Source organism: Crocuta crocuta, unplaced genomic scaffold (genome assembly GCF_008692635.1).
Source record: "Crocuta crocuta isolate KB4526 unplaced genomic scaffold, BGI_CrCroc_1.0 scaffold118, whole genome shotgun sequence".
NCBI lineage: Eukaryota > Metazoa > Chordata > Mammalia > Carnivora > Hyaenidae > Crocuta > Crocuta crocuta.
The window spans coordinates 1,845,219-1,988,457 of NW_027551558.1; the positions used below are offsets into that span (position 1 = coordinate 1,845,219).

At 44.0% G+C, this 143,239-nt stretch overlaps 2 protein-coding genes across 5 annotated transcripts; one reads left to right on the forward strand and one right to left on the reverse strand.

Annotated features, from left to right (window-relative positions):
* Window positions 1-29,295: 29,295 nt before the first annotated feature.
* FHL2 (four and a half LIM domains 2) lies at window positions 29,296-97,533 on the forward strand. 3 transcript variants are annotated; one of them, XM_077749319.1, is made up of 6 exons: window positions 29,296-29,374; window positions 72,717-72,896; window positions 81,958-82,132; window positions 88,204-88,373; window positions 91,165-91,351; window positions 95,552-97,533. In XM_077749319.1, exons 2-6 carry the CDS (start codon window positions 72,738-72,740, stop codon window positions 95,701-95,703), a joined length of 843 nt encoding a protein of 280 aa, XP_077605445.1. In that variant the 5' UTR covers window positions 29,296-29,374; window positions 72,717-72,737; the 3' UTR covers window positions 95,704-97,533. The 3 variants fall into 3 exon arrangements, with proteins under 3 accessions (XP_077605445.1, XP_077605446.1, XP_077605444.1); XM_077749320.1 differs by lacking the exon at window positions 29,296-29,374 and adding an exon at window positions 61,122-61,140; XM_077749318.1 differs by lacking the exon at window positions 29,296-29,374 and adding an exon at window positions 64,152-64,345.
* Window positions 97,534-109,501: 11,968 nt separating this feature from the next.
* CUNH2orf49 (chromosome unknown C2orf49 homolog) lies at window positions 109,502-120,643 on the reverse strand. Of its 2 annotated transcripts, XM_077749288.1 has the most exons (5): window positions 120,427-120,643; window positions 117,963-118,129; window positions 114,724-115,099; window positions 112,527-112,601; window positions 109,502-110,828 (listed from the first exon to the last, which is right to left on the reverse strand). In XM_077749288.1, exons 1-4 carry the CDS (start codon window positions 120,523-120,525, stop codon window positions 112,545-112,547), a joined length of 699 nt encoding a protein of 232 aa, XP_077605414.1. In that variant the 5' UTR covers window positions 120,526-120,643; the 3' UTR covers window positions 109,502-110,828; window positions 112,527-112,544. The 2 variants fall into 2 exon arrangements, with proteins under 2 accessions (XP_077605414.1, XP_077605413.1); XM_077749287.1 differs by having other exon boundaries at window positions 109,502-112,601; window positions 120,427-120,640.
* Window positions 120,644-143,239: the final 22,596 nt, after the last annotated feature.

Sequence of the window (143,239 nt, forward strand, 5' to 3'; positions counted from 1 at the left end):
AGGCTCTTTCCCCCTTTTTTGCTGTTGTATTTATACCACAGAGAGAGTATGCTCGACTTTATAAAAAAGAAGAATATGACTTCTTGCACTTGCTGCCTATGATCCCTGAAGCAGAGAAAGGCAACAGGTTATAAATATATCTTCAAAGTATGCAAAGCAAACAAGATTTGGCTACTTGTTCGTGGATTGCAACCACACTATTCTTGCATACCGATTAAAATGAGCGTCCTACAAGCTCTTCTAGAATCTCTGTTTTCAGTGATGTTCTGACACACAGCAAAAGAGCTGATGCTGGAAGTCCTGCCTGTGTCCCCCTCGGGTCCCTTAGGGGCAGAGTGGTGTGGTGTGTCCCTGGCTCCCTACTGCCCCGCAAGACAAATAAACAGATGTGGGCCCACCACAGAGCAAGAAGTGAGTGGGTCGTTCTTGGCCAAGCACTACCTTTCCATTCACCGTTGGGCTTGACCATCACTGTAACTCTTAAAGCAGGGCTCCTAGGATGGGGCCAGTTTCTGCACATGATTGTTGATGACCGTGGGCACCCCCAAGTCCCAGGTGTAGGGCGCTTCTCGAATGATCCCACAGACTGCTTCCTCCAGCCACTGTTCATCAGTCTCCCTGCTTCTGTTTAAGAAGGTTGTCCTTTTGGCAAAGATTTAGATACAATTTATGCTTTTTGGGGGGAGACAGGAAGAGAATCAGAACCAAAATAGAACAGTTAGCACAAAATTTTTTTCCTACTGAGTGTTGCCTGACATCGGGTTATCCGGAATCCATCTACCCCCAAAAAGAATTGTAGAAATGTTAGGCGGGGGGTGGGGGGGGAGGAAGGTGAAAGTTTTGCAAGGTCCGATCTGAAGCAAGAGGACCTGCCTGCGATACGACAGAGGGGCTAGAAAACAGCAACAGGAAACTTAATACGGGAAACTAAAATCCTGTGTGGGGTTCAGAAAGCAGGTTGGCATCACAGATGTGCCCCCAGGGGTCACATTAAATCCTTCAGACAATGCCACGTGGCCACTTGGGCAAGCCTCAGCGATCCACGATCAAATAAGCCTTGGGTCCTGTTTTCAGGCCTTGGGGTCTAGTTGGCCTACCACATCGATGAGGCCACAGAAAGTTATGTCCAATGTGCAGAAGGGGTCCAACAGAGGGAGCAAGAGGTCATGTCCGCCGGGAGGAGATGGGTCAGGCCCTTCCCCTGCTGATGATCTGCCATCCCAGCCGTGGAACGACGGTGATCGAAAGACTATTTGCTGAGCATTTCCAAATGCTGTCCGTGTGCTCACCCCAGCCAGGGTCCAGCAAGGCCAGCCAGAGCCCAGGGTGTGAAGCTGAAGGAGGTGCTCCCCTTGGCCATGCAAGGCCAGGGTTAGCACCTGAGGGGGAAGCCCCCCTCACTGCTGCCTAGCATGCCCCCACTTAGTGCTACTAACACTGCATTCAGACCTCCCTGACCATCTCTCAGCCAAGGTTACAAAGCCCTGCTCCAGTAATGCCGGTCTACCTGGGGCATCCGTAAGGGTGGGTTAGTTGTCCTAACAAGTATCTGGGCATGAAGAAGAGAACATTTAAGCCCCAGGGTGGGCAGTGACCAGCACCTCACCAAAGACAGTAAACCTGTGGCTCATGGCCCAAATCCAGCCTACAGATGGCTTTGCTTCTGCTTGTGGGGCACTTTAAAATGTTTTAGGCCACTATTTAAAATTGAGTTTTTATGTGGGGTGCCTGGGTGTTCAGTAGTTGAACATCTGACTCTTGATTTCAGCTCAAGTCATGATCTCAGGGTCACTGGATCAAGCCCAGCATTGAACTCTGTGCTGAGTATGAAGTCTACTTAAGATTCTCTCTCTCTCTCTCTCTCTCTCTCCCTGTCTCTCTCTCTACCCCTCCCCAGCATGCATACACACACTTTTTTCTCTGTCTCTCTCAAAATAAATAAATATGCATGTAACAAAATAAAAATAATAAAAATGAGTTTTCACATAACACTCTGAATGTCCATGTTCTCTCAACCCACGGGAAAAGCTGGCAACACTGGGCCTGTGTGTCTGTACGGAGGACCCAGAAGCGGGGAGAAGTTGCCTGCCCCACTGCCCTCCACCCTCCATCACCTCCTAGCCAAGGTCCTGTGCCTTCCTTACAGCAAGGGCAGAGTCGCCCTGCATCCTGGGTCTGAAGAGTGTGGGTGCACTTCCAACCAGGTCAGGAGATGCAGGCCAGAGTTTTCTGAAGGCCTCTTCCTTCTCCTACAGCTGCCTGCTTGGCAAGATAATAGGAGGTGGGATGGTCTGCACCGGGGGCTGGTCACAGAGGGCACCTAGCCCATACCAGGGAATCCAGACCCAACTGTGAAGGCAACCAAACACCATCCAAGGGTTTTAAACAGAGGAATGACAGGCTCTGATGGAGGATCTACAGGATAGATGGGGTAACTGGGCCACCTTTCCATCATCCAACATTTATCTTTCTTCCTGCTGTGTTCCACATTGCACCTTGGGGTTGGCAGGTTGCGGCAGGAGTGAGACACCCTGTCTCCTTGTTCTCCAGGTCCCCTTCTCCTCCTGGTCCTCAACTGATGGTCCTGATTCTTATTTCAGTGAGAAAAAAAAGACACCATTGAGAAGGCAGCCACCACATCTCCCCACCACCTGCCTCTTAACACTAGTTGGTAGAAAGCTACCTGCTCTAATCTGAGCCAACCCCTTGGGTAGTGTGCCGGGCCTACTCAAGACTTCACCCTGCATTCTCCTCCTCTCTTGTATCATCCTGTCTTTCCTTTCAACTGGTTCTGCTCATCAGCATGCTTGTTCTATCTTCAGCCTCCCATAGAAAAATAAATAGGGGCACTTGGGTGGCTCAGTCAGTTAAGTGTCCAACTTCAGCTTAGGTCATGATCTCACAGTTCATGAGTTCAAGCCCTGCTTTGGACTCTGTGCTAACAGTTCGGAGCTTGGAGCCTGCTTCAGATTCTGGAACCATTTTGTCAAGGTCACAATGCCCTCCATTTCACTACATTCCACACCTAGTCCTTTCTCCTCATCTCTGCAGCACTAGACACGCCGATCCATTCCTCTGCTGGAAATCCCTCCTTTGGCTTTCAGAACTCTGTACTTCCTTGGTTTCCATCTTCTACACTGTGTCACGTCGTCCACATGCATGCCACCACTTGCACAAAGGAAAATGTATGCCCTGTTGTTTGGGTGGATAAAGGAGGGCAAACAATTCTTACTGCATCTGCTGATTCTCAATGGCCTTCAGCTTAAAATAGTCCTTGTGCCAAAGTGGCATATTTTGAGGTGACATATCCTGATGTCTTTCAACAGTCATCTGCAAGCCAAGAAGAGAGGTCTCAGAAGAAGGCAAGATTACTAACTTCTTGATCTCTGACTTTAAACTTCCAGAACAGTGAGAAAATAGACTTCTGCTGGTTACATACCCAGATTATGGTATTGTATTAGAGTCACCTCTGCAAACTAATACACCATCACTCATTTCTTTTACTTTTATGACAGCGTTGATGACAAAGAACAGAACCCCACCTAGCACTAAAACTACAAGTGACCTTGAGCTAGCTGTCCACATGGGTTGGACCAGATGTCAACCCCAAAAGAAGGGTAATGGAATCACCGAAGAGTCTAGAGGTGAAGGACAGAGAGAGGTAGGAGATGGTGTGTAGTTTTTATTCTCCTCCATTTTCCTGATAGAAAACCAGGAGGAAATGAATAAATGCAGTGGAATAAGAAAGTGAAATTTAAGTACATTGTTAAAGTTATAAAAGTAGAATGGAAGTCTTAAAATAAATATTTTTAAAATGGAGAAGGGCAAGAAAGATGGGGAAATATTAGAGAGCCAGACTCTTCACCCATACTTTGGAAAGTGATCAGATCCAGACTAACTTTGTTAATTTATCAAATAGAGGAGTAAAAAATGTGCTTTTTCATTGTTTTAGAAAAACAACAAACAAGTAAATATGTCCTGTGTGTGTAACCAGGTTTCAGGAGAAAGCAAGATTCCTTTACTATTTCTCTGCTAGCATTCTATTTTGTCTTGATTTTTAAAATTATTTGCCCTTGGGCACCAGGTGGCTCTGTCGGTGAGTGTCCAACTTTGACTCAGATCATGATCTCACAGTTTGTGAGTTTGAGTCCCACGTCGGGCTCTGTGCTGACAGTGCAGAGCCTAGATCCTGCTTCAGAATCTGTGTCTCCCTCTCTCTCTGCCTCCTCCCCTGCTTGGGCTTTCTCTCTCTCTCAAAAATAAATAAACATTAAAATTATTTGCCCTATTGCTTTCATAATTAAAGCTTTGTTTTCTAAAGAAAATGTTCACCAAATGTTAAGTGGAAAGGACAGCATCTAAGACAATATGGTCACCTTTGAAGAACATAGTCTTGAATCTTAGAGCTCCACTTATACACAGATTTGTTCTGATAAATACAGTATAGTACTTTAACTGTATTTTCTCTTCTTTATGATGTTTCAAAACAATTTTCTTTTCTCTAGTTTACTTTATTGTAAGAATACAATATACAATACATATTAACATATAAAATATGTGTTAATTGACTATGTTACAAGTAAGGCTTCTGCTCACTAGTAGGCTATTAGTAGGTAAGTTTTGGGAGAGTCAGAGTTATGTGTGGATTTTTCACTGTGCTGGGGGATCAGCACCTCTAACACCTTGTGTTGTTCAACGGTCAATTGTACTGTATAGTATGATTCCAGTATACTTTAGATATCTAGTTATAATATATGTTCCAAAAATTATTTGGAAGAAATAAACCACATGGCTAGTAATGGCTAATTTGGGATGGGGAGAACATTGGTATTTTTAACTTCTGAAATTAAAAACAGAAAAATATCACTTTTATAATCAGAAAAAATTTTGTCTCCAGAGCTGGTACCAGAATTTTTCTCTGTGAGAGAAATTTTCAGTATATGAGATTTTTTTAATTGAGTTTTCAATTTTAATTCTAGTGTAGTTAACATAGAGCATTATATTAGTTTCAGGTGTACATTATAATGATTGAACACTTCCTTACATTACTTAGTGCTCATCCTAAGTGTACTCTTAATCCCGTTCACCTGTTGAATTCATCTCCCCACCCATCTCCCCTCTGGTAAACGTCAGTTTGTTCTCTAGTTCTTGGATGGGAATATTTGAGATTTTGGAAACACCATCTTAGCCCTTGAGGTATGGGTGATAACTGAACCAAGACATGAATATCTGCCACCAGCCAGGCAGTGCTGAAGAATCCCTCTATATCCTCTCTCAAGCTGCAGAGCCAGCTATTGCTTGAAGGCCATGCCCTGGTCACAGAGGCAAGTCCAAGTTCTCAATCACTACTTTTCCATAAACTGCTTTTCTACCAAATTTCCAGACAATAGGGTCCCCACTGTGGTCTTTGTGTCTCTGTAAGAATACCAAACCACCCCTTACTAGAAGAATGAGTGTCATGAAAGTTCTCCATGAGTGATAGGAGGGAAGCCAACATGTGTAGATCGATATTCATAAGGTCTGTGTAGCTGTGGCAGGTAGAACAGGAGGGGGTGGTTCTAGTTCACAAGAAAAGCTCTAGTTCAAGACTGGACTGTCCTCTTTTGTCCAAAGAGTCTCCAGAGGACTCTATAAGTTGATGCCATGAGAGTAGAGTAAGCTAGGAGTCATCGGTGGGTGGGCTTGTTTGGTTTGATCAACTGGACAAAATCAAAGCTGTGTGCACAAGAAACCCTACCAGAGAGGTGCCAAGGTAGCTATGGGATGTACTGGAGGCAGCTAATTTTCTGTCTCTGTTTTTGTGTCCCTTTGGAAGCTTCTCAGACTGAATTCACTACTGAGCTTACAACCTTTAAGAGAGTGTCGGGGGGTCGGAGGGTCTGCAAACTCATGCCTCCAGAAGCCAGGCAGATGCATGAATATGCAAAACAGATAGGTTAAGGGAGAGTGGCAAGACCCTGAGCCGGACAGATAGAACCACAGAAACCAGGTGCAGCAAGACTTAACCCTCTAGGTGCAGAGAGGCAGCCCTGGAGGAGAATCCTAGGCCAGTCTGATCAATTCAGATCATGAAATCACTGGAGAATCATGGCAGGACTGGAGGCATTGGCTCCAGCAGTGCTGGTCAAGGTTTCCAGACAAAACGTTAAGCTGAATACTAGCTCCACCAAATCAAGTTACATTCATCATCATTTTGCTCAATTGTTTGCTCCACTTTTCCCCCTTTTCTCCTCCCTCCTACATTTTTCTTTTTGGTTTAAGCAAAACAGACCTTGAGTTTCTTGTTTCTGGAATGTTACAAGAAACAGCTTACTCAGAAAAGCTCACTTTCCATAAATACACTGATTTCCAAATGAAAGAAAATGATAACTGGGAAGCTGCAGACATTCCTAATTTGTTTTTCTTTGTTTTCTTGACTTTCTCAGGGACACAATCATCCAATACACACATTCTTTTCAGATCTGGACATTAGCTTTGGAGAATTGACTAAAATTCCTTAAGCCAAAGGGGTTTGCAATCAACAATTCTTCCAGAGTCCACTGACAGAGAGGAAAAATTATTATCCATATAAACAACATGAAGTTAATGACGTTCAGAATTAAAATTCCTCTTTTTTGTTTTTCTTAGATATGTCAAAACAAAACATTAAATCAGGAAAAATTACTTATCCTGATACCCCCCTACCCATCTATGATGTGTTAGCACAGCTGGAGGCCAGAAAGTTTCTAGAATAAAGAAGTAATTTCTAGAACTCACCAGTGAAAACATATGGTCCCGGGCTTTTATTAATTGGGAAGTTTTTGATTATTGGCTCAACCAATAATTGATTCAATTCAATAATTTATCCCCACACTAGTTATAGGTCTGTTCAGACTTTGTACTTCTTCATGATTAAATCTTAGTAGGTTGTATGTTTCTATAAATGTATCCATTTCTTCTAGCTTTCCAATTTCTTGGCATATAATTGGTCATAGCACTCCTTTATGATCCTCTTTATCACCAATCCTTCACAAACTCTTCCAAAAAATAGAAAAGAAGGAAACATTTCCAAACTAATTTTATGAGGCCAGCATTACGCTGATACCAAATACAGAAACATAGATACCACAAGAAAACTATTGGCCAATATCTCTGATTAATATAGATGCAAAAATCGTTAACAAAATACTAGCAAATCTAATTCATGAGCACACTAAAACTATCATACAACATGATAAAGTAGGGTTTATCCTTGGGATGCAAGAATATGAAAATCAATTAATGTGATACACCACATTAAAAGAATAAGAACACGGGTGCCTGGGTGACTCATTCTGGTAAGTGACCGACTCTTGATTTAAGCTCAGGTCATGATCTTGCAGTCATGAGATTGAGTCCCACATGAGTTCTGCACTGAGTGTGGGGTCTGCTTGGGATTCTCTCCCTCCCTCTCTCTCTCTGCCCCTCCCTTGCTCATGCTCTCTCTTTCTCTCTCAGAATAAATAAATAAACCTTACAAAAAGGAAAAATAAACATAAAAACCACATGATCATTTTAATACATGCACTTGACAAAATGCAATACATTTTTATGATAAAAACTCTCAAAAAACTAGAAATAGAAGGAAATTACTTCAACAAAATAAAGTATATATATAAAAAGTCTACTCACATCATACTCATTAGTGAAAAACTGAAAGCTTGTCCTCTAAAATCAGGAATAGGGCAAGGATACCCACTCTCACCACGTCTATTTGACATAGCACTGAAATTTCTATCAAGAGCAATTAGATAAGAAAAAGAATCAAAAGGCATTCAAATCAGAAACAAAGAATTAAAACCATCCCTGTTTGCAGACACCATGATTTTATATATAGAAAATCCTAAAGACTCCATTTAAAAAAAACTGTTAGAAGTAATAAAAAATTCAGTAAAGTTGCAGTATACAAAATCAACATTCAAAAATCCATTGTTTTTCTATTCAAGATGATCCCTCAACTAGCTGTTCCAAATTTGTGAGGCAGTTAAAGTGATATACATTCAAGCAGAAACTGTACTTTGAATTTTGAATTTGGATCTTTTCCCGACTAGTGATATGTGGTATGATCCTCCCCCATGGTGCTGGGCAGCAGCCCCAGCCCCAGCTCCCAGTCAGCCACACCATCACAAGGGTTAATGATCGATACACTTACAACCATTCTGTATCCGTGCTACCCTTCTGTTTTTCATTTCCAGTACAGCATCAAATAAATTACATGAGATATTCAACACTTTATTGTGAAATGAGCTTTGTGTGAGACATTTTGCCCAATATAGGCTAATGGAAATATTCTGAGCACATTTGAGGAAGGCTAGGTTAAATTATGATGTTCGGTAGATTAGGTGTATTTCATGCATTTTTGACTTACAACTGGACTACATTTTGACTTATTGGGATATAACCCCATTGGAAGTCAAGAAAGATCTGTACACTAACAATGAACTATCTGAATGGAAATTAGGAGAACAACTACATTTAAAATAGCACAAAAAAAGAATAAAATATCCAGGAATAAATGTAACCAAGAAAACAAAAGAGTTGTATACTGAAAACTATAAAACATTGATGAAAGAAATTAAGACACAAACAAATGGAAAGACATTGCATGTTCATGGATTGGAAGACTTAATATTATTAAGATGTCCACACTATTCAAAGCAACTTAATACAACCCCTATAAAAATCACAGCAGCATTTTTTAAATAGAAAAAAAAAACCTCAAAAATTTGTATGGAAATATAAAAGATGATGAATGGCCAAATCATCCTGGAGAAAAAAAACAAAAGTAAAGGTATCACAATTCCTGATTTCAAACTGTATCATAAAGCTAAAGTACTGAAAACAGTGTGACATTGGAATAAAAACAGACACATAGACCAATATGGCATAAAAATGCAGCCCCAAAATAAACCCATGCATATATGATGAACAAATATTTAATAAGGGAGCCAAGAGCACTCAGTGGGGAAAGGTAGTCTCCTCAATAAACGCTGTTGGGAAAACTGGATATTCACATGCAGAAGAAAGAACTTGCACCCCTATCTTAAACCACACACACACACACACACACACACACACACACACACACACACAATGTAATGGCTTAAAGATTTAAATGCAAGATGTGAAATTGTAAAACTCCTGGAAAAAAATATAATGACAAAGCTCCATGGGACTATATCAAACTTAAAAGGCTTTTGTACAGCAAAGGAAGCCATCAACAAAATGAATAGGCAACCTATGGGATGGTAGAAAATATTTACAAATAATCATTAAAAAAAAACAAAATTCGACCAAGTAAATTTGAAGATCTAACTGGTTTTATTAAATGATTCATGAGTCAGGCAGTATTCCATCTAGAGAGTAGGGGGAGCTGCAAGGAGCCCTACACAATGTAAGGTTTTTAGGGGAAGAGAGGGCAGAGAAAAGGCATTTATTTGCAAGGAATGCATTGTTTTGGGCAAGGTTGCCTTCCTTGGGAGAATGGAAGGGGTCTCTTGGGATTGCTCTAGTGTTGACCAGGAAATTCCAGTTAGGCTGGTTAGAGATTACGTTCCTGGCCAGGGGTGGGGGACTGAAACTGTAGTTATGTTAGATATTAAGTCTTGGTTTACTGCCATGTGGCCTTAAATAGTGACACCATTGGAGACTGTGGTTTTCTTGTTAACACGGCATATCTGACAAGGAATTTATTTCCAAAATATAAAAGAACTCCTGCAATTCAATAGTAAACAAACAAACAAATAACCCAATTAAAAAGTAGGCTACAGACTTGAATAGATATTTTTTTTCCAAAGAAGATATACAAATAGCCAATAGCTATATGGAAAGAAAACAATGTCACTGATCATTAGGGGAACACAAATCAAAGCCATAAAGAGATATCATCTCACATCTGTCAGGATGACTATTTTTAAAAAAAGAGAGACAGAGACAGAAGTATTGACAAGAATGTGAAGAAATTCAAATCCTTAAACACTGTTGGTAGATACAACTACCAAGGAAAACAGCATAGAGGATATTCAAACAATTAAAAATAGAACTACCATATGATTTATGGTTTATTTAAAAGTGTTTTTTTAAACAGAATTAAAATCAGGATCTTGAAGAAATGTCAACACTCCTATATTCATTGCAATAGTATTCACAATAGCCAATGTGTGGAAACAACCTAAAGGTTCATCAACAGATGGATAAAGCATGCGATGGAATACTACTCAGTCTTGAAAAAGAAGGGAAACCTCCCATATGTGACAATATACATGAACCTTGGGGACTCTGTGCGAGTCAGAGAAACACAAACACTGCATGATTCTGCTTATATGAAGTACCTAAAATAGTCAACTGCATAGAAGTAGTGAGTGGAATGGTGGTTGTCAGGGGCTAGGAGAAAGGGTTACTTATCAGCAAGCATAAAGTTTCAGTCAAGCAAGATGAATAAGCTCTAGAAGCTGCTGTACAACATTGTCTCTATAGGCAACAATCCTGCATTGTGCACTGAACAATTTGTTAAGAGGGTAGGTCTCATGTTACATATTCTTACCACAGTGAAATTAAAACTTAAAAAAAATTTTAACTGAACACCGAGTTTATCATTTTAAGGAGTGTAGCTTGATAACAAACAGGTAAAGCCTTACTTTTCTATGGATTAGCTGGCTTTTCCATCCTGGATTTTAGAACACACAGAGGTGGCCTTTATCCTCGCTGCTTAAACTGGCCAACCACTGGCTGCCCTTCCCTTTCTGGAGGGACTTATTTTTGAAAGAAAGAAATAGGATGTTTTCATTTTGTTGTTGTTTTGCTTTTATCTGATCTCCTTCCTCTACTTCCTGCCAACCTTAAGGGTTTTAAAACCAATGCATTTCTTCACAATAGAAGACAAATTTTGACTCTTTCCTCCCTGATTCCTGGACAAAATAGAATAGTAATTTGCCTTTTTTTTTTCTTCATGATTTTTTAGGACAAAAATAGATGATGCTGAAAACACAGAGTGAATATTGTGCATTTTAAGAGTATGTGTCCTAATAGATAGCTATCACCTGTTAAATTGCTGCTTTTCTTTTTTGAGACAACACAAAACCTACACGTAAAAAAATAGGGTTGCTTGAAGAAAAGGGGACCTCATGAGCCAGTTCTTTACCAGATCCTTATTTAGAAAGGTTCATTATCTTATTTATTTTTTTGACTTTTTCTTTGAGGAGCAGACCTATCTTCTTGTCAAGTTAATGGCTGGGGAGTTTAGTGGGGTTTCCTTGAGATGTCTCATTTTGTGGCTATCTTCTAAATCAGGGAGATAGCTCCGGTCCCACTTTCCCCTGGTTGTGCATCTTTCATTCCTTTTTCTTATGCCTCAGTTCCCTCCCTCTGTTCTCTCCCTATCCTCTCCTCTGGTTCTCACACTTTCACCCCCAACATTCTTTCTTTGCACTCCCCACTTAGACCATAAGCCCACAATTTCCCTCTTGATGGTGGGGGCCCAGCCCAGGAAGTGATTGCTAACCTCTTGATAACAAATAGGTAAAGTTTCAGTTCTCTGTACCTCTGCTAAAATGTCTTCACTACAGTACCAATGAATCTCGAAGAGCCTATCAATGCCAACGTTATATCCTATGTGTCAGAGAGTTTCACTGGTGAATTTGTGTTGCCATAAAACCTTCCGTGTTTTCATAAATGACACCAATCTTGCACCATAACCTGAGTTAGAAATTAAAGCCTCTTGTTTTACGTAGGTAAGACCTTCAGTTTAAGGGGAGGTAACAAATATGATAACATCTTGATTTTGTCAAATGTCACCAATTATTTTTCAACTATTTTAGTTCAGCAAAACCAAATCTCTTCCTTCCTGGACTTGTAAATTCATGTGTACTTTAGGTGAAATATAACCCTTATGTTCTAGTACATTTGCACTTAATATAGCCAACTGTGGGTTTTTTTAGTGTCCAAGAACATTCTCAGGGATTTTAATAAGTCTCTTTTTAAAGGCTTTCCTCCTCTCAGACCCCCAAACAGGAAATTGTATTTTACTAAGGGTAAACACATTTTATCATTTCCAAAGTTCAGATGTGGCTTCACGCCAAGCACCCAACATGATTAAAGAGGCTTCTGAATTTGACAAAATGTGTTCTGTTCCTTCTGGTTCAAAAGTGTGCATATGTAAAATTCCCAAACAAGTTTATAATTATCTAAGCTATAGTATACATATATGCACCTAAAAACTCAGATGAGCCATCTGCATGCATAGTTCCCAGATCTTTGTCAAAAACCGTCAGCCCTCTTTCCACCTTTCATGGTATCTTAATCATGGTGTTATGACTAAGAAAAGGCATTATATTATCATCAAGTACATAGCCCTTAACAAAATCCCTGAAGCATTCCATCAAGCCTGTCTCTTAATGTCACTTTGCTCTCTTATGTGATTTAATTGGAAATATCTTTGTGCATCTAATCAAGTGGAGGTGGGTATTACCACCTATTCAAACACCTGAATTTACTCTTTACCCTTCTTTAACAATCCAGCTGACCAGCTAATGCCTTCCTCCACAGCTTATCTCTGAGCCAGGACAGGATACAGTGTCCTCCATTCAGCCCAGCTGGAAGATTCTGTGGCTACTCCAGCAAGTGTATCTTCCTGCCAGCATGCTTTGGCTGGCACATTCGTGAAAAGTGATTCTCGTCAAAATTCTCCCTTTTTATGTGTGTCAACAGCACACTTAGGAAAGGGTTCACACTTAATTCCTGGGCATTCCTTTGTACTCTGGAGGTGTGTGTGCTTAGACACACGTAGGCACACATGCATGACATACATACAAACACAAAGGCACGTGTACACAAACATAGCATATAAAACTTTTTCTATTCATTCCCACATGTCCCTGAGCCCAACATGCCTTCTACTCCATCCCAAGAAAGGGCCAGAGCTGACGTTAAAATTTTAGCACAATTATTCCAGTCCCAATAAAGAGGAATGTCACTGTGTGATGTGGGGCTCAGGACTATCCCCAGGTAGTTTGGATTTAGTAATCCCAGGTAGGATTTTATCCTCCAATCCTTTAAGAACCTAATTCTTGTCCTCTAATCTCCCCTTTCTGGTATGGCCAACAGACAAATTTCTGTCCTCTGAAGCAGTTATCCAAATGGACAAGAGAGGCAAAGGTTGGAGAGGCTCATGTGTGAGTATTTGTTCACTGTGTTTGTTCACTGATACCAAGGAAAATTATTCACGCTAATGCTTCATTACTGACATTTGTTTCCTGGAAGTCCTCAGAGCCTTTCTCTGATGCTTGAAGCAAATTCCCACCTCCTTTGTGTCTTGCTCATGATTCTGCCCTGAATAGATACACTTTAGTCCGAAATGGCAAGAACGAAAATATAGGAAGGCGGTAAATGACCCTTATGACAGTTGTCTGAGGAGAGGAAAATAAAAATGAAGTGAAGAACTGCAACTCATTTTTGTATATTGATTTTGTATCCTGCAACTTTACTGAATGTCTTTATGGGGTCTAACAGTTTTCTGATGGAGTCTTTAGGATTTTCTATGAGATCATAGCATCTGCAAACAGAGACAATTTTATTTATTTGTTTCCAGTTTAGATGTCCTTTATTTTTCTTGCCTAATTGATCTGGCTAGGACTTCTCATACTATATTGAGTTTCTATACACCAACAACAAACTATCTGAGAAAGAAATAAAGAAAACAATCCCATTTACGATAGCATGAAAAACAATAAAATACTTCAGAATAAATTCAACCAAGGAAATGAAAGATCTATACACTGAAAACTTTATGACACTGGTGAAAGAAATTGAAGAAGATACAAATAAATGGAAATATTTCTGTGGTCATCCATAGAAAGAATTGAGGTTGTTAAAGTGTCCATATCACCCAAAGCTGTCTATAAATTCAATGCAATTCCTATCAAAATCCTAATGACATTCTTCACAGAAGTTGAAAAAAAAATTGTAAAATTAGTATGGAAACCACAAAAGACCTCAAATAGCCAAAAGAATCATGAGGAAAAAGACAGAGGCATCACACTTCCTTGTTTCAAATTATATTACAAAATGAAAGTAATCAAAACAGTATGGTACTGACATAAAAACAGACTCACAGACAAATGAAATAGAATAGAAAGCTCAGAAATATATGATGAGGGAGTCAAGAACACTCAACAGAGAAAGGGTAGTCTTTTCAATAAATGGTGGTGGGAAAACTGGATATTCACATGAACCCCTATCTCACACCACTCACAAAAATGAACTTATAATGGCTTCTAGACTTAAAAGTAAGATCTGAAACTATAAAACTCTTAGAAAGAAAAACATAGAGGGGGAAAAGCTCTTTGATGTTGGTCTTGAGATTGATTTTTTTGGATATAACACCAAAAGCACAAGCAAAAAGAGAGAGGTGAACAGGTAGGACTATTATCAAACTAAAAATCTCCTGTAAAACAAAAAAATTATCAACAAAATGAAAAGGCAAGCTACAGAATGGGGGAAAGTATTTTAAGTCATGCATCTGATAAAGCATTAATATCCTAAACGTATAAGGAAGTTCTACAACTCAACAGCAAAAAAACAAATAATCGGATTTTAAAATGGCAAAGGAACTCAATAGACATTTTCCCAAAGAAAACATACCTACAAGTGTATATACATGCAAAGACAGTGTACAAATGATCACCAGCTACATGACAAGGTGCTCAACATCTTGAGGGAAATGCAAACCAAAACCACAATGAGCTATCACCTGAAACCTGCTAGAAGAGCATTATCAAAAGGAAAAGAGATAACAAGTGTTGATGAGGCTGCAGAGAAAGGGACCCTGGTATACTGTTGGTGTAAATATAGAGTGGTGCAGCCACTGTAGAAAGCAGTATGAAGTTTCCTCAAAAGTCTAAAACTAGAACTCCCACACAATTCACTGACCTCTCTCGTGTGTATATATCCAGAGGAAATGAAATCGCTATCTCAAATTGATATCTGCCTCCCCATGTTCATTGCAGCATTATTCATAATGGCCAACATATGGGGACACAACCTAGGTGTCCATTGATGAATGAATGAAGAAAATCAACACAAGTGACCCTTGAGGGTACTATGGTAAGTGAGATAAGTCAGACAGAGAAAGACAAATACGAGATAAGTCAGACAGAGAAAGACAAATACTGTATGATCATGTGGAATCTAAAAAAGCTAAACTCATAGAAATAGAGAGTCGATTGATGGTTGCTGGGAGTGGGGGAAATGGAGAGATGTTGGTCAAAGGTGCAAACCTTCAGTTATAAGATGAATAAACTCTGGGGAGCTAATGTCCAACATAACAACTATAATTAACAATACTATATTTTATACTAGAAAACTGCTGAGAGAATGGATTGTGGGACACCTGGGTGGCTCAATCAGTTAAGCTCTGACTCTCCATTTGGCTTGGGTCATGATCTCACAGTTCGTGGATTCAAGCCCCACATTAGGCTCTGCACTGACATTGCAGAGCCTGCTTGGGATTCTCTCTCCCTCTCTCTCTGCCCCATCCCTTACTCACTCGCTCTCTCTCTCTCAAAATAAATAAATAAATAAACAATTAAAAAAAAAAGAATGAGTCATAAGTGTTCTTACGACACACACAAAGGGCAATTATATAAAGTGATGGATGGGTAAATGATCCTACCGTGGTCATCATTTTGTACTATATCATATCATCACGTTGTATAACTTAAACATGTATACGTCAATTACATCTCAGTAAAGCTGGGGGCAGAGTGAAGTGGATTTAAATTTAAAAATGGAACAATCAAAACAGGAAAACCTGGAATAATAGGCTAAAGAAATTAAGACAGACATTTCTTAATAGAAACTTCTCCTGTTCAATCTGTGAACTTTGGGGATGTTGGCGATCAGATGACACACAGTTCCAGGGCTATGGATCACAGATAATCCCTGGCACCTGGTACAACAGGAGGCCTCTGGGCACACTTCTGTTCCGGTTGGGTAGCCATTACAGTGGTGCACATCTTTGAACATCACTCCCGCGTAAATCACGGTGAATTCTGTCTTCGGGAATTCTGGTTGCTATAATTCAAAAAAGACTCAGTGCAACTGGAACCAGGCAACTGGGAGGTTGCCACATGAAGCAAAATACAACATCTGAGAATTTTCATCAATATAAAAGCTATAGAAAAAAAGATTCAGCCATTTAAATGTGAGCATTTGGAAGCTTCAACATGGATCATTAAAGAAAAACTAGATGCTCAGCAATATGATTGTAACCATCTTCTGGCTGATGTCAGGGAAATGGCTGCACCCTGTAATTATTAACATGGTACTTCTGTGAAAACAGAATTTTGATCTGGGAATGGAGTATCTGCTGGATGACAGACACTTTTGTCATTGTGTCATTGTTGGCACGGGAGTGTTCGGAACAGGATGGGGAATTTTCTGCAGACTGATGGAGGGAGACCCTGGCAACTATCCCATTTTTCGACGTGGGAGTTCCAGAAGTTTCTAGTGTAGCATCCCTTGCCTCCCATGGTACTAACCTTTCATAGGCAGAACCTAAGGTTTTGGGGGTGCTGCTGGAGGGTAAAAGGCAGTACAATAATGTGGGGAAAAGTTGGGACAGAGAAACCAGGAAGTAGAGTTTATATTCTAGTTCAGCCATTGAATCTCTATGAAGATTTATCATTTTAATAAAGCAATATTCCTTTTCTTCTGGTCGAGAATTACATGTACTCATAAAGCATTAAATAACAACTATCCAATTTTCCACCCCCCACAGAAGACCCACCGGATTTAATGTTCACATTCTACTGAACACATCTCTGGACATCTGTCTTCACAGTACATGTGTAAACACACAGAAGATAATATGCTATCTTATGTCAGTGGAATCCTGCTTTTCATGCTGTTTTATAATAGACATTTCTAACTTAATCTATGTTGTAGATATTTTACTACATCAATATATATAGTTCTATTTCATCTTAAGAACTGAATTATGTTCAACAGTTACGTGGTTTTTTAAGTATAGTAATTTATTGAAGTAAAACCTTAGATGAGCATTTAGGTTGTTCCCATTTTTTCACTGTGGGTGAGTCTACAATGAAAATCCTTGCCTCTATACCTTATCGAACCTGCCAAATATCTTCTTACCACAGAGTTCTCAAAAAGGGATAGTGACATCAAATGACATGCTTGTTTTAAGTTTTAACCTTGTGAGACAGCTTTCTGGAAATCTGACCTAATTTTGCACTCCCACCCACAGTGCATGGGAGTTGCCATTTCATTCTGGTGCCATCAACATTGAGTACCACCAACTTTTGACTTTTCCTGATCTGTTAGAAAAACATAAAGTTTGCATTTTGGTTTTACTTGCATTCTTCTGTGATGAGTGAGGTTGGGCACATGTTAATAATGTCACTGCTCTTCCTTGGTTGTTGCATTTAGAACTACCAGCAATTGTAAACTACCAGCTCTATGGAGCTGACCTGCTCTACTGTTGGATACTTTATCTTTGTCATGGTCATCTACACAAAATCTATTTCAGGGATATTAATACTTTGTCATATCTATTGTAAATATATTCTCTAGCTTGCGTTTAACTATCAACCCTTGTATATGGTATTTTCTGCCACTTAATGTGGCCCAAATTCAATGTTTTCTTGTACAGTTTCAATATTATGTCTTCCCTTATCTCAATAGTATGAAAATAGTCCATGGGATGAGTTTCAACACCTGATGATTAGTTGGACACTCAGCTTCCAAATGCAGAAACTTTATATGTTTTACTTGGTAACTCACCACTCATTCTACTCTTTGCCTCTTGAACAAGTCTCGACTCCCATTCGTAAATTCTCTTCATAGTGCTAAGCAGATCAAAATAAACCTGTTCCCCTCACCGTAGTTCTAGAAGCTTGCCATCAGCACTTGGCCTGACGAGTGCCAGGACTTGGGATCACTGGTGCCAAGAGTGACTCCGACATGGTCACAGAAAATAAACATCAGTTATCACAGCAACAGCTGTTGCACTCTGCTTCCAAGACTTCTTTCTTGCTTGGGTCTGCGTGTCCAAACTGTGCACATGTGTTGAGCACAAACTAGTATTGGTGACGGCAGTCTGAAAGGTTAGCCTCTCCTGGGACTTTAAAGCTGCTAGTTTTAAAGCTGTTTGTTTCTTTGCTAACAATTTGATGTACATGAGATAATAGTTTCCAAATGATACTAGACCAGACTTTTTTTTCGAGAGAAAGACAGAGGCAGAGAGAACAGGGGAGGGGCAGAGAGAGATAGAGAGAAAGAGAGAATCCCAAGCAGGCTCCGTGCTGTCAGCCCAGGGACCAGTGTGGGGCTCCATCTCACAACAGTGAGATCATGACATGAGCCAGAAACAAGAGCTGGACGCTTAATGGCCTGAGCCACCCAGGCTTTAGACTAGACTTTTAATTCTACTCCACAAAGCTAAAGAGTGAATAAAGATAAAACAAGGTGTTGAAAGTCAGTTAAGAGGGTCAGCAATGAATCACAAACCATGGATTTCATCTGGAAGTTTCTCCTTAATAAGGCAAAAACAAAGATTTTATAAGTTAAGGAGAAGCCACTGTAAGAAATGAATACTGAAGGTGATGTGTAATGACATAGCACCTTGTACTTACAAGGCAATCTTAATGGATTTATTGAATTAATGAATGCATGCATAAATGCATGAAGGAACAAATGACTGAAAGAACAAAACTCTCAAAGTACATTGCTGTTGGATAGAACAAGTCTTCAATAATATGCCTATGGCAGGTCAAGATAAAGGAACACAATGGATTCTACTCTCTAGTTTTTTCTTTTTTTTCTTTTCTTTTTAAAAGTTTATTTATTTATTTGGAGAGAGAGAGAGGGAAAACTAGTGGGGAGGGTCAGAGAGAGAGGGAGGGGGAGAATCCTAAGCAAGCTCCACACCATCAGCATGGAGCCCAATGCTGGGCTCAAACTCACGAACTGTGAGATCATAACCTGAGTTGAAATCAAGAGTCAGACGTTCAACTGACTGAGCCACCCAGGCACCCCTCTAGTTTTTTCTTAAAGGGGGATTGTTTTAAATGCTTTTGATGACGATTCTCAGAGAAGTTGGATGTGGAAGCAAAGATTCATTAAAATGGCCCAAGCAGCTTTTTTTTAACTAAACATAATCTTGCTCCTTCTCGATGCATAATCCTACCTCCCTGTTTCTCCCTAATGTGGGCTACATTTAGTTAATTCCGCCTATAACCTGGTAGTCACTGATTAGGGCTAAGTAAGAAACAGGACTTCTCGAAGCATCTCTCTCCTGCTCTTGGAGGATGAGGAGCTCACTTAAACATGAAAAGATAAATTAGGTCGACTCAGAAGACTGGGATACATTTTTAGTTCATTTGTCCAGGCATTTGTATATAATGAGGCTTTAGTTAAGCATAAAATCTGTGTGTCCTTCTAAAAACAGTTGAAAAGGTCTAAGTAGGAAGACAGAATCTACATTAAATAATTTCAACAGCGGGGATGTAATGCGGAGGGCCGTGGAGGAGCCAAGACAACCGGCATGAGGAGGAGGCCACCGTGGGCCTCAGTGAGAGGCAGCACTATGGCACCAGGAGCTGGGGACACGTAGCAGATACTGGAACAGGGACCAAGGGCTGCAGCTGCTGCCCAAGACACTGACACAGGCAAAGGGGAGAAACTCTCGCCCTCCCTTCCTGTGACCAGCTGCCCTCACCCCCATCTGAGCCCTGGAAGTGGCAACCAGGGACAGGAGCTGGGACATGGCCCCGTGACGTGTCCCTGGTGCTGCAGAGCAGAGCGGGCAGGGGAAGGGTTGAGGAGTGGACCCAGGGCATCCAGACCCCCTTTGCATGGACCAATGCAGTCCACATGCTGTGAGGAGCAGAGGCCACCATACGTTCTCTGAGAGCAGGGCCAGTGCCCCTCCCGGCTCTGCCACTGGGCCTGGCAGGTGGCGGGAGAGAGCTCCGTGTCCAGGATGGTAAGGAAATACTCATGAAGTACCCGCTCTTCTGCCGTTTGTCCTAGCTGAGGCACAAGGGCTGAACTCTTCTGAGTGTTAAATTATATTCATGCATGTTTATTCCAAAGGGTCTGAGGGGGCTTAATGAAGAAAGCAAACATTTACCTCGTGCCACCCGAGTGTCCATCCACCAATGAGCAGATAAACAAAAGTGCTCTGTCCATATGAGGGAATATTATTCAACCTCAGAAAGGAAGGAAATTCTGGGGTACCTGGGTGGCTCAGTCAGTTAAGCATCTAACTCTTGATTTTGCCTCATGATCATGAGATGGAGCCCCATCTCGGGCTCCGAGCTGAGTGTGGAGCCTGCTTAAAATTTTCCCTGTCCCTCTGCCCCTCTTCCCTGCTCTCTCTCTCTCAAAATTAAGATTAAAGAAAAAATTAAAGGAAGTTCTGACACCTACAACATGGATGATACTTGAGAACATTAGGTATGTTTGTCCCCAACTCTTCATCCCCTAAATCCCTTGTAATTTCTAAGGTATAAGAGCAAAAGGAGCAGATGTTATAATATTATGTTATAATAACAATTATTATTATATATAATAATTATATAATAATATATAATATGTCTGTATTTATATATATTTAATATTATATATTTATAAATTATTGGTAAATATNTCATAAGTATAAAATATTTTATATGAGAAATATTTATATATAATATTTGGCTTTTGTCCTCAGGTCTGAAATAGCACCTTTGGAGTACGTGTTGTTATTCATAACCAGCCTCTTCCAACTACACCAGAGTTTACGTTAATGAGGTGACTTTTGGAAAGCCCTTAAGGATGTGGCAGGTGAGGGAGGGGGAGCTAGTTGCCAGGGAAAGCCACCATGTTGGAACTTTGAACCCCACCCCTGTCAACCTCTGAGGAGAAGAAAAGGGGGCTGGAATTGACTTAATTTTCAATGGCCAATGATTAAATCAGTTGTGCTTACATAATGAAGCCTCCAGAAAAATCCCAAAAGATGGGGTTGAGAGGGATTCTGGATTGGTGAACACATGGACGTGCCAGAAGGTGGTGCCCCTGGAGAGGGCATGGAGTCTCTGTGCCCCTTCCCACAGACCTTGCCCTACACATCTCTCCAATCTGTCTGTTCCTGAATTGAATCCTTTATACTAAAAGGACAAACATAAATGAAGTGTTTCCTTGAGTTCTGTGAGTTGGTGTAGCAAATTGTAGAACCCAAGGAGGGGGACATAGGAACCTCTGATTTATAACCTATTGGACGGAAGTCAGAAGGAAGTCCCAGACTTGTGACTGGCATCTGAAGTAAGGTCAATCTGGTGGGACTGAGCCCTTAATCTGTGGGATCTGACACCCACTCTAGGTGGATGGTGTCAGAACTGAACTGGATTGCAGAACACTGTTGATGTCACAGAGAACTGGTTGGTGTAGAGAAAGCCCCACATAATAGGTGTCCAAAGTGAAGTGTGAGCACATAAAGGAAACAAATCTGTTGTTCCCACAAGAGGATAAATCCTGCAGGATTTCGTTTGCATGAGGTCCCAAGGGTTTTCGAATTCAGGGACAGAAAGAACAGTGGCTGCCAGATAGGGGGAGAGGGGCATGCGAGTCACAGCTCAGCAGGCACAGAGTTTCAGTTTGGAAAGGTGAAAAGTTCCGGAGGTAAATGGTGGTGAGGGTTGCACATCAGTGTGAGAACTGTCCACTTAAAATGGTTAAAATGGTAAATTTCATGATATGTATATCTTACTACAGTAAAAAAATAAGATTAAAAATATATATTTACTATATTTACAAGATTCCTGAGTGACTCAGTCAGTAAAGCATCCAACTCTTGGTTTCTCCTCAGATCATGATCTCACGGTTTGACATCGAGCCCCACATCCGGCTCTGTGCTGACAGCACAGAGCCTGCTTAGGATTCTCTCTCTCCCTCTCTCTCTGACCTTCCCCAACTCATGCTCTTTCTCTCTATCAAAATAAATAAATAAACTTAAAAACATATGTATACATTTACCTTATGGTTTTCCCCTGGAACTTGTACCCATAAATCTGGGCATTTAGAACATTTCAAAATAACATTTGGAAGTCCAAAGTGAGTCATAAGGGTCATGCTTTGAGTGACTCATAAAACAATCTTGCTTCATAGTTGGTTGGATCCTTTGACTTTTTGAAGCAAGGTGACACTACCCTGAACCCTAAGGAAGGTAGGTCTAGATCCAGAGAGCTAGACACACATAGGTTGACAGGGGTTATTGCATTAATAACATTGATAGCACATTAGTCATCTAGGAAAGAGTGAGGAATGCATCTCACCTTATCATGATGGGAACAGAATACAAATGATTCTTTTCTTCACTTCCTCTGTGCTCTTAGTTTCCATTTTTATGAATGAGCAGCACTGATGGGTAGGCTTGCTTGGTAGTGGGAAAGAGTGTCTATCTGCTGAAGGGTAGGTTGGCTGAAAGTCTGCTGTTTCTTGTCTCTGCCTTTTCTGGCCACCAGTCAGCCACTTGAGGAAAGCAACTGACACTCAAGAAAACAGAAAATTTTCAGCAACCTGGGCAATGCCTGTGAACTGGTGAACTTCCAGTTCTCAGAAGCCCCATCCTTGGGGACAATTGGATCTGCCTTTGGACTCTCAGACTCCTGCAGCTTAGAGGTCCCCATGTCCACCTCTGTAGGAAGAAGAATAAACAAACAGAGTGGAATAACCGTATAATAATAACATTGAACATTAACCCCATGCTTCCCAAAGATAGTGTACCATAAAAATTGTTATGTGTTCCACAGGTTCACTGAGAGAAAGGGACAGACCACTCCTTAGATTGTGTCTCACACATCAAAATGGCAGGTATGTTGTTATCAAAACATGTGTGGAGGCACCTGCCTGGCTCAGTCAGTGGAGTGTGCGATCTTGATCTTGGGTTTGTGGGTTTGAGCTCCATGTTGGGTGTAGAGATTACTTAAAAATAAAATCTTTGGAATAAAATAAAAATAAAATAAAGCACGTGTATATCTTAGTCTAGAAATGCAGATGACAGGAAATATTGCTTTATCCACTTAAAACAACGTCTTAGGATTCTGGGTACCCACCATCACCAGCATGGTAGGAAATCCCTCCCTTGGCACTACTGGGCTGTCACCTGACCATCACTGCACCAGAATCTAGAGGCTTGTGTGACCCACACAGTGAGAACCAGACAATCCCATCACCGAGGCAATCTCTTGGCCACTTCGGTGGCAGCAGCACAGAGAGGTTCCTACCTGTCAGAGAACCCACACACACCCTCATTTTTAGTCACAGCTCTGTGGGGTGAGGGCTAGCGGTGGAACACGGAACCAGTTCTTTATCTCTAACTGTTTCCAAAGACATCCAGTCTTTCCCCTCTGCATCAGTCAGGGTCCAGGCAGGAAAGAGATGCCACACCCAACCAAGGTCATTGGAGGAGAGTTGTTGTTGTTGTTGTTGTTTTAATGTTTATTTATTTTTGAGAGAGGGAGAGAGAGAGAGAGAGAGACAGCACAAGTGGGGAAAGGACAGAGAGACAGAGAGAGAGGGAGACACAGAATCTGAAGCAGGCTCCAGGCTCTGAGCTGTCAGCACAGAGCCCAATATGGGCTGGAACTCATGAGCCTCAAGATCATGACCTGAGCCAAAGTTGGATGCTTAACCAACTAAGCCACCCAGGTACCCCAGGAGAGTTTTAAAAAGGAACTATTAACAGAGGTATGGGGAACATTTGGGGAAACCAGTGAAGGACAGCGCAGAACCTTGAAAGTCATGATACCCTTCATCCCTTAGGTCAAGGAGCAGAAACTGTTCCCAGAACCCAGAGAAGGGCCTTCCCCAGAGGGAGACAACTAACCTGTGGCATCCATGCAGGGAAGATCCATGCACCAAGGGCCTGACCTCACTGTCCTGTTTCTTGATCTCTTACTGGTTCCTTCCATTGGCTAAATCCAAGCAAAAACCAGAGAACAAAGGAACCCTTTGATGTTTGCTCACATCAGCCACCTGGGCACAGAGCAAAGGTCAAGGTGGGGGTGGGCAGCAAACAGAAGACATCCCTCCATGCTTCCACTTCAGATATCCTAACATTACCCCCCTGGGAGACAGGGATGTGAGGTTTTTCCAATGTCTCCATTATTGTAAATGGCTCTAGAATTATAGGCTTGCTGACTTGATTATGGCCGATTATCTACAGCAACTGATGGGGCACATCTGGGAGTGGCTTCATGTCTAGACCCAAATTCCCCTTCAGCTCCTAATTAAATCTTGACTGGTCACCAGTTAAGGTCTGTCCCTTCCATTGAAATTGGTGATCCCTACTGGAGCACAAGTAACTTTAAGCAAAGAATCACCAAGCTGTTACCCACAATGTGAACCACATGATAAAGATTCCAAGAGCAGATCTGATAGGAATTTGAGGGAAAGAAACAGTACATGACATCTGAAATGCAAGAGTGAGGCCAACCTGCTGGCAAACTGTTATGTTACATTTTTTGTGAGTATTTTTGTCACCTGTCTTGAAGCAGAGTGACATGTTGGATCCAGGGAATCTTGGCTGAGAAAAGCTTAGGCTTTTCTCTTCTTGGACGTGTGCTGGCTCACAGGACACAGAGACCCCCGTCCTTATTGAGTTAGCTGCCCGATTGGGTCACTTGGCTTATTTCAATACCTACACCAGCTCACTTTCTGCCAAAGTGCAAAAAGAAAGATGCCTGGACTCTATCACACCAACAAATGGTGATGCTATTTTTCAGGTTGAAACTTTCCAGAGCCGTTCTCAGACGTATTTACACTATGGGACGTTTATGCAGCCTTTTCTGCCTGTTTATTATTCTGGGAAGTGGAGAAGGAATGTTTATATAGAGATTTCAGGTGATAGCAGATGGAATAGCTAGATCACAAAAGGAATTCACTAGAAAACAAAGACATGGTAGCAAGGATTGGGCGTTCGTCCCCACTTCTGCGGATAAACACTCAGTAGGCACCACATTTCATGAACGACACTCTGTGGCACCCCTGACACTTGCTGAGTCTGCATCTGAGGACTTCTCAGTATAAAAGAAGAGGACTCGGGGCGCCTGGGTGGCTTAGTTGGTTGAGCGTCCAACTTTCGCTTAGGTCATGATCTCGCGGTTCGTGGGTTCGGGCCCAGTGTCGGGCTGACTGTGCTGACTGCCAGCTCGGAGCCTGGAGCCTGTTTCGGTCTGTGACTCCCTCTCTCTCTGACCCTCCCCTGTTCATGCTGTCTCTCTCTCCTAGAAATAAATAAAACATTTTTTAAAAAGTAATTTAAAAAAAGAAGAGGACTCTGCTTCACCTTGTTCTTCTCAGCCTACAAGAGGTGATGCTGGTCTAGGCCTCCTTCCCAAGACCAGTCTCTCTAGGCTTCTGGCCTCGGCACTATGTGCTTCCTCTCCTGATCTGCTCCTCATTCTCTGGCTCCCAGACTAGTTCATCTTCTGCCACAGAATCTACTAATCCAACAAGGGCACAATCTGTGTGGGGTGATGGAGACTACAGCGAGGGCCATACACTCTGGGCCTTTCTGCCTCAAGGAGAGTGAGGAGGAAAAGGCAGTCCTGGCAGCAGTCAGGTTAGGTGGGCCTCCCAGACCCTAGAGACAGATGAGAGGCACACACTTCCAGCTCCCAGCTCCATGGCAGGGCCTGGTGCTGCACTCAGGTGGCTGGGGGAAGCATCCCATCCTCCTTACAAAACTCAGCTCTGGTAACTTCCAGGAGTGGCAGAACCAGTTCCCAGAAAGAGAAAGCCTGCCCAGCCCATCACAGCAAGGAGAATTGGTGACAGGGATGACAATGGGGCAACAACAGTCAATGGCATCTATGGTGACCAGGAGAAAGGTGCTCCACATTTAAGGTGAGAGGCTCAGGCTCACACGATGTGTGAGAACAACACATGATAGACTGTCAGCTCCTCGAGGTGAGGGTCTTATATTTGTTCAGAGCTGAAGCTCCCAGATCAAGCCAAGTGCTTGGAACATGGAAGATCCTCAGTGAATATTTATTTCCCAAGAAGTGAAGTGTACTTATGGTGGATGAGATTTCATGAGCCCCATGGGCGAAGGCCCTGTGAGCCTGGGCCTGGGGAGCAGAGATGCCGGCAGTGGTGGGGTGCTCTCAAGCAAGCTGGTGGCCAGGGGTACACTTCTAGGGCTCACACACCTTCTGTGGGGGGGTTCTCCAGAAAGGTGTCCATAGGGCTTTCCTGAGCCTACAAGTTTCTGGTTTCTGGGCTGCAACTCAATGCACATTTGCTGAATCGGGTCAAAATGTTTGTTCCGGGGGCGCCTGGGTGACTCAGTCAGTTAAGCTTCCGACTTTGGCTCAGGTCATGACCTCATGGTTCATGGGTTAGAGCCACACAATGGGCTCTGTGCTGACAGCCTGGAACCTGGAGCCTGTCTTTGGATTCTGTGTCTCCCTCTCTCTCTGCCCCTTCACTGCTCATGCTTTGTCTCTCTCTCTCTCAAAAATAAATAAACATTAAAAAATAATTTTTATAGGTTTGTTCCAGACCTATACATTCTTTGGCTTTGCTCTCTGAGTTTTGGGAAAGGGGACAAAAAACCACCTGTCAGCCTTTTCTCTGTGTTATCATGGAAGAGAAGTACGTGCCACATCCACATCCAGTTCTCCCTGATCTCGGCCACCAAGATCCTGGGCCACAGTCCCCAAAAGCAGATGCTGTTCCCTCCCACACATGCCTGCGGTGGGGTGACCATCAGCAGGCACAGCGTGTCACGTGCCACCCACCCCAAGACCACGTGCACGCAGTATGATCCTGTGAAGGGGCGGGAGCGAGTCACCATAGAGGAGGGAGAATGTTCTAGCCAGATGCTTCCAACAGCTGTTCCTGGAGCTCAGGGCAGAGCCCCACAGTCTGGTGAGCCCATACAGCAGTCCTGACGGGCTGCCTGCCATGAGGGCTCCAGTGCCTGGCCTCAGGCCCGACTTTCTCCAAGAGGAGCCCCCTTCCACCCTCCCTGGCACTAATCTCCTCCCTTGTGTGAGGAAAATGCAGGGTCTGACCTGAGACAGGAGTTACCCTTCTCACCAGATATCTGCAGGACGCACACCCATGAGTAAGCCGGCTGAAGAAATCTGAGGAAGGTGGTTAGAGCTGACATAGGGCCTTAGGGGGACCATCCAGGAAGCTTTGACACCCCAAGTTCCAAAGGGTTGCTCAGCTTCAGACTCCAGGCTCTCACTCAGTGACATGTAATAGAGAGCCTATTCCTGTAACAGCGACTCAACACAGAAGCTTTGATGTTACCCCACTCTGCACTGTACACCAGGTCCTATTCATAGCGGGACCCCAATCTAGTGCCTGGACGCAGAAGAGTGGCCATTAGTGCATTAGGGCCCGGCTGTTCCTTCAGCCCTGGGAGCCCATGGGAGGGGAGCTGCTCTTCCAATTTCACATATCAGTGGCATGTGCTCCCTCAGCACTGTCAGTGTGGAGGTCATTCCTTAAGTCCAATATAATCAAAAAGGAATCAGCACATACACATTCTTTACATGAAAGGCACAGAGAGCCTTTGTTATGTCCTGGCTGGAGCATAGATTGGGACATGTTAGGTCAGATAAAGGTGATCAGGGCATATGGGTATCTTCTATCACTCCTATTACATAAACTTTCTTATTTTCAGATTCCTCTTTCTCTTTGTGCATTTTTTATTTTCTTTTGTTGTTTTTGTTGTTTCTTCTCTCTCTTCTTGACTCACCTTTGCCTCGACAGGGGCACTCAGGGACTCTATTGGCATTCTACATCATACTGTTGGTATCAGTATAAAAAAACAAAAGGCTGACCCTGACATAGGTCTTTCCTAACACTGGGGAGACCTCAAGGACTTCCGTAATCCTAAAATAAAGTTGGGTCCAGTAATGCAGAAACACAGAAAGCTCTCTTCTGATTTTCAGAAACGTGTGTTTCAAATGAAGTTAATGTCCTCATTATAAAACATAAGATGGTCACAAGCAATTTAGAGATGACATCTGAGACAAAGAAGAAAATGACATCAGCCGTAATCCCATCATCCAGCCATAGCCACGTTTTCACATTAGGTGCTTATTCCTTTCAGGGGATATGTGTGGGGCAGATGTGTGGAGTAACTTCTTGCACATATGTCAAGTTTCCCTTAAAGTGACCTGCATTTTTACTACCACTAAGTCATAATATGGTTGCTATGTTATTAAGTATTCTTCTATGATGTTTCTAAAGGCTGCAGGGTTCCCTTTATACTACACTATTCCTCATTTAACCTTAAGTTTCTGTCATTTTATTTTGGCTGTTTCCAACTTTCCCCAGTTATTAAAAGACCCCAAGAAAGGTCCCTGCAGGTGTATCTCTGTCCACATCCATGATCCTTTCCTCAGGATAAATTCCCAGATGTGGAACCGCCGTGGTAACGCAGATCGCAGTTGCCAAATAGCTGACCCTGGCTGTCCTTCTCTCCATGCCCCCCCCCCCCCATGGATGAAACACCTTCCAGAAAAAAGAAATTCAGGGGTAACTCAGGAACTGGTGATCCCCCAGTGGGTCTTCTCTCTCCTCTTCTAGCATATGGTTCTAAAAAGCTCTATAACAACTCTATAAAGAAAGTGGTTTGCGGCCCAAGCATCCCTCCTAACCACGCATGTGCAGAGAGGCTGAGGAGAGAGGGCTTCCGTAAATGCACTTCACTTCTAGTGTCCCGCATGCCCGGTGTTAAGATGATCCCCTGGCCTTCCCTAGAATCTTTTTCACCCAAAAGAATGTCCCTGAAGCCAGGGGAGACGGTCCGTGTGCTCCTTCCAAGAGGCAGCGCTGAAAATCCACACCAAGCCACAGAGGCACTGTGTGGCCTGGGGCAAGTTTCCTTCCCCTTCTGTGCCTCCATGCCAGCCCTCTAATCTGAGGAGCTCCCAGCAATGGAGCCGCAGGCAGCCTGCCCAGAGGCTCTGCTGCTTTTCTGACAGAGTGAGATCCCTTTCCGGCCCTGTGGTTTTCCCCTTCCACTGCTCCTTGAATTGCTGGAATATGTGCGGGGCCTGGGATGCCCTTGAGATGGGCAGGCCAAATGGGGAGCTGGCAGCCCCTTCCCATCTGGGGGCTGAGGCTCCTTTAATTTGGATACCTTAAAAGGCTTGCGGGAGCAAGGGGCCGGGTCCTTATCTCCTGAGCTCTGGACAGTGCCTTATTTATAGCCCTGCTGACAAGAGGCGGCACCTAGCCAGCAGCCGCATGCACGGTTGGGGCAATCCAGCAGGGTGGTTGGCCCTGCGCTGCCGTGGTCCCCTTCGGTCGGGCTGGAGGGCAGAACACAGGAGCGGTAAGCTTCCTCCTCTCCCTTGCCACTCTTCCTTCCCCATGTCTGTACAGGCTTCGATGCCAGCCGTGTAGCCTTCGTGCCCTGGGAGGGAGCTCTCTGGCACTGTGGACTTGCAGACCCCAAGCACAGACCCGGGGGGCACCAGCAGCTGGGTCCCACCAGCAGCCAGCTCCTGCTGCAGGGAGAGAATGGAACCTGACCTCCCCAAGTGGATAGCAGGTGCCTCGGGGAATATAAAGGACTCAGAGAGCACCCTTTGCTCATCTTTCCCTCTCTTAGTGGGAATCTGAAACTACACTGAGTTTTGAACACCAGAAGGTGCTTTTTCTTAAGAGGAAAAAAAGAAAACAAAAAAAATATATAGAATAAACACTGGAGGGGGAAAACCACAGTGCCAGGAGCTTTTTCTCCCTGACAGAATTTCCGGATGTTTCGGGGTGAGGAGGCAAATTACTGAGGAGTCTGATTACCCTTGGAAAGTGTGTTTATACAAGATGACTTGTAACGGTCGATGGCTCAAAAGTACAGATAGCTGTTGTGTGCTTAAAGGGGATGCATTAATATTTTACTAATTTCTAGAGCAGGATATGAGCAAGTGCGCAGTACCGAGTAATGCTGGGCCGATTGGGCAATAATGTTAGTACTGACAAAATGACGTATTATAACAGGCATCATGCATACAAATGGCCTATAGTCATAATTTTTGCGAGGCACCTTATCAGGTCCAATCTAAAAAAATATATTGTCAGGTCCGTTTTTTTTTTTTTTTTAATACCTCTAAGGTCCAAAGAGAGTATTCACACTTGTGTTATTGGCTGATGTTACTTTATCACATACTTGCTCTATATAGGTCTTTTGTCGTTCTATTTGTTTCTTGAAAAATGCTATTTGAATTTTTTACTGCTGGGTTTATAACAAGGTGTGATCTAATCAAATCGATTACATTTTGAGATCTATGCAATCTTACAAGAGTTTTTAATGACGTAGCCAGCTAATCAACTCAAACGATTACATTTTGGGTGCTTTATTCTAAAACTGAGAAAGTATTTCTGGAGGGCCTGAGTTGGTTAGGGATCTGACTCTTGATCTCAGCTAAGGACATGATCTCACAGTTCGTGGGACTGAGCCTTGAGTCAGGGTCCATGCTGACAGCATAGAGCCTGCTTGGGATTTCCTCTCTCTCTCTCTCTCTCTCTCTCTTTCTCTCTCAAAATAAATAAACTTTTTTTTAAAAAAACTTTAAAAAATTTAAAAAAAGAAAATATTTCAACGTGTAACTTCCACAAAGAGTTGCTCAGTTTCCCCTAAAAGTATTCCCTGACTGCTCACTCAAACTTGCTTGCCTTTAAACACATTTTGCACTATTAGATTTCATCATCCCATTAAGTGCTTCCAGAATTTTCCATTGGTTCCAGATCCCTGAGGCTAGGCCATATCATACTTCTCTCTGTAATCTGATAAATTCTTAACCCAGGGATCTACACACTATCTACTGGCATCTGAAAGATTTCATATTTAAAATAGGTGGCCAAGAAACTGAGTTTAAATCATCTTCTCCCCACGGTCAAAAAACAAAGTTCAACTGAGTAAATTGTAAAGATCGTGTTGGTTTTATTCAATGATTCATGACCAGGCAGCACCCCACCCAGCAGGTAGAAAGGAGCTCTGAAGAGCTGTGCAAAATGGGAGACTTCTCTAGACAGAAGGGAGCAGGAACAAGGAAGTTACAGTGGACAAAAAAGTGGACTGGTTATTGCAAGACTACTTTTCTTTAGGGAATGGCAGGGGTCTATCTGACAGATGACTTACCTCTGGTTGCTCAAGTGATTCCTGATGGACTGGTCTCCAATTCCATTTCTGGAAGAGACCGAAATTGTGATTAATTTTAAGTCTCAGTTTGGTGAAGTGGAATTTAGTATAAGTGACTCCATTTGGGGCCTGTTGTTTTGTTTTTAGCACCACTGAAGAAGGAAGTGAAGGGGCCCCTGTGTGGCTCAGTTGGTTAAGCGTCCGACTTCAGCTCAGGTCATGATCTTGTAGTTCGTGGGTTCAAGCCCTGCATCGGGCTCTGTGCTGACAGCCAGCTCAGAGCCTGGAGCCTGTTTCAGAGTCTGTGTCTCCCTCTCTCTCTGATCCTCCCCTGCTCATGCTGTCTGCTGTCTCTTTCTCTCTCTCTCTCTCTCTCAGAAATAAATAAAACATTAAAACAAAAATTAAAACAAAAAAAAGAGAAAGAAGTGAAGAAATTATGTTCATAGTGTTTATATTTTCTTTTGTTTTCTCTTACTGTGCAAATGATCACCGTTGAAAATACATTCAAGCAGAGAGAAGAAAATGAAAAATTATGGGTAGTCTTAGCACATTCATTTTTATCTTAACTATTCCTTGATTCTAAGAAGTCCCTGATTTTAAGACCAACCATTAATTTAATACTAGCTTTACAAAAAAGGAAAAAATTTCTCAACTATGTTGCCCAGATTGATATATTTTAAGATGCATCTGAAAACAACAAATTACACAGGGAAACATAAATTATAATTAAGAAAAATATATATTATCAGAATATTTGCTCACCAACTTTTGTTCAGTTTAAGATTAACGTCCTTTTACTATGTATTCAAACTTTAATTCTTAAAAAATTGGTGATCTTTACATGACATTGCAACTTCTTTCCTTTAGCTAGAATATTCAAATACCCATAATAGCTGGCAATAATAATGATGGGAAGTAAAGAAACATAAACTGAGCTTTAGATAAGCAATTTTTATCAGAATATAACTAATTGTAAAGTATAATCTGCAGGCTCCTGGGTAGCTCTGTCGATTAAGTGTCTGACTTCAGTTCAGGTGGTGATCTTGCAGTTCGTGACTTCGAGCCCTGCGTTGGGCTCTATACGGATGAACCAGAGCTTGGAGCCTGCTTCAGATTCTGTGTCTCCCTCTCTATCTATTCCTCCCCCACTCAGGCTCTATGTCTCTGTCTCTCAAAAATAAACGTTAAACAAATTTTTTTAAAGTACAATCTGCTCATTTCTACACTATTAATGCAACCTACTGACTACTAAAAATCACTCGACCATCTTGTGCCTTGATCTGTATGACCCTCAAAAGCTTAATTCACTGATATTTTTCATTATCACTGATGCATCAGCCTTTCATCTTTTAGTCTCCAATATACCAAAATGAGGATGAAAAATAGAAAGGAAGTAACATAAGTGCTTCCCAATTTGATATTTGACAGATGTATTTCATAAATATCATTATTATTTTTTTTTTAATTTTTAAATGTTTTATTTATTTCTGAGAGACAGAGAGAAAGACAGTGTGAGCAGGGGAGGATCAGAGAGAGAGGGAGACACAGACTCTGAAACAGGCTCCAGGCTCTGAGCTGGCTGTCAGCACAGAGCCCGATGCGGGGCTTGAACCCACGAAGTGCAAGATCTGACCTGAGCCGAAGTCGGACGTTTAACCGACTGAGCCACACAGGCGCCCCTATCATTAATTATTTTTAAGTGTAAGCTTGTAAACATCAATTTAGAGGCACCTGGGTGGCTCAGTTGATTAAGCGTCCGACTTTGGCTCAGGTCATGATCTCGCTGTCTGTGAGTTCGATCCCAGCTCTGGGCTCTATGCTGATAGCTCAGAGCCTGGAACCTGCTTCAAATTCTGTCTCCCTCTCTCTCTGCCCCTCCCCCACTTGCTTGCTCTTTTGCTCACTCTCTCTCCCGCTCTCTCTCTCTCTCAAAAACTAAATAAACATTAAAAAAATCAATCTTAACTTTTAAGTACATTTTTACAATTTGGAGCCTTGTTGAATTTAAAAGATAAATTTTTGAGAGAGAGAAGAGAAATAAAAATTCATTTTTAACAGAAGACTTTTGTTACAGTTAAAATGTAATACTGAAAAGTTAAACTGAAATGAAACCATACCAAGCCAACGACTCATAAAATATGCTCCATGTGTTTTATTAAGAAGATATGTATAGGGGCACCTGGGTGGCTCGGTCCAGTAAGCATCCAGCTCTTGATTTTGGCTCAGGTCATGGTCTCGACGTCCATGAGTTTGAGCCCCACATCAGGCTCTGCAGTGACATTGTGGAGCCTGCCTGGGATTCTCAGTCTCCCTCTGTCTCTGCCCCTCCCCTGCTCATGTGTGCACGCATTCTCTCTCTCTCTCTCTCAAAATAAAGTAATTAATTAGAAAGGAAAAGAGTAGAGTAGGCTCAAAAAATGGCTCAAAAGTGATAGAGCCATTGTATGGAATGTATATAGTCATTGAAAATAAATTTTCAAAAGTAAATAAATTTTTAAAAATTGGAATACAAAGCTATATTTGTAACATATGATCTTAACTGTGTAATAATATGTATATACACATTAAAAATATACAAAATTATTGTTTCTATGGGATAACTTTACTAGCAATTTTATATTTTCACTACATTTAACATAATTTGCTAAATTCCTACACTAAGACTAATCATGGGAGATTTTTATAATTGCAAAATTCTTAGCAAATATAAAGCACTTGAATGATTACTGGCAATGATAAAAAGTATAACTAACAACTAGAAGGGCCAGCCTTTTAGAAAACTATAGCTATAGTGTATTGAATGATTGCTGTATCTGGGTACTAGTATTAGCACATTTCACATTCCCAGCCACCCTACAGGCATTATTATAATTACTATTCCTATTTTTTAGATAAAGAAACTGGTTTAGAAGAGTGTTATCCACTGCAGAAGTTGCAACCAAGTTTAACCTCCTCTGGCTTCAAGGCCCTGGTAGTCTAATTGGCATTAGAATAACAAAAGAGCGATCTTAAGGTCATATGCAATGAATAGAGTGGTTTGAAAGGCACTTTCATACACTGTCAAAACAGTAGGCAATGTTCCTACAGGAAGGACATAAGCGGGTAAAGTTTACACCAACAGAGGTATGGGGCCTAGAAGAAGTAAGGAATTACAAAAGGCAGAGACAGGTGGGGAAGAATGTGAACAGTATGGAGATGGAAGTAAATGGGATTTGCCCAGAATGAAGGGTGTGTCCTACGGGGAAAAGATGAGCTAAAGTGTGTGTGTTGGGCAGGGAGGGGTAGCTTAGGGACAGGGGTGGCTCTTCTCTTCGTACACTTCTAAAAACCAACATTCTGTAAGAGGAAATGAAGAGGTACGTTGGCTCCCCAAAGTAAAAGAGAAAAGTAAACTCTGTAACGAATCTGAACTGGGACTGGTTTGAATTCCAAACGTAAAACAGAATGAAGCTCTGGGCTAGAGAGGTGATAGCTGCTGACTGGCTGTGAGTGTTTGCTACATGCCAGCACTGTTGTCAGCGCCACACCTGTGTACACACACACACACACACACACACACACACACGCTCATGTGATCTTCACAGCAGCTCTGTCAAGAGCACTCCTGGTTTCCCAGCATGTAGATGAGGACAGCCAGGCGCTGAAGAGTAAGGTGCTCAGAACCAGTAGGTGGGGAAGCTGGGAGGTGAACCCAGGTAGTACGGGGCCAGGGCTGACAGGAATCCGACCAGAGATTGCTGGAAAAGTCTCTATAATGGAGAAAGAACCTCACCTTAAAAGTGGGTGAGGGCTTTCCACCTACCCTTTATGCTTCTGTTTTCAATTCTTCCTTTATTTTTAGCCCTTTCTCAAGAGCATGCGAAGAGTGTTAATCTTCTTAGTCATACCCATGAAAGAAGCTAGCACAGTGCCTTGTACACAGCAGCTGCCTAAAAAATATTTGCTGAACTAAATTATATGTAATTCAGGAGTAAGAAGTGTTAAGATGTGTAGGAAGGAGCCAGAAGCTTTCCTTATTAGCTAGTACTTTCCCCCTCTGTAATACTGGCTTGGAAAGAGGTTTGATATTCCTTTTCCATCCTTGATACACAGAACAAAGACATAATTAATGATCATAATAATGCCTCTTTAAGTGGAATTTTCATTGGGCAATAAACACTAGTATTTGATGATATCCTGGAGGAGTAAATTCTTTGACTTGGAAGTTTGTATTCACCAAGTCAATGTGGTGTGTCTGTGTGTGTGTGTGTGTAAATGTGTGGTGTGTGCATGTGTGTGTGGTGTGTGCGCATCTGTGGTATGTGTGATGTGTGCGTGCAAGTGTGTGGTGTGTGGTGCATGTGTTTAACTGTGTGGTGTGGTGTATGTATATGTGTAAGTCCTGGGGGCTGTTGAAGGAAGGGAACGAGGATTGGAGATGCTGTATAAATTCATCAGGAAACAATTTTGCTCTCTCCAAATATATTTTAGTAAACAAAAAAGCAGGTGAGAAATAGCCTCCTTATTTCATGGCCCTACCTCTAATTACAGCGAATGATTAACTAAATATTATGCCCTTCTGGTCCCTACGTCAACAAGACTTTCCAATCAGTTAGGTTCCGAGAAAATAGAATAACGTGTATGCAATGTAAAGAAAGCCAAGCAGTATTGTAAGTGCCTAAGACAAACTCCTTTGACGCACCCCTCTGTCTACTCCTGCAAATTGAAAAGGCAAAACTCCAATGAACAGTTGCAAACGTGTTGTCACTCGAATTAACCAGCATGGGCAATCATCCAAGTGAGAGGAGAAATACTCACGACCGAAATGCCATGTCTAATAGACTCTCAGATGGAAAAACGCTGAGGGTAGCAAGAAGGGCAGGCTGAGGATCTTCTAATTAAAATAGAATTCTCAATACGTCAGAAGGTTTGGAAATTCATAGTGGCATGTTCAACAATCTTTGAAATAATGAAATTCGGATAGAATGGATAGACCCTTCTGCCTTGTTGTTAAGAAGCTGCAGTAGCCAATCGTCCAGTCTGGCTGTGAATTTGCTCTAGCAGGATCCTGGCACCCTGCCCTGGGCTGTTTCTACTTTTATACACAACACCTCACTGGGTCCTGGGGAACATCTTCAAACCTCCGCCAGCCTCAGGCAGGAACAGCTAAGGCAGCTCCAGAGGCAATCATGAGCTCACCTGAACCACAAGTCTCCTTTCAAAATTTGTTACCTTATTTGTAACTTAAATCAGACTGTGTCTCATAAACCCTCCAATGGCTTCCCAAATCAAAATAAAATCCTAATGCTATGTAACCTACAGAGCCCCACATGATCTAGGCTCTGAAATCTGACCTCATCTCCTTCCTTTTCCCCCTCCATCAAGGGTGCTCCAGTCATACTGCCTTTTCCCAACTGGGCCAAGTAGTTAGTTACCCTGCCCCCAGGCCTTTGCACTTGCTGGTGCCCCTAATCCATCAGGCTCTCCTTCAAGAAAATCACATATCTCCTTCCCACCACATCTAAGCACCATCCTTGGGCATACCATTCAAAATTATACTCTTTGTCACTCTCCAGCTCCCTGCCCTGATTTTCTCCTTACCCTGATTTCTTTCTTTTTTTTTCAAAGCTCTTATTATCTCACACACATACACACACAAAAGTGACATGTGTATTGGTGTCTATCTCTCCCCTATTAAGATGTGAGTTCCAATTAAAGCAGAGAGTATCAGTTGTGTTCACTGAGGTATCCCCATCACCTACAACAGCAAGCGGGGCATGGTAGGTGCTACATAAGTGTGGGTTGAAAGATGGAGGATCAGATAACATTTTTATATATTTATGAATTCTTAGAATCCCTTTCACTGTAATTCATATGCCCTTGGCCATCGCAAAGTGCTCATATTAGGGCCTACGTCTAGTACTCCAGGTCCACAATTTAAATGTCCTTTCAAAAACTCCCAGTACACTTGCATTTTGTAAAGGGAAGAAAGAGGTACTGAAGAGTGCTAGGATTTCAACTCTGACACTTACAAGGTGCTCAGGCAAGACTTCAACTTCCCAGAAACCCACTTGAAACATGGGGATGATAGCCATAACTTCTTAAAGTCCCTGTAAGGCTTAAACAAGGCAATAATAGTAATAACGGCGATCATTAAGTGAGCTCACACCATGTGCCAGGGAGCAGACTGTGCATTTGACTTGCTTCATGTTGTCCTATCTTCACAGCAGTCATGGGGTATAGGCATTGTTATCATCCCAGTTTACAGATGAAGAAACAGACAGGAATCCAGAGAGGTACCTTAGCTGTGCAGATGTAGTTGCTGTATGAGTTTCTTATTGCTGCTGTAACAAATTTCCCTATGTTTATTGTCTGAACGCAATGCAAATTTAGGATCTCACAGTTCTGGAGGTCAGGAGGCTGACAGGGACTCAGTGGGCTAAAATCAGGGTTTCTGCAGGGCTGGGCTCCTTCTGGAGGCTCTAGAGAAGAATCTAGAGGAGAATCATCTCTTCCAGCTTCTAGAGACTTCCTGCATTCTTTGGCTCCACCTTCAAAGCCAAACTGTAACATCTCCAATCTCTCTTGATTCTGACTCTCCTGCTTCCTCTTCCCCTTATAAGGACCCTTCTACACGGGGCCCAGTTGGATAGTCCAAGATGATCTCCCCATCTCAAAACCCTTTGCTTAATCACCTTTGCAAAACCCCTTCATAAGCTGTGGACATGAGGACATGAACGGCTTTGGGAAGCCATTATTCTGCCTATCAGTTACACAGAGAAAGACCCGGGATTTGAGTCCCAGCCAATTTCTTAACCACTACACTTCTGTATTACACAGCAAGCCCTTTGGTATTTAGTAAATCTCTTTTCCTTTGCTGTAATGAACGGAAAAAGGAAAGCTTGGATCCCAGATTTGAATTTTGTATATGACATTAAACAGAAAGGTTTGCCCCTTTCTGCCCTGCTCCCTTATAATATGGGATGCCAAACACTCACAGTTAACAGTTAACAGTCATTTAACAGATAATCAGTCTTGTCTCATCCTCAAAAATACTATTGACGCTCAAGAAACCACAGACATTTGGTAAAAGTGGTGGTGAAGTGGAAATGAAAGCCTTGATTGGAGACAGGCCAAGCTCCCCCATGGGAGTGAGGGGTCCAGGAAGTCCAGGGTGGGCTGGAGCCAGGATGCCCCATGGTAAGAGAGCAGACCAGGAAGAGCCCATTGACACCCCATAGATGGTGGGACAGTCTGGGGCAACCTAGCTCAGGGTGCTCCAGTGAGGCACAGACAGCCCAGGGATTCAGGTGACTTGGGACAGGGAGGTGGCCCAGGTCTCAACAACAAGGACTGTGGGAATGTCAGCAAGCTGTAGAGTGGTCTGATGCACCAGAAACAAAGGGACTGGGCCAGTGAGACTATGTGTCAGCCCCATGAGGTGGTAGCAGGCCTCCACACGGGGCTGGCGGCCATGATAGTTTCAACCTCTCAGGGTCTGGAAAGAGCCCTGCTCCACCAAGGAGTGGGAAATAAGGCAGAAGCCTTACGTGGGTGCAGAAGAAGTGGGATTGCAGGAGGAGAGCAGAAGCTGGGAAGGGACTGCAGTTTGGGGAAGTTGGGGTATCCACAGCTCGGCAAGCCCTTGACTCCCACCAAATCTGTGCCAATTGAACTATATCCCGACTTCACCTTGAGTGGCACAGGGCTGTCCTTAAATATACACATATTCCCCTTCCACTTGAGGATGGCTCAGGAACTGCCACAGTGGAAAGCGCTCTCTGCCTCCAGGTAGGAAGAGCTGGGGTAAAGACTGTAAGGAGGCTTCTGTCTCCATGACATCCATGACTTACCATGACCTTGAATTTTAGAAACAGGAACCCATTTGCATTATTCTAACACTTGCCTTTAAGTATACATCATAGATTAGAAATCAGGGGTGAATAAACACATGGGCTATATGTTTTTGTGGCCAAGCAATAATAATAATATAGATTGTGTGCTATAGACATATTTCCTTAATTTCCATGCTAGCGTGACCATAGAATTTATGGTACAAACGGGGTGCTCTGAAAGGGAAAGAGAGTGCTTTTAGTAAGTACACCAGGCCAACAGGTATAACTGGCAATCCAGTCCCTGAGCTCCAGGCTTCATTCCCATGCACCGAGGTTCCTGGGGAGCTGCCTTTGCTGGAAAATTAACTGTGTAGAGGGATTATTCAATGCTCACAAGCTTCCTGAAACCACAGACATTTTTATTACTTTCACCAGGTAGATAAGAAACTTAGAAGAAGCAGGATTTCTTTTAAGGTGCTAGGGTACTGGCCACAGAGTTAGAATCACATGTGTGCCTTTCTTCAAGAGATGATTGACATTTGAGAGCTGCAGACCCCCCCCCTCACAGCTTGATTTCCCTTTAGGACATGTTCCTAAATCGGGTGCTTTTCTTCTCCGCTGTCACTCCACGAGTTCATGTGGGAACCATGAATTCAAAACTCTCCGTTGCCTGAGTCTGCCCTAAATGAGGGCTGTTCAAATGAAGGGTCCTTTTCATAATTTCACAGCGAGCCATAAAATGTATTTAATGGCTTGAGTCCTGCATATTTCTAAAAATAACATAACGTTTACCAGATTTTTTTAACGAATTAAAAAGAACAGATTATGTCTCTCATTGTAAGAAGAACTATTTCGTGACAATGTTTTTTCAGGGCTGTGTGTGGGGCTATGTGATATGGTTGTGACTTAAAAATGCACTTCCTAGTGCGAGTTGCTGTCAAAGTGTTGGAGATTCACTGCTATAAACTGTTATTTGCAGATTTCTTTTCTCCTTTCTCCTGGACCCTAACAATGGGGAGACACCTCGCTTCCTCCTATACGCCCCTCAGCCGCCCTTCTCTAGGCAGATGGCTCCTTGCCCCTTTAGGCTAGAACCAATGAAATGGTATCCTACCTGATCATTTGTACAAATGGGAGTCTTTGTGGGGGAAAAAAATGAAAACAGAATCCAGTGCCTTCACCAAAGAGTGAAAGGGAAACGTGAGTAGAAATCTCTGAGAAGCTTCCAAAAAAAAAAAAGCCAAACATGGCTAATCGTCAGGAACTCCACACTTCTGGACGGTCTCCTTCCCCTGCCCTCTCTGTGTCTAAGTGTGGAAGTGCAGATTGTTCATGTAGTGTGTTCTAATTCACCTCCCTTCTGTGCCACGGAAAATGTAAAACAAATCATAGCCTGAGGCCCTGGCCCCTTGTGCGTTGTTTCAGGGTGTCTGCAGCAAGCACCGGGTTTCCAGCCGATTCCTGTAATTTGGCAGAAGGGGTTGGGTGGTAGTTAAGTGGTTACCCCCACATCAAAGGCTGCTTTTCAGGACTGCTGGCTAGGGCAAGGGGGTTGAGGGGATGTTGGGGGAGAGAAGAAGGGAGCCACCCTAGGCAGGATGTCTGAAGGAAGATTAAGCAAACTGCAAAGGTATTTTAATAGACACCCTGTTTCCATTCTTTACCATGTGTTTTTCATTCTGTTTTTGGTTACTTTTGACTTGAATTATGGAACTCTGTCTCTTGGTTAAGGTAACTTATATGCAATTGCTTTTGTGCATCATAAATGAATAGTGACTTTTTTTGGCTGGGGTTGGGGATGACAGTAAGTAGCCAAGACAGAAAGCATGTTGCCTTTCAGAAAGTTGGACATGTTTTCTCTTCTCTCTTCCTTATGGGAGCAAAGAACGCCTGTTTCCAAAAGCCCGGAGCACTTTGACAAATGCAGATGGTAAAATCTTGCATCCACTAGGAAAAAGCAGCCCCAAGGATAAAGAGGTGTGGCCATTATAATGCCGCGGAGGAGGGAGCAGACATCTTTCCAACAGATGGGCAGGATGTCAGATAAATGGCCTTCCTGCTGCAAAAATGGGGTGGATTCAGCTGAGGTCTAAAGCAAGTACTTCCTCTTTCTGTACCACAATCTCTTCTCCTCTAAAATGCAGACAATTATATTTGTAAAAGGCTATTTTTAGAGGTTATGACATTTGCTTTGGAAATCCTCAAGTGGCTTCTCAAAGAACTGAAAGTCAGGCTACGATTTCCAGTCATTTAAAAGTTGCCCCGGGTTGCTCTCTCGGCCCTTCTCAACAGCTGGGTACCACCAGCTACCTGCATACAGTGGCAGAATACAGAAAAATCTCCATTCCTCTGTGGGCAGAGATTAGAGATAGAAGGGGAAGAGAGATCTTAGGGCCGCCTGACACCACTGTGTGAGTCTGGCCCAGAACACGGCCCTCACCCTGTCCCCAACCTGTGTCAGCCTACAGGCCAACTTGTTGCTTTCCCGTGTCATCCCAGCTGCAGGAAAAGGCAAGAAGTTGAGAGTTGACTGAAACCTTTACTCTGGTTTCCTAGTTGTCTGGGACACATGGCATCTACTGAGAAAAATCCAAATGAAAAATAGTCATTTTAGAATGGTTTTGGTATCTTAGCCCTGGCAACCCATGGTACAACTGATCTAGACGGTTGTCTTCTCAGTCAGTCAACCAATCAAATACAGAGGACACAAACACCGAGCTGAAGATGTAATCTGGTGGCCATATCAAACTGCAGACCATATTTCATTTCACTGAGATTTCTTTCATCTGGGTCATTAGGTTGTCAAAGATAAGTCACATCTGTCAGGACAAGAAAAAATTGGCAGAAAATTTATTTTAGTAGTCCTGATGTTTTTAAGTGGCTTAAGGTTCCATCTGTAGATTCATGTCTAATCTAGAGTTACAATCTTATAATAAAAAAAAAGTAAATCAAATCATGAGGAAACTATAATTCAAAAAAGACACAAACAAACCATGCTTGTCTTTGTAGATGACTCATTGTTCCCGTGACAGTTCTACTTCCTCGGTAGCTTTATCTTATCTGAGAAGCACCAACTAGCCATCTACTCTGTGCCCCCAGGCAATCCCCAAGCACAGGTCTGTACATGACGCTCATCTCCACACCCATCTGGCCACTGACTTTGGAAAGCCAGGAATCAGTTATAGTTCATAGGACTCCTTGTTTTTCTCAGCAATGACACGAGTATCTGAAAAACCCAAAGTTAAGAAGGCAAACAACTCCCAAATAGGAGCATACCAACATGACTTTAAGCCACAGCAGTTATTTCTTACTATCACCTTTCCTTTTCGATCCCCATCATGGCCTGGATCGCTGCTGGGCCGGCACAGGGTTCAAGGACCTGTGTGTATACTAGGAAAGACAGTCCTCCACTGCCTCTCTGCACTGGGGCAGGTCCTCTGGCCGACCCTCACTCAGGGTCCAAGGACTCCAAGAGACGTGGAAAGCTGAGGGGAAGAAGAAGATTGAGTACCTAACTCTGGTCCAAATGTAAAAATAGTGTGGTGAGGAAATAGAAATGTATTTTTCATTAAATCAAAGAAACAAATCTGGAAAATTAGATCCTAGCACGCTGAGTCCCTAATGGCAGGAACTGTGATTTATGAGGCCAGCACGGAGCCGTGCCTCCTGCATGGTAGGTGTGCCTTGATTTAACAGTGTCGTATCTGTGTAATGAGGAGTGGATACATTTGTCTTGCGGCTCAGAAGCACCGGCTTTCTGTGAAGTCATTGTGAATACTCTCACCCAATACACAGCACCCAGTGACCAGGCATGCAGATCTCTGGTCTCCTCCTTCTTAAGCCCCAGCCAATAACCTCAAGGAGAACAAAATACCACCATGAAGCCCCAGCTCACAGGAACCAAATCAAATTTATGAGGACTCTGTCCTAGGACTCCACATGAAGCTGGCCATTGTCCCAAGCTGTTAGCTCTGGGGCAGCGACTACGTTCACTTTATTCTCACTTGAGAGCTTTGTTCATCAATGGAGCCCAGACCACATGCAATGTAACCAGAATCCACAACACTCCCATGGGGCTGACCTATGCATAACACAGGGCCACCAGGCCACTGGGCCACCATGGGCTCTGAACACCTCCAAGGGCCCCATCCATGGGTGTGGATCGAACCCTTGCAGCTGAGTGACTTGACATCTCTGAGAGAGACATGCCTTTCCCTTTTCTCCCAAACCCTGCCACCTAGTTCTTCCTTGGCCATCCCTCTTTCTGCCCAAGTCCCTGTGATTCTTCCTCAGGTTACAATTAGTTGTGAGCAGTTTGCTCCTCTTATTAGTAGAGGCATCATCACTTGAATCATGTCCCTCCAGAATTCTTGTGTCAAAGTCCTAATCCACTGTATCTTAGAATAATATGACCTTGTTTGGGAATATGTTTGTTGCAGGTGTGATTAGATAACTTTGGGGAGGGTCCTTATCAAATATGACTGGTGTCCTTATAAAAAAAGAAAAAAGACACATTTGGACACACAAACACACACACAGAGAATGCCATGTGAGCACAAAGATGGAAATCAAGGCAATGTGCCCACACACCAAGGAACGCCAAAGATTGCCAGCAAAGCACCAGAAATCAAGTGAGAGGCAAGGGACAGATTCTCCCTCAGAGTTCTCAGAAAGACCTCACCCTATCAGCCCTTTGAACCTGGACTTCCAGCCTCTAGAATTGTGAGACACTAAGCTTCTGTGGTTCATGCCCCCAGTTCCATGACTTGTGACATTTTGTTCCTACAATCCTAGCAAACTAATTCATGGGAGTCTGGTGGTAACTCTCTCAGAAGATACGGCATTCTCTTCTGAAACCTGGCCCAATGCACCCCTCCACCCCCCACTGGACACATCCAGGAAGCCTGGAGTATACAGCTTTCTGCAGATCCACATGTCAGGTACAGAATAGTCTCCTTTATAGGTTATAGGCATGCATTAAACTAAGGAACAAAATACCCAGAGACATGCATACCAAGGAATTACATGTATAAATACACTTCATAGAGAGATGAGTCCTTTTGTTTTACTTCATTTTATTTTATTTTTTATTTTTGAGAGAGAGTGTGTGCACGCACGCAGGGGAGAAGGGCAGAGAGAATCTGAATCAGGCTCCATGCTCAGCACAGATCCCGACATGGAGCTTGATCCCATGGCCCTGGGATTATGACCTGAGACAAAGTCAAGAGTCAGCCACTCAACTGAATTCTATTCACTTCGGTTTGGTTCGGTTCTATTCTATTCTATTCTATTCTATTCTATTCTCACAACGAGTAGTCTATTATTTTATTTTTGTTTTGAGAGATGAATCCTTAAACAAGACACAGCACACTACACATTGACACAAACCTCAGTCACAGTTATACTCAAAAATATGGTGAGTGGCAGAACTGAGACAGCTTTCAAAAAATAACACATTACAATATCTCATTTTATGGACCCAATTTTCTTGATACTTGCAACTCAGACCTACCTGACCATCTGATCATATTGCTCTCTTGGTTCTTGTTGGTGTTGTTTAACCCATGGATCTCTATAGCTTATTTTCAGTTAGAAGAAAATGAGTGGTTTCTATCAGGATGTAGCCCTATGGTCCAGACAGCTCGCTCTGTTGCTCACCTGTCTGGCTATCAGAGCATCACACTAGAAGGCCATGGATTCAGGAAGTCAGCTCATTCAGCCCAGCTGAACCTTGAGCAGCCTTCCATGGCTGTTTGCAGAGTCCAAACTAAGAACAGATGTGAGACATGAGCTATACATGCTGGCTATAAATCTCCACCATCCACTTGGATGATTGAAATTATTCCACCCCCACCTCTATGACAAAACATAATAACTGCCCAACATACAGTGGTTTAGTTCAGTGGTTCTCAGTGTGTGGTTCCTGCCCCCTATATCCCTTTCAAAGGGTTTGCAAAAACAAAAACAAAAACAAACAAACAAAAAAAACCCACAAGCGATTTGCAAAGTCAAAACTATTTTCTTCACACTTGTTCACTGTGTGGACTTTTGAGCACAAAAGCAGAGGGACTCTTGTAACTTAGCAGGAATCAAGATGGCAGCTCCTGTCAGGGAGGCTAAACTTTATCTCTACCTGGAAGGGTCTTCAGGTACATCTGAGACTTAAACTGACATAATAAAATTAATAAGAGCGAAGCACACAGATTCTTACATGTACATGGGAGCCTCCACAGGACAACAAATACCCAGAGTGGTGCTGGGCATATGTTTCTGTGCCAGGTGGCACAAAAAGAGGCAATTGTGAAAAAGTAACAGAATATACAGGGAACTGAAAGGAAGATAAGAGGCATTTTGACAAGGTCTGTTTGAATAGATTTTCTCTCCCTCAACTCCCCTTCCAGTGATGAGAATATTTCTTTCCTCCTGGCACAGGGGGGACGTCTTTCACATGGGAATACATCTCCTGCTTTCAGGAAGAAAACAGTTGACAGCATTCTTGCACCTGCTGTTTTCAAGTGCCTTTAGCATTTTAGCTTAAAATAATCCTTATACCAAAGTGGGATATTTTGAGTGGCCTATTCTGCTGCCCTTCAGGCATTAGTTCTAATCACAAGATGTGACACCCTTATTCTCATCCTTAAATGTATGTATTTTGGCCAATGGTGAGAAAGCGCCACATACTGCATATTGGTCCAATGCCTATGTTTTACCCACAAGACAGCATCCCAAACTTGCAAGGTATTTTCTCCCTCCTGGGGCCAAAATTGAGTCTTTTACACATGAGAAGATGCTCAACATCACTAATTATCAGGGAAATGCAAATCAAAACCACAACGAGATATCACCTCACACCTATTAGAACGGCTATGATCAAAAAGATAAGAAGTGTTGGTGAGGATGTGGAGAAAAGGGAGCCCTCATGTACTGTTGGTGGGAATGCAAACTGGTGTGGCCACTATGGAAAACAGTATGAAGTTTCCTCAAAAAAATTAAAAATAAAACTTCCATATGGTCCAGCAATTCTACTTCTGGGTGTTTATCCAAAGCAAACAAAAACACTAATTTGAAAAGATATATGCGTACCCATGCTTATTGTAGGATTATTTATAATAGTTAAGATATGGAAACAACCGAAGTGTCCACTGATGTATGAATGGCTAAAAAAAAAATATGGTATATATATATACAGTGGAATATTACTCATCCACGTAAAAAGGAAATCTTGCCATTTGCAACATGGATAGACATTGAGGGCATTATACTAAGTGTAATAAGTCAGTCAGAGAAAGACAAATACCATATGATCTCTTTTATACGTTATACATATATATATATCTCAAGCTTATAGATACAGAGAATAGATTGCTGGTTGTCAGAGGTGGAGGTTGGAGAATAAGAGAAATAGGTGAATTGTTTGGGTTTCTTTAATTTAAATAAATAGAATAAAAATCTTTGTGCATTTCTTTTTATGTACAACAAATATATGCCAGAATAACCTTAGGGACAAAGGATGTAATATGACATTCCTTCAGCTACCGTTGTATTACAGAAAATTATAAGCCACAGGTTACTGAGCAATTAAGAAGCTATACAGTAAGCAGCACTTAGCTTAGCTGTTAACTCTAGAGTAGCTTCGGTGAGACATGGTATTCTTCTTTTCTTTAAGAAGAGAGTGGAAATTTTCTAAGAACAGTGGAAAGTTTCCTTCTTCTGACAAGGAAAGAAAAATCGGATTTTATGCCTCTTGGTCGTGGAAAATTTCTGTCCATTTTTGTCAAAGGGTGAAGCAAGAGGAGGCACACAGAGAGAAAGGAAACAGTGGAGAGGCTTTGCCTTGCACTTTTGAGAGTTTCTTCCTTGCACTGGTTGAGAAGGAGAGACTCCAAGGAGACACAGCGGGTGTTCAGAGACTGGTAACGGCCAAATGGCTTGCTCGGGAGGCAGCGTGAGGGAAGCGAGGACACCAGCAAGACCTGGGCCAAACACTCTCTTGATCTGAATGTTGTCCACACCATTAACTTGAATTTGGGGCGCATCAGTTGGGCTCTGTGCCACAGTTTTCTCATCTGTGAAACCCCCCTATGTTGTTTCCTTTTGTTCCATCAGACTTTTTACACTGGCATCTCCACATCCTCAGTCACCGTGAACTCAGCCTGACTCAACTTGGCTGTGCTGTCACTTCACGGAAATGGATTTCAAAACTCAACCAACAGCCTCTATATTGCCTCGTCCAGGGGACTCCCAGCAGCCCTTAGCTCATTCAGTAGTGCCAACACTACTGGCACTGCTACTAGATATACTTTAGTTGTCAGCATAACCACTGTCTCCCCAGACCCCCCACCCCACCCCCTGGGAGCCTTGCTCTGTCTTTATGGACTTCCTCCCTGCCTGTCCCTTAAACCTTAGAGGCTGTGGGAACTTGATCTTTGACCTGTTCCCCACAATCCACCATCCTTCTTGGGAGACTTAGTCTACCGCGTTTGTTTGTTTATTTGTTTGTTTGTTTGTTTTAAATTACTTTTTGGTTTATGTCCCTTATGCCCATCTCTCCAGTTCTAACCTTCCCCCTTGAATCTCAAGTTCAGACAGGCTTCAAAAAGCTCTTTGTATGGCTGTCCCCAAAGTGCTTCAGTCTCAGTACATCAAAAGCGAATTTATCAAACTTGGCTTTTTCTATTTTCCTGATGATGGTGGTGGCTCACAGGTACCCAAGTCAGAAGGTTGAAATTACCCTAGGCTCATCTTCAGTATCCAATCATCTCTACCAATTTCTACTGATTTGACATCTTTAAAAAATTCTGGAAATGGACACCCTTTCCCATTCCTACTACTACCTCCCTGCCTTCTTTTCACAGGACCAGCAGAGCAGCCTACTGTCCTGGGTTGGCTTTCCTAGGAGCAGAGTCTGGGAGGAAGTAGAGGGAAGGGGAATAAGGTACAGAAGGACACAGTTTCAGGTCTAGTGCCAGCTTCAGCCTGATCCCGCATAGGCGTCTTGGGTATAGATCATGCCTTGGGTTTGACCTAGTCTGAGGAAGGGAGCTGGGCTTTCACATTGCCATGCCAGTCAGTTTTTGCAAAGGACACCCCAGGAGGAGTAAAGGAGCCCCAGTAGCCCAAGGGCAATAAAAGGGACCCACAGGAACCCAACGGGGTCTAGGCGGAATGCTGACAATATCTCCATACACCTCCTAAACGAGCCCTTGGCAGATTTCTATACTTCAGCCACATTTATCTACCAAAATCAAAGAACTGCTCAGATGAGCCTACTACTTGGACTCTTTAATAAAAAGTCTTCTAATCTCTAAGGAGCACTCTGTGAAAACTGGCTTTCTTCCCCATCTTAATAGGTATCAGAACTAGACAGGGGGAAGGAGTCTGTGTTAAAATACAGCGTGGTCTTCTGAAGATTCATGCTGCACACCAGCTCATGAAAGGCTCTGAAAAGTCCTGCAGTAAAGAAACCTGTTTGCTTGTTCAGCCAGGGAATTATTAGCCCAATCTGACCTTAACTTGAGTGCTTGCTTGTGTGTGCCTTGTGGGAGGCACCCCTTACACACCACCGTCTGCAGTGCCGACCTATAGGACAAAGTTCCTCAGCATAGCACATGAGGCTCTCCGTGGGCTGGCCTCATCTCTGGCTCTAGGAATGCTGAACTGTGCACCAAGCCTTGACATGGACCCTGTCATGTCACAGGGGCCTCTGTGTCCCATTTGTGCTGTACAACTGAGCTTTCTGTCACAGCTCAGGTCTGTTGCCGTCCCTTCTGGGAAGCTTTCCTGAGACCCTTTACCAGTCAGGGTTCTCCAGAGGAACTGAACCAGATCACAGAGACTGAGAAGGCCCAAGATCTGCAGGCTGAGTAGGCAAGCTAAACACTTAAGGTAGCCAGTGTTTCAATTTGAGTCCTAAAGCAGAAACAAATCAAAACAAAACAAAACCTGATGTCCCAGCTTGAAGGTAATGGGGCAGAAAATATTCTCTCTTACTCTGAAGAGTTGGTCTCTCTGTTCTGTGGACTATTAGGGATGGCAACTGCCTTACTCAGTCGGTCCACTGATTCACATGTCAATCTCATGCAAAAACACCCTCATAAAAACACCCCAAATAATGTTTGACCAACTCTCTGGGTACCCCGTGGCCCAGTCAGCCTGACACATAAAGTAAACCATCACAGATGTAAGTGTGTTTCTTGTGTTCCCATCACTTTTTTCTGTATCACTTTTTTACCATCTTAAACATTTTTAAAATGTTTATTTATTTATTTTGAGAGAGAAAGAGAGTGGGGGGGAGGGGCAGAGAGAGAGGGAGAGAGAATCCCAAGCAAGCTCCACGCTGTCAGCACAGAGCCCAACATGGGGCTCTATCTCCTGAATCAGGAGATCATGACCTGAGCCAAAATCAAGAGTCAGATGCTTAATTGACTGAGCCACCAGGTGTCCCTCATCTTAACCATTTTTAAGTGTCCAGTTCAGTAGGGTTAAGTTTATTCACATTGTTGTGCAACAGATCTCCAGAACGTTTTCATCTTGTAAAATTGAAACCCTGTACCCATTCAACAATAACTCCCCATTCCCTCTTCCACTTACTCCCAGCCCTGGCACCAACCATTCTTTTTTTTTTTTTTTTCCTCTATGGATTCAAAGACTCTAGGAACCTCATGTAAGTAAAATTATCCAGTCATTTGTCTTTTGTGACTTGCTTATTTCATGCAGCTTAATGCCCTCAAGGTTCGTCCATGTGGTAGCATGTGATCGAATTTCCTTTCTTTTTAAGGCAGAGTAATATCCCAGTGGGGTGGGGTGGGATAAGCAAAATCCCCACATTTTGCTTATCTGTTCATCCATTGGTAGACACATGGGTGGCTTCCACATTGTGGCTGTTGTGAGCAAAGCTGCAATAAACATGCACGTGCAAACATTTCTACGTGACTCTGCTTTCAATCTTTGGGGTATATATCCCAGAATTGAATACAGTTTTCGTATCTTAACTCAGACCAGATCTTATTGGAATTACGTCTTTACCAGGCTGCCTCCCTCCCTGCCGGTCACACTGGACTTTAAGCTTTGGAAGGGAGTGGCTGAGTTTGATTCATGCTGGCAGCATGGTGAGGGTGAGCTACTTAGCAAATAACCATTTCCTGTCCAGTAGTTTCCTTGTGCCCACCCTCCTCTGTGCGATTGCTATGAGGATATCATGAGCTTTTAATGTCAGAACAGTCCCACATTCCAGAATTGTTCACAAATTCTCCATTTCAAAGAAGAAACAGATTCTAACTAAAACCAAGAGTAAGAGACAAGGGCTATTAAGATATGCTTGAAAAGAATTAAGGAAAACAATGTTGCACGTTACATTTTGTTTTCTTTAAAAGTCGCTCTGAATGTGACAGCATTGATCTTTGGTAATATTCTTTCTAAAGTTATAATTTGTTTTTTTTTTTTAAACTTAAAGACTTTAAACATCTTAAGACTTGAACTTAAGGGTAATACTTGGAAATTATGATGATGGCCTTTAATTTTGCCCATAGTTTAGGATACAAAGGGTGGCAGTCTGCCTTAGTTTTAGGATCAGTTTTAGTGGCTGAAATGAGAACGAAAGAATCTGAACATCTAAAGTGATATTAGTTGCCTGGTTGGTTCTGTTGGTAGAGCATGTACATGACTCTTGATCTCAGGGTCATGAGCTTGAGCCCCACACTGGGCGCAGAGCTCACTGAAAAAAAGAAACAAATAAAGTGATGATGGCAGCGTGCACACATGTGCCCACTGTGCCCATTGTGTAGTTCTTTCATTGACGTTCACATTCCTCACCTCCTGCTTTTAAATTTCATGAAGATCTCATAAACGGGCCATGGGTTCAGGGCCAAAATGGCGGACATTTTGTAAATGGTGAGATGGAACTTGGAAACCTTAGAATAAAAGTCCTGTTTGTATGGGTCCTGTGATACCTTACCTGATGTGGGCTTAATATGCAACGTGCCCTTTCCCCAAAGAACTCAGCATACTTCTATCATGTAACGTTTTCAAATACTCAAAGCTGTGTCGGCACCTCCTGCCTTCGGTTTCACAGCACTGTGAGCTTCTATCACAAAGAATTACTCACCTCACTGCTCCTCTCTTGAGTGCTTCAGCATTTCTTTCTCCCTGTGTGGATCCCTTGGCTTCCAGTGTAACAGAAACACAAGCTGATACAAGAAGACATGCATACCATAAACTTCCCTCTGCTACACTGTGCCAAGAAATCCTTTTGGTCTGAGTAAGACAATCCAACGTGTGGTTTTCAACACCAACGGCATCTAGCTGTGTAATATGTGACATGTTTCCCAGAGATGAGCAGTTAGGCGAGACTTGAACAGGCATTGCCCTAATAAATCTGCTGGCAAGTAGCTTACCAGCATTTGGAGCATTATCTGTTGAAGGACTAGCCCTACCAGGGGTGCTCACTTCAGCTGTGTGGCCCCAGGTCTATTGGGGGTTATTTCCCTCAATATGGCACAGGCCCCATTATTGTCAGGACCATGAAAGGAGACAGACACCAGGCTTCTAGAAAGTGGAGGAGTTACCTGGGTTTAAAACTCATGTCTCTGTCCAGCCAACAAGCTGCTTCTGTTTGGGAGACAAGTCTCTACCACTGCCCTCCCACTTCCTGGTGTCCTGACCCTGGTGTGAGCACTCCTCTGGGGGCTCTGCCTTCCAAATCACACGTACTGCTCCCAGCTCTGCCGGGGGACGCACGGTAATTGCAGTGTCCCCAACCCAGCCTGGTGACCAGGCCAGGGATCCTGGTATGCTTCAGCCTCTGGAATGTCCCTTCATTCCAGTTAACTTGGCCTCAAGCCCTTGTGGTAGGAACGAGGCAGGAGTCGGCTTGTCCCCCTGATGGAGGCACTCCTACGGAGCTACAGGTTTGTTACCTGCTCCTGTGGACAAGTGCAGCCACGTGCTTCTCCAGCCCAACTCACCAGGCAGTTCCAGGGCACCTGGGGAGTCCACAATGGACCAGAGGCAGCTCCAGGCTGCATCTAATATTACCCCTCTGCCTCTTCTCTCTGGGACCAAGAGCCTCAATAGGCATTGCAACAATAACATCATTATTTACTACTGTATCATAAATAGGACTTTCTATAGTAGCAGATCAGATGATAACTTCTGTTAGTCCTATACACAGCTACTTTAACAACTCTTGAACAAAATGTACAATTTACCATGACCTCGGGGGTTGACCTAAGAAGCTGGTAAGTCCCTTCTGCCGCTCCCTGATTTGCTCCTTTGCTGGGCTTATAATATCATGGCCTCCCTTGGAATGCTAAAACTAAGTGTGAAGCTGTGTCGCAGAGAGAGTTTGGGGGTAACTCCCACTTCTTCCTCTGAAACCATTCCCAAACTCCAGGGATCAGCAGGTTAATAGTAGCCTGAACCTTGTCTGTCCACGTGAATTAACTAGCCACGTGCAGGCTCCTTGTATATTTCCCAGATGGAAGCCTGCTTTTATTTGCTTTTACCATCTCTTCCTTTTTCCCTCCCTCACTTCTCTGTTTTCTTACAGACAGTATCTTTTTGTTCTCATTTGGACAGTCTATCCAGAAGCCCTTGGAGGCCCCTTCTCTGTGTCCCAAAGCTTTGTTGCAGAGACATTCTGGTCCTTTAAGCCACCCTCTCAGCCTTTCCAGCCACCACCTCTGGCTGCCTCCTTGGCCTGCAGGGAGCCTCCCCACACTCCCAGTGGCTGCTGCAGGCTCCCCTGAACCAGTGCTCTGCTACCTGCCCCCCACCCCCACCATATCATGTGGGATGCAGAGCTCCCTGAAACTACCCCTCTTCCTGGAGGCTGAGGCAGAAAGGAGAAGAAATGTATCTTCCAAGACTCTGCATCTAAATCCACACCCACCTCACTCTCCTACACACAAAAAAATGCCACCATATCAGCAATCCAAAAAAAAGAAGAAAGAAAGAAAAGAAAACATGTGTTGAAACAGTGATGATGAATGATTGCTCCTCTAAACTCTGCATTCCAGAATCAGGGATGTCAAGTTTACATTGTCTATTAGCCACGATTCGTTCTTCTCAAGCAAGGAGCCGCTGTCCTCCCTCTGCTCGTGCATGCCCTTTGCAAGTGATCAAGAGAGACCCATCCAAAGTAAACGAGCTCTCACGGCAAGCCCAACCAGCTATGTGAAAAGGTGCTTTCCAGAAGGTTCTGCAAGTGCAGGGTGTTGGTTCCAATCTCATTGTCTGACCATGTGGAAGTCAAAATGTGGGTCCCATGACTTGGGAGCGTGGATGGCCACAGTGAAGGAACGTACAAGCTTATTAATTTGGTCTACCTTTGGTAATGTTTATACATCAACAGTATGAGTGAATGAGGGAAATATACCAGTTTTTCTTAATGAGTGATTTCACTGTAAAGCACGTATGGTTGGAAAAAGAGCCCCTATGTGGGCTCATCTCTGCAGCCTGCCTATCTAAAGCACGCTTCGGGAGTGGGGACACCCCCTTCAAAGCCACAGCAGAGCTGTTATCACTAAATAGGATACCACAATTATACCTGCTTTGACAAATGGCCCACCAGACACGTGCATGCAGCAGCAGAGAATGGAACCTTTACCAATTTCTGTGGGAGACCGAACCTTTGTCTTGTATGTTCCCATTTGTATAGACAGATTTAACAACAAATCAAGCATGCCCCAACCATCATTTTAAGGCAATGAATTTCCTAATTCAGTTTTTCATGTGAATTAGCAACCGCAGTTGTGAGTTAGCAACTTAAACCGTGGCTTGGTTTGCATGGCGACTCTGAGGCTGTTCACGGTTGAGCTGCTTTCTTCAAGGTTGAGTCAGGCCCCAGCCCCGGTGGGATCGGGGTGGGGGAAGGCCAGGAGATGCAGCTCCCTCCCCAGAAAGAGCTAGACACTCAGAGGCAGAGTGCTATGGGTCAACAGCCCCATGGACCCCTTGCAGCCCGATTTCAGCTGCTTAAGGTCCCTTTGGAAGAGGGCCCTGGGAGTACTCCAGCTACTGCGGGAAGAGCTGCTCCAGGATCGCATCTACCGCTGCCGGGGAGGACAGGCCCTGCATTTCTCTTGAATGAAAGTGTTTGCAAGTCCGATCTCAGTGCAGAGCTCAGATAACTGAACTGCCCACGTGGGCCATGGGACGGATTGGTTGGTTCCAGGAGGCCCATATGCGCCCTTGTGTGGCAGCCCCTCATTGGTTTGGGCATTTTCAGGAAACCTGAATTGAATTCAGTGGATAATGACCAAGTTGCAGAGAATACAGAAATGAATGTCTCCATTCTGGCCTGTAAGGGGCTCACACTCTTTCCTCTGACGTTATAAACAAGGGAAAGATGGGGCAGCATGGAATGGTCAAAAGCAAGGCTACTGACGGGTACTCCAGGCAGCCTTCCCAGGGAAGATGCTTTGCCTGTGCTTCAGAGGAGGCACAGGAGTTTGCCAGGCACAACAGAGGAAAGAAAGGCATCTTTTCTCACTGGTGGCATGTAGAGCATGTGGCAGCCAAGAGCCTGAGTGAGACGGGGGTCTCAAGGACCTTCTGACTTAGGAGGGAAGTCCCTCACCTCCTGACTTGACTTTCCAAACACACTCTTTGAAATAGAAAACCTCTCAAGCAGCTCTTTCATCTGCTTTCAGCATGACCTGGAAACTCAAAGGACCCGAGGCCATCCTGGGAAATAGACGCGCCACACACACAGGGTGGGAGACAGACTGAGTCCATAACACGATAACTAGGTTACTGAGGCAGGTGGTTATGATAAGGTCATCTGGCAGAGGGAAGTGTAATTTCAAATTGTTGAAAGGAAAGTAAAGAAAGGCCATGGGGNGGAGGGAGAGATAGAGGGAGGGAGGGAGGGGGGAAGGAAGCAAGGAAGGAAAAGAAAAAGAAAAAAGGGAGAGAAAGAGAGAGAGGGAAGGAGGAAGGGAAGAAGGGGTGAAGGAAGGGAGGGAGAAAGAGAATGAGGGAAGGAAGGAGAGAGGGAGAGAGAGGAAGGCAGGGAGAGGAAGAGGCGTTTACTAGGAGTTTAAGGACAGCTAGTGAAGGATTCAGGGATCTGACAGTGATTTGCCATGGGAGCCCCTCCATCCCCGCAGGAGGCAATGACTAATCTGGAACTGTCACAGAGTAATTCCTCACCATCTCTAACTGTGCAGAAGTTTCCAAAAATATTTGTGCGGTTAGGATGGCCCAGAATTTGAAAAGCTTCTTTGGAGGAGGGGGACAAATAGTACTGTCAGGATACTCTGAAGGTCAGACATTTTAGGAAATCTTCTGGTATTTCAGCAGTCAAATAGCATTACAATGATGAGAAGGAAGCCTGGCCCTTCCAGAAAGCTCTGTTGTGCCTCTCAGGCCCAACGTTAAAGCACGTTCTGAAACAGGCAGAAGATAGTCCTTGTTTTTTTTTTTAGAAGAACATAAAGCAACATAAAATACACGTCTTCGTCATACACAAACGTCACACACCATACCGTGGAGTCCTTTCTATGACAGGAAACATTTTAGAAAATGTTCAGTGGTTGATTAGCCATAAAAATAACTTATAGAAGGACTAGATAATTTTGAATAACCCTTTAAAGGGAGAAGAGAGGTCATCCTTTGTTTTAGAGGTTAAGTAGAGGCCACACAAAGGTCACATGGGGCACACATCCCCAGCTCCCGCCTGGACCTCCTCCCCTCCTGGCAGCCCAGGCTCCTCCTCGCTGGACCACCGGATTTTCTGTTAATGACCCTGATCAAAGTGGAAATAGTACAGAGAGGACTTTCGTGGCCAGGAGAGAGCACCGGGGATTAAAAGTTACAGTGCCGACTCCAAGTTAATTCACAATGAACTGTGACTTCGTTGTGGCTCAAAGTCAACATTCTGAACAAGAAAGGAGCGTAAGATGTTCCCATTTCAGGGACACCAGGAAGAACTGTCAGAGGCCACCCGTACAAATGCTTCCGGTATTCTAGGGAAGCAAACATGGTTCGTTCAAAATAGGATTTTGCTAGGTTTGTGCACACTTCTTTTAAATGGGTTTTGGAAGAGCAGAGTGGAAAAAAGAGTAAAACTGTTGGCAAACAGAGAAGTGACTGGGTTATTGAAGAAAAAAGCTGAAATCAGAGACATAAAGATCTCAGACAAGAAGCAAAGGTTTTCAAAGGGCTCACATTAGAAAGAGTTTCTATCTGGAAACAGTCCAGATAGTACACTTTCCTGATCCACAACTGCCCTTTGAGCCTGACAGAAATGAACTGCAGTGTGGAGGGTTTCATTTTACTGGCCATTAGGCAGCCAAACAGAACTTTTCTTAAATGAGTTATCAAAGCCACAGTGGAAACTTGCATGAAATGCTCCAAATAGGCTTTAACCAATAATGGCAAACTCAGAAAGTCATGGAATTGTTTGTGGGTTTGGCTCGAAGTCAGACATGTTTTGAGGTTTTGAACACCGTGACTATTTGCCTCCAGTAAATCAGTTTGTGAAAAAGAGAGAACAAAGCAATGGGATATGGAAACTCTGCATCTTAAGAAAGAGCCAAGCCTTTTTCCCTCTAACCAGAGCACAGCAGAGGGGGGAAGGGAAGCAGAAGAGTTCACTTTTTATGAAGGGCTGGGCTTTTCCTGAAAGTCTTACCCTTACTTACCCTGAAAGTCTTACAGGCAAAGAGGCAACATTGAGAACAAACTACAAGAACAAAGCTGCACCCAAACCAAATTCCTCAGTTTGCTGGAGGGGTCATTGGGACCAAGCTCACGGGCACAGGCAGGTGAGCATCCTGCCCACATGGTCAACTGTGATTGAGGTGTTCCTATTCTATCCAGGCACATGGTGCTTTTAGAAAAAGCAAGCCCAGGTGTCTGAACCAGCATACCGGGGTGGTGCTGTGTCATGGGGAAGCAGGCGCGCACAGACCTGCCTCCGACCCCTTTCCCCTCCTGGGAGCAGAGCAAGAACTCAAGGCTTACCGCCAGCTATTGTGATCTTAGACACTCACCCTCCAACCATAAGAGGCAATTAAGAATGATTACCTCTGAATCAAGGGCAAATCATCCAAGAGTTTCCTGCCCAGGCTTTGAGTGGGCAGAGTACTGCCTGTGAGAAAGGCTATAAAAATCCTCATTGAAATGGTCAGTGAGGGGAAGAACATAGGAGGTCTGACCTTCCACCCATGTTTTTGCATTTTCCCTTTCTTCCCAGAGATGGTGAGGTCTCCTAGTACACTGGAGGTGGCCAAGGTCAGGAGGAGACCCCGCCCCTCCCTGCCTGCCCTCTTGCCCACCTGCTCCCCCACCATCAGGTCTGACTACCCTCCCAGAAGCAGTGCCTTCCTCTTGGGGCCTTCCAGAGGAGAGAAATAGGCTTCAGATTTGTACCACTGAGACCAGGCGGTAAAGGTTTGCCTTGTGAAATTTCTGCCTGTACTTCCCTCCCATATGTACCTGGCAGAGTAATACTTGCAATTGGATTTGAGGGTTCCACAGCCCAGTCTATGTTTAGTGTATCTGTTTCTACTTCCCCACCCCTAGAAACTAACATCTGGGTTTCTGGTAAATTACTGTGTCCAGAGTTGGAATTCCTAGGGAGTATTTTACCTCAAGGCACTATTCGTCATCAGAATTACCTGGAGGGCTTGTTAAAACACAGAGCATGTTTACTTCTAACCACTTTGGGTTGATCTTGATGCTGCTGGTCCCTGGCCATAGTTTGAGAACCACTGGCCTACCCCCTACAGCCTTCCCTTTCTTTCCCTGCTTCCTAGCTACCCCACCCCTGAAACCGCCCTCCACAACAGAGGAAGAAGTTAAGGCGGTGCTGGCTGAGAGAATTACAGGGGAATTGAAATTAAAACAAGAAACACTTGAATTACCTATGAGAGTTGCCACGGTGCCTTTCCCAGGAAATATAATTTCTTAATTTCTTTCTTCCATGAATTAACCTTATATCCACAGCAGAGAATCTTTCTCTCAAAATGACAAATCTTTTATCTTTAGGATACAACCTCAACTTTAATCCTTCCTTCTGAATGAGAATTAAGTCTGGTTCCTTTCCTTTTTTAATCGAGATATAATGAACATATAATATTATGTTAATTTCAGGTGGACAGCATGATGATGTGGTATTCACAGATATTGCTAAATGATCACCACAATAAGTCTAGTTAACATCCATCACAGTTATATTTTATTCTTGTGAGGAGAGCTTCTATGATCTACTCTCTTAGCAACTTTCAGATACACAATACACTATTATTAACTATAGTCACCATGCTGTACATTATATCCTCAGGACTTATTTTACAACCAGAAGAGTATACCTTTTCACCACCTTCATATTTCCCTCTTATTCTGAATTCATCTCCACTTTACCATAAAATAAAATACCATGGAATATGGGCCCCTGGGTGGCTCATTCAGTGGCGTAGCTGACTCTTGATTTCGGCTCAGGTCATGATCTCATGATCTCTCACGAGTTTGAGCCCCAAGCGGGGCTCAGTGCTGACAATAAGCAGCCTGCTTGGGATTCTCTCTCCCTCTCATTCTCTGCCCCTCACCCACTTGTGCACGCTCTCTCTCTCAAAGTAAATGAACTTAAAAAAAATGTTACCATGGAATAAAAGCTCATATTTACTGAGTGCCTACTATGGCCAAGGGCTGTACTAATACTGCTTAGTGGTTTATGAGTCATCTCAAAGGTTCTTTCCAACAGTTTTGTAAAGTACATTATTCACCCATTTTACAAATGTGAGCAAATTATTTTTAAAATAGTTTGTCCTTTGATTAAAATTGTTCAGGGCACCTGGGTGGCTCAGTCGGTTAAGCATCTGACTTTGGCTCAGGTCATGATCTCACGATTCGTGGGTTCGAGCCCCATTTTGGGCTCTGTGCTGACAGCCAGCTCAGAGCCTGGAGCCTGCCTTTGAATTCTGTGTCTCCCTCTCTCTCTGACCCTCCCCTGCTCATACTGTCTTTCTCTCTTTTTCTTTCAGAAATAAATAAAAAACATTAAAAATTTTTTTTAAAAATTTAAAAAATAAAAAAATTGTTCAGAAAAATTCATATCATTCAGGTTAGAATTGTATTCCTCTTGCCTCTATTTCCAGCAAACCTCCTTGATTTTCTATAAATTCTGTTGAACAGATTTGCTTCCTATTTGTCTTAAAAAGGAGCATGTGTTTCTTTCTCTTGTAAAATATTGTTATTTTTTGAATGAATAATATATTTATATAGCTCAAATTTTAAAAGAAACAAATAGGGTATAGAGTAAAACTCAAACTCCCTTCCATTTCTGACCCCAAGTTCCCCAGATCTCCCCAGAGACAACCACTGTTACTAGTATACATTGTCTTCTTTCCTTCCTTTCTCAACCCAAAGGCTGGTTACTATCTACTTTTCTTTCCACGCACATAACTTGGAGATCATGCCAAATCAATAAATATAGCTACTTTGTTCTTTTTAACAGCTATTAATAGAAATAATTCTAAACTATTTACCATATTATACAATATTTAACCAGTCCCTGTTGATGAACACAAAACATGGCCCAGTATTTTGCTATTACGAAGAATTTCACAAAGACTACTCTTATATGTATCAATTTACACATGAGCAAATCTATTTGTAAGATAATTTCCTGTAAGGGGAAATCCTGGGTCAAAGCCAAATGGTATGTACACTTGTAATTTTAAAAATGTTCCATTACAGAATTTTTCAAGTATTACCAAAGGAAAGAGACTACTAAAATGAACCCTTCACTCAACTTCAAATTACCATTAATCCATAGCTGATACTATTTCATGTATTGGCCCTATTCATTCCTCCGACTTAAATTTATTTTTAAACAATTTCAGACATATTATTTCTTTGGTAAATATTTTGGAACTATTTCTGAAAACCAGGGGCTTTTAAAATATGTGCATTGCTTCAGTATCACACCTAAAATAAATTAATAATAATTTATCAATATCATCAACTATCTTGTTAGCATCACACTTCCCCAAATGGTCTCACGAAAATGGATTTTTGAAATAGTTTGTTCTGTGTTTCAGAATCTATTCAAGTCCATGCTATTCATTGCAGCTAGTTAAATCTTTTGATTCCCCCTCCACCACCCCCATCTCTCTCTCTCTCTCTCTCTCTCTCTCTTTCTGGGAGATCATTTTGTAATTTGCAACTAAACAGACAACAAATCTAGATAACTGTCTATACACAGTTTGCTCAGGATGCTGGCCTGATCTATCAGTGGGAATGCAGGTCTGGAGCCCAAGCCTCCATTCTTGGTGAGAAACTGTAAGCTTCCCAGAGGAATGGGGGAAGGAAGGCTGGGTGGGCCCACTGCTGTGGCAAGTCTCAGTCAGCCCTCTGGAGGGCACTGGGGTGACCTTCCCCTCCTGCAAGCTACTTGCGTGGCTTTGCCGTTGGACAGACCCCAGGTCAAATCTCAGCTGGCATAATTATTCTCAGGAGGCCTTGAGCCAATGTCTCTGAGCTGAAATTTCCTCACCATAAAACCAGGATATTAATCTTTATCTTAAGAGCGTGAGAATCAAACGAGATCGCAGGTGGGGCCAGGGCTCGGTAAGTGCTGGCGAATAGGACTCTCAAGGTCTGTGATGCCGCGATGGAGACCCACGGGGAGTCTAAAATACCAGCAGACACCGGGCATCAACCAGGAGAGAGCGATCAAGTCGTTCTTCCCCCTCTGCGGCGCACTGATGGTTAACCCTAGCATGCCTGCTCACCGTCCTTCCGCTCGCTCTGCCTTTGAGGCGGCCCCCTCGGCTCTTCTTCCCGCAGGTCTGCGGGCGGAGGCTGGCCAACACCCCCCCCCTCCCCGAGAGCAAGCATTTCTATCTTGACGCCCCCCTTTACCTAGGAGGGGGACGCAGCCTGCGCCCCCTCTCCTGCGGGCTGAGCGGTGCCATCTGTCCCTCCTCAGGCTGGGAGGCACTTTCGCCACCTGACCTTTGTTTTCTCACCCAGAAGGGAACGACAGAACGTCTAAACAGCCCTCGGGCCCCAGGGGTGCTGGAGGTGGGCGCTTCCCCGGGCCCGGCCTCGAGGAACAAAGAACCTGGCATCACTACCCACTCCTGCTGGCCATCTGCTCGGCTCGTTTCGTGACTGAGAGGGGTCTGCGGGGTAAGGTGGAAAAGGCCCGGGGCGNCCTTGGGGAGATCCACAGAGAGGGGAGCGTCTGCGGGGGTACCCAGGCCGGGGGACCCCTGAGAGAGGGGAGCATAGCTGCGGGGTGCCCTGGGAACAGGGGAGCAGAAGCGTGCGGACACCTGGGAGAGGGGAGCCGAGACTGGAGGGAGACCTAGGAGAAGGGAGCTGAGTCCTGGGGACACTCAGGCAGAAGGGGGCGGAGGCTTGGAGACAACTGGGGCAAAGGGAAGCTGAACTGTGGGGGCGCCCCGGGAGAGGGAAGGGGAGCCGCGGGGTAGATCCCGAGAAAGGCCGGCCTGAGGCGACCCACCGCCGGATCCAGGGAGGGGAGACAGAGATCCGAGTCCTGGTGCGGGTCAATGCTGGGTGGGAGCAGGCGTACTGCCCCCCCCCCGGGCGGGCCCTGGGCAAGGGGTGGCCGGTGGCCGCGGGTCCGAGCGCGGGGAGGTGACCACCCGCACCCTTCCCGGAGGCCAGGACTCGGGAGTGTGAGTGAGTTGTCGGGTGAGCGGGCTGGTTGCCATCCACCAGTGAGGGTGTCCCAGGCATTTCCCTTAGGTCCAAAGATGTGCAGCCTGCCCTGTGACCTCAGGCATTGACTTGGGCAGAACTTTAAAGACTCAACTATCTCAACTGTAAGACTTTAAAATACGGGCTTATTTTAAACGAGACATATTCTGATCTTAAGTTTCACTTGCATGATGTTTTAGCATACCTGAAATTTCACGAAGAAAGTGTTAAATGTTATTTCTTATTTAATCCAGAATGAGTCCTATCATTCAAATCCCAGTTTGGGTTTCCACTGGAACTAGAGTAGCCCAGGTTAAATGAAATGTATTCAGCTGCCTTCCATGATGTGCCCTTATGGGGTGCACTCCCTTGCACTCATTTTGGGAGGAAATAAATCACAGTTTGGGCTTATAATCAGGAGAACTGTGGTCAAAACAGGAGGCCACCGACTTCTTGCACTAGCGCTGCTAACCTGTGTTTTGTAATAATATGTTAGAGGGAGGAAGCTCTGATAACTGGAAGGTGATTTACACCAAAGAACATCTGAGGCAAGTCTTAGAAGTATAGGGATTTCTGGTCTGAGAGTTAAACTTCCATAAAACCAAACTCCGTGAAGAACATTTCATTGTACATTTATGTAAATTTTTTCCACAGTGTTTTCCTCTGAATTTGCTCACTCTGAATTTTTAACGATTATCAGTTAATACGTTTGACCAAATGATTGGGGAGGGGGGCCAGTTAGAGGTGCTGACACCCTGCAGTTGAAAATCCATGTATAACTTTTGATTCCCCAGGAATGTAATTACGGAGAGTCTACTGTTGACTGGAAGCCTTATAGATAACATAAACGGTTAACATATTTTATATATTGTATGTATTGTCCACTGTATCGTTACAATAGGGTAAGCTAGAGAAAAGAAAATGTTATTCAGAAAATCATGAGCAAATACATTCACAATGCTGTATTTATGGGAAAAAAAGATGCATATAAGTAGACCCACATAGTTCAAGTCTGTGTTTTTCAAGGGCCAGTTGTATATAGACTTGGGTTTCTACAGTGTTTATTAGGTGCCATGTTTTTACATGCTTCTACACAAGAGCACCTTAAATAAGGGCTAAATCGAGGTGCCTGGGTGGCTCAGTCAGTCAAGTGTTGCCTCTTGATCTCAGCTCAGGTCTTGATTTTGGATTTGAGAGTGCAAGTCCTGCATTGAGCTCTGCGCTGGGTGTGAAACCTATTTAAAGAAAAGGGGGGGGGGCGGCTAAATTGGTTTATTATAGACCAGGCACTGTTCTAGCCTCTGACATTCAGTCAGAGACATTCAGTCTCATTTAATTCTCACCAATACACTATAAGGCAGATGTGATAGGCTGGTGGACATGCGCATCTGGAACAAGACACCTGACGTCCCATTCCTCAGAGTCTAGCAGTGCAAACTTAGCAATCTCTTGGTCTCCCAGCTTCCCCAACTGGGAAACAGAGGGCAATGGTGGCTTGCTCGAAGGGTTCTTATCAAGGCTGCGCGTCATAAGCAGTATACATATTTACATCGTCTTTGTCTTTGCAGATAAAGTTAAGCATACAGAGATCAAAATAACTTCTGCTCAGGGTTTCTCAGTCAGTAAATGGTGGTCCTTTGATCTGACCCCAGGCAGCTTAACTAGAGAGGCTGAGTTTTAATCACTAAGGTACTGGGGCATACCTGAATATTTCAGTGAGGCCTTATGCTGCATACTTTGACCCATGATTGCTAGTTAACTACTTCCAGTACTGCAGGAAATCAGATTTGCACCCCAAAAAGCCCTGTAAGATATTGAAAAACAGTTCGGCAGGGCATTAGGAGGCCTTGGCTCTATTCCTGTCTTGCATCAAGGGTGGGTTACCCAGCCTCTGGGGCTGGGGCTGTTTCATTTGTCGACAAGGAGGCTGGAGTAGGTAAGCTTCTCTCCACCTCAGAGGCCACAAGATACAAAGTTCCTTGAACTTGAGTGAACAGAAGGAGATATTGGATACTTCCTGCGTAGTTTTATTATGAGATTTTTATCAAAGCCCATTTATCATGTGGGATTATACTGAGAGGCCACTGCCTGAAGATGACCACCTTGAGCACAATTCCCTGGGCTCTTCTCTAGTGTCTGAGAGCCTGGTCTTCCAGGAGATCGAGTTGGCATTGTGACTTTGGGTGAGTCACCAGGCACCTCTGTTATCCTGAACTGTGGATTTCAACTTTGGCCCCTATGATGGATAATTTTATGGCAGCCTGACTGGGCCCACTATTCCTGGGTGTATCTATGAAGGTGTTTCTGGATGAGATTAACATTTGAGTCTGTAGACTGAGTGAAGCTAATTGCCCCTCCCAGCATGGGTGGGCCTCGTCCAATCAGTTGAAGCCCTGACCATGCAGTCGAGCAAGTGGGAATTCCTCTTACCTGACTGTTGGGCTGGGATGTCAATCTTTTACAGCCTTCAGAGTCAGACTGAAAAGGAGACTCTCTAAGAGGGCACTTTGCCTATCTGCCCGCAGAGCTGGGACAGCTCTGGTCCTTCCAGCCTTTGGTGTTGAGCTGAAACTCTGCTCTTCCTGGGTCTCAAGCCTGCTGACTTTGGAACTGTAACTTACATCCTGGTTCTCCAGCCTTCCACAGATCTTGGGACTTCCATAATAGTGTGAGTCGGCTCTTTGTAACAAATCTCTGTATATATATAAATAACGTGTATATGTGTATGTGTATATATATCCTATTATTTCTGTTTCTCTGGAAAACCTGTTCTTCAGTAATTTTGCTGAAAAATTCTCCCACCAGCAATCAATCTTGTGGTTTTTTTTTTAAGATTCCAGGACTACTTTGCTACTGATGGTGTTGATTTTCCTTTTGCTATAAAATATTATCCCCGTCCTAGAGCTCTAATGAGACTTCTGGGCAGCATCTGGTGTCTCCACCATTAGTTCATTTCTCATGGGTGGTTCTCACACCCAGTCTGAACTTGGCCATCACGTGTCATCACACTCATCCTTGGCCTTCATAATCCCTAAGTTTACCGAGTTTGCTGCCCTGAGTTAGTCTGTGGCATAAGGCTCAGGGTACTCAGTGAGGCAAGTGATGTCTGTGACAGTAAGAGAAGTGGCTGCCCTGCTTTTGTGGGAAAATGAAATGAATATCACAGGGCATCCTTGAAATCTGTATATATTTAGGTTTCTAGTCAAAAAGAAAATGAGTCCATCTGTGTTTGATGATATGGCTTTTGGAATCGTGAGATTGACCTTGGCCAGCCAGTGGACAAAATAGTAGGAGCTGTGCAAGCCTGTCCTGACAGAATCCCCATGCCGTGTGCTAAAGAAACACCATGAAGGAACAGGATGGGGAGAAGGGAGAGGCCAGCCTATTACGGGTGGCGGGTTCACCATAGAAGAGGCTGGTGGGGGCTCATCACAGATGGAAGCCCAGGCAGACAGAAAGTACACTGTGAGCTGCCTTTTGGTGACTGGGGAAGACTGATGACAGACAGTGAGCAGATCTCTTTTTGTTCCTGTGGAAACAAAGAGTAAAAAATGCGTTACCATGTTCCCGGGAAGGTGGTGGTAGAACTATAGGGCGGGGCCTCCCCCGAAGCCCCACCCTGGGGTGATTTATGAGCCTGAGGCAGCCCAACATTCTAGCCAGCATAATTATGCTTGTCTTGAGTTGACTGAACGGACATGTTTTGAGATTAAATTACAAGCTAGTATCCTGAAAGCAATTTAAATTCTTTGGAGCTAGATCTATTCTGGAACTCTTTTAGAGATTATATGTTCTATCTCAGCCTCCCAGGGCCTAAACCAGTATGGGGAGAATAGTGGTTACTTAATACATTCTTATTGACTGCATTTAAAAGTCCGTAGGACATCAAGCCAGTATCGCAATTCTTGTATCATGGATTTAAGGTCAGAAACTGGGCATTTATTATTTACCCATTTTGTTTCCTTATTCAGTATTCCAAAGATAACCTGGAAGACAGTGGTTTACCTTAGTCAAGCATTGTCTCTCACAAAAAACATTTCTTAAAACCATCAGAGACAAATCAAGATTTTTGTTAAGTTTTTGAAGATTACTAGTTTCTATAACCAAATAATAAAACATCCCTGAGCCCAGCCCATATACTCGATACAGGCTCATTAAATTAGTCCATATATATATCACATCGTGGTAGACCTTGTCAATCTTACCCTTACCCGCCATCTAAACATCGATTTCAAATTGATTCCAAATACATAATTATATTCTTTTTGAATAGCAAACTCCTTGAACTTACACCTCGCTCTTGTTCACCAAAATTTTGATTGAAAAGAAACAGTTCAGCTAGACTCATAAACAAAGTTAGAAGTAGGCCATGTCCATGTATCAGTACTTCCTTTTAAAATTTTTTTAAAAGTTTATGTATTCTGAGAGAGAGTGTGAGTGGGGGAGGAGCAGAGAGAGAGAGGAGAGAGAGAATCCCTGCGCTGACAGTGCAGAGCCTGATGCAGGGCTCGACCCCAGGAACTGTGAGATTGTGACCTGAGCAGAAATCAACAGTCAGACACTTACCTGACTGAGACACCCAGGTGCCCTGTGGGTCAGTACTTCTATCCATAGGAGAGCAAATGCAGAATGTTCTCTGGCTGCAGTTCCAGGTATGAGAGCCCGTACCCTTGGACGAGGACCTTGGATGTGTACGGGTGCTGGGTCTGTGCAGAACACCCAGCTCCCTTCCCTGACATCTGCAACCCGTGGCAGGAGGCCTAGCACCTTCTTTGCAGAGATGCTGCTGGGTTTTGCTTCTTGACCTGACCGGGCCTCCCCGGACTTTGCAGCTGTGTGTTCACATGGATGTTCAAACACAGTAAGAGAAACTCTACCCTCCGTGGAAGCAGCAGTTTAGCTGGAAGGGGGAAAGGGGCCGGAGGCAGAGGAGGAAGAATGACGCTCAGGGTCTGTTCCAAAAGAAGTTGAAGGGCTTCGATGCCAAACCGCATTACCTTTTGGGTTTGGTATGCAACGGGGATCGTTCACATAACACATTCCTCGTTTTCACTGTCCATTTTTGCCTCATGTTTGTACTCTCCATCCATTTATTCATTCATTCCACACGTGTTTAGAAGTGCCTGACCCTGTGTTTGTCACCCGCTGGCGAGGCCACAGCAGTATGCCTACCTTCACAACACTTATGGTTTGGTGGGGGACACAGGTGATGACAGTGCCACATGGTATCACAAAAGCATTGCATTAAAACATTTTTTTTTTAATTTTAGAGAGAGAGTACAAGTAGGGGAGAGGGGCGGAGAGACAGAGAACGTTAAACAGGCAGAGCCCACATACAACGGACTGATTTTCTGAATTCTCTCCAAAAAGCTCTGTTTGATTGTTGATAAGCAGTGGGATTTCCCAGCTGGGTCATTTAAAGACGAACGTGGTTTCAGCAGGGACTGACTCACAGGCGCTACTGCTCAGTGCTGTTGCAAGGATTTGGGAACATTGCAGATCTCCCTTTAGGAACTGACTGTGTTAGAGAAGTCTTGTAAAACAGGATGGATACAGAAATACTTAGGTCTCCAGGGGGAGGAGGAAGATGGCACCTCTGGGGTCAGATCAGAGTCGGTAGCTGAATCCACGGATCTTTGAAGACCATGCCTAAGGGAGACCTCTTCCAAACCTGGCTTTTGTAGGCAAACTCCTGTGGCCCGCCAGGTGTCCTTCTGGCAAGGACAGCCCAGGCTCCTGGCACTCAGGGACTGGCCCGCTTTCCAGCCTCCTCCCTGTATTCCCAAGACATTTTTCTGGTTAAAAAAAAAATGCATGAGCTTCCTCACTCTTAATGTCCTTGTGTCTTTTCTACCTTGTCTGCTCTCCTTTCTTTCTCCCCTTTTCTGTGCTTCTCTTCTGTGTTCCCAGCTCTGACACCTCCGCTCTCAAACTTTGCTTCACGGTTTTTAAATCTGCAAAGATAAAAATAACCCACTTTTATAAGACTATGGACTTTTTTTTAGGTTCATTTATTTATTTTGAGAGAGGGAGAGACCGCAAGCAGGGGAGGGGCAGAGAGAGAGGGAGAGAGAAAAATCCCAAGCAGGCTCCATGCTGTCATCGAAGAGCCCGACTCGGAGCTCGAACTCACAAACTGTGAGATCATGACCTGAGCCAAAATAGAGTCAGACGCTTAACTGATGGAACCACCCAGCACCCCCGAAGCCTGTGGACTTTTTAAATAATAGTAATGCTTTCCTAAGGTGAGCCTGTGCATCATTTTCTAGTGCTCTCAGAGCCTTTGGCTTTACACCTGCCAGGAAGCTGGGCCCTGGGGGGACCCTGAGAGCCAGGTGCCTCCTCTCCTGCCTGGCCAGCGGTGCCTGGGGCTAGCCTCACCCAGTGCAGTTAGCTGGGCCTGGAGCCATGCCTGTCCCCTGCCAGCCAGCTCTTTGAAATATCCTGCTCATTCTGAGCCAAAGGGAGAATGACATCCGAGAATGATTTCCCCCTGGGAAGGGACCAGAACTCCAGGACACTGTAATTTGGGGTCTGTTCAGTGAAATAGCAAGTCAGCAGTCAGGTACCTCCTTGCACGCTGCTGCTCACCTCTCTCAGCATTTCTGTCCCAGGTCATGGACAGGAACCTGGTCTGACCTGTCACGGGGACACACAGGGAGGTTGGGAAAAAACACCAGGAGGTTGGGAAAAAACATCCTTACAGAACCAAGATGTCCTATTTTTATTTAAAGAAATGACTCAGAAGTAGACTCCGACACCCTGGAAACCTTTCTCAAGAGTCACTGCCCCTCAGTTTTGTCTTCCTCACCCCCACATGGCAAAGCCAGGATTTCATGCAGTGAACTCTCAGCTGGACTACCTATTACCCACTGCCTACAGAGCAAAGCCAAGTTCTCGGTCAAGACAAGAGGCCCTCCTTTCTTTGAACTTTGACTACCTTTACAGCTTCCTTCCCTGCTCCTCATCACCCCTCTGCCCTCTGCCCCTGGCCTGCAGTCATCTCCCGGCTTATCCTTTTCCAGAACAAGGAGAGAGACATCTCCAGGAAGGGGAAGCCTCTCTTGCCCTCCCTGAGGACCCTCTATGTGTCTCCATCACTCCCTTGCACATGGACCTTCACCATCTGTTTGATGCACAGTCAGCCATTAAACAACAGGGGTTTGAACTGCATGGTCTACTTAGACACAGACTTTTTTCCCCAGTAAACACAGTATATTACGGTAAATGTATTTCCTTGCTTTATGATTTTCTAAATCACATTTTTTTCTCTAGCTTATTTCATTGCAGGAGTACGGTATGTAATACATATACAAAATATGTGTGAAGCAACTGTTCGTGTCATTGGCAAGGCTTCTAGTAAACAATAGACTATTAGTAGTTAGGTTTTGGGGTTGTCAAATGTTACACTTGGATTTTTGACTCCTCAGGGGCTGGTACCCCAACCCCTGTGTTTTTCAGGGGTCAACTGTGTATCTGTTTTCCTCACTAGACTTTAAGTTCTTTCAGGGAAGGTCTGCATCATATTCATCTTTGTATCTCTAGCACTTTCCATAACCTCTGACACAGCTCCAGCCCACTGATGCTTCTGGAATGAATAAATAATCAGGTGTTCTATAGATTTAAAAATGCAAAGTTGGGGCGCCTGGGTGGCTCAGTCGATTAAGCGTCTGACTTCGGGTCAAGTCATGATCTCACAGTTCGTGGGTTCAAGCCCTGCTTCAGGCTCTGTGCTGACAGCTCAGAGCCTGGAGCCTGTTTCAGATTCTGTATCTCCCTCTCTCTCTGACCCTCCTCTGTTCATGCTGTCTCTCTCTTTCTCTCTCTCTCTCTCTCTTTCTCTCTCAGAAATAAATAATACATAAAGATTTTAAAAATGCAAAGTTATAGGAACCTTCTAAAGTGGGACTGTAGAAAAGGTTTTTTTTTTCCCCCATTAAAAAGAAACTTAAGATTGATAGTGTAACTTTAAATACTCACTTTTCAAAAAAGAATATTGTACAAGTGGCTGGGTGGTCCAGTCAGTTGAGGATCTGACTTTTGATATCAGCTCAGGTCATGCATGACCTTACTGTTTATGAGTTTGAGCTCTGCATCAGGCTCTGCTCTTGACAGCATGAAGTCTGCTTGGGATTCTCTCTCCTTCTCTTGCTTCCCCTCCCCCACTTGTATAAGCTCTAGAAAGGATGGGAAGGAGAGGAGAGGAGAAGAGAGGAGAGAAAAGGAAAAAGAATATTCTATTTGGTAGCAGTTAATTAAGGGAAAATTGGTATTAAATACTCCGTGATAGAAGGAAAGCTCTTTGAGAGTGCCTGGGTGGCTCAGTTGGTTGAGCGTCTGACTTGTGATTTTGTCATGATCCCAAGGTCATGGGATCAAGCCCCATGTCAGGCCCCATGCTAAGTGTGGAGCTTGCTTGAGATTGTCTCTCTCTCTCCCTCTGTCCGTCTCCCCCACTTGCTTTCTCTGTCTCTGTCTCTCTCTTTCTTTCTTTCTCTGTCTAAAATAAAAAATAATAATGATAGTAATAAAATAAAACAGGGATGCTCTTTGTCTTCTCATTAGCTTATGGGGTACTTGCTCTGACTCTCGGGGTCTGAGCTTCTTATAATTCTCTGGGACCATCTCAGATCAAGGGTATCCTGCTCTATTCTTCATCAGTGATGGATGCTCATTGTACAACGTAACCCATTGGTTTGACAGAAGTGCTCTCCTGATCCTTAAAATTGCAGTGACATCTGAGAGCAGATAAGGGACAAGGTGGGAGAGAGACCCACCACCATGAGAATCCCATTCAGACCCTCTGAGCAGGTGGTCACTTCTACTCTAGTCCTGCTGGGAGTAGGTGTCAATGCCAATGACATCTGCCCCCAGAGAGCCTCAGTCATACTTGGAGCAGACCGGGAGCGCTACCAGTTCTTAGAGTTTACTCCCTTAGATTATTTCTATCCCAGCCCCGTGGAATTGGAGAAGGTAGAAAATACATATGTCAGGTACCTGAGCAACATCATGATTGTTACCTTGAAGGAATCACCCCCTTTACTGGCTTGAGAACATTGGAAACATCTCTAGAGAGGCGGCTGGTGCAGTCTGCATTAAACCCTAGTGCAATCTGTGCTTTGTCTGAACCACCTCAGAACCACTTTTTGATTTAGATCGGGAGTTTGTTTCTTCTAACTTAGATGGCTTTGTTGGGAAAGCTCATGTGAATCCTCTTTCTTCATTAATATTCCTGGGCTCTGGCTTCTCCATCCATAAAATGAGGTTGCTGTTGTAGATCCTCTCGGGATTTAGTTCCAGCTCTGAAAATTCTAGTTTATAGTTCTGTCTCTGTTTGCCGTTCTTAATTCACATTCTCAAATCCTTACTCTTATATTTTTGTGAGAAGAATAGGGAATCAGCCTCTGGTTCCACCGGTACACGGTGACCTTTATTGGAAGAATATAAAAGTTGGAAAGACAGCTCCCAATTATGATGATAGAAACAATTGCCACTTTCAAGAACTAAGGAATTACAGGAAAGCATTGAATCTTCGGCCAACATAGCAGCGGCAACCCGAGATGGCCTGAGAACAAAGGATATTTATACATTGAGTTTCAGAAGAATAATTCAAGTGCACAAGAGCCTCATATTGTAGTGTTATCACAAGAGTATCCAGACAATGTTTTCTTTAACTCTGGGAAGAGCAATTTAGAAGGCTGAATCCTACCACATGTGTCCAGCTGTGTGTTTAATACTCTTGGAAGAAAATTGTTCTATAAACACAGAAATAACCAAGTATGGGTACTTGCAGGAGGTTTATTTCTTTGCATACTGTTGTCAGGACCTTGGATACAAAAGAGCACAAAATTAATAAACGTCATCAAATTTGCTGTGATCATGAACAAGGCACAATGTTTTATGTGCACCACAGGCTGTTATTCTGGAACTTCACTCTTAAGATGGTTTGAAAGCACTGGACGTCGATCCCAGTGTAATTAGAGTTCACGAAACGTAGCTCAGAGTTATAGTCAGTCTACCTATTTAACAATTTGTAAAACGTTTCACTTTGAGCAAATTAAATACTGCCACTTGAGAAAATACTCCTGAAGAAGACCGAGTCTGTGTTAATGCCCCAGAGGCATGTCTCACACCAAGTACACCCATAGTAGCTTGTTTGGGGAGGCAGTTCTAACATGTTTGCAGGGTGCCAGCACATGAGGTGAGCTAAGAAGCTCGTCCTGTCTTCCTCCACCCCTCCTCATCCCCTTCTCCCTGTGCACACTCTATACTCACCCTGGAAAAAATGCAGAGTGACTGGCACGGAGATGCATTCTTGTTCCTCTCTGAAAGGCGCAAGGTATTGCCTGGAAAGCCATTGTCCGTGGTCACTGCATTTCCCAATGTGTGATAATCTCTGTTCTTGGAAGCTGGCCTTCCCCTTTATCCTGCTATCTGGATACCTGGGCGGCGGAAGGGTAATCTTTTCATAGGGGAGAAGTGACTCCTCCCTAGGGACAGTTTTTCTAGTGCAGGGGCAGGTTTTGCTTCCCAATGTCATTTCAAGGTCTCGGGTAATGCTCTTTTGGCATCTCAGGTTTACCACTTCCTGATGCCCCTCCCTCTGGGCACTGGTTTTTTACTCTTCAAATTTATGCATCATAAAGGGGAGCTCATGGAAGATCTTTTTATAGAAATGAACATATTGTTTCTACCTCGGCCTTTCTATTTTGGGGGTAGGGAGAAAGGGAAGATGTAAGGCTGCGTCACACATTTGAAGCATACACCCAGCCTTGCCCAGATGAGAACTCTGATGCCAACTCTCCCTGTATCCAAAATTGACATAGCTTTTTGTGACACAGTCAACAAGAGAGAGGATGTTTAAAGAAGTGAAATGCACTTAAGCCACAAAACTGCCCCCAAACTAATTTTTAAGTATTAACGAAAATTACCACCATTGAAGGGGTGAGTTTCAGTTCTTCATGCAGAGGGGATCTCACACAGCAGGGCAGCATCGGGACTGTGCTCATAGGAACCTGTATTTTCTCTTTTTCTGATAGGTTGTTGAAAAGCCGGGCATCATGATGACGGAGCGCTTTGACTGCCACCACTGTGAAGAATCTCTCTTTGGCAAGAAGTACATCCTGAGGGAGGAGAGCCCCTATTGCGTTGGGTGCTTCGAGGCTCTCTATGCCAGCACTTGCGAGGAGTGTGGGAAGCCCATCGGCTGTGACTGCAAGGTACACCTGCTCTCCCTTCCCTGGGCAGCGCCCAGTACTCCTGGATCCCTCAGTGCCTCCTGCCCTGAAACCTCAGGTTTCTCTGTGTGGTTTGTGCTGATGCCCTGATCCATAGCACCTATTGAAATTCCGTCTCTTGAGCCCTCCAAGAAATCTCTCCAAGCCTCCTCCCTTGGGCTGGTCTGGGCCCCACTCCTAATTCCATAGCATTGGTTAGTGCATTTCCAGGACATTTATGCTTAAGGTCCTGAGCACGCTTCTTACACTCTGGGCTGTCGGTGTCCTGATCTCACCACCCCTCACCACCTCCCAATACTGTCGCTGTCTGGAAGGCAGCACTCTCTTACTCATGTTTGCCCTTGCTGACTCAGAAGCAGTAGGAGCTGCTCAGTAAATATTTGATGAATGAATGTGCACATGAGTGAATTGGAGCTGATTCCCAGAAATATGGGCACATAAAGCACGACATTCATTGGAATGTTAGGGGCTCTTTCCTTCCTAGTGGGTTGAAGAGCAGGATTTGTATCGCTTTCTCAAGGGAAAAGACTCATGCCTAGGGAATTCCCAGCTTTCCCACTGTGGATGGGAGAGCTCGTTCAACAGAAGTCACCAGTCATTTGTGCTGATTGCCCTGGGGTTAAGTGTCAAGAACCCTAGCCCACACTTCTAGGCATATCCTTAGTCCAATCTGGACCACCCAGAAATCACCCAGAGGTCCATCCATGTCTCTGAGGTCTCTGGTATCTTCACCTGCTAAACGGTTGCTAAGATACATTTGACAAGACTTTAAGTGACTGTCATCTTGAGAGCCACAGAATTGGTACAAAATGGGGTCCCTTGGGGCAGCTCCAAAGGAATTCCCAGCTTCATGGACTTTAAGGTAATTCATGCATGGCATTGCAGTGTCTCTTTTCTGCTCTCTTCCTTTGTACTCTTTAGGGAATGTGTCACTCTCCTCCGTGGTCGTTAATATCAATGTATAGCTGCTGTCCCATTAGGTTAGACTGTCTGCAGCTGGACAGTTTTAACACAGTCAGCACATGTTTCATACGTTTCTTTTTTTGAAAGTTTTTATTTCTTTATTTTGAGAAAGAGAGAGAGAGAGCACATGAGCATGAGCAGGGGAGGGGCAGAAAGAGAGGGGAAGAGAGAATCTCAAGAAGGCTCTGCACCATCAGCACGGAGCCTGACTCAGGGCTCGATGTGGGGCTCGAACCCACGAACTTGTAAGATCATGACCTGAACCAAAATCAAGAATTGGATGCTCAACAGACTGCGCCGCCCAGGCATCCCCATTCCTTATGTTTCTTCCCTCGCTCACATCATTCCTAGGAAAGGCAGGAAGCCGAGTGCTGCACTGTCACTTTCTGTGGCCGGATATTTGGTGGCAGTTGGGGAGTAACTTCCATTGTGTATGGAGAGAAGGCTTTGCCCCAAGCAGAGACTAAGGCTGTGCAGCCTGGACCGCTTGAAACCAGGCGCAGCCATGTATCTTTTGGCTACAGAACAGGCAAGGTCTGCCAAGAGTGAAAGAAACCAAACTCGGCAGTAGTGCTGTGTAAACTTCCAAACGTGCTGAGGCTGGGCTGCCCCCAGCAGAAAGTGGCTGATCTTGCTAGTCTCAAAGGCTAGACACCATCCTGTCTGTAGTGTTGTCTGATGTACGTCTCACGGTCCCTAGTGGGTTCTTAGAGGGCTCTTAGTCCCTGTTCCTTCATTTATTGGGCCAAGTGTGAGAGCTCAGACACCAAATGGCCCGGTTCCAGTCCTGGCTCTGTGTCTCATTAGCTGTGTGAGCCTCAGCTGACTGCTTGACCCCTCTGTGCCAGTCTTTCCCTTTATAAATTGCAGCTGAAACAGGTGCCAGTGTCATGGGCTTACTACAGTATGTGGTACAGCACTTTGAGGAGCAGCTGATGGTCTTATAAGCGCCATCTGACTACTTCCCTATTGTTTCTGCAGCATGTGTCTTCCTCACCACCCTTGGAAGCCTCACTCTCTCTCTCGATCCATTTCCATTATAGAAACATCCATAAAAATGTCCAGTTTGAGGAAGAATGGAGAGGCAGAGACGAAAATGAATCTTTATAAAAATTTACCCTGGAAAAGTCTTATGTAGGTGAGAGATTCATCTGTTATTCTGACAAAAAACATCTCTGGTTTAAAGGAAATGTTTTGGATATTTGGGGCCAGTCATCCTTGACTGGTGGCTAGAGGAGAAACAAAGGGCACGTCCCATTTTTCCAACATGATTGAATGGAAAGACCCTTCACACTGGCTACCCTCGGCACATACTTGATGAGCAGATAAACAAGAATCCCCCAAATGGGGCCAAAATCAACAAGGCTGCTGCAAAGCCAGGAGTTAATCATGCTGAACTTTTCAACCCAGATTCACGGTTTACTCCACGTGGCATGATGCCATGTAGTTTTCTCCATCTTGGAAGAAAAAGAGATTCTTTCTTGAAGTTTGCCTTGGCCGTTGGGGACTCTTGAATATTTGGAAGGGTTTGCTTGACTTTCAGAAGGAATTATGTAGTTAACTTTGTGGTAGAAGCAGTGATAGGAAAAACATTCCTGTTATTTGAGGAAGTAAAGCCAAAAATCCTGGCAGGCTTGATAGAGCAATCGAGCTGGCCAATCTGGTGGTCATTCTCTTTTCTTAAAATAGCAGGAGCACCATGAGCCCCACCGAGCTTCTCCTTGGAAGGACATGGGCGCATGTCTAGATTTAAAATACTGGCACACTGATGGGACTTAGGCTCATTTTGTGGTTACTGAGTGACTTTTATATGGCATAGATGAGACTTCAGGACAGGTTTCCATAGTTAGCATAGCTCCGTATGTGTGAAAATACTTCAATGCAGTTACCCAGTTGTCTTTGTTATTTCTACTTAGTTACTCTGAGGAAATGTGCTCTCAGAGGGTAAAATTCATTCACTTTATGACCAATGGAATAGTTGAGAATAGGCAATGCAAGTAAACTGTCATGATCCTCTAACACGACCCTGTTCTTGAAATTTTTCTTGGACATCTGTGGATACCAGCAAAAAATGTTTTGCTGTGACTGCAGATATTTTTGGATGGGTCCACCTATGTTCTAGGCTTCAAAAATTCAAGAAACTAAGGACAACATAGGCAGAGCCCAGAACTTCAGAGATGGCTGCTAGTACCATGCACGTAACAAATCAGTGAACGAACTCGCAGCCGTATGCCTAGCTTGGTGTGTTCCTAGAACACACTTTAAGCTTCCTACTAATTAAATGGGAAACATCGAACTGATACTCAGTTTGGCCCAAGTCCACCCACCAAACTGTAAGTTTCTAGAACTTTCTAGAAAGTTCTTAAGGAACAGAAAATCTCCAGGATCCTTTGGCAGAAAGCAGCCAGGGGACTAAAGGGGGAGACAGAGGCTCCTATCCCTCCAGGTGAAATCTAGATATCTCTGGTACACTTTTAGGAGGCTCCTGACCACAGCTGGTGTAGGAGGCATGACATTACATTGGAAACACCTGTTCTTCCTGCCCTTGAGCAGGACACAGGCCTCTCCTACCCACCTTTCTAGGCCGTCATGGGGAAAGCTACTATTCCAGACATGTTCCAGACATGTCCTCACAGTCCAACTCCCCCACCCAGCACTTTATTTATTTGTTGAGGTGACTTTTAAGTGCTTAGAGAGTGAATCATCTTTTTTAACGTTTTCATGTAATTTGTCCACAGAGTTTGTAATGAGCACTGAAAATATGTCTATTTGTTTAGACATCCTCCTGTAAGAGAAAAATCTGTCTATGAAGGGAAGTGAATGCTGATCCGCTCACTATGCAGGATCCTTAGAAGTGGGAATGAGTCTGGTCATGTGGGTAATGCAGGACGGACCTCCCTGGCCCTGAAAACCCAAAGGAGCACCTGCAAGGCATGCCACCAAAGGACATTCAGCAGTGAGTCTGCCCCACCAGGGTGGGCGTTGAGCCAGACTTGCTGAGATGTGGCTAAGTTATGCCACCTACAGGGCTCTGTTTTCACGTCTGGAGACAGGATTGCCGTGGCGACTGTCACGGGAATTTAGTTACTGCAGTTGGGACACCTGAGATGGGGCCATGCAGAGCGAGTGCTGTCCTTTCTGCCACCGTCTGTTCTTCAGGATCTTTGTTTTTAAGTATCAGAAGAAACATCCGGTTGGAAATGAGATACCCCAATAGTCTCAAAGCATAGAACATCTTTTCAAAGTGCAGAGCGTGAAGGACAGTGAGCATGCACTTATCAAGTGAAAGCTGGTGGATTAAGGAGTGGTGGGTTTGGGAAATCTTCATCTGAACTAGTCTCAGCACAGGTGGAACGTGGTGGAGGGGTGGCACCAGCTCCTGCTGCCCAGGGTCACCTCCTGTCAGCCCAGGGGACGAGGGCCCCTCCTGGCCACCTGCTCGTCCCCCTGGCTCAGCTGGCATCTCCACAAGGCACATTCGGCATCACATGAAAAACTCTTCCCATATCGGGAACACTTCTGAAATGGAAAAATATAAAATCTGAAAGGAACTATTGGAGCCTGACCTTACATTGTTTATCAATATGTTACTGCAATTTATGACACTTGTGAGAGCACAAGGTTAGCCATGGTATTTTTCCTGAGATGTGTAAAAGATTCTTTCTTTCCTTCTTCCGGTCTTTCTTCCCTTCTCCTTCTCTCTCTCTAGAAGACTTTAAATGCAGAATATTTCTAGCACATTTTGAGCTTCTCAAAAGTCAATCAGTGAGTCTGTCCGTCTTAACCTTGTACCTCCACCATCTAAAAAACGACGCCCTCTGGGGACCACATGGAGTACTTGATACATAGCAGAAGCAAGCTAGATGCATGAGCTCAGTCCTAAGAATGAAAACTCACCGTCTGTTTGGAGCTGGGAACGTAAGAAATGAGAAGGGCCTCCAGGTACGAAGCCTTTGAGAGAAGGATTCAGAACATGACGTGAAGCTCGGGTCCAGGCACAGGGTTGCGACCCATTTAATGGCCTCTTGCCCTTTTGGTGGTTATTTTCCAGCCCACCTCTCAGCTCCAGGAATCCTGTGCCTAAAATCCTGCCCCACACCAAGACTCCGAGGAGAAATGTGTCTTGGCCGGAAGCCTCACCGTGGCCTCAGAAGGCATAGCTGGTGGTGTTTAGTTACCGTCCTCTTGCCATAAAGTCTTTTCTCACTTCCTATGTATTGTGGGCTGTCCTAAGAAGTGAGTCCAAGAGGAAACTGTGAGATGAATTTATTAGCTCAACTCAGCCTTCCAAAGAGAACACAAGCCGAGAGCCCGGGGAAAGGGAATTCCAGGGCAACCTGATAGCATAATGACTTAGATAAGGGTTTCCATGCAGGGTTTTGAAAAAGAAGTTGACTCAGGCTCTCTGCAGTGGTGTGTGAGCTGGGGTGGCACGTGGCTTCCCTTCGGCCCGGGCAGCTCCAGGAAGGTGGCAGGCAAGCTGGGCCTTACAGGGGAGCCGGGTTCTGCTAGGTGGAGAGGAGGGGCAGAGCCTATGGAGCAAGGCACAGCATGGCCCAAGGTACAGAGATGTGAAATGTTGGGAGCCGGGCTTCGGAAGGTCCAAGAAGTCTTGCATTGATGCCTAAAGGTCTGTAAAGTCATGTGGACGGTACCCCAAATGTGGAGGAACACTTTCTAGCGACTGAAGTCTGCCAACAAATCAGCCCAACCTGTAGCGCTCGTGTTTTCATGTTAACTGTAGAAACACAGGGTTTCTGCGGTGCCTCTGAGCCCCGTGAACACTTAAACGAGGTTTTTCCGTGATGGTCTGTGCAGCTGGCCTCCGGGATTCTTCATCCTGCGAAACTGAAACTCTGTCCCCATGAGACACCAACTCCCCGTCCCTCCTTCCTCAGCCCCTGGTGGCTGCCATTCTACTTTCTGTTCTGTGCATTTGACTGCCAGGTACCTCGTCTAAGTGAAGTCATTCAGTACATGTCCTTTCACGCCTGGCTTATTTCACTGAGCGTAATGTCCTTATTGTTCCTCCACATTATAGCTTGTGTCAAAATCTCCTTCCTTTTTGAGGCCAGATAATATTCTATTGTATGCATGTACCACATTCTTCTTAGCCGTCGATCCGACAATGGACACTTGGGTTTCTTCTACCTTTTGGGTGACTGTGGATAATGCTGCTATGGTACAAGGTCTATAAATTCCTGCTTTAGATTCTTTATGCATATGCCCAGATGTGGAATTGCTGGATCCTTGGCAGTCTTATTTTTAACTTTTCAGGAACTGCTGACACTGGCTTCAATAACAACAAAAGAGAAAAGTTAAATGCATGTATTCCATAGCATTATCACAATGACAGTATGATTAAAAACTCCCCACTCTTTCAGCATCTGGATGACTCCATCGGTTGAGCATCCGACTTTGGTTCAGGTCATGATCTTGCTTTCATGAGTGCGTGCCCCATGTCGGGCTCTGTGCTGACAGCTCAGAGCCTGGAGCCTGCTTCAGATTCTTTGTCTCCCTGTCTGTCTGCCCCTCCCCTGCTCATTTTCTGTCTCTCTCTGTCTGAAAAATAAATGAACATTAAAAAATAATTTTAAAAACTACCAACTCTTCTTAAATTAGACTGACTGCTGTTCTTGTTAGAGAGCACTTCAAGTGGCTTATTTGACTTTTTTCAGAGTCTCAAGAAAGACAGTGCTGAACCGTGCTCATTTATGTACAAAATACGGCATTGTCTCTGAGTGTTTTCAGTGGATATGTACAGATCTCACCAAGGGTACAGTTTTTGAAAGCAAAAAGTAACACAGATGCTACCAAGAGTTTACCTGGAATGGTTCACTGCAAATAGCTTTTGAATCAAAAGGACATGAGCTTGAACCTTGCTTGGCTCAGCTGTGTGCCCACACATGACTGTGGGCACATTGCTGAACTTCTCTGAGCTTCTGTGATAATATTTACCTTACAGGGCTGTACAGTGCCTTGAACTCACAACCTGGCAACAAGTATCATCACCGATGCCCCTGGTAGAGAAAAATAATGATTTCTTCCTGAAAAATAGGGGCTTCCCAGTTTATAATGAGTTTGCCTAAATAGTCGTTAACTCAAATTATGGCAGTTTATACTTTATCTCATTTGCCAAAATAACCAGTAAAGCACAGGATTTTCTCCCCAGATTTCTGAAAATACTTGAGGCTAGCAATGCAAGGGACAGGAGAGTCCCCAGCCCACAGGACGTGCGCCTCTTGCCTTTAGATGAGCTGTTCCTCTGGTGCCCAGCTCAGGGGATCCCAGAGACCCAGGGATGCTGGCTCTCTGGGGAGAGGCAGTTTCACAGAAACAAGTCCATTCAGTCCCGTGCTGAGAAAATTCTATGCTCACGCCCTCCTTCCTTGTTATCTTGCATCGTCCGTGGTTCCACTCACAGACGTTCACGAAGTCAGTCTCTAACAGGAACAGTGTGAGACCGGGCAGCCCGAGGCACCCCCTTCACAGTCCCACCTGTTTGCAAGGTGATTCGCCAGTTGTACTTTTTTAAATACCCTGAACTAAAACAGTGTGCAGAGATCCCCAAACCAAATAACTTTTGTTTGGTTCCAGATCCTGGGAAAACACCCACACATACGCACATGCGTGCACATACATGGTAGCACATCAGCAAGAAGGACCCTTTGTCCTTGCTCGGTTCCAAGTTTAGTTGGTGTTTGAGGACTTCCCAGTTCAGTGTAAGATGCGCGTTTTCACAACCTACACTGGCTCTGGCTCCAGCTATGGGAACAAGGTTAGCTCGGGGAGGACACTCTTTTTTGACTGCCCCCTACAAGAGCAGCCTGGCGGTTCAGGGCACCCACGAAACTGTGCAGTGGCCTCCAGTTCTGTTTCTGCCTCATAAATAAGTGAGCCACAGAGCAGTGGAAAAGTAACTGCCCCTGTGATAAAGCAGGATGCCAGCAGGTTAATTTTGTGTTGCCACTTTCACAATGCCACGTGTGATTTTAAAAAGTATGAGACGGGGGCACGTGCGTGGCTCAGTCGGCTGAGCGTCTGACTCTTGGTTTCAGCTCAGGACATGATCTCATGGTTCATGAGTTCAAGCTCCACGTCGGGCTCTGTGCTGACAGTTCAGAACCTGCTTGGGATTCTCTTTGCCCCTCCCCCACTCATGCTGTCTCTGCCTCTTCAAACAAGTAAATACAAATTTGAAAAAATAAAGTCTGAGATTACAGAGGATTCCTCAGGTGAAGTCAGGGGCAGCACAGAGGCCACACGAGGTTCTCTCCTGGATTCATTTCTCCTTTTCAGCCTTTGCCAGAAAGTGTGGATTCTGCCTTCTCAATAGCGCCTGCTGTCTGTTCCCCATTGCATGTCCCGCCCTCGTGCATGGCCTCAGCCGGCCCAATTCTCTGTGGTGCCTTCGGGAAGGTCTCCTTCCTGTCCCCACACATGTCCCCCACCACATGTCCCACATTGTCTTAGCCTTTCATGCCCCCGTTTAAACAGCTCATGCCTCTTCACTGCCTCCAGGATAATCTTAACCTCTGGGCACACATTAAAGGGCCCTCCCATCCTGACCTGGACTTGAACCCTCCCGCCTGGTGCCCTGGGGTGTCCCTCCAGCCAGGGACCCCTCTCTCACATACCTCAGCTATGCTCATGCCCTGTCTCTGCTCGGAAGTCCCTCCCCCACCTCCTCTGCTCACCTCCTGCTGTCCGTGGGTCATCCACACTCCGCCAGTGCCACTTGTTCTGGAAGTCTCTCCCGACCAGGTGACACCAGGTGACACCAGAGCCCCAGCTGCTTTTCTGAAGTTCCTTCTACATCCAGGCTTCTCTGACCTGCCAGGTGTCCTGGTGACCCTGCTGTCATCCTTGTTTTTGCTGGGCTCCCTCGGGTTGAGGGCTGGGCTCCGTCTCTCTCTCCCCAGTCGTCAATGAGAAGCAGCGATGAGTTACATGCTTTGTGTTTCTCTTTCTTACAGACAATACTTAAGGGAAATCCATCCATTTTTGGAAAGCACCTCTGTCTCACAAACACACACACACACACACACACACACACACACACACANCTCTGCATCTGCAGGACTTGTCCTACAAGGACCGGCACTGGCACGAGGCCTGTTTCCACTGCTCGCGGTGCAAGAGCTCGCTGGTGGACAAGCCCTTCGCGGCCAAGGAGGACCAGCTGCTCTGCACAGACTGCTACTCCCACGAGTACTCGTCCAAGTGCCAGGAATGCAAGAAGACCATCATGCCAGGTCAGGAGCGCGCCCTTCTCCCTCGCGATGCCGCCAAGCAGCCTTGCTGAATTTGTCCGAATTCAGCAAATGGGCATTGTGCCCCACTGTGCACCAGGCGCTGGGCTGGGGGCCAGGTGCTCGTAGAGCAGTGAGCCGAGAGGCATACCCAGCCCCCTGTCCTCCTGGACTTTGTGTCCTAGACAGACGGACATTCGTCTGCAGCAGCGCCAGACTTGACCACAGCTGGGTCAGGTGTAAGAGTGAGGTGACTTATCTTATGGGGGAGGATGGGGCTATGTCCCTTGTTTCTTGGGGCACGTTGCTTTGTTTAGTTTTGTGGATCTTTTATTTTAAAAAACTGAGTGAACAAAAATATATGGAGTTTTAAAATATGGAATCAAAAAAATCTTGTAGGGGAGCCTGAGTGCCTCAGTCAGTTGAGCGTGTGGCTCTTGATTTCAGCTCAGGTCATGATCTTCGGGCTGCGGGATTGAGCCCTGTGTCGGGAGCCTACTTAAGATTCTCTCTCCCTCTGTCCTTCTCCACCGCCCCCCTCTCAAAATACATAAATAAGTAACTAAAGAAAGAAAGAAGGAAAATAACCTTGATAGGCACATACAGAAATGAGGGCAAGGAGAGTAAGCCCCACGAGAAGAGGCTGAGATTTGGACCCCAGGTGAATAAGGGAAAGGTTCGCACATTGGCTCTGTCTGGCTCACAGCCACATGTGACTGACCAGTGGCCTCATCTGCATGACCAATAAAGGCTGCCAGAGGCTAGGCTTGCCGGAGTTCACAAATAAAACTACGAGCTCCCAGTTCTATCTGAGTTGTCGGTCATTTTTTAGCATCTGTCCCACTTGGGGCATCTTGAAGCTGGCATCCCTCCCAGAGTCGCAGGAACCCAGGAGAGAGCCCTGCATGGAATGTCTGTGGGGGGCATGGCCCTCATGGAAAGCAGGCCAGCTGGAATCAGTGTGTAGGCCCCTGGAACCCAGCAGGTGGAGCAGCTCACTGACTGTGGGTCCAGCCGGCCGTGAGTAGATGGAGGGCTCAGAGAGACGAAACAAGGGCTCAGGTCGGGCCCAGCCTACCAGCCACTGAGAAGCCCCAGGCCACATCCATTGCCTAGGAGGGGGTCCACCCTAGAGACGGCCCCTTCAGCAGGTAAGCAGACTTCAGCCCAGGGAGGTTCAGGATCAAGGGCAGACAGAAGAAATCTAACCTACTAAAGAGTAAATTAAAGGGGTGCCTGGGTGGCTCACTCAGTTGAGCATCAGACTCTTGGTTTAGGCTGAGGTCATGACACCCGGGTCGTGGGATCAAGTCCTGCATTAGGCTCTGTGCTGAACATGGAGCCTGCTTGAGATATTCTCTCTCTCTCTCTCTCTCTCTCTCTCTCCCCCCCTCTGCTTTCCCCTGCTCATTCTCTCTCTAAAATAAAATTGAAAAAAATACAAAAGAATAAATTGAAGTATACCAATTTTTAAAATATTTTTCTGAGAGAGAGAGCATAAGCAGGAGAGGGGCGGAGAGAGAGGAAGACACAGAATCCGAAGCAGGCTCCAGGCTCTGAGCTGACAGCACAGAGTCTGATGCGGAGCTCAAACTCACGGACCGTGAGAGTATGACCTGAGCCGAAGTCAGACACTTAACCCACTGAGCCCCCCGGACACCCCTGAAGTATACAATTGAATCCAATTGGAATTTTCTTAATTTATCAACTGCTGTGATGCTTGAGGCATTTTATGATTTATATTTATAAGCTCAATTCATTTCAACAACAATCACTGAAGAACTTGAGGTTTGGTTTGTTAGTTGTGGTTTTTAAAAGGGACGTCAAGTATGTGAAACTTTTGACTGCAGTTTTGAAGGAGTTGAGGTCGGGACCTTAGTAAATAGATGCAAGCACCAAGTCCCCTTCAAAGTGATTTTTAAAAATCCGCTGTATTCATGAATGCTGGGAGAGGATGTATAAGTTGAGTGGAGCTTGAGGGTTGCTGAGCTGGTTGCATCAGGAAGTTCAATGTTAATTTTTAAAAACCCAGGGGAGCCTGCTGAGTCACGATATTTCACACAGTAGCTGTGTGATGGGATTTAGGGCTCCTGAGGTCCTTTAGAGCCAGACTCTGGACTCTTTCATGGAAGATTGCTTGCCTTGCCCAGAGCTTTCCTTTTATTTTGGTTTGCTTTGTTGGTGGCAGTGAAGAGATGCTGAAAAGTTCTGAGCCAGAGACTGACGGGCAGGAAGTAAAATTTTAGGAAGATGTGATGGATAAGAAATAAAAGGCGAGGGTGCGAGACGGTTTCTTCCTGCTGCTGCATTTCTCTGGTTAATACATCTCCAAGATAACTGACTCCATGCTTTCACAAGGCACAAAACCCCCAGAGGAACGCCTCTTACAGAGATGCGTCAGTGCTGCAGATGTGGGGCGGGGGCCATGGAATGAGAACCAAAGCTGGCGTAAAGCAGGGCTGACCCGAGGTCACGGGTATGGAGGATCCCCGATTTCCTCCCGCTCCGGCAGTTGTGGCTCATTCAGAAGGCAGAGTAACAGAGGACACACAGGATAAGCCTTCACACAGTGCGGGTGCTCACGGCCCCACCAGAAGGAGAGCAAACAGCAGTGTCAGGATCTTGTCCAATTCAAGAGCTTGGGTGAGTCCAAGCTAGAGCAGGCCTGAGGGTCTCTGCTTTGCTGCACAGCAGCCGTGGGGCCTTAGCCACTGGGAGCTGGGGGGGCCCTTGGTCTCCCCACCCCTGCCAGTCTGAGTTACTTTAAATTCAAAGCCAGTCCTGCAGATACTGTTTTATGCCGTATGTCTGTCCTGGCTTCCCCCTCACTTTGGCGCTCCTTCCCTGAACCATCCGTTCTCAGGGAAAACCTAGGAGCCAACAAGTTTGGGTAGCTGTTTGCTGGCTCTGACTTTCCACTGACCATTGTCCCTCATGGAGACTTCACTGGAGAAGCTGGGCTCCTACCCTCCATGATGAACCCAGAGCAGAGGAGTCAGGAAGGGACCCCAGGAATGTCACATTTGAGCACTCTTAAAGGATGAGCTGAGTTTCACCCCATGGAGCAGTCAAAAAAGGGCACTTCTGGCAGGGGAAATGGACTCAGCACCAAAGGCAGAGTGTCTAGAAAAAGCTTGGTGAGAGAGAGAGAGAGAGAGAGAGAAGAGGGAGAGTTAAGGCAAGAGGGGAGGGGAGGGAGAGGGAAAAGGAGAGAAAGAAAAGAAAGGAAAAGGAAAGAGAAAAGAAAAGAAAAAAACAGGAAAAGAAAAAGAAAAAAGAAAAGCGCTAGATCCTAGAACATCCTTCTTGCTTTGGTTTCATTTTTTAACATGCTTCCAAATCTAGATGAATAGGAGTGCAGGTCATCAGCATAGCTTTTGCAGTGAACTTGGATATGCAGAGCAAGATGCGTATACTGATAAACTCGCCCACTGGCCACAACCTTGACAAAAGTCAGCCTTCCAGGGTAGTCAGGAAACCAGAGCCCGGCACAAACCACAACACTAGGGCTCCCTGCTTCTCATTTATCACATGCTAAGCCTCTGTTTGCAGAGGATTCTGCAGATGCACTACATCCTCTGAGCAGACTCTCACCATTGCCAGTCTTTCAGCACTTTTATGGTACCTCACTTGTTTATTTGAATCAGGAAAAAAAAAAACAAAAAACACCCCTTAGTCAAGACCAAGATGGTGTACTTGCATCTGCTGGAGAAGCTGGGCATTCTGTTAGAAGAAGGAGCTTTGCTGCCACCTGCTGGCAATGCTGTACAATAATCTATGCAGGTGTGGTGACTGCTCTAAATAAAGGGTGGCTCTCAGATGCACACCCACCACCCCGATTGGGCTTTGAGTGCCCACCAGCTTCCCGACTAGAGATAAGACAATTCCCTGAGACTGGTGCTGATATAAGACTGTTATTCTGGAACACACCGAGAATGCACTTACACGGTCTTGCTCGTGGTCTTTCGTGAGCATCTAATTGCCCTGTATTCATTGATAAAATCCTTTGGGTTTTGAGCTGTTTGATCAGAGGGAAGGTCAGAGATTAAAGGAGAAAGCAGCAGGGGCACTGGGGTGGGTCAGTCGGTTGAGCCTCTAGCTTTGGCTCAGTTCATGATCTCTCAGTTCGTGGGTTCAAGCTCTGCATTGGGCTCTGTGCTGAAAACACTCTGCCCCTCTCTGACTCACACACACACACACTCTCTCTCTCAAAAGTTAAAAAAAAATTTTTTAAGCATTTTAAAAAAGAGCAAGTGGCAAAAATATGCCTGGAAAAATAAGCCCCTGGAGACAAAGAAAATCATTCCAGATTCATATCATATATCTTCCATTTTTACCTGAACTTCAGTTGCTTAATGTAATTTTCCTTGTTTAAGGATTCATCACCCCATGATTGGATTCCATAGCTTTGAGGATCATTATCTGCCCCGCATGAATTTCCCCACATACGTCCCTACCTTCTAGCACCTTCCAGCGCTTATACTTACCCTGAGTATTTTATATACTCTGTGAGAGGTGGTGCCCAAATGTCCTGTCTGGGTGGTACAGGAATTTGAGACAAGTGACCAAAAATGACATCTCATAAAACAATCTTGCAACGATTCTCCGCATATGTCCTAATTCCTGGAGGTTAGGACATCTCTTTGTCAGCGTTGCAAGCAAACAAAACTCAAACCCTTAGCCTGTCATCTCGCCCATATCATCTTTGGACTTAAGCTAAAGGCGAGTTTCTAGATGCTCGAGTTACACTGCCTGCCTGATGCCAGCGTGCGGCCACCCTGGCTCAAAGCTGGCAGTCGCTCCCAGCCTAACCTTAGTCCCCCCACCCCTGCCATGCTCTGATCCCACTTTCAAGTCTAACTCATGCGCCCTTCCTTCTACAGCCCCAACCTTTTCAGTGAGTCCACAGGTTGGCCCACATGTTACCAGGAAGAATCTGACAAATATCTGGGGCCTGGAAGCCCACACTTTGTCACAACAACTCCTGTCTGCCATTGTAGGTGAAGCAGCTGGAGACAATCAAAATAAGTGAATAGGTGTGGCTGTGCCCCAGTAAACCCTCAACTGTTAAACGGGGTAACCGAGACTGTGCGCACAGGCCATAGGTAGTGCACTGGCCTTGGGCGCTAGTTCTGATATTTGGAGCCCTTTTCTTTTTTTAATCCCCCTACTCTTCTTTGCCCCCAGAACCTACCTTCTGCTGCATGCAAAGGGCGCTTGCATAGATTCTGTCTTGAACCATCTCTTTCTGTAAACACAGGCCCTTTTATTTTCTGGGAAAAGTATGGGAAAACATGAATCAACACACACTGAGCATTTACTGTGAATCCAGCTTGGTGGTGCCCGTGGGGGCGAACCAAACAGCATTTCCGTTCTCCAGACTTCTAAATCTGCTTGAAGAACTCATGTAAACATATCAAATGATAATAGTCATTCGAAAGGAAATGGGATGTCAGAAGATAAGATCAGAAAATCGCTAAATGGGACATAGGAGTATTACATTGGGCTTTTAATGATAGCGCTCAGTGCAGTGCATGAAGCCACTAAGACACATCACGGCTTGGTTTCTTTACACAGCTGGTCACATAAAGTGGGTGATGTGGAGGCTCCTCACTGAATCAGGCTTGAGAATCTAGGTTCATTTACACCCCACCAATTTCGATCCCCATTGAAGAGCAGAAGGGTGTTTGTTAACAGGCCGCTGGGCTCTGGAAATCTCACTCTGCCCAGGACTGGTCTGAGCTATGCCAGATTCCTCTTTATGTTTTACGGTGCCAAGAGACAGAGACAAATGTTTTTTCCACTCAATGTTCACAACCACCCTGCTGGACAAATAAATACCGAGTAGGCACCGAGACGGTTCTAGAAGTGGGGTGTACAGCAGTGAACCAAAAGACAAAGTCCCTGTTCTCTCCAAAACGTTCTTACTCAGAGGCGAGCCTCTGGGAGCTGAAGTGACTTCCTGTAGTCACAAAGCCAGATGGTAGCAGGTTTCCCATGCAGATCACGGGGGCTCTGAGCCAGTCATGTTGTCAACTCTGCTCTTTGCTGCTTCTTCTGGACTCTCATGACAGGGACCCGCAAGATGGAGTACAAGGACAGCAGCTGGCACGAGACCTGCTTCATCTGTCATCGCTGCCAGCAGCCGATTGGCACCAAGAGCTTCATCCCTAAGGACAACCAGAACTTCTGTGTGCCCTGCTACGAGAAACAGTATGCCTTGCAGTGTGTTCAGTGTAAAAAGGTACCTGTCATCCTCCCTTGGACCCCGCACGTGCCGATCAGTCTGCCTCCATGGCCCCTGGCTGGGAGTCCTCCCTCCCCAGACAGACAGACAGACACCTGTAAGACATGACTGGCAGAGTCTTGCAAAATCCTCATGAGCATGTGTGCATTTTACCTGCTGGACGGACCCCTTCCCGGTCCCTCTTTCAACGACATGAGTGCCACGGTGACCTGAGAGAGAAATCCTGGTTCCCTCCCTCCTAGAACATTGCCAAATATTTGCTCCCATTTCTGGCTTAATGTTAAAGGGGAGGAAAACTTACTGCCCCGGAGCTGTCCTGATGTGCTTGCTCTGTCAGTAAACAAGAAACCAGCCGCTAACCCTAGTGGGGGGATGTGGGAAGCAGAGGGAAGTTGTGCCCCATGGACAGGGAAGCCCAGGTCCCTGCTCGGTCATGTGTCACCCTGTCACGGCTGTTAGGGGAAAGGAGCCCCATACTTGCTGCCCTTTGCTCTGGGCAGAGACAGCTGCAGAGCAATTGCAGACTCTGTTTGGCTCTGGCCCCACAGAGTTACCCACTCTGCTGTTGGGCCTTTGGGGGCCCAGCCTGGTCTCTGCCTACTCTGTTCCCTGTGCCTGAATGCCCACCCTGCCGGTACCTTTTCAAAGGGTGGAGTATTACTAACTCGCCTTCTGCCTTTCTCTCTCGTGTTTCCTAAGTCCTTATTTCTGTGCTGTTTTTTTTTTTTTAATACCACTTACCACTTTAAATTCCACTTCTCCCGATTTCCGCTCTTCTGGTTATACCGTTTATCTCTTGTTTATTCCTTCCTCCTCAGATGGAACTCTCATTTCTGTGTTTATATCAGGAAGCCTCTTCTCTGCTCATTCCCTTTTTTGTTTGGTGTGCTCTTTCTCACCAAGAGCCAAGGGAAGCTCATGTGATTTGCTTTCCTTCCCCCCTTCCCCTCCCAACCTTCATCGCCCTGTTCGGTTGCAAAAGCGAAGGTAACACATCCTCTGGGCAGCACAGCCTTACATGTGTTCATCTGGACACATGAAAGTATTCATTCCAGAAACATCCATCCCTCCTGTAGGGACGTACACACTCAGGGCTACCAGGGTCCAGAGGGAGATGCACTCCAGCGGCAACCATTCGAGCACTTACTGGAAGTCTGCTTTGGAGGAGAACAGAGTCTTAACAGAGTGTGTGCCAGGAAGAAGTGAGCTAGCCTGAGGGGTGGGAGCCAGGCTGGTGTTGAAGGAGGGGCGCTCTGAGAGAGTGACACTGTGCTGAGCAATGTCACAGCCAACTGCATGGGGATGCGGGGCGGGGGCGCGGGACACGGAACCCAGACGCACAGAGGAGGAGGGCGTGTGTTCCAGCCTGAGCAAACCTCTTAACATGCACACATGGCTCTGTGTCCACACAGATACCTTGTAACAGAATATATTTTGCATAAGTCCTGTTCCAACCGTGACATTTATAGGAAGATCATTACTGCTTTATAATTTCATGAAAAGAAGATACGATAGAGTGAGTCCTGAACACCGGCACCTGCTTTGGCTTTAACTAGCTATGAATTCTCAAGCAAGTGACTTAATTTCTCCAGGTCTCAGTTTTGCTCATCTGTAAAATGAAAATAATATCTGTGTTATGTCTGAGTCTTTATACCATTGAGCCTTGAACAACATGGGGATTAGGGGTACCAACCCCCCTGCGCAGTTGAAAATCCACATAAAACTCTTGACTCCCCCAAAACTTACCTACTAATAGCCTGCGGTTGACCAGAAGCCTTACTGATGACATAAATTGACACATATGTTGTCTGTTACATGTATCATATACTATATTATCACAAGAAAGTAAGCTAGAGCAAAGACCATGTTATTTAGAAAATTCTAAGGGAAAGTACATCGACAGTTCCACGCTGTGTTGATTGAAAGAAATCCACGTAGAGGTGGACCCGTGCAGTTCAAGCCTGTGTTGTTCGAGGGCAAGCCTGTCCCGTCTGTAAGGGCTAGAGGAGGCAGTGGATGATGGCGCCGCGTTACAGAAACAAGATGCATGATCTGCCAGGGAGAGGCGTCCCCACTCCATCATCCTCCACAGTTCTGTGCAGCTGAGACACGCCCGTCCCTCATCCCCTGTTGCAGTAAATACGAGAGAGCAACAACATGAAGAAAACCACTGGGTAGCATTGAGGTGTCGATGACCAGTGCTGTCACATGCGGCTTCTCACTGCATTCTAAGCGGCAGGACAGCGTGAGAAGGCGGCCCGGGCGCATTTCCCCCACTCTTTCCGGGGAGCCGCCCCTGACTGCGGCCTTGGTGGGCGCGGGGCCCGCGGTGTCCAGGCCTCTCCCTTCTTCCGCCACTAGGAGGCGCGTTGCAAGTGACGTTTGCGAGTGTAGCGCCAGGAGGGAGGCACGGGGAGCTCTTCACACGTGACCCGCCCGCGGGCACAGGGCTGGTGAGGCGAGGGGGGAGCGTTCATGTCTGAGTCTCTGCCCCCCACGCCTCCCCGCTCCCCGGCACTGACCCCCGCACAGCGGCCAAGCGGAGCTGCCTTGTGGCACCTGCGCCTTCCGATGCCGCAGCATCCCGAGGGGCTGAGGTCATGGCCAGGAAGGCCGGAGCCCTCAGCACTGCGCTGAGAATATACGGGGGGGCGTCAAGAGTGACTGCTGAGTAGAGCCGTTGCTGGGTGACTCACATCCAGCACCGGATGTGCTCCAGATGGGGGCCTGGCACCCCCCAGAGGCTGCTCAGCGAGGGACCTGAGCCTCTCCCTCCTGCCTCCTGCAGCCCATCACCACAGGAGGCGTCACCTACCGGGAGCAGCCCTGGCACCGGGAGTGCTTCGTGTGCACGGCCTGCAAGAAGCCACTGTCGGGCCAGCGCTTCACGTCCCGGGACGAGTTCGCCTACTGCCTGAGCTGCTTCTGTGACTTGTACGCCAAGAAGTGCGCCGGCTGCACCAACCCCATCAGCGGTGAGTGTCCCGGGGGTCCCCGTGCTCACACGGCCGCCCAAGGGGTGGACAAGGCACTGGGCTTTGGCCCCTGGGTAGATGTCCGTACCAGGACTTCAGGCCTTCCTGAGGTTCTGAACCAAGCCCATACTTTGGGCCTCCCTGCTTTGCTGTCCTTGTCGCACGGGGGCAGCTTCAGCAGGGGACGCTGCCCCTCCTGCCCGCCTGATCACTGAAAACCACTCGGCCCTTCTCAAGAGGGTTCTCATTTCTGCTTTCGGTTGTGCTGTGTCCACATAGCAGTCTGGGAGTCTGCGGCACCCAGATAAGCGCCACGAGACTGGCATTTCCAGGCGAGCCACCACACTGTTTTTGAAGGTGCTCCCTAGCCTCTTACAGGGACTTGTCTACCAGGAGCCCAGAGCATCCCCAGGGCAGAGGGCGGTGCTCCAAGTGGCTCTTTCTTAGCCCCCAAAGGCTCCCGCAGAGTGAGAGCCCAAAGTCTGGCCGGCTGCAGACTGGCATTTGTGCTCTGCTGTGAGACATGCCAAGAAATGGAGTGTGGAGGACAGATGGCCGGTCCGACTCAAGTCCTGTCAGTGTTCACCACACGAATCAGTGACTGGGCTGGAGGGGAAAGTGAACATTCCAAATTCTTCTGTGCAAGTGGAAAAGTTCCGTGACCTGGGATTCCCAGCTCTACATTCAGGTGACTGGCTGATCCCTGTCGGTGGCAGATGGCCGATACATGTAATATAAATATAGCAGGGTGGCCAAATGGGTCCCTGCATAGCTTTGTCTACAGACAGATTTTACAACCCCTGCATGCTTGTCTGACTTTCTTTTTCTTGGGGTCCAGACCTGAATGCATCTAAATGCAATGTGTTTTTAAGTCTATTTATTTATTAGAGAGAGAGAACCTGAGTGAGGGAGGGGCAGAGAGAGAGGGAGAGAGAGAGAATCCCAGGGGGCTCCACATTCCTTGACTCAGGGCTTGAGCTTATGAAACTGCAAGATCATGACCTGAGCAGAATCCAAGAGTTGGACTCTCAACCAAGTGAGTCCCCCAGGCACCCCTTGAACTGAGTTCATCTAACTCAGCCAACTCACCTGATGTAGGAAGTCCCAGGTAACTAAAATAATCCTTGATGAGTAATCCAGAGTTCACATTCCCATATGAAGTTAAAATGTAAAGAAGTCCAGCATTTAAATTTTTCTGTTAATTCGATTCCAGCCGTATATACCAGATCGCCCCTTAGAATCACTGAGAGAGAAGAAATACAGTCTTTTACCCTAACATATTAATCTTAGATGCTGTTTTTACAGTAACATCTATGGAAGTAGATGTTTATAAAATTAAGCATCATAAAGCATTATATATATATATATATATATATATATATATGTTGTTATTCCCATGGGAGCACTGAAAAAAAGAAACACCACTAAGAAAACAATGGACACTTTCTTCCAAAATAGTAAAGTTCCTTCTCTGAAAGGCAGAGACTTATCTTTGGGAGCATACAGAGGAATTTTGAAATTGCAGCTGAAATGTACTTTTAGCCAAATCCCCAATTGTATGAGGTTGTGAGTTTAGATTCAATTTTTAATAGATCTTACTTAGCCCTTTTTCTCTTCAGCAAAATCTAAATGGCTTTTGTAAATAACAGAATGTGCAGCGATGCTAAATCCACTCATGCACACAGTCAGTCCTTATTACCCAGAGTCCATATCAGCAACTTGGCCGACTCACTAACATGTATTTGTAAGTCCAAAATCAACACTCAAGTTCCTTTCATGGCCACTCCCAGACATCCACAGAGTGGTGGAAAATTTGAGTTGTCTGACAATGTACACCCCCAGTGGAGATGGAACGAGGTGACACTCTGCCTTGTTTCGACTCAGGGTCATTTTCATGGCCTGTTTAGTGCCATGTCATTTGCATTTTGGTGCTTTTTGTTGGCATTTCTGCTGCTTAAAATGGCCCCGAGCAGGCAGTGCAGATGTGCTGTGTTCCCGAGCATGGCAAGGCTATGAGGAGCCTTATGGAGAAAACAACACACATTAGATCCGCTTCGTTCAGGCTGGAGCTGTGGTGCCGTTGGCTGCAAACTTCAAATAATGAGAGTTGACTGGGTGCACCTCTTGCCTTTAGGAGGATTTGTCCTCCTTGGGATTTTTTTGGCTCTCATTTCTGTGACCTGCCCCACTGATTGGCATTTCAAAGCAATAGTGGAGCTTCTAAAAAGGTACCAACCACCTGGGACAGCACCCAACATAGCTCCTACTGCTAACATCCTTCTTCACTCTCCTCAGTTCGCTCAGTGCTGAGAAGAAACACAACTGCCTTCTGACTGTTCTACGGCCCTTGCCCCTAAATCAAGTTAAAGTGTTGCCTAAGCCTCTGGTTTTTAAACTTGGGTGCATATTTGAAACACCTGGGAAGCTTAAACAGTTATTGCTACCTGGGTCGTGATTTAATTGGTAGGGGCTATGATTGGGTGATAGGAGTTTGAAACCTTCACCGGGTGATTCAAATCTGCAGAAAAGTTTGAGACCCATGGGCCTAAATTACTGGCTTGGTTCTGCCACAGGGCTACACATGCACTCCGTGACCACAGCCCCCTTACGAGTCTAGCATTAGTCAAGGCAATCAATGTTTTAGTAACACTGGATATTCAGGATACCTCTGCTTTTAAAGCTATGGGGTATTCAGGAAAAGAGTCAAAAAGCCTTGCTAGTGCATACCCCACCCATGGCAGGGCTAGAGAGGGATTAGGAGCACAAAACTGGTCTCTAATTAGCTGAGGGGGGTTAGCTCACAGGTCTCCCCCAGGTGAAAGGACCTAATGCCCATTCAGCCTAGCCAATTAAGTTACAAAAGGGATGAGCTGTTGACGGAATAGCAGACTTCTCATGCTAGTCTGAGACTTCAAGCCATTATAAATGGAGCAGTCAGTATGGTTACTTTCATTTTTACTGTGTTTGATTGTAACCATTATTTCCAGAAAGAACTCATTGTAATTAGAATTCATGATCCAGATTTCACCGGAACCAATCACAACTCCTTTTTTTTTTTTAAGTTTATTTATCTTGAGAGAGAAAGAGTGGGAGGGGCAGAGAGAGAGGAAGAGAGAGAACCCCAAGCAGGCTTTCTCTGCACTGAACCCAACGTGGGGCTCAAACTCACAAACCATGAGATCATGACCTGAGCGAAAACCAAGAGTCAGATGCTTCACTGACTGAGCCATCCAGGCGCCCCTTGATCACAGCTGTGAATAACCCTGTGTATTTCATTCCATTTGATTTCACATGGCTCAGTGGCAGCACAAAGCAGCCTATTCTGATAGGTGGCCAGTGTCCCTTAAACATTTGATAAAAATTAGTCACTGAACAAGAGTGAAGCACCAAACCGACTTACTAACTTTTCTTGCTTAAAATATCAGATGACTTTCCCTACTGCCCATACATCATGTGCCCCTACCCACCTTAGCAGCCCAACTTCCACCTTTTACACCTAAATTCATGCTTCTGTAGCTTTTCTCCGGATATTCCCACTGCAAGAAATGTCCACACTCACGCCCAATGCCATTTCTTTTTTTTTTTAATTTTTAATGTTTATGTATTTTGGAGAGAGAGAAACAGAGAGCGAGCGGGGGAGGGGCAGAGACAGAGAGAGATACAGAATCTGAAGCAGGCTCCAGCCTCTGACCTGTCAGCGCAGAGCCCGACACAGGGCTCAAACTCACATACTATGAGATCATGACCTGAGCAGAAGTCAGATGCTTAACGGACTGAGCCACCCAGGTGCCCCCCCACCCCCATACCATTTCTTTTGTGAGGCTTTTCCTGGCCATTCCAGAGAAAATTAGCATATGCCTCTTCTCCCCCACCTCCACTCCCACCCTTCGGCACTTCATCCATTAAATCACCAATTATTTGAGCTCCAGACAGGAGGCACCGAGTGAAGGAATAAGAGAAATCAGCACCCTGTCTCCTGGAGTTTCCTTCTGGTGGGACAAACAGCACACACACAGTGGGCTCTTCGTAATTATAGCATTGATCACACAGATTTGGAGCCAGTTTATGTATCTGTTCCTGCTGAGGTTTGTGAGCTCCTCAAGGCCATGCAGGGTGTCTGATTTCCATGTGCCAGGTGCCTACTTCTGACTAGCAATGTCCCCTCCCCCCCCAACGGTGTTCTTTCCTGTCTGTTCACAGGACTTGGTGGCACCAAGTACATCTCCTTTGAGGAGCGGCAGTGGCATAACGACTGTTTTAACTGCAAGAAGTGCTCCCTCTCGCTGGTGGGGCGAGGCTTCCTCACAGAAAGAGATGACATCCTGTGCCCGGACTGTGGGAAAGACATCTGAGGTCCACACCACTGACTGCTGGCGACGTGCACGGATGTATATGCGCTCTCCCTTCAGCCAGGCAGCCTTGCGTCTGGTCTCCACTGGCCACGTTGAGACTGTCTCTTGTGCTTTTCTCAGTGATAGCCACGTTTGTTTAAACCCTTGAATCCTTTGTACTAGTCCAGTCCCGGGGAAGGAGGAAACCCCTGTGTAGCCCCTCAGTTGGAAGCTGGCTTTGGATTTTTGTAATCAAGTAAGGCAAATCCAAGTGTAAAAATCCTTTTGAATGACATCTTTATAAATGTATCTTTCTTTCACTGCGTATTTAATTTTTAAGTGCAATTAACATGTCACGAACTTGAGTTTCCCAAACTACACGAGATAATGAAGAGTGGGTATTTACAAGTATGTAACTTCCTGTTGTGTAAGCCCTAAAGCAAGATTATACAGCTCACAATAAAGTTATCTAGAACAAAATGGCCACACACAGCGTGTGAAATAATGATGAAACACTGAAGTTCTGAGCACTATGGTATAAAACACGTTAATATGTGTTCCACTGATCACTGTACTAAGTGCAAGTTCAGACGGGATGGGTCAGTGTTCACAGAAATTACATCACACCTGTCATGTCAAAGGCCTTCAGTCCTCACCACAGCTTCTCCCCGCTACCTTCTCTTTGTTCCTCTCTCCCAAATTCTCTTGCTGTGCATTGGATGCAGCAACATAAACTCCAGAATATGAGCAGCAGAATATGAACTAATGACAGTGAAAGCAGTTTGGGGGGGTCGCTTTTTCTTTTTAGGGAGAGAGAGAGAACACACATGCAGGCAGTAAAGGGAGAGAATCTTTTTAAGTTTATTTTTGAAAGAGTGAGCAAGAGCAGGGAGAGGCACAGAGAGAGAGTGAGAGTGAGAGAGAGAGAGAGAGAGAGAGAGAGAATCCCAAGCAGGCTCCACACTGCCAACACAGAGCCAGATGAGGGGCTTGAACTCACAGTGAGATCGTGACCTGAGCTGAAATCCAGTTGGACACTTAACCAACTGGGCCACCCAGGCACCTTGAGAGAGAATCTTAAGCAGACTCCATGTCCAATGTGGAGCCCAACGCAGAGCTCAATCTCACAACCCTGAGACCATGACCTGAGCCAAAATCAAGAATCAGACCCTTAACTGACTGAGCCACCCAGGTGCCCCATTGGGGGTCACTTTTCTTAACAGAGCTCAGTGCTTTCCCAATGCCACGTGTCCATATCCTACCCTGACTTGCCTTCTCGTTTATTAAGTGAAGGTTTTCAAAAGGATGTAAGCACCTTGAGGCCATATATGACCTCTTGTTCATCTGCGTATTCTTGACACCCTAGCAATTTAGGGCATGCTTTGGAAGCCTTCAGCATTTCTGAAAGGAGGGAAAGGAGAGATCACGGCTATAAAGATCTGAGCTCTTAGTTTCACGTTAGTCTGTAAAACCATCTGTGAAAGCATGGTATACAGTTGGAACACTGAGCCAATTTATGAGATAAGGCACTCTGTATTTCTCTTTACAGAATGGTTACACTAGTGACTTTTGTCCTTAGTTTTTTGAGACAGCACAGTACCATAAAACAATAGGCCATGCAATAGAAAAATATGGTGGAAATCAAGTCCCACCTATGCTAAGCCTGTGTGAAGTCCGTTTCTTAACCTGAGTGCTAGGGCATGTGAGAAATGTCTGTCGATGTCTGAGACAGGCTTTCTGAAAACTTCCCTGGCTCATTAGTTGTTTTGCCTTCTACTCCATAGGATAAAAGTGAAAGCACTCTTGTAAGTATGCTGTTTGAAATAAAAATAACAAAATTCAAAATAGAAAGGTGAAAGCTTTGTAATTTCATCGTGGAACACCATACCTGTTCTTCATTAGACCAACAGTTATACGGGACACACCCAACCTTAAATTAATAGTAGGGGATGGTCCACTGCTAGTAAGTAGCTCCTGTTGGACTCCAATAATCTTCTGGACAAAATATTTAAAAACCTTTGAAAACACTAGAGCACAGCCCAAAGCAGGAATTCTTGGGAGGGGAGCAGATACTTGAAGAAGAGAACAGCAGTGGGTAGGTTTCCCATTTTTATGGCTTTTGCCCAGGGGCAGGTCCCCAAAGGGGAGCTAAAACTCTGTTAGAGAATCTATAGTCTTACTGGCTTGAAGAACCAAAGGCCAGAGCTTGGCACAAACCGTCTCTGAGAGGTAAGAGCAAAAATTGTACAAAAAAGAACCCAAAGTTCTCACGAAATCCCTACCAATCTCTGGCTGACAACTAAACCACATGCAGATGCTAGACTCCAAGTGGCCCAGCTAAGGCTCAAAGAACAGAGTGGTTGGGACTTTGAGGACGGTGGTGTTCAGAGCTCAGGGACTGTTTCCCATGTGACCATTTAATTGGGGAAACTATGCATGAGTGTGTACCAAATAAAGGTGTGCAGCACCTTACCCTAAAGGTGTGCAGCAAATGGAGAAACATGCAGGAAAATCTACTACAGGTTAGGAAGAAGAGTGGGAGTCTATAGCATTTGGGCTGCAGCCTGATCCCACTCCGCTCCACCCCCGCCCCCAGTTTCATGTGACAGCAGCTCTACTCTGGGCAAGCGTAGCCAAGAAGGTAAGGGCTCCTACTGGTCTAGGGCTGCGCCCCAGGCATGACAGTCTGAAAATCCTGGGATTCTCATCACTTCTGCACCAGCCTGCCCATATGGTGGAGGCTCTACCTTAAGAGGGGCAGTCTGAGAAGACCAGAGGCTACTCCTAGGAAGAGGACTGTGCGAAGACATTTATTAGGATGATGTTGGCATATTCTGGTAAGAAGGATACCAGCCCTCTCTATTGATCACCTACTTAAAAGTTGTGGGTGGAAGCGGCAGTTCTGTGAACTAGTAGCTCAGCAGCTCCGCAGGAAGGGACTATTTGGTACCAAAAATGGAGGAATCTGTACCTAAGGGGATTATCAGAAACAATGCGGATCTTGGTGGCAAGTGACTGAGAGGGGGATGGTAGGTGTGTGATACTAGTAGCAAAAAGCAAAACAGCAGAAGAGCCAGAAGTTTAACGCAGAGAACCAGGGAAAGAGACAGCTAGGGATAACCCCTCTGGGATCCCACTTATCCCTGGGGTCTGGAAGACTATGGGCATGTACCCCGTGCGTTGTATCCACTCTGGAGCAAACAGAGTGGGACACAGAGATGACTCGAAAGCATTCTCCAAGTCACACTCACAGATCATCAGCAAAGAGCATCTTATTAGCTCAAAGTGCTTAAGCAGAACCTTGAACCAAACACTGGCCAAACATATAAACATGTTCAAAAATTTAAAGGAACAGGAAATACCCGGATGCAACTAACACGGCTGCCATCAGTGAGGGACCGCAATGGAGTTCGAGTCAAGAGCTGCCTGGGAAGCGCTCAGAAGTGGGGCTTTAAAGAGGCCTGCCAAAGGACAAAAGGTGAGATTACTGGGTGGCAGGGTACTAACAAAGATCTAAGATATGTGCCTCCGAGCTTCATGTTAACTTGCCGCCAAGTTTTTCTAAATGAGCCGCTCCTCTTGGCAGGGTGGGGCGTCGTTTCTTACCCAGGCCTTCCTTGGGTGCCGGGTTTTGGTTTCTGTCACTCAGCATAGTCTGGAGTTGGGCGGGCAATGCAGGAGCTAGCCCAGAAGGAAGGGGCGGGCCGGAGGCGAGGACGGAGCGGGTCGGGGCACGCTGGGAAACTGGGGGCAGCAGAGGTTTGGGGCGCCCCGCTAAGTGCAGGAGTCCTCCAGCTGCCGTGGCTCATTGGAGTCTGGCTCCTGGTCATTTTGCCCGACATACATCTTGGCCGTGGGACTCTCACATTTGGCCATCTGGCTGCTCCCTGCAGACTGAACCATTCTGAGCTTTAGACTTTGACCCTCAAATAATATCCACGATGTGTATAGTGCAGCATGTGATTGGTTTTTAAAAATCCCAAACATAAGCAAACTAATAATCTTAGTTTTAAGTTTCAGAATTAATAGGGAGACTTAACATGTTGAATATTGGGTTATTTTTAAGGCTTAAGTTTGGATAACATGTTAGGGCTTGTGAAATTTTTTAACAAAAGCATTCTTACACTAATGAGTATGAGAAAATTAATATTTAAAATATTCAGAAAATTGTTGCACTTTGCTACTGCAGTTCTCATGATGAAACAGAAAGACACTAGAATTGTACCTCATGATAAGACTTTAATTGCGAGAGACTTCTGCAAATACAATTATTCTTTTTTTTTTTAATTTTGTTTCCTTTTATTTTATTTTTTTTTACAAATACTTTGTCAAATTAGTTTCCACATAACACTCAGTGCTCATCCCCAAAGTGCCCTCCTCCATGCCCATCCCCCCTCCCCCCCCACATCCATCAGTCCTCAGTTTTTGTCAGCGTTCAAGAGTCTCTCATGGTTTGCCTCTCTCCCTTTCCCCCCCATTTCCGCCCTTCTTCTCCCCCTTGTTCCTCCGTCAAGTTCCTCCTAATCCTCCTATACGTGCAAACATCATATGTTAGCAAATACAATTATTCTAAAAATAGATATATTCGTTTAAATTAGTTGTCCCCAGTTTTTTGTCTTCGCGTGAAACTGGAACAAATGTGAGTTGATTGGTTAACATTTTCTAGTAATTAAAACAACTTTTTAACTGTTAAAAAATTTAAAGTAACATATATAATAACAATCCTCATCAGAGAACACCAATAAAGAGATAAACATTATTAAAAAGTCAAATGGAAATTCTGGAGTTGAAAAGTAGAGTAACCAAAATGGAAAATTCACTGGAAGGGATCAACACTACATTTGAGTTGAGAGAAGAACAAACAAATCAGTGAACTTGAAGACAGATCAACAGAGATGCTGATATTTGAAAAATGGGGAAAGTGAGGAAATATTAACAGAATCTCACAGCAATGTGAAATACTGTTAAGTGAACCAACATATGTATAATGGGAGCATCAGGAAAGAGAAAAGGGACAGAAAAAAATTTTTAATCAATGGCTGAAAACTTCCTCAAGTTTGATGAAAAATTTTAATCTAATCAACCCATCCAAGAAACTGAACAAACTTTAAGGGAGAGACTTTGAAGTTTGAGTCCAACCACACTCAAAACCTGGGTCTCCCTCCAGCATGACTCTACTCAGCCTTCTATCAACTGGGAATCATGACACTGCATGATATTTCTGACTGGCTCTAAAATAATACAGTTCCATGATAATACTTTTTATTAACACTTTTTATTAAATTATGAAATAAAACAAACACAGAAGTGCATCATACAGGTGTTAGGTAAAATTAAACTATAGAGATAGGAGAATAGTGGTTACCTCTTGGGAAGACATGAGAGAAGCTTCTGGAATGTTAGAAATGTTCTGTATTATGGTTGGCAAACTATGGTCCATGGCTAAATCCTGCACATTGCTGTTTTCTTAAACGTTTTATCAGAATACAGCCATGTCCACCCCTCTACACATCGTGTGGCCCACAAGACATTTTTATTACCTGACCCTTTACAGAAATTTTGTTAACCCTTGCTTTATACCTTGATCTGGACAGTGGTTACATATTTAGGTATATATATATATATTCACTCTGTATAAGACTTTTAAAACTTTATGGTAGTTTATGACACCTCAATAAAAATAAAAATATGGGGGCACCTGGGTGGCTAGGTTGGTTAAGCATCTGACTCCTGATTTTGGCTCAGGTTTTTTTTTCATAGTCTCATAGTCGTGAGACTGAGCCCTGCATGGGGCTTATGGGGCTCCATACTGGGGGTGGAGCCTGCTTAAGATTCTTTCTCTCCCCTCTGCCCCTCACCTGCTCACACTCTCTCAAATAAATAAAAACATAAATACATAAAATACGTAGGTTATGGGGCGCCTGGGTGGCTTAGTCGGTTAAGCGTCCGACTTTCGCTTGGGTCATGATCTCTCGGTTCGTGGGTTCGAGCCCCGCGTCGGGCTCTGTGCTGACTGCCAGCTCAGAGCCTGGAGCCTATTTCAGAGTCTGTGACTCCCTCTCTCTCTGGCCCTCCCCTGCTCACGCTGTCTCTCTCTCTCTCATAGACATTAAAAAATAAAAAATAAAAAAAAATACGTAGGTTATGCTTTTTATAGTTTCCTCTACTGAACAATTATTTTAAAGCTTACCTTTTTCTTGAAACAAAGCAAGCAAACTTGCCTCATCTTTACTTGGTTATCCTAATACGTGAAGGCTCTGGAGGTCAGTCTCTACCACCTGATGCTTCCACTGTGCCTCATGGCTGGTGCAGTGTTTCCTGGTGGGCTTGGGTAATTTTGATCTGGGTTAGTCACTGACTTTAAAAAATAATCTGTGGGGGCTTCCTCAGGCTCAGGATGACGATTTCTACTACTTCTGCCACACACCGGGAGCACTGCCAAACCGGAACCGCTTCCCAGCCACTTCCTGTGTTTCTCTCACCACGCTGGTGGTGTAAATTGTGGCTACACATCTGTCCATGGAATGCCAGCCTGCTTGCTTCCAGCCTCCACCACCTCCCCTGCTCCCTTTCCTGTTCTTCCTTCCTGTTTTCCTGTTCTTTCTTCTCTTCCTTTTTGTCTTCCCGCCCTCCTTCAGCAGGGGAGGTTTTCTTCGCCTTTACCTTTACCATATGGGGTTTGCTCTTTGGGGTCTTAGCTGTTAGGTTTCCTATTTCGGGGAGCATGGGGCTTTGACATCTCTGTACTTTACATCATGGTCACCAAAACTACAGCTCACTTTTGACAGAGCCTCAAACAAAGTGGCCTGCTTCGGATTCTAGTGTTCTGACTTGTGACTGTCAGCGCTTGAGTGCTTTTTTCCCCTTAAACATTTTTTTTTCCAACAGAATTGTTCCTTACATTTAAAAAGTCAGCTGCTTTCTCTACGGTTTGGCATAAGAAAATGACAGACATTGTTAATTTCTCTCTTTGTGACTCCGTCTGCAATGCTGAGACTTACCTTACTCTTACCTATTTTAGTATGTTGGAGCTTCGATTTAAAAATGCAGAACTATCTTATAGAACAAGTTATATATTTATTCAAATTATTTACTTACACTTTGTGGTAATATTTAATAGTTAGGATATTGTAAAGATATTTAAGTTTATTTATTTTGAGGGGGGGAAAGGGGCAGAGAGGAGAGAATCCCAAGCAGGCTCTGCAGTGTCAGCGCAGAGCCCAACGTGGGGCTCAATCTCAAGAACTGTGAGATCATGAGCTGAAATCAAGAGTCGGACCCTTAACCAACTGAGCCACCTGGATGTCCAAGGATACTGTAAAATTCCTTCTAGCCTACCTTCAACCCAAATCATGAAAATCTAGTCACCGAACTAACTGAAAGCAAACAGGTTTCCTTACGAGGCAGTCGCATGTTGAGGAAAGTCATCAAAGAGAAGAGACTGCTGGTTGCACACAAGCTGTGTGCTTCCCTCCCTCCCCTGCCCATGGAATGCGGGAATGCAGCTTGCCTTCCCCTCTCCCAGAGGCTGCCCCAAGGACACGGCCTTGAGATAGTGATGTGCAGTTGAGAACACCCACACAGTGTATGTGACTAAACCCTGTTAAGGCCTCTTTGTAATCTTTTACGACTTGGAAGCCAGGCACAGGGATCACTTCGTCTTGTGCCACTCAACACAAGCCTCATATAGAAGTTCCCTTTGCTTACTAAAACTGCCACCTACCACCAACTTGGAGAGGCCTGCCTTTCTCTTCAGTCTCTCCTGCCCTCCTTCAAGGGTGACGGTTTCAGATTACTCCCGGGGAATCTCCTGAGATGGTTACGAACTCACAGGACCTTGCATGGACCCTGAACACAGCAAACAGCTCAATGCATGTATGTACTCTGATACGATGAGCCCTGGAGGTAGGCTGATGACCAGCGTCTCAATATTGTCCTTAGCGACAGCTTTATCTCTTGTAAAACTTCAAAGACATGTCTGTGAAAGTCCGCAGTGCTGTTGGCAAAGCAGAGCCCTTGGGGCCAGCAGAGAAAGCCTGGTCATCAACACGGGTGAAGCCGGAGTATATTTAGAATCCATCACTGCCTCGCCACAGATGGACACAACCCAGTCTGTAAGCACAGGGCCACCCTCAAGTCATAAATCAGCCTAATTCCCTTTGAGGAGATTTTTAAAAATTAGCTACAGTAGAATAGATGTGGTATTAACTTGTTACCAGTGAATCATATTCCTTTGGAAACTTAAAATATACAAACATAAAATCAATTCTCAAACATTAGTGATGCCTGTTGAAACCTGAGGGCAAGTTTCTCTCATTTGCTGTCTGGCCACTAAATGACAAGACTGGGGGCTCCGGGATCAGTATACGGTAGAAATATAGGGAACGAAGGTCTAGAAGAGACTTGAGGGTCGGAGAGAAGCCTGCTTCCTGACAGAGGAGGAAATGGGAGCACAGGAGGAATAAAGCTGACGTAAGGCTACCCAGGCCAACATGCTAGAACCCAGGTCTCCCAACTTTTAGCTCGGTGAGAATTTTTTGAGGGCAGTAAAAAGCCACCTCCTATAAATTTTTTGTAATACTTATATCTCTTCTCTGTAACACCCAGGCTGACTGTCCTTTTGAATAACTGCTTTTCCAAAAGCTGGCACCACAGTGTGCTTTATTCCAGGGCTTGGGTTGGGGCGACTTCCAGAAAGGGACCTGCCTCTGGCTTAACACAGAAGCACAAGAGATGTCGGCTTCAGTCACTGCGCTGCCACCGTCAAACCGCATGCCTTCAGAGAAGCCACTCCTCCTCCAGCATCGGCTTCCTCTTTTGGAAAATCAGGAAGTGGGATTAGATTGTGTTTACAGTCTGAATAACATCCACTGGAAAAGAACTAGAAAAACCCATAATTGGACTTAATAAATTTCAGGGAAGGTACTATATCTAAAATAAAACACGGATTATTTTCTTACATGAAGAGATGATTACAGAGGAAATACCCTCTCTGAATACACAGCAGTTCTGCTGAAACACTGAGGAAACATCCGGGTAATACACATGACAAAATGTGCATAAACTAAGAAAATGAGCTTTTTAAGAGTGGCAAAGAAACTGGGAGGGAATAACAAATAAAACCCTGTTACAAAAATAAGAGCAATGTAACTGCATCCCCAGACATCTATCAGCAATTACAGTTAGAAGCATATGGATAAAAAAATATCCAGGAACAAGACAAACGAACACACGGCAGCAACAAAAAAACAGCAACAGACTCATAGATACAGAGAACAAAAGGGTGGCTGCCAGAGAGGGTGGGTGTGGGGAGATGGGGAAAATACATGAAGGGTATTAAGAGGTATAAACTTCCAGCTATAAAATAAGTAAGTCATGGGGATGAAAAATACAGCATAGGGAATATGGTCACTAATAGTGTAATAACACTGTATGGTGACTATTCTTAACGTGAGCATCTTATAATAGGCATAATTGTCTAATCACTATGTACTACACCTGAAACAAATATAAGTCAACTATCAAAAAACTACCCAAACCTGAGCCCCTCTTCCTTCTGCCCCCCCTACACTTTCTGCTCCCCACCAGAGAGGCAGTGGAGAGGCCAGGGGACAGGAGACGCCCTTCCTCAGGGCCCCCTGTCCATGAGAGGCCACACCTGCACATGTGGAGCCTTCTACTACCCAATCCAACACTTACCTGTTTTGATTTGTCTCAGATAAACACAGGTCATGTAAATTAATTAACTAATTAGTTTCCCCAGGGGATCTTCTAAAAGAAAAATCCATTCTGTTTTGGGTTGGCTTCCTCAGGTTTCAAAGAATTAAAAACATACCTAGTAAACTATCTAGAATGAAGAATACTGTGACTTTAACTACTGAATATTCTTCAGATGTTCTTCCTTCTCAAATTATTTGAATACTTAAGACTGAAACAATTGGGACTAATAAAAGGATAAAGCCTCTTGAGGGCGGGGAATGTCTTATTCCAACTCCTTATGAAGAGTGAAAATACAGCAAACACCTGTTGAATGAATGATACGTTTTTCCAGGGAGTTCATTTTGTTTGTGATTAACAGAGAAAAGTTAACTTAACATTCTCTTTTTCAGTACAATGGTAAAACTGCAAACCTATCTGGGGCGCCTGGGTGGCTTAGTCGGTTAAGCATCCGACTTTCGCTTAGGTCATGATTTTGCGGTTCGTGGGTTCGAGCCCTGCGTTGGGCTCTGTGCTGACTGCCAGCTCAGAGCCTGGAGCCTATTTCAGAGTCTGTATCTCCCTCTCTCTCTGACCCTCCCCTGCTCACGCTGTCTCTCTCTCCTAGAAATAAATAAAAAATATTAAAAAAAAAAACAAAAACAAAAAAACTGCAAACCTATCTTTGTAAGTGATAATGACTTAAGTGACACCAGAAATGCGAGGAATCTGTAAGAATAAAGGCAAACAGAACTATACATAAGCACCGTACTCTAGTGGTAATGTTTTGCACAGGGGAATTGAACAATGAAGTAAATGGACGGTGGACAATGGGAGCTGGGTTTCTTACTGTTGGGGTGGGAAATTACAGACAAGCAAGGAAGTCTAGAATGTTCCACAGGTAATGGATTCAAGTTGGAGATATCAGTATGAACTCACGTTAACTTACCAGAGATAGTTATGCATAGCGATGTTGAAGGTACATGTATATACAGGGTTAGTATACACACACATCTATTTCCTTGCTCTGTCAGTTGAGATCTAGAAGCAACAACACCCCACTCTTAGCATCCAGACCTTGCTTTCTAATACTATTCTTCAATAAAAGGAACCACAACTCCATGGAGAAATGGCTGAGTTTAGGACTGGGGCAGGAAGCTTATAAGATGAACCTAGAGCATCTGGAAGTGCTAGAAAGTAAGGAAAAGGAAGTGCTCAAAAGAAACCACAATGATGAGTCAAGATAGGGACACAGGAGCCAACTGAAAGTTTCCAATGGCCAAAGCTGGAATAATTTGAGGAAAAAAAAAAAGCATGGGCTTATAACCCATGCTGTAAGATTCTAAGTCAAGCCTGACATAAATTATTAAATAAAAAAATAGGATAAATCTGCACAGAATAATTACAAGTAATTTATGTAGAATACTTGGCTCAAAAGGTGGAACATAATTCTCTACTCAGGTCTTCCTTCCAAAGACAAAGTAGGAAGAGGAGGAAAAAGAGTAGGTTTATATTAACCCAACACAGAATACCTAGGCCTGGTGACCAAGACTAACTGCAAAAACAGTTAAATCATGTTGACAGCATGTACTCTTAACATGTGATGAAAGTGGAACTCTCCCTCGGTGATGTTCCCTCCCAAATTCATTAACCCCAGTCTAATCATGAGAAAAACGTAAGACAAATTTGAACGGAAAGACATCCATACCTATCAAACCAGCCTGCTTCAAAACAGTCAAGGTCATGGGGCGCCTGGGTGGCTCAGTTGGTTAAGTGTCCGACTTCAGCTCAGGTCATGATCTCACAGTCCTTGGGTTAGAGCTCTGCATCAGGCTCTGTGGTGGTAGCTCAGAGCCTGGAGCCTGCTTCAGATTCTGTCTCCCTCTCTCTCTGCCCCTTCCCCGCTTGCTCTGTCTCTGTCTCTCAAAATAAAGACAAAAAAAAAAACAGTCAAGGTCATCAAAAATCTAAGGAGAGTCTGAGAAACGGTCACAGCCAAGGGGAGCCTAAGGAGACTCTAAGGAGGAGTCTGTGTGTACATATAATATAGTGTATGTAGGGTATTGGATACTACATAGAAGGTGGTGTCCTGGATGGGATTCTGGGACAGAAAGGCAACATTAGATAAAAATTAAGGAAGTATGAATAAACTCATACTTTATGACTTCAGCTAATAATAATGTACCGGTATTGACTGGAAGTCCACAAACGAACCATACCAGTATACATCAGTAATAGGGAAAACTGGGTGTGCAGTATACGGGCACTCTCTGTACTATCCTGGCAATTTTTCTACAAGTCTCAAACGTTCCTAAAATAAAAGGTTTATTTTTTAAAAGTTTATTTAAAAAAATTCCATAGCAGGGCAGGACAGATGTGACAGAAAGCTTGGCTAGATATGGTGTTTCTATATTTACGAAAAATACCTTTTGCCACAATTGGCGTTTTAGTTTCTTCAGGTTTAATTAATCATTAGTCAAAGAAATAGAAATATTTTAGTTCAAATTGACTGAAAAAACTTGGATAATTTTACCAGAGAAAAAGATGTTTAGAGCCATTACATACTTTATTGAGCCAGTCTCATTTCCTTCTGGCTAAATGCTTGGTCAAGTCTGAACACAGTTAATGGCTTCCAACTGCTCTTAGAATCAAATCCAAAGTCCTGACCGTGGCCCACAGAACCCAGCCCCTGCCTAGCTGCTTTGGCTTCATTTTCTTCTACTCTTTCTGCTATTTTCACTGATGGGAGCTGCAGTCTTTCTATTCTAAAACCCTTTTCTTGGTTCTAAAACTCTATTAAGTCCCCCTTGCTTTCACTCTTTTCTTATCCACTGTTCTCTAATGCTAGGTAGCAAACCATCCCCGACACATAGTGTGGCTTAATGCAGCCCCTATTCTGTTCGCTGAGGATACTCGGAGTCTATTTGGGCTGGTCTCACCTTGGACGTTCATGGGGGGCTGTGCTCGCCTGGCAGCTGGAGCGGGGTGGGGGGATTAGGTCACACTTGGTGGTTAGTGAATGCTGTTTGCTCATGTGTTTCTCTAGCAGGCTTTTTCAGGTGGCTGCAGTAGGGGTCCCAGTGAGAGGAGCATTCATCTGATGAAAGCAAATCACAAGACCGCTCTATATTCAAGCAGCAGGAAACAGACGCCATGTCTGATAGAAGCAACAAAGAATATGTAGACATTTAAAATGTATCACATGTGCCACGCTTTTCCTGAAAGCTTTCCCTAACTGTCCCCTTAAAAATCATCTTTTCAGCAGGCACCTGGCCAGCTCAGTTAGTAGAGCATGTGCCTCTCGATCTTGGAGTCGCGAGTTGGAGCCTCATGTTGGGTGGAGTTTCCTTAAAATTACAAAAGACTTAAAAACAATTTTTTTTAATCTCAGCATCTGAGCCACCCAGGCGTCCCCTAACCAGTATACTTAGAAAGCAGCTCTTCACCCTACATTCCCATCTCTCACTATTTCATTTTCTGGGTTGATTTTCTTTCCACCATTACAATGATCCATTATTTCACTGTGCAGGAATGTAATTAACACTCCTTTATTTTTTCTGCCACAATACTATAGACAACCAGGTTTGACAACAACTGGAAAAGCAGAGCGCTTCAGTAAATGGCACTTTGGTAAAAAACAAGGTAAATGAAAATAAAGGTCTCTTCTGTCCCCTTCTAAAAAATTACCAGTTTTTAAAAATTCAAGGTAGATAAAGTACCTTGAGGTGTTTACAAGTCAGTTAATGCAGAGCTTCGGTTTCCGACATGAAGATAACCAGTTTAGAGATTTACTTTTTAAAGACCCAAACACAACCTTTCCCCTGAACCTCTGGTTTATTCCAGTTTGTTAGGAAAGCTTACACTGGATAAGCTTCCCATCCATCCGAGGGACTTGTTTGCATCCACAATGGCAGTCGGCATGTCAGCCCCTGTGGCATCAGGCTCTCCCGAACACCAAGCCACTCTAGCCCACCACTACTTCACAGCAGGGTCCCCAAGATATGGCCAGACTATGGGCATCGTGCCTGGTCCCAGTCAATTCTGGTACAGAAGGTCATACTGTAAAGAGTGATACTTTTCCTCGGTATAGCCTGCTCAAATAAAAGGAGACCAAGTCATTACAGAATGTTTTTCCACTTTATTTTTTTATGAACGACAGCCCTACTCAATAATTTTATTCAGTTTATTTAAATAAGGATATGGCTACTTAAAAGACCTTTACATACAAAAATGTACATTACAAGGTTAAACTCTCTGTACTGAATTACAAAACCTGCACAAGCATTTAATAAAAGAGCACGCTTAAAAACATTTTGACCATTTTGTAACCTCTAAAAATTACTGAAGTTCTGCAGTAGTAAATAGAGGAAGCTCTTACACATGTATGATTTAATCTACTGGCAGTTTTACTTAATGTAAGTTTTCAAAAGATCATTGCTATTGAATGAGTCTCTAGACCAGTTTTAGAATCCTCTCTCAAAACTAAATCAACCAAACTATTATTTCAAATAATAATTCTGAGGAATTTTAATACTAGCAAAAATATTATGGCCTCATAGTGGTAGTTGAACCTACTTTCCAAAGTGCCTGGTAGCTGTCTAGATTCATAAAGCTATTCTGGTAAACTGTATTGCCTTGCCAGCCACTGGGAAGCAATTTAGGGCCTTTGGTGCTGCAGGGGCTTGAGATTTCCAGAATTCACATGGCGGTCTATGATCCCTCAAATCTAAGAGGGCCAGGGTCCATCCTCTCTGCACTCCTCAAGAAATGCGTGGGGTCAAGCCCTATGACCTGCAAACCTAAGCCTGCCGCTTAGGCTCTGCAGAATGGAGGATGGAAAATGGAGGCAAAGGAAGTTCAAATATGGGAAAGGAGAGTATGAAAAAAGAAACGGGGAACACAGAAGTAGGGAAAAAAAAGAGCGAGATCCCCTGCCAGTGGCAGGAAGTGGTAAAGTGCCCGTGACTACACCTCGGAAGCCACTCACTGGCACGAATGCCATTCGTCTGCCTACCGCAATAATTTAAAAAAGCTAGATCTGTTGAAACAGGAAATCATTAGTAACAATAGTACCATGTTTGTGAGTCAAGAGTATTCCAAAGCTGTTTGCCACTCAAATCAAGTCCTTGTAAGCTTTAAAACACACAAAAGCAACCCTTCAAAACCTAAGATTCCCAACACTTCTGCCTCAGATTCCCATCATTCAGTAGGCGTCGTTACGTGGAGGAAGACACTCGAAGGCCAGCTGTACGTAAACACCTTGAGAAGGCACCGCGCTTTGAGACGTCGGGATTAGGTAATATATGGTCCGTGGTTTCGCACTTCTCCACATTTCAAACTCAAAATAGCTCAATAATATGCTGCTATAGGAGCATTGATTCTGAATGTTCATAATATAAACTTCAATTTGAAGCAACGTTACACAGTTCAGCTGTTGTTACCAACCTACTCTGTAAGTTAAATATACAAATTAAAAATTAATTTTTTTTGAGTAACTAAAACTAAGTTTCCACTGACTTAAAACTGTCAAATGGCTAACTCTCTCTTAACTACGAGAGAAATGCAGATGGAAGCAGAAGGGACAACTGGATATAAAATCTAATTTGTCATTCTACCCTATTTTCTGCACTGTTAAAATCTCCCTTTACAGTTATGTAGAAGGTTACAGTTGTCCTTCAACAATATTACACGTATCAGCCCTGCAGATACCTTTATAGTTAACCAATTCACCATCACGTCAATTATTTATGCAACACATCATACGTACCAATTCTGTCTTGTATGTATAGATTTATCGACTGGATAAAGGCAGAATGGCTAAAAACTGGAGGGTTAAAGTTTTAGTACCATACGTACCTGCAAGGCTGAATGAATTTTTTGTAAGGCTATTTAATAGCTGAACTAAAATACTTGTTTTAACAAATCAAAAGAGGAAGGAGACTGCTGTCAAAGGTAGAGGCGAACCCCCATTTGAAGATCTGTCACCTAAAGGATGAAGTATCCTCTGCACTTGGTTAGAAATACAAGGCAAAAATGTGGACGCGAGAACTCACGGCTCTAAGGTATACCCTACTTTCCCACTGATGGGTTGGTCACACCACTCGACCTCAGTGGATAACTGTTTGTCCTACGGAGCTGTCCCTGCCATCCCAGCGGGGAGCTCTGTCCAGCTGGTATTCGGCTCCAATGCTGTCGTTCTGGGGTGACTTGAGGCTTCAGTATCTTCTCCTCGCCTGCCTACCAGATTACACTAAGCTTGCCGCTCACCATTACCCTTCCTGGACTCTCTAAAGTTCTCAGATTCCATCACCTCCTTCCTAGTCTCTAAACCATCTGCCATCAGGTGCCACCCTGAACACGACCACACCTGAGGTTTTATAGCCGGCTTCTTTTTGAAAAGCTGCAGCACCTGGGCAGGAGTGATCCTTGCGCTCAGAGTGGGAGCACGGACCACTCACGAAAACAGTAGGCAGGGCTGCTGCACAGCCCAGACATCTGAAAGGGCGGACCAGCTGTGAGAACGACCAGTCAGCGCCTAACAGACTGATTCCGTTATGATTGCACGGGAAGGAGCAACAGCAAGCACTGATGTACCTTTTGGTTTTTCTGGGAAAAAGCAATGTAAGCACTTGAAGAACAGCAGTTTCGTCTGTATGTTCTGAATTTATTGGCAGCACTACAAATACTCTTTTTCTTGGTGAACCTCGAGGAGGAGTTTGGCAGTATTTATTAAAATACCAGGATAAACTGTTCAATTCTTTTGCGAGGGAAAAGAAATAAAAATTGTGAACTTCTAAAATATTTGAGTTTAAATAAAATCTCAAATTTCCCCAAAGACTAAAACAGGCTGAGAATAATTCATAAAATTCATCAGATGCTTCATACCAGACTTACAGCTAATGACTAGGATCACTATAAATGACTTACACTAAGCCGTTTGTTTAAAAAGAAATTCCTTCTAAATCAGAGAAAAGGCAAATTTAAAAAAAAAAAAAAGAAGGGAGGGATGGGGGAAGGGAAAAGGAAAGACTACTTTCTCAAACCTAATTTGAAACCTCTTCAGAAAATTCCACAATAATCAGGATCTCTGTAAATACTGTCAATAGATGTGAACTTGCTTGGAAAACTACAGTTACAGTTATATTTACATTTTTGGAAACTTTCCTTCACGGCCACGTAACATGTTGTATCTTCCTCTTTGCTTCTGGGGGCTTCAGGTTATTCTGAAAAGACATGAGCAGAAATCAGTATACACCTGCAGAAATGTCAGAGATGAACCTGAAATGAGCACTCTAAACCACCAGTCTACTACTAATCCACGTGTGGTAGCTCACTGCTGCCACCTGGTGGGAAAAGACTTCAGGAGCTTAGGGAAAAAAGCAAACCCCCTGCGACCCATTTTTCCAGCTATGGTTCTAATGTCTGCAGATGAGAACAGCCCACAGCACTTAAAAAGGTGCCCAGGCTGGGGCCTTATCCCACAACCCATTAAGTCAGAATCCACAGGAGGTGGCAGGACGGAAGTTCTGATATCTGTCTGGGTTTTCTGGAAGCTCCTCCAGGTGATTCTAAGGCGCATTCAGAATTGGAAACCACTAACAGGGTTCCAGACCTGCTTCCTTCCGGCCTACCCCATCGCCTTCCTCAAACTCACAATCCAAGATCTTAACACTCGTAAATTAAAAAAATAAATACAACACCTGAAAAAATAAAACTTTTCCGAGTAGAAAAATGCTTTTTAATGGGAGATGGGCATGGAGCAGGGCACTTGTGGGGATGAGCACTGGTGTTGTATGAAAACCAACTTGACAATAAACTATATTTAAAAAAATAATAAATTTAATTTTAAAATACTTTTTTTGACAGAAAGAAAAGATCCTTCAGGCTAACTCTTTATTGTAATATTTGAGGTCTAGATTATTCCTCCTACCTTTTCTCTTCTTCCCTCTCTTCTCTGACACCCTCCTCCTCCTGCCCACAAAAGTGACTGAAGTCAGTCAGACTAGAGGCAGCCCGGTGTCAGAGGTGCATGCACTGAGGTGAGACAGACCTGAATGCGAACTGCAGACTGGCCACTTAGTAACTCTGACACTCTGGACAAATTTATTTAAATTACCTGAGCTGCTATTTCCTCACCTGCGAGACGAGAAAAGAACTGTGCCATGTCACAGAGTCACTGCAAGGATGAACTAACATAGGAACATGGGCTGGTCACATAGGACTTTTCTTTCTCAGGGTCTACTATTTTAGAATATTTAAAATAGTCTGAGTCTTGATCCTCCTGACACACAATCCCAAGAGGAGAATAAAGTCAATACTAATGGAATACCATAGAGACTGAACGCCTGTGCCCCCTTGAAAGTCCCAGGTTGAAACCTAACCCCCAGGGTGATGGAATGAGGAGGGAGGGCCTTTGGGAGGTGCTTAAATAACAAGGGAGGAGCTCTGATGAATGGGCCCTTATAAGAGACCTCAGAGAGCTTACTAGCCCCTCCCACCAGGTGAGAACACAGCAAACCAACCAGCTATGAACCAGAAAGTGAGCCATCACCAGACACTGAACCTGTCGGCACCTTGATTCTGGACTTCCCAGCCTCCAGAACTATAAAAAATAAATGTCTGTTGTGTAATCAATGTTGTTTTTTGTTATAGCAGCCTACATAGACTAAGACAAAAAGTAAAAGCTACAAAACTGGATATTTAAAAGTAAAATAAAATTCTGACAAGTCTAGGGAAGGATCAAATACACACACACACACACACACACAATCTCTTTAAATTCTAGGTAAATTCTAAATATATTGCCTATCTATACCAAATTTGCCCGTGTATGAAATGCAAGCATTTAAATGGTTAACACAGTAGATTCCCCTCAACTTCCTCTACCCTCCAAGGATAGGTAAATTTGAGATGGGGAGCTAAGTGATAAAATCCTAAACACTCTAGTGTCATTTAAGGTTAAATGGAAAACAGACAGACTAAAGATCAAGCTCTAAAATGCTACTTAATAAATATGTGACCCTGGACAAATTGTTTAACATTCTAAGCTTTGCTAACAAAGGAATATTTTCCTCTTTGAGTTCTAAGATAAAGGATCTAGAAATGAGAAAAAGCTAGGAAAAGTGCCCAAGACACTCTACACATTTTAAGCAGAAACAAATGGAGTGTACCTTAAAAACTGTTAACTTATCATCATGGATTTTATAGTTCAGGATTCAAACACAAGAGATGACATGTAAAGACATCCCTTAAGAGTTCAAATCTGCTTGTGGCTCAGCTACGAGGCCGACCGCTCCAAGACTTCATTCACATCTCCCAGTAGTACAGACATCACCGCACACTTACCGGGGCTTCAGCTTCCTCTTTAGGAGCGGCTCGCTTTAACTTCACTGGAGTAGTTCCAACAGGGGACAAAGGTGGGGACTTTGAAGGACCCAAAGGACTTTTCCTATGAGTTAAGTCATGGTTCTGCTTACAGTCATTATTACTGTGTTCCGTTGTATTGTTCACAGGCAAAGTGGAAGACAAAGTGAGGGGTGAAACACTTGAAGACGAATTTGATAATTTTCGAAAGACATTACTGGTCAAGCTTGCCTGAGGGGGAGGCTTGAGTCGATCATTATCTCCATTCTCTGTCTTTTTCACTTTGATGCTTGTCCTTGTTGAACTTCCATCAAACACAATGAGGGGTCTTTTCCTCAACCCATCCACAGTGCCGCCCCTGCAAGCACAGAGGTGTATTCACGGAAACATCACTGGAATGGCAAACCCATTCATTCTCGAGAGCTCAAAACGAAAACAATGACCAAAAAAACATATTGCTAAGACTAATCTTATTTTAAGTAGGACTCCTCGGAATGAAATGTTCTATGGTCACCCTAAATGAAATGATAATTTTCTAGGGCTTAAGAGTTTAAAATATTGGCAAGAAACATAAGTTAACTTTAATGTACACACAAGATACAAATCTTTTGAAAACATAAACCAACCAATTAACCCTAGAACTTAAAACTAGATTCTTAGTGTTAAAAAAAAAAATTTTAAGTTTTAAAAATCACCATCTAACTGATAGAATTATCTTGACTATGTATCAATTACTATTTAGAAAGAATAAACTATCGAGACTATAGCAAGACTACCACAGCAGCAGTCTACAATGAGACAGAACATTCTATTCATTAAAGTTCTCTAAAGCCAAAGCATTTTCTAACCTGTAACTATAACATCTGTAGAGTTTTCATTTAAAAATTTGGCAAGTCTTCATATTTAGCTTCTGAAAACCAAATATCCACTCTGAGTCACAAAGATAAATGATAAGAGCGTTCATCTGTCCATTATTCATTACACCTCAAGCGACACACAGGTTTGTTCTTGGGGAAAGGAAAAAAAAAAACAAACAACCTTTTTATTGAACATGTAAGAACCTGCGCGGCCATTTATTAGGAAGACCGCTTTAGTCTTACATCTCGAAGTGTGGTCCAGGGACCAGCAGCATAAGCATCCTCTTGGGAGGCTGTTAAGAAATGCAGAATCTGGGGCGCCCGGGTGGCTCAGTCGGTTAAGTGTCCAATTTCAACTCAGGTCATGATCTTGTAGTTTGTGAGTTCGAGCCCCATGTCAGGCTCTGTGCTGACACCTCAGNTAACCAGATCCTAGGTGATTTGCCAAACTCACCAGTTCTTAGGTTACCACTGAACATGATTTGGTAGAAGATAACAAATAAGTTCACTATAAACCCACTGCCACCACAGAAGGGAAACAGAGGGCACATCAGCTTGTGAGAGTTCAACCTAAGACCCCAGAGGCCCGCTGCAGCTGGAGCACTGTGCCGTAGCTCTGGTCCTAGCTCTGTGTGATCTGTAGCTGTGGAACCTGGAACTGACAGCAGCTTAGTTCCTCCACAAAGCAACTCAACAAAACCTGACTGTCTCTTAGATGTTTCTGGCTTTAATGTTTTGATTCAAAGTGAAATTGTGATTGGTTTTTTTTTTTGATGTTTTCCAAAAAGGACACCTTAGGGGTTAAAGGGCCTGTTATATGAAGTATAACAGTACTGAAAGCTTTGCTTAGAACAGTGTGCCTGAGTGTGCAGAGCAAGAAGAGAATACTTTCTTATTAAGAATCAGCAAAAGTAAGTTGAAGATATATTTGGCATAATCCACAGATTTACAAAAGCTAACTCTAATAAGGAGCCTATACCAATACGTAACCATCAAGCTAAAAGGATCCTTGATCTGAACTGAATGTGTTCCTGATCAAAAGAAAGACCCTATTCTCTGAAAGACTAAGAGCATACATGTTACATTCTTCAATTGTTTTCACACTTGGAGGAGTAATCTCCCTGTCAATCATGAGTTTTTCTTCGTAACTACAGATTAAAACCTGTATTCAACTCACCACCAGCATTTTCCCTCACTCTCACCCCTCATTCCATCTTCTCCCACAATCACTGGTGTACTGCCTGTGACAGTACCTTACAAACAGAAACCTCCAAAAATAAACTCAGTAATTAATCAGTAGCACCCACTTGGGATAAAACAGACACTGGAAGAGAAATAACAAGCCCACTCAGGGATGTTAGGATGCCTTGTCCTCATTAAACTATCACTGTTAAAGAAACGTAGCCTTCCTTTAAAAAAGGAATTCATTTGCTTCTGGTTTTATGAAATATTTTCTGAAATTTAAAAATTGTAAACAGTGTCCCCGAAGCTATAGGACAGTTCCTTCATTTCTGCATTATTCAAAGACCTTAAAGTCTTAACTTGACTCTACCTTTTTCTCACAGTTCGGCAAATCTTGTTGGCTCTAACTCCAAAATAAATCCAGACTCCGACCACCTCTTACCAAATTCACTCGCTCACTCAAAGTCACCACCATCTATTGCCTGGATCACAGTACAGATTCCTGTTTTGGCTTCCCTACTCCCCTCCCCCTACCTTACATTACTACTCAGTGAGCAGCCAGAGTGATGCTGTTTAAATGTACATCATATGGTGTCGTCATTCTGCTCAAAATCTGTGGCTTCTCATCTCAGAGCCGAGCTAAAGTTCCTACAAGGACTCACACAGCTTTAGGGGATCTAACCAACGATCTCCGCTACTCACCTCCAATAAACCTCTTTACTCTCCCCTAGATTCTCTCCACACCAGCCTTGATAGCCTCTTTCTTGTTCTTGGTTTATCACGGGCACACTCTGGACTCTTGTATTTGGTCTGGAATGCTAGACTGCTCTCTACCTTCTAGGTTTCTCTGTGGAAATGTCTTTTCTCAGTGAGGCTGTTCTTGTCCACTTTACCTAAAATGGTAACCTCTCTCCCTGCTGCATTTTTCTGCGTACTACCACTATGACGACACCTACTATCACTACATAACGGACCATGTATTTTATTTCACTTTCTAAATTATGTTTCTCCCAATTAAAATGGGAGCAGGGAATGCTGTCAGTTTTATTCATGCTATTAAGTACAGTGCCTGGTGCTCAATAAACAGTTGAGTAAATGAATTTTTCTTACCTAAGTTCACCTGGAGAAAAAGAAGAAAAGCAAAACTGGTAAGTCATATAAACCAGAACCACTGAAAAGTACCTTTTAGTCTCACTTTTCACCTCATGTTGCTCTCTTTTCTTTTCCATCATTTTCCCCCATCTGTTCTTTGGCAAATCTCTCTGAGGCAACGGAATTGCATGCTGAACATAAAGATCAGTAAGATTGTCTTTGCTTATTCTTATGTCATTTTCAACAGCTATGTTCTTCTGTGGAAAAGGAAACAAAAGTAATTTCAAAATAACATCCTTGGTTTTAATTACTACCTATGTAACAGGGTAGAACATTTGTGCTTAAATAACAAATGTTATAATTATCAAATTTGGTAATAACTTCTAAGCTATTTATAATTATAAAATGTATTTTTAATTTTATATATAACTTATAGCCATAGAAATCAATATAATACACTTATAATTTAAATTTATTATTATATATTTAATATAATTATAAAATTTGTTCTTTAAGTCTGAGAAGGTTATCTAAGTCTCACACAGACTTACAGGGACTTCAAGTACACTGCAGTGCTACACCGTACTATATACTACAAGGAGTACTACTACAGAGAGGTTCAGCTTTGCAGATACTGGGTTCAGCCACGTCTTAAAGACAATGGTCATATGTTCAGTGTGACAAGGACAGCAGTCCACAACTGGTCAGCCAGCATAGCAGGCACAAAGACCATTTCCGGTAGCATCATCTTAACCTAGGAAGTAAACGGAAAGTGGGAGACTGCCTGGGGAAACGGGACAAAAGAATTCCAACAATGATGACAATTTACCCCACGGTGTGAAAAGGTTACCCAGAGTGTTACCATCACGATCAAAGTAGTGGGCTGTATATCATTTCCCATGTCTCCCTAGTAATGCTTCTTAAATTGAAGTTAACCACCAAGATTTCAGATGGCCCTGTGACCCTCGTGATAACAGTGTATCATTACAGCCTGCCCTCCAAGTTTCCACCAGTCCTTTGTTTTTATTAATTTTTTTTTCATGTTAATTTATTTTTGAGAGAGAGAGCATGAGCAGGGGAAGGCCAGAGAGAGGGGGAGACACAGAATCCGAAGCAGGCTACAGACTCTGAGCTGTCAGCACAGAGACTGACATGGGGCTCAAACTCATGAACAGCAAGATCATGACCTGAGCCGAAGTGGGACGCTTACCCTACTGAGCCCCCCAGGTGCCCCTCACCAGTCCTTTAGTAGCTTCCTGTCACTGTCCACCAACTTTGTCAATATTACCTCATTCTCTCTCATTTTCCAATTTGCTCTCAACATCACGAAAAACATAAAGCATAAAAAAGGAGTAGCTACAGATAGAGTGTGGATTTCGGAAGGAAAATGAAGATGGTAATGAGATCACAGACTCCTCGACTGCAATTCAGAAAAGCCTGGAAACATCTGTGCTCAGCTTAACTGGCAAAACAAGCCCAATCTTGTCCTCTGATAAACTTATCCCACTTACTCTTTTCTTCAAAATTTAAAAGCACAAATAGTACTTTTCTCTCTTACACTTGACCACCCTCTATTGTCAATTTTCACCTTCTGTTCACTGAGATATGGAAAAACCCTGGAAAATCTCTTGAATAATATTCCTAGGGAACTCATAGGCACATCAGTTTGGGAAGCATTGCTCCAGGGTGGTGATTCTCAAACTGCCGTCCGGAACTAGCAGCAAGAACTTGTTAAAAATGCCAAATTACAGGCCACACCCCAGGACTACTGGATCAGACACTCTGGAGATGGAGCCCAGCAATCTGTATTTTAACAAGCCCTAGAGTTATTCTGATGTACCTAAAAAGTTTGAAACTTCAGGTGAAAGGTAACGGATGTCAATAAATCTGTGGGGCGCTTGAGGAAGTTAGAGAAAGAGTACTGAGGAGAAAACACAAGGAAAACAACACAACAAGCTACTTGAAATCACAAAGAAACTTTCAGTAATTCTCTACTACTTTAAACCAAATTCATCACTTCTTTTGTCTTATCTTTTGTTGACTCTCAGATCACATTAGCTCGAAAACAGGATATGCTGCACTGAGAGCCAGGAGTCCTGAATTCTCCTCCCAGCCGCACCATTTACCGATGGTGCGACCTTAAATAAGTCACTTCACCTTTCTGAGACTCCGTTTCATCTTTAAAAACGAGGTGAGACTATGGAGGGCGACTTCTCCGATGCTTTCCAAAGCCCTGACCGTCTCTGATTTCTACCCTTCATTTCTTCCTCAGGCCCTTTCTCATACACGGCCGCACGGGAGTCGCCTAGGACTTGTGTCGGAGCCATCAAAGACCCAAACAAGGTAAGTCCTAATGCCCAGAAATTCCCGGTAGTCTAAGGACGTTTCTTTCCCGAACAGGGCGTGGGGACAGTTGGTCGGTCCGTGTGGAGCGGACACTGACACAAACCGGGCGGGAAAAGCGGGTGTGTCCGCCGCCACCGAGGATTACTTGGGCCCGGCTCAAGTCCGAACCCCTCTCGCAAATAGGCCCACCCGCTCCGGGGCGCCCGACCTGCTCCAGGGTGAGGAGAAGGAACTCCTGGGACAGCAGCTCCGGGTGTAGCAGCAGCTCCGAATCCGTGCAGCTGCGACCACCCACATCCCCCGCCATCGTCGTCGCCAGGAGACCCCGGCCGGCTACCCACAAGGCTCCGCGAAGGAAGCGTCCCGGAAGTGACGCAACGGACGTGGCCTCGTTGACGTCATTCTTGGTGCGTCACGCTTCCGCTCGGCTCTTCGCGGCCTGTTGCGTATTGGGTTAGATCATGCGGAGGGAAGACATCTGGGGGGTGATAGAAGCGAAAGGGAGGTCCGCAGGGGAAACGATAGGCATTTGACGCCTTACAGGAAGAGAGGGGAAAACGAAGTTCCCAGAACGGGTCACGATTGGTCGCGCTTCCTGTGACGTCCAATGGCAGAGGCCAAAGGGAATCCTTGGGCAGTCTCGCGGGAAAGAGGCGAGGCAGCCCGACGTCCGGTACCCAAAATATAACTGTGGTCGCCTCTGAAGTTGTCCTGGCCTTCCAGATCGTAGGAGCTCAAATATTCCCCGAAATAATATTCCCCGAAATAATATTCCGAACTAACCTGCTCGCATGTGAAAATAATAACGAAACTGCCAGTGACGATAGCAAACATTTGTTAACATTTACGATGTGCGAGGTACTGGATTTTATTTGGATAATCTTGCTCCCTCAGAACAGCACTATGAGGTGTATATTACCAGAATGCTTATTTTTCAGGTGAGGCACAGACAGGGTAATTCGCCCCAGATCAGAGAATGAGGAAGTAGCAGCACTGACAAGTACGTTTTCTCTGCACTTGTAACTGCAATGAAGGAACAGTTCTGGCTTAAGTAGATTGTTGCACGTTCAGTTCTGATCTAATCCTTGGTAATTCACCAAAAAATCTTTCCTACTTTGATCTTTTGTGGAAGAGATACATATTCCAAAATATTAGGCACATCTAAAACAAACTCACAGGCGTGTTCTAAATGCTTATTCTAAATTCTCTATGATGTATCATTTTATTGAAAATTATTGCATTAAAAAACTTAAAAATACAAGATGAAGTGAGAGATGTTTTGTAATTTTTCTTAATCATTTATGTATGTGATACTTTCATCTAGAAATTGAATTTCACAGCTGGGCAGAAACTTAAAATATAGTCCAGTCCTTTCATATTAGTGATGAGGAAGCTGATCTGAATGAAAGACATTTAAAATGACTTGCCCAAAATAGAGCAGAGTTTTAGGCCCAGTTGAGGCAGGCATGTGGATGTTCTAATTTGGAACTCAGGGCATTAACTTCATGGTATTAGGATCATGGCATTTTATAACCAAAATCGAATTACATTTTCTTTTTTGAAAAAATTGTTTTAGAGAAACAGAGAGAGAGAGAGAGCGAGGATGAGCAGGGGACGGGCAGAGAGAGAGGGAGACACAGAATCTGAAGCAGGCTCCAGGCTCCAAGTTGTCAGCACAGAGCCTGACGCAGGGCTCAAACCCATGAATGTGAGATCATGACCTAAGCCAAACTTGGAGGCTCAACTGACTGAGCCACCCAGGTACCCCTACGTTTTCTTAACAATAGAGAAATTAGTGTAACTGGTATTATTATCCCCCATTTCCTTCACCGAAAAGCACATCATTTTAATGGCAAAAGCAGTTGTCTTGGAAGGAGCCTGGCCTTGAAAACTAGACCTTAGTTCAAATTTGTTCTGCTGCAAAATGAGACTTTGGATGAGTTACTCAGGTCTCTCAGCCTCAGTCTATCAGAAACAAATACTGTGCTAAGATTTGTGAAGAATTATTATTTTTTTTAAATATTTTTATTTATTTCTAGGAGAGAGAGAGAGAGACAGCGTGAGCAGGGGAGGGTCAGAGAGAGAGGGAGACACAGACTCTGAAGCAGGCCCCAGGCTCCGAGCTGCAGTCAGCACAGAGCCCGACGCGGGGCTCGAACCCACAAACCGCGAGATCATGCCCTAAGCGAAAGCCGGAAGCTTAACCGACTAAGCCACCCAGGCGCCCCTGTGAAGAATTATTAAAGGAGTACAGATTCTATAACACAGTTGGCATGGAGCAGGTACTTAGGAACTAGTAGCTGGTTTCTAGAAAGTATTTGACCATAATTATGAGGCAGTTGAGAGAATTGGACAAAAGGCAGGCTCTCAAGTGGCTCGGACTTGGATTCTAATCTGGCTTCAACATTCACCTAGGACAGATATTTCATGTCTTCGCCCTGCAGCGTCCTCACGTGTAAAATAGGAATTGTAAGTCCACCCCACAATGTGGTGAGATTGGAGCTAGAGTATCTAAGGCGCCTTCTCTGTAGCCACTACCTGGAGATTTGTTGTAGCCTATTGACCATCAACGAAGGAGGCAAGTGGCAGGATAGTGGTGTTGGTGGGGGAAAAATTGAGTTTAAGAGTCTGAAAATGGGATTATAGGTTCTTCCTGCGCTCTTTCTCCCTGTGGTTTGCTGAACCAATCACCTAACCTAAAGCCTCAAGCTTTTTCTCAGCAAAAACATTTTGCAGCAGGTAAGATCTGTTCTTTCTCTCCGTTTTTCCTAATTTCCCAGAAGTACTTCTCTGCTTTAAAACTAATCCATTAAGATAATTCCAGTTGCCTTGGAATCAAAAATCTCTAGAGAGACTGTTCCCTGGGGCAGGGAAAAAAAACCCGTCAAGATTCAGAGCTGAGGAAATAGAGTGAGATTCTAACACTCCAAAGGAAGGAAGGACTATTTGGAAAAGCCTGTCCCCACTCCATCCTGGGCAAAGCCTGGGAGAGTGGAGCCTCAGAGAACTTGTGGTCAGGTGACTGTGCTTTAATCAGAGTCTCTGATGTAGGAAGTCAGGGTGGAGGAGAATTCGCATTTCTAACAAGTTCTGATGTGGTGTTTCAAGTATGTCCAGGCAGAAGAGCCACCTCGCAGAGATTGCTGCTGCATCACAGAGCAAGGAAGCCCAGACATTCCCTGACCCTCCAGCCAGGCCTGTCAGCACCAAAGCCATAAAACTAAAAACCAAATGCCACAGTCGACAAAGAACATCTCCACATCCCTGTGGGGATCAGTGATGCTAGGACCTGATTTTTCTCTCTCTCTTTTTTTAAATGTTTTATTTATTTCTAGGAGAGAGAGAGACAGGGTGAGCAGGGGAGGGTCAGAGAGAGAGGGAGTCACAGACTGAAACAGGCCCCAGGCTCTGAGCTAGGTGTCAGCACAGAGCCCGACGCGGGGCTCAAACCCACGAACCACGAGATCATGACCTAAGCGAAGCGAAAGTCGGACGCTTAACCGACTAAGCCACCCAGGTGCCCCGGACCTGACTTCTCTTGCTTCTCATCTTGGCACTTGAGAAATCCCCCAACCTGATTAACACCTAACACCGCCCTGGGGAAGGGAGAGGGCCTCTGTTGATAAGATTATTGTCACTACAGCTCAGTGGGAGGGCTTGAAAAAGAAATAAAGCTCAGTTATAGAAAAAATTCTATTCTATTTGTTACACATTTGAGTTTGTAGACTGAGGTTCATTCCTGCTATGCTGTGTCCTGTGAGTATTAAATAGTAACCGTTAGTTTTTAGGTTCAGTATTATAAGGATTTTCCCTTCACTCAAAGATCGTGGGGTTTTATTCTTTTTAAAAAAAATTTTTTTAACGTTTAATGAGACAGAGAGAGAGACAGCATGAACAGGGGAGGGTCAGAGAGAGAGGGAGATACAGAATCCAAAGCAGGCTCCAGGCTCTGAGCTGTCAGCACAGAGCCTGACGCCGGGCTCGAACCCACGAACCGTGAGCTCGTGACCTGAGCTGAAGTTGGACGCTTAACCAACTGAGCCACCCAGGCACCCTGCGTGGGGTTTTATTCTTTAACATTTTTATTTGGTGCCCATAGTTGACAAGAACAAACAGAGGGAAAGCAACAGACACTGCCCTGCCTGGCATCATCACCTCACTAGGTTACGAGTTCTTTTAGGACAAGTCCATACATTTCCTTTGAATCTCTTACCTGGTCAGTGGTACACATGATGCCTGCACTTAGTAGGTGCTCAGTAAATGCTGAATGAATGAGTCACGAACAAAATATGTACTGATAAAACTTTGAGTGTTGATTCTTCTTATTGGTAGTGTAATATTTAAGATTCTTATGTTCCAGGGGCACTTGGGTGGCTCAGTTGGTTCAGCGTCTGACTTTGGCTCAGGTCATGTTCTCCTGGTTTGTGAGTCTGAGCTCCACATTGGGCTCCCTGCTGTCTGTGCAGAGCTCGCTTCAGATCCTCTGTCCCTCTCTCTCTGTCCCTCCCCCACTTGCACTCTCTCAAAAATAAAACATTTAAAAAAATAAGATACTGATGTTCCAAATGTTTTAGTATTAGTTGTCAAAAATATATTTGAGTATAGATAAAATTAAGGAGCTTCAAAGTGAATGTAACAATTTTAAAGAATACTTCACATTTTGACCTGTGTTTTTAGGTATTTAAAACCACAGTTCTGCTTTGAATTTCAAATAACTACCTTCGGTACCAGAATAATAATTAATGACTATAGTTTTATTGTTATTTCTTATTCCTTTTACAATCAGATAATAATTAAGATACATTTGCATACGTAAACTACACATCTCATAGGTCACCATTAATGAGCTCCTTGAAACAGTGTTTCATTTTTGGCTTCTCCACACCTAACACAGTGCCTGGCACACAGTATAAGGCCAATAGCCTGTGCTGAATGAAGATGAACAAACCTTTTCTGATTCACAGACACTTCTTGACTGAGCTCTCCTGTCACCAGACTTCAGAGTTCATTATTCTTTGCTTTAGGGGCTGTTTAGGTGGGTATTTCTTCCACATGTTCCACTAAATCAGGGTTTCTCTGAATTGAGAAAGTATCAGTCGCCTGGAGAGTTTATGAAAAACAGTTTGCTGGGCCCCATCTTGCAGTTTCTGATTTAGGAGTTTTGGAGTAGGGACACAAGAATTTGCATTTGCAGGTTTGGAGATGCTGTTGATACCACTGATTATCGACCATACTTTACAAACCATTGCACTAAATTAAGCTGCATGAGGGTGGGGGCTGTGTTCTTCATTTCAGTATCCCCCACAGCTTCTACCATAGCACCTGGCACACAGGGGTTTCTCAAGAAGTAGTTGACTTGAATAATAGTTCAAAAAGTTTTTTACTGAATCTAGATTACAAGTATATGAATATATGTGTATGTATCCTTAAATGTGCTGATACACTTAGTGTAGTGAGCTATGTCTGCTAAAATATAATCATCAATGTAACTTTTCTTAACTTCATCTTCTAAAATGATACCCAAACTTATTGGAGAGGTGAACTCAACACATCCGCTTATTAATGAGAGTAACAGTATCTTAGCAATAATATCCTCTTTTAAAGCCTATCTTTTAAAGATAACTTAGTTTATTAATATTGAGCATTAGGAGTTAAAAATTTTTTTAATGTTTATTTACTTTTGAGAGAGACAGGGCATGAGCGGGGGAGGGGCAGAGAGAAAGGGTGACACAAAATGTGAAACAGGCTCCAGACTCTGAGCTATCAGCACAGAGCCTAAGGCGGGGCTGGAACCCAGGAACCATGAGATCATGACCTGAGCCACCCAGGTGCCCCGAGCATCAGGAATTTTCAAAATTGCTTGAGTGCTTCCCACTTTCTTGCAGAGAGACCCAGCAAGAACATGGTAGCCACACTAGTTGCCCCCAGGAGTTTATAGCCAGTGAGGAAGCAAGGAACCCAGAGAAAGTGTGAGGAGGTATACTAGAGGATATTAAGTTTAGGGAGTAGCTGGGAACTATGAAAGGATTCAGTTGTATCTCTTCAACTCTTAATCATCATTAATCTGTTAGAATTCATCTTTTGTCTATTGTAAAAATACTCCTAACATGCTTGGTATCGGCCCTAGGGATATTTGCTAAGTATTAATAAATGAGGTTAATAATTCCTTTGGAAAACATATGACTTTGATATTTCTTCTTCAATATTACCAATCAAAATAACATGAGGAATTTGGAATGAGACTGATGCAGATAATTGCCCTTTATGGAATAGCTACTTACATCTAGGTCATATGTGAAACGGAAGTCTCAGAAAGTTCCAGAGCAGATGTTTCTAGGTGGAATAGTGTCCACATGTAGAGCTTGCCATTTTAAGAATCCTATGGTAAGCTTTTCATAAAGGAAATAATTATTTCGGAATCAACTCTTTCCCCTCTTTGTTGTTAATACATGTTTCACTTCTAGATTGTTTAAGGCAGAACACAGTGTTCCATAAACTACTTGATCAATAGAATTTGATTTTATATAGAAAAACGTTGGCTAGTTGTTGAATTTTGGATTCTTATTCCTGCTCTGTTCTTCCTACCATGGAATTTGGGACAAATCATCCAGTTTTCTTTGCCTCAGGAAACATCTATAAAATGGAGAAATTAATAGCGTCCACTGTATAAGGATATGGCAGGGCTTAAATGAGATCATTGCTGGTAGGCCAGTGTCTGGCAGTCAGGAGATGTCACCTCTGCAGCTAGTTGTATGATGTTACACTAAAATGAAGAAGCACAAATTCTAGGCCCCGCCTGGTTAAGTGTTTAGCTGATGACCACTCACATGTTCTTCGTGGGCCTGGGCAAAATGAGATTGGGCTGCATTTACTCAGATGCCTTCCTGTTCCCTGGTTCCCCTGGCTGTGGCCTCCTTAGATTTGCGTCCCTTCCCTACCTCTTGCCCTTGAAGTGCACTTGCTGGTCCTAGGTCTACACTTCTAGGGAACCCATTCCCCATCTGGACATTGGTTCCACTGAGCAGAACTAAGGCCCTGTTTGGGGTTGGGGTATGTGTGTGGCCATGGTCTCACAAGGGAAAGCAAGGAAGGACAGGCCACAGAACATTGCTTCTTGATGGTTCTTTATTGCCTTCATTTAACTTGATTGCCGGGTCATTTGTTCCCCTTTGAAAAAGAAGAGTCCAGTATTTGCCTCCTGGTTCAGGATAACATCTTTGTTTTATAATCCCCGGGAGCCAGAAGAAAGCTGAGGCCACAGGTCACTGGTGGGGTCTAAAGTCAGGGAAAATCACTAAGAAAATTTGCCTTTTATATGCTAATAATTGAACGCTGACAAATCTGGAGGGAGCTTCCTAATTAATCTTAAAATTGAATTGTATATATTGAAAAGAGAAGGTTCATGGATTCGTGGTACCCCAGGATTCGTCATAGTGGCTGGACCCAAAAGAATAGCTGATGGACTGTGCTAAAAAGATTGGGTAAAATAGACCCAGGACTACCTATTAAAATAAATACATCATGCAAATAATACTGCTCTCTCTAGGGATTCCTTTCGGCCCCACGGACGCTGTATTAGCTGTGGGCCCGGGGGTGGTGGGCAGCTCAACTGGCCCAACGGCACATTTCAGCCCCCGGGGAACACCACCAGCCAGTCAACTCCTCAAGCAAAACTTTGTCAGAATACAGCTTGGTCAGGCCTTTCCTAGGACTCCTTGATTGATTGGTTCGTTCATTCATTCGTTCAGCGGGTTTTCCCGAGAGCCTACACTCTGCCCGGCGCAGTGCTGGTGTCCGAAATTGAGCGGTGAGCAAATCGAACAAGGCCCGGGCTTTCCCGAGTCTCTGCGTGCGGGCGGGAGAGGAAAAAATACATTGACAGCAGTCCCCGGCCAGCATTTCTGGAGCACCCACTCTGTGCCAGGCAGTGTTCTAAGCGCTTTACACGAATTAACTCCTCTGACCCTGCGCACCGCCCCGAGGCAGGCGCTGCTGTGATCCCGGCAGGCGGGAGGACACTGAGGCCCACGGAGGGGGGGCGGCCCCTCCCTGGGACTCCGGNACAGATCGAAGGAGACCCAGTCCTGAATTTGGGGTAGGCTTTCGGTTTTCTGAGGGGAGGAGCCCAGGACTCCACCCCTGCGCCCCAAGCCCCGCCACCCGGTGTAAGGAAGGGTTTTGTCGCTTTAATGGATGTTTCCTGGAGCTGTTGGGATTTGAGAGTTCAAATTCCGGGTCACGTTCGGGCCTGAATTTTTGCCCCGAAGTGGGAGACTGGGCAGGGGTGTGTTGGAGAGGAGGGAAGAGACCACGAGTGCTGGAAGCAGCCATCCCTGTGGGATTTTTCCTTTCCATTGCTGTCTAAAGGTGCAGGTGGAATTTGGGTTCTTCGCTGGCCTCCTGTGTGTTATATATGGGGATGACTTTAAAGGCAGAAGCTGTGGTCTTCGGTTGTCTGCACCTGTCATTCCTTATGTCCCGGGCCTGTTGGGTGACGCTGAGAAAGCCCTCCAGGCTGTTCGCCCTCGGGATTCTCTCTGGCTGCTGGAAATGGGGTTCCTACAGTGCTTCTTATTGCTAATGGACTGTGTGGGGTGCTGGGGTCTGAGCAGGATTTAATCGGGGATGAGGTGCTTGTGGGTAGGCGCCTGTCCGTCCAGAGTGAGGACAGGCAGCTGCCATTGTGATGCTAGGGACACATTAAGGCACCAAGAGAAGTGGGTGAGGAGGGTCCTAGGGCAGTGTGGGCTGGCCGACCGGAGTCAGAACCAGAGCGGAGGTTGTGGAGGGGCCTGCTAGTGCCCCCTGTTCCCTCCGGGTGGACTTGCTTCTCTGCTGCTCAGCTGGGAGCTCCCAGCTGTGGTCAGATAGGAAGGAGCTGCTGGCTGGCTGCTTCCTTTGCTTTTTCCTTCCATTTCTGCTAACCGGGCAGATTCAGCAGTCATGCAAGTGGCCCCTTGGACGTGTGGCACCAGGAAGAGTTACTGACCCGAATCCCCTGGAACTTGTCCACAGCTAGCCTTCTAGTTCCTCTCTGAAATGGGGCAGAGCTGCTCCATGATGGTAATGAGCGTGGAGCTGTGGGTTCGTACCCTGCCCCTGCTTCCTAACTGTGAGCCTTAGGCGGTTTACTGGATGTTCTGCAACTTGATTTCCTCAATCAAAATAGTGGTAATATTGGAAAGCTACATGCGTTCTAATAAGAAAATGTGCGTTTGGCACAGGGCCTGGCACTTAGTAGGTGCTCGATAAATTATTAAGAAATATAAATGAGGACCTAGGGCTGTATATCACTCAGCTCTGAAAATCAATGGTTTTATGCTCTGAGAAATTGTTAACCCAATGAGTACTTTACTCGTTAGACTCCTTGTGGGTTCTGAGTCCAGGTTGCTGTACACAGCACAGTATACATTTTACAGAGAAATCAGATGAGAGGCGTGCCCCTCGCCTTCGAGTCCTCTGCTTTTCCTGCTCTACTCATGACCATGAACAGCAGCCCCGTGGTCTGCGAATCGGTGGGGATCTCCTCCAACCACCACAAGCCCTGGGGCTGCTTCGGCTTCACCTAACCCTCCAGCAACAGCAGCTTGTAACAGGGCATCTTCCTCTAGGTGACATGTTTTAAAAGGACAGAGTTCACTATTCTAAAAATGCTAAATTTTCTAGGTCTGACTGGCAGCCAGCATTTCTAGTCAGGGAGAAAGAAAAAAAAGGTGTTATTATGGCCTCTCCTTCACATTCATATTAAAAATTTGTGATCCTTTAAGAAAACTTGAGGGAATTTTCCTTATTGGGTTAAGCATCTTCATCTTGGTCTGAATCCAGTCCTCATTAGAAATACATAAAAGTAATCATTTGTGGCAGCCAGGTGTTTGGATACTGCTGGAATAATTTGGCCGGGACTTTACAACTCATCTCCTCTGTGGCAAACCTGGCCCGTTTTTCTTTATTAAAAAATGCGTAACTACTAAATGAATGTAGAAGTAACAAGTTAATTTGGGGATGCCCCAGATGAGCTTGAGTGCTTCATGCAGAAGAACAGGCACACTCATTGAGCATTTTGTGAAATCTTGCAGATTTGAGAGCGAGATCTTTTCTCAATAATAACCACTATTGAGTAAATTGAAGACTCAAGAAAATAATGTATGTAAAATAGAACAGGTGCCTAGCTTCCAGCGGGCACTTGGTAATTCTTTATGGCTGTTTAAAGGTCCAGTATTGAGGGATGGTCTAAAGGAGATGCCCTTGAGACCTATACTCCCCTTCTGGTCCTCTTCCCCCCTCCTTCCCCTCCCATATCCCTTCAGTTATAACTGTTGATGGTACTATTACAGGACGTATGTTATATACATCTATGTACATGCCACATATACGCACATGGTGTGTGTGTAACTGTATACATAGATGTGTGTATGTTCGTAGTATATATACATATGTACATCTGTATAGTGTATATGTGCATATAGGGTGTGGGGGTATATGTGGTATGTATAAGTAGTTATGTATATGCATATATACACACATATATATATGTTTACGTGTGTCTAAATGATTTTGATTAGTATTGCTCAGAAAAAGGATACCAACTATGAATAGTTACATATAGGTATATTCCCGGATAATATCCAGATGACAAGTTAGATGTTAGACCTTAGCTGTTCTTTTTTTTTTTTTCCTTCTGTTTTAAGGTACACTTTTGGGTCACTGGAGCAGGTTTACTGTGCTGTAGCTGGTCTTACACTATCTCTGTCACATGAGTGCAGAGATAACATGAAATGGTTGTCAGGTAGTGTCCTGATCAATAGCAGGAGACATTGTGGCACAAGTCAATAAGTTTGCTGTTCACTCCTGGCAAATTTCAAGTTTGAGTCATTCAGCAGATGGCGGTGAGAACTTAGTGAAGAATTCAGGGGCCAGCATGGGGTGCTGTTCCATGAGAACAATTTAAGTCACATGAACACATACCCTGTTTTGATAAGATTACTAGGTTCATGGAGAAGTGTAAAGATCTCGTTTCTGCGTCTAAAATGTAGCAGGGCAGTGCCCAGACTGAACCCCATTTGGTGAGAGTCATTTATTTGTGACAAAAGTTGTTTAGGGGGCCACAGCAGGGGTAGGCCATTTGGCAGCAAGAGGGTGAGCTTCATCCTTCAGGATGATACTAGGGTTCCTCTTCTGGACTCAGGATGGGAAAGCGAGGGCTGTGCTTAAAACAAGGGTCCCTGAGGAGGAGGGACATCATCTGGTGGCCTCATGTTTGGAGTTGTCAATTCCTGAAGGAATTCTAGAGAGGATCTGAAATCAACTTGTCATTGGAGTGGAAAGAAAATGGCACCATGGAGTCAGAGACAGAAACATCCATTAGGCAGTATCCACCCAAACTCATTGCCTAGGGGCTCTCAGGAGGCAGCGTCTGGGCATTTGTGAGGGCTCTTACTGTTTGGTGCCCGTCCTCAGTCCAGACGTGGAGCAGTCATTACCCCTGGGCAGCAGTGCTTCAGGGTGTGGGCCCTTGAGTCAAGCTGCCTGGGTTGGAATCAGCTCTCCATGGTCACTTAACCTTTCTCAGCCTGGGTGCTCCCCTGCAGAATGGAATCACAATAGTACTCCTCTGTAGGCTCCTTGTGAGTGTGGAGATAGCACTTAATACAGTCTGGTACACAGCATGCATTCTGGAAGTCTTCGCTCCCCTACAGCACTGTTATTAATACCCTTCCTCCAGAGTAGCTTGAGAATAGTACAGAGGAAGCATGTAGTCCGGTCCAAATTCCTACTTTTACAAGGATGCAATGGGCCCAGAGGCTTTAAGTGACTTGCTTAAGATCGTCAACAGGTGCCCAAGCCACAAGGGCTCAGGATCCCCAGATTAATATTGAGAATGCCTGCCTTGGATCAGGCTTGCTTTACCACTGTTTGCTGAGTTCGCTCTGGGGTCTCTATCCTTACAGAGGGCATCAGAAGGCTTCATCTCTGCTCTTTTCCAGGTCTGCTGGCCCAAAGCCCCACTGTTCTCTATCAGAGCCCTTTACCTGCCTACTTCTTCTGAAGTTCATTAGGATATTAGATTTGGGACCCAGCAGGAATCAGCTCACATCTACCCCGTTCGGTCTGAACTTGTCTATGGGAAGAAATACTTCACATGAGCAAAAGTCCCAAACTCTCCTTTTTGAAATGCGTTCTCGGGGCGCCTGGGTGGCTCAGTCAGTTAAGCCTCCGACTTCGGCTCGGGTCATGATCTCATGGTTCATGGGTTCGAGCCCCGCGTTGGGCTCTGTGCTGACAGCTCAGAGCCTGGAGCCTGTTTCAGATTCTGTGTCTCCCTCTCTCTCTGACCCTCCCCTGCTCTCTCTCTCTCTCTCTCTCTCAGAAATAAGTAAAACACTAAAAAAAATTTGAAATGCATTCTCAGGAGAAAAAACCAACACAAAACTTAATTTGTAGGTATTACTCCATCCATACCTGCCATTTTAAGCTAGGACACCAAACGTCAGAAAAATCGTTTCCAAAAGTAACTCAAAACAGCTGGTAAAATCGCCCCAGTAGCCTGAGGCACAAGGGGCATTCTGCTTGAGTGCTGGCCATTGCTTACTCCTCTTGGACCTTTTTGGTTACTGACACTCAGGATCATTCTGAGTGGCTCCTTTCCTGCTAGAAAAGGACATTCTTGGAGCTCTCATACTCTCTTTTAGATTCAGGCAAGGTAATAAATCAATACACGAGATTACACTTATCTTTTCAACTTTCTGTTTTGGAGTGACTTTGGGCTTACTGAAGAATGAGAAAATAGTACAGAGCTCACGTGTACCCTTCCCCAACTTCCCCTTTTGTTAACACCTTGTGTGACCACGGTACAGCGATCAACACGGATGCATCAACATCAGTGCTGTTAACCAAACTACACGCTCTATTTACGTTCACCAGTTTTTACACTGGCGTCTGTTTTCTGTTCCAGGATCCTGCTTCCGGTCGCATTTCCCCACTTTGCATTTCGTTGTCATGTCTCCTTGGTCTCAGTCTTTCTTCATCTGTCGTGACCTTAACGCTCTCGAAGAGTCAGGGATTTTGTAGACTGTCCCCCGATGTGGGCTTGTCTGGCATTGTCTCACACTTAGGTTGCAGTGATAGATATTTGTGTAGAATACCACAGCGGTGACGTGCCGCAATTACATGTTGATTTAATGTTGGGATGCATTTCTTGTTTCCACCCCCACACCCCGAAACAGCAGGGGAAACCGTGCTGAAACTTCACTGGATCCTTCCTACTCTGCCCAGTCCCCAGTACGCGATTCCCCTGCCCGTGCCCCTCCTGAGCCAGGACATAAATGGCCTCTTTGTCCCCTTTGCATCCCGTTTGCTTCTACATGTACAGTCCCCTGATTACCCTGTTATATTCCTTGAGGATTTAGGGGAGATTTTCAGAGGAGCCAATTTGCAGTTTAAAACACAAAAATGTCAAGCTTTCTTTTCATTAAAAAAAACTTGTTTGTAAGCAATGAATCATGGAAATCTACTCCTGAAGCCAAGAGCACACTGTATACACTGTATGTTAGCTAACTTGACAATAAATTATATTAAAAAAATAAAAAAATAAAAAATACATAATAAGTCATTGTCAAGGAAAAAAAATGTTTGTGACCACGGAGCCTTCGAGCCCTATCAAAGCTCATCTGACTTGAGAGCGGTCAGTACGATGTCGTATATTTTTCTTGACCTCAATTGAAGTTACAGCAGTTTATATCCTAAGAAGAATGCTGGTTGGCCCACAGGGTTACCACAGTTCACCTTTCCGGTGTGAACCGAAGTTTTGAGGCACCAGTGTGGTTTTATTAAATGTCTTATGTCTGTAGACTGAAGGCAACTGTCGGTGCCCATAGGATTTGGGGGTGTTTAGCACTTTGTTTTTAGTGGGAGACTTCACCAATTGACATTTTATTTTGCCACTTTAGCACAAAGAAAGCATCTGAAGTTGGCTTGCAGTGGAAGAACTTTGGCTCACAAGATATGCCTCTTCCCACCCAAGAGAGACTTTTGAGTCTGTGACTTGGCTATTCATTCAGTCAGGAACATAACATAGGAAATAGAGGTTTCCAGGCCAGAGGCAAAGTGAGTGTCCAGCCTCACCTACCTGCTCTGCTTGATGGCCACAGTGAGCATGGGGATGGAGGGAGAAGGATGGGCGGGTCAGAGTTGGTGTTCAGTGCCATCAGGTACAGAGAGGGAGGCTGGACACGCGGCAGCAGGGCCCACGCCACTGCCCCGCACTTCCTGCTATATGTAGCAAGCTGACCCAGGTGGGACTGACTCCAGCACATGCCCTCTACCCTCCCGAGGCCATCTCTTGATGGTTCTGGCTGGCCTAGTACAGGTGTCAGGTCAGCCTCCACAGCTGGGACCAAGAAAATGGCCTCTGCACTGGCTTCTAATGTTTCTCACCTGAAATATCCCTCAGGACCAGCCCGAAACAACCCAGGAGTGAGGCAGAATGTTCTCCTGTGTTGCAGAGCACTCCCTTCTGGACCCTTCTTCTTCCCCATGATGCTGTGATGTCAGCACTGTTCTCTGCCCTTCCTCTCTCTCTCCTGATCACAGGGGACCAGCGTAATAACCCGTTGACATGGAGCCGAAAACAGCTGATGATGCCTGGAAGGCTCTGTGTTCCCTTCCACCCCTTTCTAAGAGTGGATGACGGCTTTGCTTAATTCCCTTCTAGGTTTGGTTTTTAGAGCTGATGTTTTCAGTTTTTGCAAAGATTTTCCCTTGTAATATGTATTGACTATAGCCTATGGCTTCACAGTCTTAATAAGTTTGTTTACCCAGGATAAGTGAGAAACTTCTTAGGAAACTTTTTTCCTTATAAAAGGAAAGACATTTATTAAAATGGCAAAATACAAACTTTTTATAAGTCCTTGTTTTTTTATAGAAATACTGCAAATCACAGGAAGATTCAGGAAAGCAGGCATACTTCCAACTAATACCTGAATTCCTGTGATCAGCCAGTGAAGGGCTGTGGATAAGCCTCGGTCCCCTCATCCACATGTCTGACACCAACTTGACCCCATATTACTTCTTTGCATGTGTACAGATGACTACATTTGGCCAATGGGAATGAGGCAGCGTTTTCTACTTTAGGGATTATTTATGCTGTTAAATTCAAGCAAACCATTGTAGTTAATGATAACTATTTTCTGATTAATGTTTTCAGTCACTTGAAAAGGTGCCCAGAAAATAGTTTGGGCTCAGGATCCCTCTTCATTCACAACTGGTTGGTTTGCAGAGCACCTTGGACACTTGCAGACTTAGATACTGGCACTTTGAAACTCCAGCAGCTAGCAGACTCAAGAATTCAGAATTGAATGTAACTAAATAATAATAAAACAAGGAACTAATGTGGATAATACGAATAGGTTAATACCTATAATGTTATAAATAAGAGCAGAAAGGTTGGCTGGAGTTGGATTTTTAAGGGCTGCATATCTTATGCTAAGTTTGGAGTTCATCTTTTAGGCAGTGGTATCCTCTCTAAAGCGTTTTAGGGACAGTAACAACATAGTGATGTTTTAGGCATGAGATCCACATTCCTGCCCTTCCTCATGCATGACCTTGAACCTACCCTGACTTTGACCCAAACATAAAGATAACCACTTATGATAGACTATCAGAAACTCAAAAGAAATTAATGTAAATTGAGAAAAATAGCAGAGTGTCCTTTTTAATTTGTAGATGAAGAATTTATCGTTAGCTTGTTCATACAAAAGCACCTCCTGTTAAAAGGCTGTTCTACACGTTGATGAGTTTTTGAGTGTTTACCCTCTGAAGTGATGACTCTCTGCACATATAGCTGCACAGGGCTTTAAAGAGTTTGCTTCATTTTAAAGTGTTGATGTCATTCTCCAACATGAGTTTTTTTTTGGTAGACGCACAGGACACTGTGTCCATCTTGAGGTTTCTCTCCGATTCTGTGCACATTCTGTGACTGGAGATAACAGAGCATCATTCTTTTGGCTCAAGAAAACTAATTACTGGAAAAGATCTCATCTTAATAAGTGTCACTTTGTCATAGCCTTCTTGTGGCAGAATGCTCAGATCAGGGGTCTCTATATGTGTTTTTTTTCTTTAACCTTGTAATGTTGGACCTAGAAGCCCTTTCTATATCTAGATAATCGGTTTCAAACATTGCTGTTACTCCATGCTTGTTCTTTCTGTATGACTTTTTAAAATGAGGCCTGGCCTTGGTGAAACTTAGTACAGAGAAAATGAAAAGGGGGAACAAGGCAGTTAGTGATCCCAGTCTTCAACTGGTTGAAAATAAGAGTGGAGTTACAATTGACCCTTGGAAAACACAGGTGTGAACTGCACAGTTTCACTCACACTCGAATTGTTTCCCACAAATACAATACCATAGTGTAAACATATTTGTCTTCCTTATGATTTCCTTAGTAACATCTTTTCTCTAGCCTATGTGATTGTAAGAATACAGTATGTAATACACGTACCATACAAAATATGTGTTAATCCATTGATTATGTTATCAGGAAGGCTTCTGGTCACCAGTAGGCTATTAGTAATTCAGTTTTGTAGGGAGTCAAAAATTATAAATGGATTTTGGGTTGTGCTGGGGGGGTGGCACCCCTAGGCCCTGGGTCATTCAAGGGTCAACATACTTGTATGAAAGCTGAGGCTGGGTAGAGATCCAGGAGGTAAGAGGCTGGCCTCCTGGAGACTGGGACCCCAGGAGGTGCAAAACCAACACTGTCCAGGGTATTTACCTTATTGGGCATTCCATCACGTTAGTATTTTCCTCTGTCTTCTAACAATCCAGAGGGATTTGTGGAAATAGCTGATAGGTAGCCCTCGATTGAACGTTGTAAATATGGGTACAGTAAAGTAAGCACTGGGTTTAGATGAACTGAGAAATTATAAGTAAACCACTTGCATCTGTGATAAATGTTTTCATTGATGCAATTTTAAGCAAGGAACATGCATGCTGTGAATCTTACCAAGTTTATTAAACTGAGGTTCTGTATCTATTTCCACAGTAAGCTGGTTTGAGGAAATAAGTAGAGTTTTAGTGTGTGTGTGTGTACATATGTAATTAAATTACTATTTAATAACCTTAAAGAAATAGTTATAGTCTGGGTTAAGATATAGGGAGTAATAATAGAAGCAACCTCAGCTTAAGAAACAGAACATTACGAATACCTTTGAAACCGAGCCTGTCCTTATTTTCCATCCAGCCTCCCTGGGTTTGTATTTATCATTCCCTTACATTGCTTTATGATCTTACTGTATACATGTCTGAAACCTTAAACCATTACTAGGTGGATGGTCATGTTTTTGAGTGACACAGAGCCTTGTATATCATTCAGTGTAGAGTGATCCGGGACTTGCCCCTGAGCTTGAGATCCATGCCTGTGGGTAGCCTCAGCTCTATCTGTCCTGCAGTTGAGTATTTCATCTGGTCCAGGGAATGTGAGTAGTTCCCAGCTTTCCTCTCAAACAAGATGGCAGCCAACGTTCTTGCTTATGGCCTGGTACACATAAACTCTGTAGGGCATATGCCTAAAAGTAGAGTCCCTGGCTTACCCCCCATGTCAAGGGCTTCTGCATAATGCCAGAATGGTCTTGCCAGTTTAGAAGCTTCCACCAGCAACGTAGAGAGTGATTGCTCCATGTTCTTGCAGGCAGCTGCTATCATCAGATGTCAAATGTTCTGTCAGTTTCATGGGTATAAAATGAAGTCTCATTGTAGTTATAATTTACAGTTCCCAATGATGAATCAGGTTGAGCATTCTTTCACGTCTGTTGGCCATTCATTTTTCCTCTTCTGTGAGATGCTTGTTCATGTATCTTGCTCATTCATCTATGAGATTGCTGTAACTTTCTTTCTGTAGGTGTTTCCTGTATCATCCAGGGATCTTTTATGATCATATATGTGATGTCAGTGTCTTTTTTCATCTCAATCCATCACTGTCTTCATGGTGTATTTTGAAGAACAGAGGTTTTACATTTTAATGCGAACAAACTCTTTTCCTGGGGTTTCTGCTTTTTTTTTTTTAATATCTTACTTTATATCTTACTTTTTTATATCCCTATCCCAAGATCATAAACATATTTTTTCCATATTTTCCTCTCAAAGTTTTAAAGATCCATACCTAAGGATCTTAATCCATCTGAAATAATTTTAATACATGGTATAAGATAGGAATCTAGTTTTTTTTCTTTCTTTGTGGATATCCAGCTATCTGTCCTGTACTGATCATTGAACCGATCCATATACACCCCATGCTATACAGTGCCTCTCTTGTCATAGTTCATGGTTCCATATGCACACATCTGTTTCCGGACACCCAGATGTGTTCTCTTGAGCTTACATCATACCAGTACCCTGTTATCTTAATAACCATAGCTTTATATTACATTTCATCTGTTAAGTCAAGTCTCCTTACTTATCTTTTCCAGAAGTGTCTTGCTTTTTTTTGCCCTTCTCTGCCATATGAATTTTATAATCTCCTTTTTTGAGTTACACGCACGCGCGTGCGCACACACACACACACACTCCTGTAAGAATTTTTACTGGAATTGCATATACAGACCCTAAGTGTATATAGCTCAGTGGATTTTGACAAATGTATACACCTGTGTGACTGATAGCCCAAACAAGATCTTGAGTATTTCTGTCACCCCAGAAAGTTTCCTTGTGTCCCTTTCTGCTTGGTCACCCCTTTCTCTTCAAGGTAAACACTGTTCTGATTTTGTGGCTAGAGATGAGTGTTTCCTACTTTTGAACTTCATATAGATGAAAACATACAGTATGTGTATAGATTCTTTCACTCAGTGTTTTTTATTTCATCTGTGTTGTTGCCTAGCAGTTGTTTATTCCTTTTTACTTCCAAGTTGTGTGAACACCCCACACTGAAATGGGGACAAAGGGGTAAAACTGAGCTGTTTCCTTCTTGGTGCTTTTATGAATAAAGCTACTATGCACATGTTCATAAAAGTCTTTTTGCAAATATTGATATATACTCAAGAGAACTGGAAACCTTCAGAGTAAAATTGTGGAGTACCGGGATAAATGCATGTTTTACTTTATTTAAAAAAAACACCCACTTTCCAAATGATGGCACTGCTTTTTTTTTTTTGTTTTAAATTTAAGTATATCGACACACAATGTTAAATTAGTTTTAGGTGTACAACATAATGATTTCACAATTCTCTAATTCTGTACATTACTCTGCTCACCATGACAAGTGTGGTCACCATCTGTCACCATACAATGTTATTAAAATATTATTGGCTATATTGCCTATGCTGTACTTTTCATCCCTTGAGTTTGTACCTCTTAATCCTCCTCACCTTTTTCTTCCGTCCCCCCAATCCCCTCCACTCTAGCAACCACCAGTTTGTTTCATGGTTCTCTGTGTGTGTGTTGTGTTTTGGGCAGGGTTGTTTTTGTTCTTTGGTTCCACATGTAAGTGAAATCACATGGTGTTTGTCTTGCTCTGACTTATTTCTCTGAGCATAATACCCTCTAGGTCCATCCATGTTGCTACAAATGGCAAGATCTCATTTCTTATGGGTAATATTCCATTATATATATTATATATATACACACACATATAGTATATATGTGTTATATATATAGGATATATGCATATATATATAATATATGTCACATCTTTATCCATTCATCTCTCAGTAGACACTTGAGTTGCTATTGTATCTTGGCTATTGAAAATAATGCTGCATTAAACTTGAGGGTGCCTATATCTTTTTGAATTAGGGTTTCCATTTTCTCTGGGTAAATACCTAATAATGGAATTATTAGATTGTACAGTATTTTTAAGTTTTTGAAGAACGTCCATACTGTTTTCCATAGTAGTTGCATCAATGTACAATTCCCACAACATTCCATGCGGGTTCCCTTTTCTGCACATCCTCACCGGCATTTATTATTTCTTGTGTTTTTGATACTAGCCATTCTGACAGGTGTAAGGTGTTATCTCATTGTGCTTTTGATTTTCATTTCCCATGATGAGTGATGCTGAGCATTTTGTCATGTGTCCATTAGCCATCTTTATATCTTCTTTGGGAAAATGTCTATTTAAGTCCTCTGCTCATTTTTAAATCATATTATTTGTTATTTTGGTGTTGAGTTTTATAAGTTCTTTATATATTTTGGATATTAACTCCTTACTGGGTATATCATTGCAAATATCATCTCCCATTTAGTAGGTTGCCTTTTCATTTGTTGATGGTTTCCTTTACTGTGTAAAGCTTTTTGTTTGGTATAGTCCCAATAGCTTATTTTTGCTTTTGTTTTCTCTTGCATTAGGAGACCTATCTAGAAAAATGTTGCTAAGGCTGAAGTCCAAGAGTTAATGCCTATGATTTCTAAGAGTCCCAAGGTTTCAGGTCCCACATTTAGGTCTTTAATCCGTTTTGATTTAATTTTTGTGTATGGTGTAAGAAAGTGATCCAGTTTTATTCTTTTGCATATAGCTGTCCAGTTTTCCCAGCGCCATTGATTGAAAAGACTATCTTTTCCCCATTGTATATTCTTGCCTCTTTTTTTTTTTTTTATAGATTAATGACCATGTTCAGTGTCTTTCTGTCCTGGGCTCTGTCCTGTTCTATTGATCTATGTGTCTGCTTTTGTGCCAGTATCATACTATTTTGGTTACTATAGTTTTGTATATCTTGGAGTCTGGGATGGTGATGCCTCCAACTTTATTCTTCTTTCTCAAGGTTACTTGGCTATTCAGGGTCTTCCGTAATTCTATACAAATTTCAGGATTATTTAGGATTATTATAGTCCTGAGGAAGATACTGTCTGTGTTTTGATTGGGATTGCATTGAATCTATGGATTGCTTTGGGAGGTATGGACATTTTAACAATATTAATTGTTTAATTGTTTAACAGTATTATTCCAATCCATGATCATGGTATATCTCTCCATTTGTGTTGTCTTCAATGTCTTTCAACAATGTTTTAATAGTTTTCAGAGTACAGGTCTTCTACCCTCTTGATTAGATTTGTTTTTTGGTATTTTATTCTTTTTGATGCAATTGTAAATGATATATTTAAAATTTTTTTTCTTTCTACCACTTCACTATTAATGTATAGAAGCATAACAGATTTCTATGTGTTAACTTTGTACCCTTGGACTTTACAGGATTCATTTATTCTAACTGTTTTGGTGGAGTCTTTAGGGTTTTCTATATAGTCTCATGTCATCTGCAAATACTGACAGTTATACCTCTTCCTTACCAATCTAGATGATTTTTATTTATTTTTCTTTTGTGATTGCTGCAGCTAGGTCTTTCAGTACTATGTTGAATAAAGGTGACAAAAATGGACATCCTTGTTTTGTTCCTGATCTTAGAGGAAAAGCTTTCAATTTTTTATAATTGAATATGCTAGCTGTAGGGATGGTACCATTTTATGCATCCTCCAAGAAAGTATGAGATTGTTAGTTGTTCTGCATCCTCATTAACATTTAGTGTTGTCAGTCTTTATTTTTTTTTTAAATATTTGTTTTTGGAGAGAGCAGAAGCGGGGGAGGGGCAGAGAAATGGGAACAGAGGATCTGAAACAGGCTCTGCACCAACAGGCTGACAGCAGTAACCCTAATGTGGGGCTTGAACCCATGAGCCACAAGATCATGACCTGAGCTGAAGTCAGATGCTTAACTGACCAAGCCACCCAGGTCTTTTTAATTGTAACCATTCTAACAGGTGTGAAATGGTATCTCCTATGTCTTGAAATAAATTTCTCTGATAACTAATGATGGTGAACATCTTTTCATATACTTATTGGTCATTCATGTACCTCTTTTTTGGATTAAGAAAATAAATTTGTCTTTTTATTGTTAGTGTATAGAAGTTTTTGTATGTTTTAGATATGAGCCCTCTGCTGGATATATATTTTGTGGATTTTTCTCCCAGCCTGGGGTTTGCCTGTTCATTTCCCTAGTGGTGACTTTCAGTGGACACAAGTTTTTCATTTTTATGAAATCCAGTTTTTAACCTTTTTTTAATGGTTAGTGCTTTTCGTATCCTAAGAAATCTTTATGTACCCCAAACTCCCAAAGATAATCTTCTGTGTTTTCTTCCAGAAGCCTATAGTTTTAGCTTTTACTTTTAAAATAATTTGATGCATCTCAAATTAATTTTTGTGTGTATTGCGTGAGGTAGGGATAATTCACCTCCCCCCCCCCCCTTAAGGTCTGCCAGTTGTTCCAGCACCTTATGGAATGACTCTGGGTATTTGGTATTGGTGCCTTTGTCAAGAACCAATTGAATATATATGTGAGGGTCTAATTTTGGACTTTATCGTCTGTTCTATTGATTTGTCTCTCGTGATATCTTAATTACTATAATTTTATAGCAGTTTTGAAAACAGTTAATGTAGGTCCTTCAAGTTTGTTCTTCATTTTCAAGATTGTTTTCACTATATAGGTACTTTAATTGCCATTTACATTTTAAAACCAGCTTGTCAATTTTTGTGGGAAAGTCTGCTGGGATGATAATTTAGTCTCTCTTTTTTTATGTTTACTTATTTTTGAGAGAGAGAGACAGACAGACAGAATGAGTGGGGGAGGGGCAGAGAGGGAGGGAGGCACAGAATCTGAAACAGGCTCTAGGCTCTGAGCTGTCAGCACAGATCATGACCTGAGCTGAAGTCAGACGCCTGACCGACTGAGCCACCCAGGTGCCCCTAATTAAGTCTTTCGTAATGTCTGACAAGATGACTTTATGGTTTTCTCCATAGAGGTCTTCTGCATCCTTGTTAGATAATTCCTTCATACTTAATTTTTAATGCTATTGTAAATAACTCTTTTAAGATGAAAGCTTCTAATTCTTGTTTGTGTATAGAAATGCAGATTACTTTGATATTTTGATTTTTTTTTTAATATTTTTATTTATTTCTAGGAGAGAGAGAGAGAGAGAGACAGCGTGAGCAGGGGAGGGTCAGAGAGAGAGGGGGATACAGAATCTGAAGCAGGCTTCAGGGTATGAGC

What these genes read in the sequence shown, in the direction of transcription:
- FHL2 (XM_077749319.1), top strand. Translation starts at nt 72,738, where the DNA reads ATGATGACGGAGCGCTTTGACTGCCACCACTGTGAAGAATCTCTCTTT. An exon ending in AGTGTGTTCAGTGTAAAAAG is followed by an intron (nt 88,374 to 91,164) that starts GTACCTGTCATC and finishes TGCCTCCTGCAG; the next exon opens with CCCATCACCACAGGAGGCGT. An exon ending in CTGCACCAACCCCATCAGCG is followed by an intron (nt 91,352 to 95,551) that starts GTGAGTGTCCCG and finishes GTCTGTTCACAG; the next exon opens with GACTTGGTGGCACCAAGTAC.
- CUNH2orf49 (XM_077749288.1), bottom strand. Translation starts at nt 120,525, where the DNA reads ATGGCGGGGGATGTGGGTGGTCGCAGCTGCACGGATTCGGAGCTGCTG. An exon ending in TTCTCCTCACCCTGGAGCAG is followed by an intron (nt 118,130 to 120,426) that starts GTCGGGCGCCCC and finishes CCTTTTCCACAG; the next exon opens with AAGAACATAGCTGTTGAAAA. An exon ending in AAGAGGAAGCTGAAGCCCCG is followed by an intron (nt 112,602 to 114,723) that starts GTAAGTGTGCGG and finishes ATGTCTTTTCAG; the next exon opens with AATAACCTGAAGCCCCCAGA.